Raw genomic sequence first — 128,974 nt, forward strand, 5'->3', positions numbered from 1 at the left:
CAGGTCCTGCAGACGCCCCGGAGGCAAATTAAGATTTGAGGGAAAGAATCTGTCCGCCGGCCTTGAAAGGAATTCGATCTTGTATCCCGATTGAACGAATTCCAGAACCCACCTGTCCGATACCCGGAGCAGCCAAGGTTGGAGGAAACCGCGCAAACGTCCCCCCACCCCTGAAACGGGTGAGGGCACCCCTTCAGGCAGAGGCGGACTGACCCGCCGAACCGGCATTGCCTGACTTCTGCTTACCCGCCCAGGGCTTCTTCTGACTGCCCTGGGCCTTGAAGGGCTTGCCCTTGGATTGGTTCCGAAAGGCACGAAAGGACTCCTGAGTGGATCTAGGCGCAGAACCCCGCTTGCCTCGAAAGGACTTGTTCTTCGGGTTCTGGGGCAGCAAGGTGCTCTTGCCCCCCGTGACGCCTTTTACCAGGGTATCCAATGCCTCACCAAAAAGGCGAGAGCCAGCATAGGGAAAATCAGCAACTGTTTTCCACGAGGACTGGTCAGCTGACCAGCTCTTCAGCCATATCAGTCGCCGGTTAAGCACCGAGACACTAGAGAGGCGTGCCACTAAAGGGGCCTCATTTAAGGCCGCATCACACAAATACATGATTCCTTGGTGAATTTGATCCACCCTTTTCAGCCAGGCAGGCGGAACATCATCCGACACGAGGTTGCTCCTAAGCACCTTCGTCCAATCAGCCACCGCCTGAGCCACAAAAAAACGGATGCGAAAATGGGTCTGAGCAACAAGCCCGCCACCGTATAGGAATGGCGGGCTAGAGACTCCAACCGCCGGTCCGTGGGATCCCGGAAAACCAAGGTAGCCTTGTTTAACACAGCCACCGTGTGATCTACCTGTGGAGGCACACACCATCGTGATTCCGTAGCCGGTGCAAAGGGATAAAGCAGGCACCAGGAATGGACATTTTAACGTGCGCCACATTTCATTAACAGTGTAATGAAACTCAGCTGGGCAGGGAAAAACCTGCGTCGACTTGCGGGTCCTGTGCGTCCCAAATGAGGACACAATGCCCAGAGGACAGGGCTCATCCTCCAAATGTAGTGTTTCCTAATTAATTCATCCATGGTCGCCCGCTCTTCAGGCGACCCCGGGGAAGAGGTATCAACCCCTTCCACCTCTACCTCTGCCTCCCCCTCAGACCCCAGCGGGTCCAAGGATGAGTGAGACCCTGAAAAGGGCACGCTCGCAGCAGCAGCAGCCATATCACCAACTGAATCAGAGGAGAGAGACAATCTGGGCCTCTTTTTAGCAGCACGTTCAGCCATCAGCATTTCCATATTTAAAACCAAGGTCGCCGCTACAGCGGCCAAATCAGGTCTTAGAGGGGCCACAGGAGAACTGGGGACCCCCACCAGAGCTGGGGGGAATTTTCTGTCCTGAGAATCCATTGCTCAAGGAGACAAACACAGTGCAATAAAGTTAGTACTGCCCCTTTAAGATCGCTGCGGAATGCGCAGCCCACCGCTACAGCTACAGTGACAAAGACCCCCAAACAGGAGAAGAAAAAACTGAGCCAGAAATGACAATACAGAAAGATATTGAGAGCAATAACCTGCAGAGCCCCGCAGAGTTTTGCCACCGATGTCCTGCTTCAGAGGAAAAGAGGAAAAGAAAGTGCTGCTAGAGTAGGCTGAACTTATAGGCTGCATGACTCAGGGAAAATGGCTGTCCCATAGGAAAGCATGGAAGGCTCCGCCGAAATGGCCGCCGAACATGCGGTCGGAATGATCGTTCTGCTACCGCAAAATGGCGGCAGATGGCGCCAAAAAACAGCATGTATATTACCCATAGAGAAGCCAAACATGCCTGCCCATACCTAAAGTGGCGGACCGCGCGGATCTTCCCCGCTGCGGCCGCCACACACACAGTCTGCACCCCCAACAAGCACCGAACTAACACAGGGAAGGGGAGCCCCAAAAACATACAGCACCGCAGCGCATGCACAAGCGATCCCCACAGGGACCGCATAAGGGAGTCACACAGGCACAGACATGGGGGACACACAGCAACACAGACTGCCACCCCAGACAGAGGCCCCACACAGAAGTACTTACCTGTACCAGATGGCGTGGGGTGCCTCTATAAACGGAAAGCCGCTGTCCTCATCTGACAGGGAGTGCCGTTAGCCAGGGACATGAAACTGCAGTATCGCAGATGTGTGCTGTGAGGTAGCCACCTCACGGTTGCATCCCTGCTGCGAACAGTGATGGGTCGTTCATAGTGCCAGGACAAACCACGGCTGAACGCTCGATGGTGGGCTGGGAGTCCATCTGACCCTCTGCCCTTGAGAACCAGGGCGGTCAGTCCGAATCCCAGCACCGCATGAATCCATCTTCTTCTGAAGAATCGACTAAAACTAAAGCTGACAAAATAAACAGCTAGTAAAGTAAGAAAAAAACTGAAATTTTCAAAGGAAAATCAACTAAAAAAGATTAGATAGACTGAGACTGTAGCCCCAGCACAGGGAAGCCTAACTACTCCTGACGCTAGGCAGAATGAAAACTGAGTTGGGAGTGGTCACTGCAGGGGGGTATTGACCAGATGGGACAGCCCCCATGGGTGTGTATATGCAAATGCCTTTGTTCTTTTGACTAAGTCTTTATGCCTAGCTACTCCTGCGGAGCGGAAGTCAATACCCAACAGTGATGACTTAGAGGAGGCGGCGACTGTCGGAGGACGTAAAAGAAAGCTGATTTTGATTGGTTTGCGCAAAAGTTATTGCGTTTACTAACTAAGGGAAAGATTTTTGTCATTTTTGTTGTTTTTTTTTTTTAACGAGTAATGGCGGCGATCTGCGATTTTTTTTTGCGGGACTGCGACATTGCGGCGGACAGATCGGACCCTTGACCGACATTTTTGACACTTTTGGGAGTACCAGTGATATTACTACAGTAATCAGTGCTATACATATGCACTGTTACTGTAAAAATTACACTGGCAGGGAAGGGGTTAACTTTATTGGAGAGGGAGGGGTTAAGTGTTTCCTTAGGGGCGTGTTTCTAACTGTGATTGGCTGTGGCTACTAGTGTAAGAACAGAGATCAACGGTCCTACATAGTAGAACCGTGTGATCTCCATTCTTACACAGGGAAGAATGACAGGCGGCTTTGTTTACATCAGCCGCCTGCCTTTCTTCCGGTCTAACGGCCGATCGCAAGTGCCCGGCAGACATCGGATCCGCCGGGCACACGCGGGGGGGGGGGTCCGTGAGTGCGCTCGCTCCCCAGAGCCTCACAGGCTAGCGACGTAGTCCTACGTCGCTTTGCCTGTGAGGGGCTGACCGCCGCAGTAAATAGTCGTGCGGCGGTCGGCAAGCGGTTAAGGACCACCCGCCGCGCATATTCACGTATATGTACGTGATATGCCTTTAAGGCTTCAGGGGGCACATGCAGGCCCCCGGAGTCGCGCTCCCGCTGTGGTTAGACACAGCGGGAGCCGGACCGCGGGAGGGGTGGGCACGATCGCCGCCGGCCTCCCGCGATTGTCGGCTAGAGAGACAGGAGCTCCGCCTGCCTATGTAAACAAGGCTAGCAGCTCAGCTGCCACACAGGCAGAGGGAGATCCTGTGTCTCAGCTGAGCGGAGACACAGATTTCTCTCTGCCTGTGACTGAGTCCGTCCCCCCTCCCCCCCAGTTAGAAAGCATAGCTTAGGAGCACACTTAACCCCTTGATCACCCCTAGAGTTAACCCCTTCCCTGCCAATGTCATTAGTACAGTAACAGTGCATATTTTTAGCACTTATTACTTTAGTAATGTGACTGGTCCCCCCAAAGTGTCAAAAATGTCAGTTAGTTGTCCGATCCGTCCGCCGCAATGTCGCAGTCCCGCTAAAAATCGCTGATCGCCGCCATTACTAGTAAAAAAACCCCAAAATAAATAAAAATCACGTAAATCTGTCCCCTAGTTTGTAAACACGATAACTTTTGCACAATTCAATTCATTTAGATCTTTACATTTTTTTTATTGGGAATGTTATATAGCAGAAAGTAAAAAAATATTGTTTTTTTTTCCAGAATAATTTTTTTGTTTTATAGCGCAAAAAAATAAAAACCGCAGAGGTGATCAAATGCCACCAAAAGAAAGCTCTATTTGTGGGAAAAAAAGGAGATCAATTGCAGACATCTCAAGTCTCCCGCAAGTTGCGGGAGACTCCCGCTTTCCGCCCTGAGCTCACAGACACCCGCGTGCTCAGGGCAATATCCCGGTCACAGTCAGGAGATTTCGATGCAGAGTGTCAGCGCCTGTGCAGTAAAAGTAAGAACGCCCACACAGCCTACCTGACAGGGCCCCGTTTGCCCCACCCTTGCCTTGCTCATGGTCCCTTCCCTATCCTGAGGAAGCAGAGCATGTAAATAGGATCACTTCGCTAGAGAAGGCAGCCAGCCGGAACTATAATTGAGCAGAGCAGGTTGCGGCGCAGGCTATGTACTTACGCCGCCGAAAATGATTACAAATTCTCTTTAATGCTCCCACCTTCTGGGCCCCTCTGTTGACCTGATGGGGCCCAGGACAATGCATTTATACACTCCCCCCCCCCAAAGCATGTAGGAGCGGGGGTGTATTTTAGTAAGCCCTATTTCTTTATTTGGCTGAAATTAACTATAAAGCCCCTCTGTTGAGATGATGGGGCCTGGGCCCAGTACAACAAGACTGGTTGTACTGCCCTATCAGTGGCCCTGATTATTGCACAGGTGTGCCTTAGGCTGGCCACAATAAAAGGCCACTCTAAAATGTGCAGTTTTATCACACAGTACAATGCCACAGATGTCACAAGTTTTGAGGGAGCGTGCAATTGGCTGACTGCAGGAATGTCCACCAGAGCTGCTGCCCGTGAATTGAATATTCATTTCTCTACCATAAGCCGTCTCCAAAGGCATTTCAGAGAATTTGGCAGTACATCCAACCGGCCTCACAACCGCAGATCACATGTTACCACACCAGCCCAGGATCTCCACATTCAGCATCTTCACCTCCAAGATGGTCTGAGACCAGCCAACTGGACAGCTGCTGCAACAATCGGTTTGCATAACCAAAGAATTTCTGCACAAACTGTCAGAAACCGTCTCAGGGAAGCTCATCTGCATGCTCCTCATCCTCATCAGTGTCTCTACCCGACTGCTGTTCGTCGTCGTAACCGACTTGAGTGGGCAAATGCTCACATTCAATGGCGTCTAGCCAGGGCTGTCTTTACACAGGGCAAAAGGGGCAGCTGCCCCGGGTCTAGTCATTGTTGTGGGGCCCAAAGCAGCTGCCCCTTGAGCCCCCAAATAGTTGATAAGTGGATTCAAGAGGGCCCAAGAAAATTTTTGCCCAGGGTCCAATCAAGAATAAAGACGGCCCTGCGTCTGGCACTTTGGAGAGGTGTTTTCTTCATGGATGAATCCCGGTTTTCTTAGATCTTTGAATTCAGCTCATAAAAAATGGGGGCAAAAACAAGTGTTACGTTTATAATTTTGTTCAGTATAGCTTAACTTCCCCGGCTCCAAGTGAAGCACATAACTAAAGTGAATGAATCTGCCCAGATTCAACTCACTCAGAGTTCAGCGATTCTTGTTTGAAATTCAACTAACCTAAACTTTGCAATAAATCTCACAAAAATGTATGATTGGCATAAATCCTGGTAATACATTCTGGCCATTTTTAAGGCTAATAGACAAACTATTGAAACAAAAAATAGGAAAACAGAGGCAGCTGTTTTTACCAAAGTGAACCATAACTTAACCACTTGCCGACCAGCCGCCGCAGATAAACAGTGGAAGGTCAGCACGGTACTCTCAAATCGTGCGCCCATTTGCCAGCGGGGAAGCTGATCTGTGGGGCTAGCACCTGCGATTGCCACCGGGCACCTGCGATTGCTCCCCATGGAGACAGAACGGCGGTCTGCTGTTGTAAACACAGCAGACCGTTGTTCTGTCAGCAATCAACACACAGTGCCTGTGTTCCTCCTATTTAGGAACATAGGTCCCTGTGTTAATTCCATTAGCCCATCCCCCGCACAGATAGAAAACACTCTCCTAGGCATACATTAACCCTTTGATCTTCCCTGGTGTTAACCCCTTCGCTGCCAGTGTCATTAGTACAGTAACAGTGCATATTTTTAGCACTGATTACTGTAGTCACTGAGCCCCCCCAAAAGTGTTTCACAATGTCAGTTAGGTGTCCGATCAGTCCACGGCAATGTTGCAGTCCTGCTAAAAATCGCAGATCGCCCCCATTACTATTAAAAAATAAATAAAAACGACATAAATCTTTCCCCTAGTTTGTAGACACGATAACCTTTGCGCGAACCAAGCAAAATACGCTTATTGGGATTTTTTTTTTTTTACCAAAAATATGTGGCAGAATACAAATTGGCCTAAAATGATGGAAACATTTGATTTTTTTTTATTTTTTTTGGGAATGTTATATAGCAGAATGTGAAAAATATAGTTTTTTTTTTTTTTTTCCCCGAATTGTCGCTCTTTTATTGTTTATAGCGCAAAATGTTAGAAATTGCACAGGTGATCAAATACCACCAAAAGTAGGGATGCACCGAAATGAAATTCTTGGCCGAAGCCGAATAATAATGAAATGCTTGGCCGAAGGCTGAATACCGAACGCGGTGTTTCGCATTTTTTCCATTTATTTTGCCAATTTTTTGTCCTCTCTCTTGTCCTCTCGTGTCTCTCTCTCTCTTGTCCTCTCACTCTCTCTCTCTTGTCCTCTCATGTCTCTCTCTCTCTCTCTTGTCCTCTCATGTCTCTCTCTCTCTCTCTCTTGTCCTCTCTCTCTCTCTCTCTCTCCCTAAATGTTACTGTAGGGAATGGGATTCAGTGCACACTGCAGCCTTGTACCATAGGGTTAATGTTAGTGACACTGTAGGGATTGGGAAGGATGCTGGGAATGGATATCAGGAAGCATGCAGGCAGCCTTGTAAATTTTAATTGCAGATACAGGGCACTGGGCAGGTCAGGGTTAATATGGTAACATCAATTACTCAGTGACAGTCAGTCAGTGTCAGTGTGGACTCGATCAGATTATACAGTGACAGACAGTCTCTCATACTGGTGGTAGTAGGAGGCTGGAGGTGGACTAGTAGGAGCCTGGAAAGGAGCACAGCCGCATACATACATTACTCACTCGTGCACTGCAGCCCGCCCCACACATTCAGTGAGTCTTAAGGCCCGTACACACGTACCGATCGTCAGCATACAAACGTCGGCGGACGAAAGATCTGCCGATTGTACGCTTGTTAGTATGGTGCCTCCGACAGCCGTCAGCGCACATTCTGCGGACAAGAATCTGTCTTGCAAGCATTGAAATTTTTGTATGCCGACACCAGAACGGACGATTGTTCGCCAGTCAGTACAGAATTCTGCCGACAGACCGCAGATTTGCAAGACTGGGCATGCTCAGAAAAGAAAAAACACAGGGAAAGTTAACCATTACATGACATCACTTCTGCAGTCGGCTGTAGTCGGCGGACAAAATTCTTGGGCGGTCTTTGCACTTTTCAACAGACATCGACATCCCGGGGAGAAAAGACGAACGTTTGTATGCCGACGATCGGTACGTGTGAACGGGGCTTTACTCTCCTCCCTATTTTTTTCAATGGCACATTCAGGAAGCCAATCACGCCGTGAGTAGCGGCACAGCGGAACCAATCAGGTGTGCAGGCACGCGTGATTGGTTTGCTGTGCAGCTAATCACGGCGTGATTGACTCCCTGAATGTGCCATTGAAAAAACTAGGGAGGAGAGTAAGACTCACTGAATGTGTGGGGCGGGCTGCAGTGCACGAGTGAGTAATGTATGTATGCTCACCGCTGAAGTGTCCCGGCTTCCCCTGCCTAACACGGAAGTCTGTGAGTCCTCCTGTCCTCCTCCGAGTCCCTTCCCCCTGCCTATGTAAATATCGTGACCTCGGCGATATGAATATCGCCTACGGCCACAGAACGATAGTCAATATCATATCGACTATCGTTCAGCCCTATTGTTCGGCACAAATTTATTCGGCCTTTTTACTTATTCGGCCGAACACCGAAAGTGCTTTTTTTGCTATTTTCGGCCGAATATTGTTCCGTTGGCGAACATTCGGTGCATCCCTAACCAAAAGAAAGCTCTATTTGTGGGGGGGAAAAAAGGACATAGATTTTATTTGGGTACAGCGTCGCACGACCGTGCAATTGTCCGTTAAAATAACGCAGTGCCCAATCGCAAAAAATGGCCTGGTCATTAAGGGGGTAAATCTTCAGGTTAAGAAGCGGTTAATCAGCGGAAACTAACTAATAACACAATCTCAAACAGTCTGTAAATCTGAGTAAATATAATAATCCAGTTGCTGCTTCTCACTCACTTCAACTCAAATAAACCATATAAATAGTGTGGCGCAACTAGCAACAATTTGACAAAATCATAAGTGCATAATGTAACAAAAAAAATGCAACAATAATGTATCAAAAACAATGATTGCTGGTTAAAATAAACAGTGAAAGTGAGTCCAAGAAAACATGAACAGAAATATATATCAACAGTTTATTGTGCTTCATGCCTCATGCACACTGGGCGTTTTTACAGCGGCTGTTTTTTTATGCTAAGACTTTTTTTTTCTGCAGCCAATAAACTCCCCGGTATGTTATTCTATGTGTCCATGCACACATAGGCTGTTATCAGCAGTTTTTGCCGGGGGCGTTTTCTGGCTGGAAAAAAAAAAAAGAACTGGTGGCTTTTAAGGCCTCATGCACACTGGACGTTCTAAAAACGCCAGTAGCTTTGTAGTGAGTTTTTCAGCACTTTTTAGCTTTTTTTAGCTTTTTTTTGCATTGGTGTTTTTCAGCGTTTATCAGTGGTTTATTAGCGTTTTTAGCTTAACATCATCTCTCTGCTATTTTAGTAACTCCCACTTTCCCACAATGCAATGCTTGCCAGAATTGCATCGCATGGGTTCGGAACACCCATGTGATAAGATTTAGGTGCGGGGGAAAAAAGACTACGATTTGAGATGCGATTCAACATGACAAATCACATGCCAGATTGGCACAATGTCAACGAGGGCTTCATGTTCCATCAACGATACCCCAAACAGATTGCAAAATGCAGTGCGATTGCCAGAATCACATTGCATGGGTGTTCGCACTAGGTTAGGTGGGGAGAAAAAAAGGTTCCTTCAACATTTTGGTGCAAATGTTATGCAATCTGAGCCATACAAAATATATGGCTCAAATCGCATCGCACAGACATCACATGTGATGTGCACAGGAACGCGGTGCGTTTTGGTGCAAATCACTTGCAAAGTTCAGCATGCACCAGTGTGAACTAGGGATCGACCGATTATCGACAAGGCCGATATATCGAGGGCCGATATTGACTTTTGCTGATACAGTGGGTACGGAAAGTATTCAGACCCCCTTAAATTTTTCACTCTTTGTTATATTGCAGCCATTTGCTAAAATCATTTAGGTTCATTCTTCTTCCTCATGAATGTACACATGGCACCCCATACTGACAGAAAAACACAGAATTGTTGACATTGTTGCAGATTTATTAAAAAAAGAAAAACTGAAATATCACATGGTCCTAAGTATTCAGACCCTTTGCTCAGTATTTAGTAGAAGCCCCCTTTTGATCTAATACAGCCAGGAGTCTTTTTGGGAAAGATGCAACAAGTCTTTCACACCTGGATTTGGGGATCCTCTGCCATTCCTCCTTGCAGATCCTCTCCAGTTCTGTCAGGTTGGATGGTAAACGTTGGTGGACAGCCATTTTTAGGTCTCTCCAGAGATGCTTAATTGGGTTTAAGTCAGGGCTCTGGCTGGGCCATTCAAGAACAGTCACGGAGTTGTTGTGAAGCCACTCCTTCGTTATTTTAGCTGTGTGCTTAGGGTCATTGTCTTGTTGGAAGGTAAACCTTCATCCCAGTCTGAGGTCCAGAGCACTCTGGAGAAGGTTTTTGTCCAGGATATCCCTGTACTTGGCCGCATTCATCTTTCCCTCGATTGCAACCAGTCGTCCTGTCCCTGCAGCTGAAAAACACCCCCACAGCATGATGCTGCCACCACCATGCTTCACTGTTGGGACTGTATTGGACAGGTGATGAGCAGTGCCTGGTTTTCTCCACACATACCTCTTAGAATTAAGGCCAAAAAGTTCTATTTTGGTCTCATCAGACCAGAGAATCTTATTTCTCACCATCTTGGAGTCCTTCAGGTGTTTTTTAGCAAACTCCATGCGGGCTTTCATGTGTCTTACACTGAGGAGAGGCTTCCGTCAGGCCACTCTGCCATAAAGCCCCGACTGGTGGAGGGCTGCAGTGATGGTTGACTTTCTACAACTTTCTCCCATCTCCTGACTGCATCTCTGGAGCTCAGCCACAGTGATCTTTGGGTTCTTCTTTACCTCTCTCACCAAGGCTCTTCTCCCCTGATAGCTCAGTTTGGCCGGACGGCCAGCTCTAGGAAGGGTTGTGGTCATCCCAAACGTCTTCCATTTGAGGATTATGGAGGCCACTGTGCTCTTAGGAACCTTAAGTGCAGCAGAAATCTTTTTGTAACCTTGGCCAGATCTGTGCCTTGCCACAATTCTGTCTCTGAGCTCTTCAGGCAGTTCCTTTGACCTCATGATTCTCATTTGCTCTGACATGCATTGTGATCTGGAAGGTCTTATATAGACAGGTGTGTGGCTTTCCTAATCAAGTCCAATCAGTATAATCAAACACAGCTGGACTCAAATGAAGGTGTAGAACCATCTCAAGGATGATCAGAAGAAATGGAAAGCACCTGAGTTAAATATATGAGTGTCACAGCAAAGGGTCTGAATACTTAGGACCATGTGATATTTCAGTTTTTCTTTTTTAATAAATCTGCAACAATGTCAACAATTCTGTGTTTTTCTGTCAGTATGGGGTGCTATGTGTACATTCATGAGGAAGAAGAATGAACCTAAATGATTTTAGCAAATGGCTGCAATATAACAAAGAGTGAAAAATTTAAGGGGGTCTGAATACTTTCCGTACCCACTGTATATCTGTATCGGCCCCAGAACTGGCCGATATTGCCGATATTCCAAATATTGCTCATGCAAGGGTAAAATGATGTCACATAGCATAATTCCATTTACAAATGTTATTGAATATGCCACTCATAAATGTACGAAAGATATAAGCAATGAAGCAATGTCATGACATCACTTCTGGGTACTGGCGCCAGAGTCAAAAAAATGACAGCATTCAAAACAATGCTTTTAAGTGCTGAGGAGGGGTTTGGGGTCTTTTAGACCCCCCAGATCCCTCCACAAGAGTACCTGTCAAGTGATAAAAATAAAACATTTTTTTTTTTTAAATGTACGAAAATATCAGCAAATATGCAAATATCAGCCGATACTGATATGCATTGGCCAAAATATCGGTATCATCAACGAAAAACCGATATCAGTCGATCACTAGTGTGAACCCAGGCTATGTTCCATGAACGACACCTCCAAACAGAACCCAGGCTATGTTCCATGAACAACACCTCCAAACAGAACCCAGGCTATGTTCCATAAACGACACCTCCAAACAGAACCCAGGCTATGTTCCATGAACGACACCTCCAAACAGAACCCAGGCTATGTTCTATGAACGACACCTCCAAACAGAACCCAGGCTATGTTCCATAAACGACACCTCCAAACAGAACCCAGGCTATGTTCCATAAACGACACCTCCAAACAGAACCCAGGCTATGTTCCATGAACGACACCTCCAAACAGAACCCAGGCTATGTTCCATTAACGACACCTCCAAACAGAACCCAGGCTATGTTCCATAAACCACACCTCCAAACAGAACCCAGGCTATGTTCTATGACTGACACCTCCAAACAGAACCCAGGCTATGTTCCATAAACAACACCTCCAAACAGAACCCAGGCTATGTTCCATAAACGACACCTCCAAACAGAACCCAGGCTATGTTCCATAAACGACACCTCCAAACAGAACCCAGGCTATGTTCCATGAACGACACCTCCAAACAGAACCCAGGCTATGTTCCATAAACAACACCTCCAAACAGAACAGAGGCTATGTTCCATAAACGACACCTCCAAACAGAACCCAGGCTATGTTCCATGAATGACACCTCCAAACAGAACCCAGGCTATGTTCCATGAACGACACCCTTTCAAACAGAACCCAGGCTATGTTCTATGAACTACACCTCCAAACAGAACCCAGGCTATGTTCCATAAACAACACCTTCAAACAGAACCCAGGCTATGTTCCATGAATGACACCTCCAAACAGAACCCAGGCTATGTTCCATGAACGACACCTCCAAACAAAACCCAGGCTATGTTCCATGAACGACACCTCCAAGCAGAACCCAGGCTATGTTCCGTAAACAACACATCCAAACAGAACCCAGGCTATGTTCCATGAACGACACCTCCAAACAGAACCCAGGCTATGTTCCATGAACGACACCTCCAAACAGAACCCAGGCTATGTTCCATGAACGACACCTCCAAACAGAACCCAGGCTATGTTCCATGAACAACACCTCCAAACAGAACCCAGGCTATGTTCCATAAACGACACCTCCAAACAGAACCCAGGCTATGTTCCATGAACGACACCTCCAAACAGAACCCAGGCTATGTTCTATGAACGACACCTCCAAACAGAACCCAGGCTATGTTCCATAAACGACACCTCCAAACAGAACCCAGGCTATGTTCCATAAACGACACCTCCAAACAGAACCCAGGCTATGTTCCATGAACGACACCTCCAAACAGAACCCAGGCTATGTTCCATTAACGACACCTCCAAACAGAACCCAGGCTATGTTCCATAAACCACACCTCCAAACAGAACCCAGGCTATGTTCTATGACTGACACCTCCAAACAGAACCCAGGCTATGTTCCATAAACAACACCTCCAAACAGAACCCAGGCTATGTTCCATAAACGACACCTCCAAACAGAACCCAGGCTATGTTCCATAAACGACACCTCCAAACAGAACCCAGGCTATGTTCCATGAACGACACCTCCAAACAGAACCCAGGCTATGTTCCATAAACAACACCTCCAAACAGAACCCAGGCTATGTTCCATAAACGACACCTCCAAACAGAACCCAGGCTATGTTCCATGAATGACACCTCCAAACAGAACCCAGGCTATGTTCCATGAACGACACCCTTTCAAACAGAACCCAGGCTATGTTCTATGAACTACACCTCCAAACAGAACCCAGGCTATGTTCCATAAACAACACCTTCAAACAGAACCCAGGCTATGTTCCATGAATGACACCTCCAAACAGAACCCAGGCTATGTTCCATGAACGACACCTCCAAACAAAACCCAGGCTATGTTCCATGAACGACACCTCCAAGCAGAACCCAGGCTATGTTCCGTAAACAACACATCCAAACAGAACCCAGGCTATGTTCCATGAACGACACCTCCAAACAGAACCCAGGCTATGTTCCATGAACGACACCTCCAAACAGAACCCAGGCTATGTTCTATGAACGACACCTCCAAACAGAACCCAGGCTATGTTCCATAAACAACACTTCCAAACAGAACCCAGGCTATGTTCCATGAACAACACCTTCAAACAGAACCCAGGCTATGTTCTATGAACAACACCTCCAAACAGAACCCAGGCTATGTTCCATAAACAACACCTCCAAACAGATCCCAGGCTATGTTCCATAAACAACACCTACAAACACAACCCAGGCTATGTTCCATGAACAACACCTCCAAACAGAACCCAGGCTATGTTCCATAAACAACACCTACAAACACAACCCAGGCTATGTTCCATGAACAACACCTCCAAACAGAACCCAGGCTATGTTCCATAAACAACACCTCCAAACAGAACCCAGGCTATGTTCTATGAATGACACCTCCAAACAGAACCCAGGCTATGTTCCATGAACGACACCTCCAAACAGAACCCAGGCTATGTTCCATAAACAACACCTCCAAACAGAACCCAGGCTATGTTCTATTAACGACACCTCCAAACAGAACCCAGGCTATGTTCTATGAACGACACCTCCAAACAGAACCCAGGCTATGTTCTATGAACGACACCTCCAAACAGAACCCAGGCTATGTTCCATAAACAACACTTCCAAACAGAACCCAGGCTATGTTCCATGAACAACACCTCCAAACAGAACCCAGGCTATGTTCCATAAACAACACCTCCAAACAGATCCCAGGCTATGTTCCATAAACAACACCTACAAACACAACCCAGGCTATGTTCCATGAACAACACCTCCAAACAGAACCCAGGCTATGTTCCATAAACAACACCTACAAACACAACCCAGGCTATGTTCCATGAACAACACCTCCAAACAGAACCCAGGCTATGTTCCATAAACAACACCTCCAAACAGAACCCAGGCTATGTTCTATGAATGACACCTCCAAACAGAACCCAGGCTATGTTCCATGAACGACACCTCCAAACAGAACCCAGGCTATGTTCCATAAACAACACCTCCAAACAGAACCCAGGCTATGTTCTATTAACGACACCTCCAAACAGAACCCAGGCTATGTTCTATGAACGACACCTCCAAACAGAACCCAGGCTATGTTCTATGAACGACACCTCCAAACAGAACCCAGGCTATGTTCCATGAACGACACCTCCAAACAGAGCCCAGACTATGTTCCATGAACGACACCTCCAAACAGAACCCAGACTATGTTCCATGAAGGACACCTCCAAACAGAACCCAGGCTATGTTCCATGAACGACACCTCCAAACAGAACCCAGGCTATGTTCCATGAACGACACCTCCAAACAGAACCCAGGCTATGTTCCATCAACGACACCTCCAAACAGAACGCAGGCTATGTTCCATCAACGACACCTCCAAACAGAACGCAGGCTATGTTCTATGACGACACCTCCAAACAGAACCCAGGCTATGTTCCATCAACGACACCTCCAAACCGAACGCAGGCTATGTTCCATCAACGACACCTCCAAACAGAACGCAGGCTATGTTCCATGAACAACACCTCCAAACAGAACCCAGGCTATGTTCTATGAACGACACCTCCAAACAGAACCCAGGCTATGTTCCATAAACAACACCTCCAAACAGAACCCAGGCTATGTTCCATAAACGACACCTCCAAACAGAACCCAGGCTATGTTCCATAAACGACACCTCCAAACAGAACCCAGGCTATGTTCCATGAACGACACCTTCAAACAGAACCCAGGCTATGTTCCATAAACAACACCTCCAAACAGAACCCAGGCTATGTTCCATGAATGACACCTCCAAACAGAACCCAGGCTATGTTCCATGAACGACACCCTTTCAAACAGAACCCAGGCTATGTTCTATGAACTACACCTCCAAACAGAACCCAGGCTATGTTCCATAAACAACACCTTCAAACAGAACCCAGGCTATGTTCCATGAATGACACCTCCAAACAGAACCCAGGCTATGTTCCATGAACGACACCTCCAAACAGAACCCAGGCTATGTTCCGTAAACAACACATCCAAACAGAACCCAGGCTATGTTCCATGAACGACACCTCCAAACAAAACCCAGGCTATGTTCTATGAACGACACCTCCAAACAGAACCCAGGCTATGTTCCATGAACGACACCTCCAAACAGAACCCAGGCTATGTTCCATGAACGACACCTCCAAACAGAACCCAGGCTATGTTCCATGAACGACACCTCCAAACAGAACCCAGGCTATGTTCCATAAACAACACTTCCAAACAGAACCCAGGCTATGTTCCATGAACAACACCTTCAAACAGAACCCAGGCTATGTTCTATGAACAACACCTCCAAACAGAACCCAGGCTATGTTCCATAAACAACACCTCCAAACAGATCCCAGGCTATGTTCCATAAACAACACCTACAAACACAACCCAGGCTATGTTCCATGAACAACACCTCCAAACAGAACCCAGGCTATGTTCCATAAAGAACACCTACAAACACAACCCAGGCTATGTTCCATGAACGACACCTCCAAACAGAACCCAGGCTATGTTCCATAAACAACACCTCCAAACAGAACCCAGGCTATGTTCTATGAATGACACCTCCAAACAGAACCCAGGCTATGTTCCATGAACGACACCTCCAAACAGAGCCCAGACTATGTTCCATGAATGACACCTCCAAACAGAACCCAGGCTATGTTCCATGAATGACACCTCCAAACAGAGCCCAGACTATGTTCCATGAATGACACCTCCAAACAGAACCCAGGCTATGTTCCATGAACGACACCTCCAAACAGAACCCAGGCTATGTTCCATGAACGACACCTCCAAACAGAACCCAGGCTATGTTCCATAAAGAACACCTACAAACACAACCCAGGCTATGTTCCATGAACGACACCTCCAAACAGAACCCAGGCTATGTTCCATAAACAACACCTCCAAACAGAACCCAGGCTATGTTCTATGAATGACACCTCCAAACAGAACCCAGGCTATGTTCCATGAACGACACCTCCAAACAGAGCCCAGACTATGTTCCATGAATGACACCTCCAAACAGAACCCAGGCTATGTTCCATGAATGACACCTCCAAACAGAGCCCAGACTATGTTCCATGAATGACACCTCCAAACAGAACCCAGGCTATGTTCCATGAACGACACCTCCAAACAGAACCCAGGCTATGTTCCATGAACGACACCTCCAAACAGAACCCAGGCTATGTTCCATGAACGACACCTCCAAACACAAAAAAAACCATGGAATCAAAAACGTCAAAAAATGCCAGTTAGCATTTTTTTGGGCGTTTGTCAGTGTTTATTGACGTTAGAGCGTTTTTACAGCTGAAAAACGCCACTCAAAACCCACTTGTTTCCTTTTTTTTTTTTTTTTTTTTTTTACAGCCAGAAAACACCCCTACCAAAAACTGCTGATAACAGTTTGTGTGTGTATGGACACATAGTATGATAACATGCTGGGGCGTTTACTGGCTGCAGTAAAAAAACGTCTGATGCCAAAAACAGCCACTGTAAAAACGTCCAGTGTGCATGAGACCTAAGAGGCATTTTCAGCTGTAAAAACGCTCTAACTCTGATAAAAGCTTAAAATGCCATAAAACGCCAAAAACTTGACTATTAGGCGTTTATCAACGTTTTTGAGCCATAAGCTTTTGTGGGAGTATAGTTTTGCTAAAAAAACATTACAGCTGAAAAAAGGTAAAAAACGTTACTGCAAAAAAGCGGAAAAACTCCTTCTTAAAATGCACATCTGTTTTTTGAGCATTTTCATGCATTTTAAAGAGTTTGTTACCCCAACACTTCATATTCCTGATACGTGCCTGCTGTACTATGTACTTGTATGAGAAAGTCTCCTGTTCTCTTTGTATTGCTTCCTTTGTGTGAAATCCCTGGTGTTCCTGCCAGTCCTTCTTCTTTCCTATTAAAGTGGTAGTAAACTCAGTTTTTACAAAACACGCTGACAGGCCGGGTTTTTTATACAGAAGAAACCCCAGAGGTCTCTTCTGTCATAAATCAAGCCCCTGCCTGTCAGCGAATAATGTGTTCTGAGACCACATTTATGACCCGCTCTGTGTGCAGCGCATACTAGTACATTATGGCTTAAAGCTGCTGGGGGACCCATTAAAAAAAAAAAAAAAAACATTATAGACTTTACTATCGCTTTAAAAACTGACCACACTAGGCATGAGAGCACACATTGGTCAGTTCTTTAGCTTTGCTGGGAACTCAGCCTTCTCTCCTCTAATGATCAGGCTTGTCCTGACACGCCCCCGCTGCACAGTTATTTGCTGGGAAGCTCAGTGTACTGCTTATTCTTCTCCCCAGCTCTTGTGCAGCTGAGAACAGAGGGAATGTATTCTCTTATAAAAAAAAAAAAAGAGGAAAAAAAGGTATCTATAATGTTTTGCCTTTCATTTCTACACTATATTGTCAAAAGTATTGGGACACCTGCCTTAACACGCACATGAACTTTAATTGGCATCCCGGTCTTAAGCTGGATACACACTAGGGATTGACCGATTATCGGCAAAGCCGATATATCGAGGGCCAATCTGCACTTTCCCCGATATATCGGAATCGGCCCCGGAGGTTACCGATATTGCAGATTTTTCGGGAAAGTGCTGTACCGGAGTGATGCCTGCAGCTGGAGGCATCACCCCGGTACCGGCGTCCATAGCCGACGGTCGGCTGTCTTGTAATGACAACCGATGCGGCTGAGAAGCCGTACCTGTACGTCGTTCGCGAGCAGGAGGCGGGGAAGCCGATGCAGTGGGCAGTCGGCTCTGACTTAGAGAGAAGAACAGTCAGCTGATGTAAACACAGCTGACCGTTCTTCATTCTGGAATGATCATAGAGCCGCTGTGATCCTTCTATATAGGATCGCAGGTCTCTATGGTCATTTCACAAGCCACTCCCTCCCACAGTTAGAATCACGCCCCTAGGTACACATTTAACCCCTTGATCACCCATGGTGTTAACCCCTTCCCTGCCAGTGTCATTATTACAGTAACAGTGCATATTCTTAGCACTGATTACTGTAGTAATGTCACTGGTCCCCCCAAAAGTGTCAAAAATGTCAGTTAGGGGTCCGATCTGTCCGCGGCAATGTCGCAGTCTCGCAAAAAATCACAGATCGCCGCCATTACTAGTAAAAAAAAAAACAAAAAAAATGACATCAATCATTCCGGTAGTTAGTAAACGCGATAACTTTTGCGCAAACCAATCAAAATACGCTTGTTGCGATTTTTTTTACCAAAAATATGAAGCAGAAAACAAATTGGCCTAAAATGTTAAAAAAAATTTGATTTTTAATTTTTTTTTTTTTTTTGCGAATGTCCTATAGCAGAATGTGAAAAATATTGTTTGTTTTTTTTCAGAATTGTCGCTCTTTTTTTGTGTTTAGCGCAAAAAATAAAAATCGCACAGGTGATCAAATACCGTCAAAAGAAAGCTCTATTTGTGGGAATAAAAATAACGTAAATTTCGTTTAGGTACAGTGTCACACGACCGCGCAATTGTCAGTTAAAGTCAAGCAGTGCCAAGTTGAAAAACGTTTAAAGCGGTTGTAAACCCGAAAACGAAAAAAAAAATCGCTGTGGGCGCCGCCATGATCCCTCGGCATCTCTTCCGGGTTCGGCATGCGCGCGGTAGAGATTTTCCGGCAAGCTCCCGGCAAGGAAAACTGGAGGTCCCCCCGGACCTTCAGAGCGCATGCGGCGCTCGCGTGAGCGGCTGCATGCACTGCAAATATCTCCTAAACCGTTCCGGTTTAGGAGATATTAACCACTTTAAGACCGCTCACAGTAATATTACTGCGGCAAAGTGGCTCGTTATCGTCTGACGACGTAGTACTACGTCGTCAGACACTCCCCCTTCTGTTTTCATTCACAGCGGGAGTCGGGCCAGGGGAGGAGCAGCGGCGATCGCCGCTGCTCTTACCCGATCGTCGGGGATCGAGTCTGGAGATCCGCCCGCTGTGTCTAAACACAGCGGGCGGATCTCCATAGTGACAGGGAGTGACAGATCGGACTGTTCAGCATAGCTGGACATCCGATCTGTCCCTGTCTCACTCAGTCACCTCCCCCCCTACACGTCAGTAAGCACCAGGCATACATTAACCCCTCCCTCTCCAATAAAATTAACCCCTTCCCTGCCAGTGTCATTTTTACAGTAACAGTGCATATATATAGCACTGATTACTGCAGTAATGTCACTGGTACCCCCAAAAGTGTCAAAAATGTCAGTCAAGGGTCCGATCTGTCCGCCGCAATGTCGCAGTCCCGCAAAAAAAATCGCAGATCGCCGCCATTACGCGTTTAAAAAAAAAACACCAAAAATGACAGAAATCTTTCCCTTAGTTAGTAAACGCAATAACTTTTGCGCAAACCAATCAAGATACGCTTATTGCGATTTTTTTGTCCCAAACATAGGTAGCAGAAAACAAATTGGCCAAAAATTTTTAAAAAAATTGGTTTTTACATCTTTTTTGGGGGAAATTTCATATAAAAAAATGTTAAAAATATTGTTATTTTTTCAAAATAAACGCTCTTTTTTTGTTTATAGCGCAAAAAGTAAAAATCGCACATGTGATCAAATACCACCAAAAGAAAGCTCTGTTTGTGGGAAAAAAAGGACGTAAATTTTGTTTGGGTACGGCGTCGCACGACCGCGCAATTGTCAGTTGAAGTCGCACAGCGCCGAATCGCAAAAAGTGGCCTGGACGGAAGACAGCAAAATCCTCCGGTGGTAAAGTGGTTAATTGTACCTACAGGTAAGCCTTATTATAGGCTTACCTGTAGGTAAAAGTGTCAAAAAGTGGCATACTACCGCTTTAAGGGGGCAAATCCTTCCGGTCTTTTCTTCCGGTCTGGGTAGTTAACTTTTTATTAAACTCCCAGCAGTTCACATAGGGCAGTGTGAAGTGAAACTGCCTGTGGTTCAGGTGTGATGCAGAAACCCGCAGTGGATTCGCAGGGTTCCCACATCGCCCCAGTGGGAGCCGGAACTTACTGATTCACGATGCACTGCTTACATCAGGGTTATTGATCTTTTACGGACTTTTTTTCCTGCAAGTTTTTTTTTTGTACATGGACTTTTTAAATTAATTTTTCTTCATATTTTTTTTTATATGGATTTTGTTTATGTTTTTTAACACTACACACTTTATATTAACATTTATGTGTTTATGAAAGGTACACATGGTTTTAATTAATAGAAAAGCGCACCATCCCACTTTCGAATTTGAATGTTTTTCAGGAATTTGAGCACTTGATTTGGTGGTAGTAGCAGTTCACCACACACCCCTCAATTCTTTAGTTCAGTCACTAGTCAGCCTGCCATAGCAGTGCACCAGTGCCCCCTGATTAATAAAAGTGTCAGGTAGATTTCCGATTTGTCCGCCGCAATGTCGCAGTCCTGCTAAAAATCACTGATCGCTGCCATTACTTGTAAAAAATAAATAAATAAAAATTCCATAAAAATATTACATCGTTTGTAGACGCTGTAACTTTTGCGCAAACCAATCAAAATACGCTTATTGCAACTGTTTTTTTACCAAAAGTATGTAGCAGAATACAAATTGGCCTTAAAGGATGAAAAAAGTTTAGATTTTTAAATGTTTTTTTATTGGAAATTTTATATAGCAGAATATGAATTTTTTTTTTTTTTCAGAATTGTCGCTCTTTTTTTGTTTATAGCGCAAAAAATAAAAATTGCACAGGTGATCAAATACCACCAAAAGAAAGCTCTGTTTGTGGGAAAAAAGGCATCATCTTTATTAGGGTACGGCATCGCATGACCACGCAATTGTCCTTTAAAGTAACGCAGTGCTAAATCGCAAAATATTGCCTGGTCATTAAAGCGGAGTTCCACCCAAAAGTGGAACTTCTGCTTTAGGTGGTCCTACCCCCCTGACATGCCACATTTGGCATGTCATTTTTTTGGGGGGGAGCAGGTACCTAGTTTTGACAGGTACCCGCTCCCACTTCCGCTCGGAGCACCGCGGCGCCCTGAGCGGAAGTTCTCCTCTCCCCCTCCCTCCCTGCAATCTTCTGGGACATGTCAGAGGTCCCAGAAGATTGCCGGCCAATCACGGCGCGCAGCGCGACTCGCGCAGTGGGTACCCGGCTGTGAAGCCGCAAACTGTCACAGCCGGGTGCCCACAGCAGTGATGCCGGCGCCGAGGGAGAGGATCGAGGCTTCGGGCGGCTGCATCGCTGGACCGTTGGACAGGTGAGTCAAATGGCTGGAACTCCGCTTTAAGGGGGAAAATCTTCTGGTCCAGAAGTGGTTAACTGGATGAAAAACGAACTAACCAAATGACAAATTTTCGAACGATTTTTCGGCTAGTGTATGGAGAGCAATACTCACTGTTCTGAAGAAAATATGCACAAGTGTTCACTAATTGCTCTACATTAGGAAACATTATATCCACTGGGTAAAACCTTCTGGGCTGAAGTGGTTAGTAACTCATGTGAACCCTCTATCTCAGTGGTTCTTAACCTTGTTGGAGGTACTGAACCCCACCAGTTTCATATTCACATTTACCGAACCCTTCTTAGTTGGAAAAATAAAATATTTTTCAATAGATTTTTTCAAATTCAAAAACCTAGGTATATATTATTTTAGGTATATATTTATACATAGGTGCACAAAATGAACAAAACCATTCAGAACAAAGAACAAAAACATTAAAACATGATTTTCACACAAAACCAAAATATAATAATGAATATTTACTGCAAATTAGTGTGACTTCTGCTGTTGTCTTTCAGAGACCAGTTCAGAAATGCACGGCTTTATCTTGGCAAGTGCCACTCTCATGTCATTATCATGTCTCATGTCACCTCACCCTGGCCTGCTGTAAGGGGGATCTATATGGGGACAGGACCTCACCTCACCCTGGCCTGCTGTAAGGGGGGAGATCTATATGGGGGACCGGACCTCACCTCACCCTGGCCTGCTGTAAGGGGGGATCTATATGGGGGACCGGACCTCACCTCACCCTGGCCTGCTGTAAGGGGGGATCTATATGGGGGACCGGACCTCACCTCACCCTGGCCTGCTGTAAGGGGGAGATCTATATGGGGGACCGGACCTCACCTCACCCTGGCCTGCTGTAAGGGGGGATCTATATGGGGGACCTGGTCCCCCATATAGATTCCCCCCTTACAGCAGGCCAGGGTGAGGTCCCCCATATAGATCTCCCCTTACAGCAGGCCAGGGTGAGGTGAGGTCCGGTCCCCCATAAAGATCCCCCCTTACAGCAGGCCAGGGTGAGGTGAGGTCCCGTCCCCCATATAGATCTTCCCCTTACAGCAGGACAGGGTGAGGTGAGGTCCAGACCCTGGCCTGCTGTAGGGGGGATCTATATGGGGGACACCGGAGTGACTTAACCTCACCCTGGCCTGCTGTAAGGGGGGATCTATATGGAGGACCCCAGAGTGACCTAACCTCACCCTGGCCTGCTGTAGGGGGGGGATCTATATGGGGGACCTCACCTCAACCTGGCCTACTGTAAGGGGGAATCTATATGGGGGATCATGTCCCCCATATAGATCCCCCTTACAGCAGGCCAGGGTGAGGTGAGGTCCCGTCCCCCATTTAGATCTCCCCCCTTACAGCAGGCCAGGTTCCCCATAAAATAGATCCCCTTTACATAGGCTTCTCAGTGTTTTCACACAGTCAGTGAGACAGTCAGTCACTAGCCTAGTACAGCCAGTACTACTCCAGTCCTACCTTTTTTTCACCTGTGTCCCAACTCCCGATCACAGGCTAGGTTTTCCTCCTGCAGGCTGCAGCACCACTGTCACCACTGGCTCTCTGGCCTCTCACCTGCGGGCTTCCTCTGCTGCTGCGGCTGCCTGGCCTGGTGGTTCTCTCCCGCGATGTGCTGGGCGGCCGCTACACGGGTTAGTCCCTCCCCCAGACAGTCCCTCTCCGCACCGCACGCCTGGCCTGTCTCCCCCGCCCCCCCACCACTCCACAGTGGGCAACGCCGGCTCCGGCTGGATCGGATTCGGCCGGGAGCCGAGCTGCACAGCCAGCAGTGAGAGTGAGCAAGGGGCAGAGAGAGCTGCGAGTGCGAGCAGACTCAGCGGGCGGCGGCTATCATGACATAGTGAGTGACATGACACTGCGGAGTGGATGCACCCCCTCCAGATGTTGCGCCCGGTGCGGCCGCCCCCCCCTGCACCCCCCACGCTACGCCACTGGATGTTATGTATTTCCATGATGACGGCGCGGAGCGGGAGCAGAAGGACATGCCCGAAACTGGAGAAATAGTCCCTGACAGCGAAGTGGTACTAGCGGAGGGTGTGCCGAACCCTCGAGACTGACCCACCGAACCCCTGGGGTTCGATCGAACCCAGGTTAAGAACCACTGCTCTATCTAAACACCCCTGAAAAAGCCATAAGGCGAAACGCATCGGGAGGAGTTCCGTCCTCTTCACATCTTGGCTTTACTGTGTGACATACTGTAGCTGATTTGGAATGTGAGAAATCCGTAGTTTAGAAGGTGTTATTTTGAGTCACTATGTATAAAATACATACCGTCCTTTCATTTCAGGAAATGTCATTCTTCAATGACTGGAATTTTTAATTATTGATGTTTGTTTGTAATTCAATAAAGAAATTATTTTATTAAATGTATGTGTGCTTATAGTAGCACTGAAGGGGGAGGTCAACACTTATAAAGACCCGCTGCTTCTGTTTTTTCGTATTTCTATTCATAATTGGTATGTAGTGCTGACGTGATTGGCCAGGTCATTAACCATTTCCCACCCGCGTTATAGCTGAAAGATGGCTACAGCGCAGACCTTAATTGCCGGGAGGGCGTCCATGTACGTCCTCCCGCGCATGCTCCCTACAGAGCGTGCGCGGCTTGCTCTGTAATCAGCGAGTCTGTGAGACTCGGCTGGTCACAGATCGGAGTAATGCCCCGTACACACGTGCAGATTATCTGAAGACTTTTGTCTGCAGACTTACCTTTTCTATGTAGTGCAAGGGCCTGCCGGATTGCATACAAATTGAAAGTGTTTAGGTTTGACCTCATATTATATGGTTTTGGTAAGTCTGCAGACAAAAGTCTTCAGATAATCTGCATGTGTGTACGGGGCATAAGGCCCCTTTCACACATACAGACCGTTCAGATCCGCCTGTCAGTTTTTCAGGTGGATCTGAACGGATGCCCCATGCATCTCTATGGGGCATCGGATGTCAGCGGAGACATGTCTGCTGACATCCGATCCGATCCTGTCTGTCAAATCCGGACGGATGGAAACCCTATTTTCCATCCGTTTGGCGGATCAGATCGGATGAGAACAGACAGGCGGTCCGCTCTCATCCGATTCCCCCATAAAGGACAGCGGGGATCTGACAGCTCTGCCTCCGCACAGCGCAGAGCTGCCATCCGCCTGCTCAGCGGGGGATTGGCGGATCGATCCCCCGCCCGGAAAAACGGAGTCCGCAGATGGAGCGCACAGTGCGAAAGGGGCCTAAGTGGCCGATCCTGGCCCCTTACCACGTGATCAGCTGTCAGCCAATGACAGCTGATCACGTGATGTAAACAGCAGCCGGAGATCAGTTTTATTTTCTCCTCACACTGTCAGTGTAAGGAGAAAAAAAAGCTGATTGCCAGCTGCTGTTAGAGGGACATCGGGCCTGAAGAGGAGAAGATAATCTGTGTCCCAGTGCCACCTGCAAGTGCTCACCAGTGCCACCTACCAGGGCAGGTCAGTGCAACCTATCAGTGCCCACCAGTGCCACATATCAGTGCTGAATAATTGTCACCTACCAGTGCCTATCATTGCCCATCAGTGCCACCTCATCAGCGCACATCAATGAAGGAGAAAAATTACCTGTTTGCAAAATATTATAACAAACTATAAAAACAGTTTTTTTTTTTCAAAATTTTCAGTCTTTTTTTGTTTGTTCAGCAAAATAAAAAAACAAGAAAAACACTCAATAGTGATTAACCGGTTGCCGACCGCTGCAAGTACATATACTGCGGCGGTCAGCCCCGGCCAGGCAAAGTGACGTACCGGTACGTCAGTAGCCTGTCACTGACTTGTGAGCCAATAACGGGCGAGCGCGCGCCCGCCCCGGCTCATTCACTAACAAGTCAGTGCATGTGACCGGGGGACCCGATGTCCGCCGGTCACTCGCCGATACAGAGGGAGAAAGTCAGGCGGCTAATGTAAACAAGCCGCCTGTCATTCTCCCCTGTGTAAAAATGGAGATCAGACGGTTCTACTATGTAGAACTGTTGATCTTTGTTTTTACACTAGTAGCCATGTCCCATCACAGTTAGAAACACGCCCCTAGGACACACTTAACCCCTCCCTCTCCAATACAGTTAACCCCTTTCCTGCCAGTGTCATTTTTACAGTAACAGTGCATATGTATAGCACTGATTACTGCAGTAATGTCACTGGTACCCCCAAAAGTGTCAAAAATGTCAGTCAAGGGTCCGATCTGTCCGCCGCAATGTCCCAGTCCCGCAAAAAAAAAAAAAAAAAAATCACAGATCGCCGCCATTACTCGTTAAAAAAAAAACACCAAAAATGACAAAAATCTTTCCCTTAGTTAGTAAACGCGATAACTTTTGCGCAAACCAATCAAAATACGCTTTTTGCGATTTTTTTTACCAAACATATGTAGCATAAAACAAATTGGCCGAAAATGTTAAAAAATTTTGATTTTTAAAATTTTTTGGGGGGGTATTTCATATAAAAAAATTTGAAATATTGTTATTTTTGCAAAATTGACGCCCTTTTTTTGTTTATAGCGCATGATCAAAAAAAAAATAAATAAAAAATTTCACAGGTGATCAAATACCACCAAAAGAAAGCTCTGTTTGTGGGAAAAAAAGGGCGTCAAATTTGTTTAGGTACAGCTTCGCACGACCGCACAATTGTCCGTTAAAGTCACGCAGCAATAAATTGCAAAAAAACCCTGGTCAGGAAGGGGGTAAAATCTTCTGGGGCTTAAGTGGTTAAATGCCACCACAAGAAAGCTCTATTTGTTTGAAAAACATGATAAAAATGTCATTTGGGTAGTGTAGCATGACTGCGCAATTGTCATTCAAAGTGCGACAGCGCTGAAAGCCGAGAATTGGCCTGGCCATGAAGTGCCCAGCAGGTAAGCCGTTAATTTGTACAAAAAGCATAAAAAACACGACGCTTCAGCACTACCAGTTGCGAATGGGGCCTAGCGACCCATAATACATAAAAGAAGCATACAATAAACATAATGATAAAACATGGAAACACAATGTGGTTGTTAGAGCCTATTAATACAATGATGAAGGTGTTCGTTTTTATTATACAGCCCATTCCACCCTATCATATCGCTCTCTTCCTCGGGTGACCTCTATAACGGTCGCAGCCCCCCGCTCCTCCCGCACAAAGCACGCCAACCTGCAGCAAAACAATGCAAAGGCCGAGCGCCCAGACACAACACAATCGGAAGCCCAGCGGCCCCGCACTGCGCATGCACCCCGGCCAGCGCCAAGCTTCGTAGCTGCTCGCGAGAGCTGGGTTCGCGCAGGCGCAGTGGGCGGTGCCGGAGCGCAGGACATGCGTAGCTGGCGCCGTACGCGGCCCGCGCATGCCCAGTGAGCGGCTGTGTGGTGTGCGCGCTTGCGCAGTGCGGCTCCTCAGCAGCTTCTATTGTGGACCTTTCGGGCGTCGTGTGTTTTTGTGCGGGCCGGCGGTCCATGACGGTATTGTGCGGGCCCCCGGTGGGCGGAGGCTTGGCGGTCGTGTGAAGGATGTGTGTGAAGACTTAGTGCGGTGCTCCGCTCCCGGTTTACCCCAGCAGCCGCCTCTCTCCGTTCGCTTCACCTTCACGGAGAGGGCCCCCCCCTTACCCAACCTGTCCCCCCCCCTCCTTCCCTCCCCGCCGGCCATGGAGCCGACCTTTCCCCCCAGCATGCTGATGTTCAGCCACCTCCCGCCCGTCACTACCTTCGCCCGCCTGGGCTCCGACCTGCTGCCCCCTCCTCCGCCGCCCCCCATCCTACCGAGTCCCGGAGACATGATCCTAAAGAAGGAGCCCGGATCCCCGCCGAACCACGACTTCCTGCACGGCCTGGGCGCCATCAAACAGGAGAAGATCGGGGAGCGCGACCCCTACCAGTACTACGGGGACAGGCCGGCTGAGATCCTGGAGGTGACGGTGGGGGGCCCCGGGCTCATCCCAGAGCTAGGCTTCAACCGAGAGGTGAGATCCTTACACCACAGACACATACCCTTTGTGTGCCCACTGCCAGGGCTCCTTTTGTGTCCCCTGTAGGGAGATTTCCCTCACTTCCTGTCCAGGGAATGCAACAGGAAGTAAGGGGAGTCACAAGAGCAGGTACCCCCCCATTGGAAGATGTTCTGGAGACCACTGTACCATTTGTTTTTCTCCTGGGGCACAGGGTTATTTCTAATAGGCATGGAGTCCGCTTTACAAAATGTAACCATCTGTGTCCCCATTGAGGGGATTTTCCCATTTACTTCCTGTCCAGGGCATGCAACAGGAAGTAAGAGGTGTCAGAAGAGCAGGTACCAACCATAGGAAGATGTTCTGGAGACCACTGTACCATTTGGGGTTTTCCTAGGGCACAGGGTTCTTTCTATAAGGCATGGAGTCCACTTTACAAAATGTAACTGTGTCCCCATTGAGGAGATTTTCCCATTTACTTCCTGTCCAGGGAATGCAACTGGAAGTAAGGGAAGTCACAAGAGCAGACACCCCCCATAGGAAGATGTTCTGGAGACCACTGTACCATTTAGGTTTTTCCTGGGGCGCAGGGTCCTTTCTCATTCTATAAGGCTTGCAGTCCACTTTACAAAATGTAATCGTGTCCCCATTGAGGACATTTTCCCATTTATGTCCCGTCCGGAGGATGCAACGGTAAGTAAGGGGAGTCACAAGAGCAGGTACCCCCTATAGGAAGATGTTCTGGTGACCTCTGTATGATTTGGGTTTTTCCTGGGGCACAGGGTTCTTTCTCTTTCTATTAGGCATGCAGTCCACTTTACAAAATGGAACCATCTGTGTCCCCGTTAAGGAGATTTTCCTATTTATCTCCTGTCCAGGGCATGCAACAGGAAGTAAGGGGAGTCACAAGAGCAGGTTTCCTCAATTGGAAGATGTTCAGGTGACCACTGTACAATTTAGGTTTTTCCTGTGGCCTATGGTTGACTTTCTTCCTAAAGGGGATGCAGACTGCTTTACGTTTGCGTCCTCGTTGGGGAGATTTCCCCTGACTTCCTGTTCAGGGAGTGCAAAAGGAAGTAAGGGTGCAACAGGAAGTAAGGGGAGTCACAAGAGCAGCTTCCCCCAATTGGAAGATGTTCTGGAGACCAATGTACCATATGGGTTTTTCCTGGGGCACAGGGTCCTTTCTATAAGGCATGGAGTCCGCTTTACAAAATGTAACCATCTGTGTCCCCATTTAGATTTTCCCATTTATGTCCTGTCCGGGGGATGCAACGGGAAGTAAGGGGAGTCACAAGAGCAGGTACCCCCATTGGAAGATGTTCTGGTGACCACTGTACAATTCGGGTTTTTCCTGGGGCTTACAGTTGACACTCTTCCTAAAGGGGATGCAGACTGCTTTACATTTGCATCCCCGTTGGGGAGATTTCCCCTCCCTTCCTGTCCAAGGAATGTAACGGAGTGAGAGGAGTCACCAGAACAAATGTCCCTTGTGGGATATTTCCCTTGATCTTGTGACAACTGTACAATGCAGGAGACAGTGGGCCACAGGGTGACTCTCTTCCTAGAGGGGATGCAGACCGCTTTGCGTAATATAACCATCTGTGTCTCTGTTGGGAATAATGTCCCCTCATTCCTGTATAGGAAGTCACCAGAACAGGTGTTCTCTCTTCCTATAGAGAATGTGCACTGCTTTACAAAATAGTATCCTCTGTGTTCCATTTGGAATGATATCACTTCCTGTCCAGAGAGTGCAACAGGAAGTAGGTAGTGTCACCAGAACAGGTGTCCCCAATGGGAAATGTCTCTTGATCTGGTGGCAACTGTACGGCTAGGGAGACAATGGGCCACAGGGGGACTCTCTCCCTCTAGAGGGGACACAGATTGTCCCCATTAGGGAGATCTCTCCTCACTTCCTGTCCAGGGGATGCAGCAGGAACAAAGGGAAGAATATGTAGAAAATGTCTTCCCAGCTTTTATACTGGTGAGCATTGTAAGTTTTTTTTTATTTTTTACTGGGGGACAGGGTGACACTCTTCCTAGAAGGGACACAGAGTTCTTTAGAAAACATGACCACCTGTATCCCCAATGGGGAGATTTTCTCCACTTCCTGTATGTAACAGGAAGTGAGGGGAAGACGGTTGTCACGTGAACAGTTGTAAGATTTCTCTTCAGCTCTTGTTCTGGAGACTGCTGTAAGGTCCTGTTCAGGATTTTCAATGGGCCATAGGGTAACTTCCTAGAGGAGATATAGACTGCTTTGCAAAATGTGACCATCTGTGTCCCCGTTGGGGACATTTCCCCTCGCTTCCTGTCCAGGGGATGCAACAGGAAGTGAGGGGAAGACGGTTGTCACAAGAATCTCTTCAGCTCTTGTTCTGGTGACTCCAGTAAGGTCCTGTTCAGGATTTTCATAGCACAATTTCATACATAGGACTAGAGAAAATGGGGAGCCCTATACACGTTGTCACCCAGAAGAAGCTCCTGCTCCTCTTTGGATGACAATCTTCACCGTATTTTAAAGGTGTGTTTTCAGTTGCTGCAAAATCGCACCGTGTTTGTGATGCCAACTAGAATGAATGGCACCAAAACGTGTGTGTCATGTTCTGCAGCGATTCCATCCGCAAATGAAAGATCTGAATGAGGCCTGCAAAGATTTCTCTTAACCTGGTGACAGCTGTACAATTCTGTTTTTTCCTGGGGCACAGGGTGACTCTATTCCTAGAGGGACATGGACTGCCTTACAAAATGTGACCAGGTTCTAATGTTTTCCTAAAGTGAATAGAGATGGAGCAGTGTTAGATCCCCGCTCACCATTTGTAAAGCTGACTGTCATCGCTTCTGGGGGGGGGCTTGTGATTGGCTGGGCTCAGAACCATTCTACACACTTCAGATGTTCATTGATCATAAAGGTACCAGGATGTTGGTGTTCACAGGTGGCACCATGAGTAAGGCAGAGGGATGTGCTCTGTTGTCTTATCTTTGGTGTGGTGTCTGTGGATATTGTACAGACCTGAGGCCAACTGTGAACTTGAACAGAAGGTGCGTTCATAGCATGGTGCAAGGACACTGCGTCACAGAATGTGTGTTCAGTTCTATGGTGGTGGGAGAGTGCTGTAGTACAGGATATATGTGTTCATTGCATGGTGAAGGGAGAGTGCCAAAGTGCAGGGCATGGGTTCCATTGTATGTTGGGAGAATGCTGTACCACAGGGCATGGGTTCCATTGTATGTTGGGAGAATTCTGTACCCCAGGGCATGGGTTCCATTGTATGTTGGGAGAATTTCGTAGCACAGGGCATGGGTTCCATTGTATGTTGGGAGAATTCTGTAGCACAGGGCATGGGTATCCATTGTATGTTGGGAGAATGCTGTACCACAGGGCATGGGTTCCATTGTATGTTGGGAGAATGCTGTACCACAGGGCATGGGTTCCATTGTATGTTGGGAGAATGCTGTACCACAAGGCATGGGTTCTATTGTATGTTGGGAGAATTCTGTAGCACAGGGCATGGGTATCCATTGTATGTTGGGAGAATGCTGTACCACAGGGCATGGGTATCCATTGTATGTTGGGAGAATTCTGTACCACAGGGCATGGGTATCCATTGTATGTTGGGAGAATGCTGTAGCACAGGGCATGGGTTCCATTGTATGTTGGGAGAATGCTGTACCACAGGGCATGGGTTCCATTGTATGTTGGGAGAATGCTGTACCACAGGGCATGGGTTCCATTGTATGTTGGGAGAATGCTGTACCACAGGGCATGGGTTCCATTGTATGTTGGGAGAATGCTGTACCACAGGGCATGGGTTCCATTGTATGTTGGGAGAATTCTGTAGCACAGGGCATGGGTATCCATTGTATGTTGGGAGAATGCTGTACCACAGGGCATGGGTATCCATTGTATGTTGGGAGAATGCTGTACCCCAGGGCATGGGTATCCATTGTATGTTGGGAGAATGCTGTACCCCAGGGCATGGGTTCCATTGTATGTTGGGAGAATTCTGTAGCACAGGGCATGGGTTCCATTGTATGTTGGGAGAATGCTGTACCCCAGGGCATGGGTTCCATTGTATGTTGGGAGAATTCTGTAGCACAGGGCATGGGTATCCATTGTATGTTGGGAGAATGCTGTACCACAGGGCATGGGTATCCATTGTATGTTGGGAGAATGCTGTACCACAGGGCATGGGTTCCATTGTATGTTGGGAGAATGCTGTACCCCAGGGCATGGGTATCCATTGTATGTTGGGAGAATGCTGTACCACAGGGCATGGGTTCAATTGTATGTTGGGAGAATGATGTACCACAGGGCATGGGTTCCATTGTATGTTGGGAGAATTCTGTAGCACAGGGCATGGGTTCCATTGTATGTTGGGAGAATGCTGTACCACAGGGCATGGGTTCCATTGTATGTTGGGAGAATTCTGTAGCACAGGGCATGGGTATCCATTGTATGTTGGGAGAATGCTGTACCACAGGGCATGGGTATCCATTGTATGTTGGGAGAATGCTGTACCCCAGGGCATGGGTATCCATTGTATGTTGGGAGCATGCTGTACCACAGGGCATGGGTTCAATTGTATGTTGGGAGAATGCTGTACCACAGGGCATGGGTTCAATTGTATGTTGGAAGAATGCTGTACCACAGGGCATGGGTTCAATTGTATGTTGGGAGAATGCTGTACCACAGGGCATGGGTTCCATTGTATGTTGGGAGAATGCTGTACCACAGGGCATGGGTTCCATTGTATGTTGGGAGAATGCTGTACCACAGGGCATGGGTATCCATTGTATGTTGGGAGAATGCTGTACCACAGGGCATGGGTTCCATTGTATGTTGGGAGAATGCTGTACCACAGGGCATGGGTTCCATTGTATGCTGGGGAATGCTTTACCACAGGGCATGGTATCCATTGTATGTTGGGAGAATTCTGTAGCAGAGGGCATGGGTTCCATTGTATGTTGGGAGAATTCTGTACCCCAAGGCATGGTATCCATTGTATGTTGGGAGAATGCTGTACCACAGGGCATGGTATCCATTGTATGTTGGGAGAATTCTGTAGCAGAGGGCATGGGTTCCATTGTATGTTGGGAGAATTCTGTAGCACAGGGCATGGGTTCCATTGTATGTTGGGAGAATGCTGTACAACATGGCATGGGTTCCATTGTATGTTGGGAGAATTCTGTACCACAGGGCATGGGTTCCATTGTATGTTGGGAGAATGCTGTACCACAGGGCATGGGTTCCATTGTATGTTGGGAGAATGCTGTACCACAGGGCATGGGTTCCATTGTATGTTGGGAGAATGCTGTACCACAGGGCATGGGTTCCATTGTATGCTGGGGGAATGCTGTACCACAGGGCATGGGTTCCATTGTATGTTGGGAGAATGCTGTACCCCTGGGCATGGGTTCCATTGTATGTTGGGATAATACTGTACCACAGGGCATGGTATTCATTGTATGTTGGGAGAATGCTGTACCACAGGGCATGGTATCCATTGTATGTTGGGAGAATGCTGCACCACAGGGCATGGTATCCATTGTATGTTGGGAGAATGCTGTACCACGGGGCATGGGTTTCATTGTATGTTGGGAGAATTTCGTAGCACAGGGCATGGTATCCATTGTATGTTGGGAGAATGCTGTACCACAGGGCATGGTATCCATTGTATGTTGGGAGAATGCTGTACCCCAGGGCATGGGTTCCATTGTATGTTGGGAGAATGCTGTACCACAGGGCATGGGTTCCATTGTATGATGGGAGAATGCTGTACCACAGGGCATGGGTTCCATTGTATGATGGGAGAATGCTGTACCACAGGGCATGGGTTCCATTGTTTGATGGGAGAATGCTGTATCCCAGGGCATGGTATTCATTGTATGTTGGGAGAATGCTGTACCACAGGGCATGGGTTCCATTGTATGTTGGGAGAATGCTGTATCCCAGGGCATGGTATTCATTGTATGTTGGGAGAATTTCGTAGCACAGGGCATGGGTTCCATTGTATGTTGGGAGAATTTCGTAGCACAGGGCATGGGTTCCATTGTATGTTGGGAGAATGCTATACCACAGGGCATGGTATCCATTGTATGTTGGGAGAATGCTGTACCCCAAGGCATGGTATCCATTGTATGTTGGGAGAATTTCGTAGCACAGGGCATGGGTTCCATTGTATTTTGGGAGAATGCTGTCCCACAGGGCATGGGTTCCATTGTATGTTGGGAGAATGCTGTACCCAGGGCATGGGTTCCATTGTATGTTGGGAGAATGCTGTACCCCAGGGCATGGGTTCCATTGTATGTTGGGAGAATGCTGTACCCCAGGGCATGGGTTCCATTGTATGTTGGGAGAATTCTGTACCCCAGGGCATGGGTTCCATTGTATGTTGGGAGAATGCTCTACCCCGGGGCATGGGTTCCATTGTATGTTGGGAGAATGCTGTACCACGGGGCATGGGTTCCATTGTATGTTGGGAGAATACTGTACCACGGGGCATGGGTTCCATTGTATGTTGGGAGAATACTGTACCACGGGGCATGGGTTCCATTGTATGTTGGGAGTATACTGTACCCCAGGGCATGGGTTCCATTGTATGTTGGGAGAATACTGTACCCCAGGGCATGGGTTCCATTGTATGATGGGAGAATGCTGTACCACAGGGCAAGGGTTCCATTGTATGTTGGGAGAATACTGTAGCACAGGGCATGGGTATCCATTGTATGTTGGGAGAATGCTGTACCCCAGGGCATGGGTATCCATTGTATGTTGGGAGAATGCTGTACCACAGGGCATGGGTTCCATTGTATGTTGGGAGACTGCTGTACCCCAGGGCATGGGTTCCATTGTATGTTGGGAGAATGCTGCACCACAGGGCATGGTATCCATTGTATGTTGGGAGAATGCTGTACCACAGGGCATGGGTTTCATTGTATGTTGGGAGAATTTCGTAGCACAGGGCATGGTATCCATTGTATGTTGGGAGAATTTCGTAGCACAGGGCATGGGTATCCATTGTATGTTGGGAGAATGCTGTACCACAGGGCATGGGGTTCCATTGTATGTTGGGAGAATGCTGTACCACAGGGCATGGTATCCATTTTATGTTGGGAGAATGCTGTACCACAGGGCATGGTATCCATTTTATGTTGGGAGAATTCTGTAGCACAGGGCATGGTATCCATTGTATGTTGGGAAAATGCTGTAGCACAAGATTTGTGTTCATTGCATGGTTAAAGAATGGCATAGCATAGGGCATGAATTAACTACTTGCCTTCTGTGCACTTAAACCCCCTTCCCATCCAGACCAATTTTTAGCTTTCAGCGCTCTCACACTTTGAATGACAATTGAGCGGTCATGCTACACTGTACCCATATAAAATTTTTTATCATTTTTTTCACACAAATAGAGCTTTCTTTTGGTGGTATTTAATCATCTCTGGGTTTTTTATTTTTTACAAAAAAAAGAAAAAAGACAGAAAATTTTGAAAAAAAAATAGTTTTTCTTATTTTTTGCGAGTAAATTTTGAAAATAAATTTTTCTCCTTCACTGATGTGCGCTGATGAGGCGGCACTTATGGGCACTGCTGAGGTGGCACTTATGGGCACTGCTGAGGTGGCACTTATGGGCACTGCTGAGGTGGCACTTATGGGCACTGATGAGGTGGCACTGATGAGGAGGTACTAATATGCCGCACTGCTGGGCACTGAGAGGTGGCACTGCTGGGCACTGAGAGGTGGCACTGCTGGGCACTGAGAGGTGGCACTGCTGGGCAGCACTGACTGGCAGCACTATGGGCACTGATTTTGTGCACTGATGGGGGGCACTGATGGTGGGCACTGTGGGCATTGAAGGTGTGTTTGGTGTACCTCTAGTAATCAGGGCACTGGTGATCGGTGCCCTGATTACTTTTTTCTGTGTCCCCGGTGCTGTGCAGCTCTCCCTCCTTCCTCACACGCAGGCTCTGTGTGAGGAGGAAGCGCCGGCGATGAGAGATGATCTCATATGTTTACATATGAGATCATCTCTCATTGGACGGCTTGATCACGTGGTGAATGGCCGCTGTGATTAGCCATTCACCACGATCTGTGATCGGCTGTGTCCAAGGGACACGGCCGACACAGATTCTCCCCGATGAGCGCTTGCGGGAGCGCGGGGGGCGTGTCACTGGGAGGCCTTTTAAAAACGGCCTCCCGAAATTTCGAGTCCGCGCTGCAGCGGTATATAGGCTGTAGCGCGGATGGCAGGAGGTTAATTGCATGGTGTTGGGAGAATGCCAAAGCACAGGACATGGACTTGTATATTAGGAGAAAGCTGTAGCGCAGAGAATAAGTTCAATTGTATAGTATTATAGGGGAATGCTGTAACACAGGGCATGGGTTCATTGCATGGTAGTGGGAGAATTCCATAGTACAGGGTATGGGTTCATTGCCTGTTGGGAGAATGCTGTAGTACAGGATATGGATTCATTGCACGGTGGTGGGAGAATGCTGCAGCACAAGGTATAGGTTTATTAGATGCTGGGAGAATGCAATAGCATGGGATGTGGGTTTATTACATGGTGTTGGGAGAATGCTATAGCACAAGGCAATGGGTTCCATTGTATGTTAGGAGAATGTTGTAGCACAGAATATGGGTTCATTGCATGGTGGTAGGAGAATGATATAGCACAGGACATGGGCTCATTGTGTATGGTGAGAGAGTGTCGTGGCATAAGGCATGAGTTCAGTTGCATGGTGGAAGAATGCCCATAGCAATGGACGTGGATCCCATAGTATGTCTGGAGGATGCTGTAGCAGGGGATATGGGTTCATTTTTAAAAACATTGCAAAATTCCCAGCTCACTTGCCAGCCAGCCTGCAACAAACCGAATTGTCCTGTCTTAACAGTTCATGGTAAAACGGAGGGGTTTATTTTCCACAACAATGCATAAGCTGCGGAACGCCAACACAGCACCCCAGTGTACTGCAGTCCTCGCTCTAATTTTGAGAGTTTCCTGAGTTTGAGCACATATATAATAATGGACAGGTATGCTTGGAGGGAGCCCGTTCCGTTTATCAGTTCAGTCACGTCAAAATGTGTCTGTTTTTCGTCCGTCCAATGCAAAAACGGATGCAAAACGGATCGTTTGTCCGTTTACATCCGTTTTTCCTCTGATCCGGTTTTGACGGATGAAAAATAGGGCATTCACCCGTTCCAAAAAACGGACATTGACGGAAGCGGATGAAAACGGATGATCTGTTGTCATCCTTTTTTACATAGAGATGCATTGATATCCGTTTTTCATCCATCAACGGATGGATGAAAAAGGGACAAACGGACCGTATGTCACCTGGACACCCAGCAATAGCACAATGGCAGTGAAGGTGTCTAGTGCGTCCCCTCACCAGTGCTCCTTCCATTCTTTGTGAACCAACTCAGGAGTATCTCAGATTTATAGCATTCGGACTGCAGCACACTGGGGTGTATTTTGGATGTGTGCAAACTAAACCCCTTGGTTTTAAAGCAGAGTTCCAGCCTGTATTAAAAAAATTAAGTCAGCAGCTACAAATACTGTAGCTGCTGACTTTTAATATAAGAACACTTACCTGTCCTAGTATCCCGCGATGTCTGCAACCCTAGCTGATCCGTCCATCAGCTTCGGTGCAGGAGCCGGCATCCTTACTATGGGAAACAGGAAGTGAAGCCTTGTGGCTTCACAGCCTGTTTCTTATTGCACGCACGTGATTCGCGCTGCACTTTCTGAATGGTCCTGCTGTCTTCTAGGACCTGTGTGTCTTCCAGAGGGGGGCGTAAATGACGTAGGCCGCCGCGAGTACATATTTTTGACAGGTATTTTTCTGCTCCCTCCAAAAGGTGCCAAATGTGGCACTGGAGGGGAGGAGGAAGCAGATAAGTGAAGCTTCCACTTTTGGGAGGAATTTTCACGTTAGCGGGAACTGTTGGATAAGGTCAATTCAGTTTGTTGCTGGCTGGTAAGTGTGATGGGAATTTTTGTTTGCTGCTTTTTGTTCACCCTTCCATGTGTTCTTTGCTGCAAAGGCCAGTAATAGGTTGGGGTGGTTGCCATTTGTTTGTACTATAGGTTCAGTTGCATGGTGGTAGGAGGATGCCATAGCACAGGACATGGGTTCTATTGTATGTTGAGAGAATGCTGTAACACAGGGCATGGGTTCATTGCACTGTGGGAGAATGCTGTAATATAGAGCATGGGTTCATTGTATGGTGGAAGAATGCCATAGCAAATGGCATGGCTTCATTGTATTGTGGGAGAATGCCATAGCACAGGGCATTGCATCATATTGTGGGAGGATGCCATAGCACAGGGCATGGCTTAATTGTATTGTGGGAGAATGCCCTAGCACAGGGCATGGCTTAATTGTATTGTGGGAGGATGCCCTAGCACAGGGCATGGCTTCATTGTATTGTGGGAGGATGCCTTAGCTCATGGCATGGCTTCAATGTATTGTGGGAGAATGCTATAGCTTATGGCTTCATTGTGTTGTGGGAGGAGCCCTAGCACAGGGCATGGATGCGTTTTGTGAGAGGATGCCCTAGCATAGGGCATGGATTCATTGTGTTGTGGGAGGATGCCCTAGCACAGGGCATGGATTCATTGTGTTGTGGGGGGATGAGCCTAGCACAGGGCATGGATTCATTGTTTTGTGGGAGGATGCCCTAGCACAGGGCATGGATTCATTGTGTTGTGGGTGGATGCTCTAGCACAGGGCATGGATTCATTGTTTTGTGGGAGGATGCCCTAGCACAGGGCATGGATTCATTGTATTGTGGGAGGATGCCCTAGCACAGGGCATGGATTCATTGTGCTGTGGGAGGATGTTCTAGCACAGGGCATGGATTCATTGTATGGTGGGAGGATGTCCTAGCACAGGGCATGGATTCATTGTGCTGTGGGAGGATGCCCTAGCACAGGGCATGGATTCATTGTGCTGTGGGAGGATGCCCTAGCACAGGGCATGGATTCATTGTATTGTGGGAGGATGCCCTAGCACAGGGCATGGATTCATTGTATTGTGGGAGGATGCCCTAGCACAGGGCATGGATTCATTGTATTGTGGGAGGATGCCCTAGCACAGGGCATGGATTCATTGTATTGTGGGAGGATGCCCTAGCACAGGGCATGGATTCATTGTGTGGTGGGAGGATGCCCTAGCACAGGGCATGAATGCGTTTTATTGTGGGAGGATGCCCTAGCATAGGGCATGGATTCATTGTGTTGTGGGAGGATGCCCTAGCACAGGGCATGGATTCATTGTGTTGTGGGAGGATGCCCTAGCACAGGGCATGGATGCGTTTTATTGTGGGAGGATGCCCTAGCACAAGGCATGGATTCATTGTGTTGTGGGAGGATGCCCTAGCACAGGGCATGGATTCATTGTATTGTGGGAGGATGCCCTAGCACAGGGCATGGATTCATTGTATTGTGGGAGGATGCCCTAGCACAGGGCATGGATTCATTGTATTGTGGGAGGATGCCCTAGCACAGGGCATGGATTCATTGTATTGTGGGAGGATGCCCTAGCACAGGGCATGGATTCATTGTATTGTGGGAGGATGCCCTAGCACAGGGCATGGATTCATTGTATTGTGGGAGGATGCCCTAGCACACGACACAGGTTCATTGTATTGTGTGAGAATGGCATGGCACAGGGCATGGCTTCAGTTGCATGCATGGTAGGTGAACGCCATCGTGCGGGCTGTAGGTTGATATGGTGGGCATGCATCGTAGCACAGGGCAAAGGTTCACTGCATTGTGAACGAATGCCACAATACTGGATATGGGTTTATCACTCTGAGGGCAAATGTTGGCGTACACAGGTGCTTGGAGTCAGTAAAGAGATGTACAGTATATCCGCACAGCATTTAGTGCTGACCTCATGTGTCTCTAACCAACAAGGGTTTGCTCACACCAGTGTGCAGTTATGCCATTTTCTGTGATTCAGCACGGGTTTTCAGTCATTCCAGGCAGTTAAGAACGGAGTTTGATTGCATGTTGTGTGACTTAAGACCAGACAGTAAACAATAGAGATGATGCATAGTTGGCATTTGGCAACTCTAGAATTTAGGATTAGCCCTGTGTATAGTTTACCAAGTATACAATCTTTTGATTTGTGTTGTGGGTGTAATCTTAAGCCTCGTCCGACTTTTGTCCAAGTTGTGTTTTGTTGGTTGGAATGTGCTCTAGACTGCACACAAATTTTCTCGCCTGACAAAATTCTACTTCAGAAGTGATGTCATGTGTTGGATTGCTTTCTTTGTGGTGTTTCTTCTCTGAGCATGCCCAGTCTTGCTCATTAGATTTTTCCCTGTCGAAATCTGTACTGACTGCACGAAAATCGGCCGTGTTTTGACGGCGGACAAAAATTTTATAGCCTGCACACCAGATTTTTTTCGGCCGAAAAGTTGGAGTCGGTTGTCGGAAGCATCATACTAACAAGCCGAAAATCGGCCGATCGGACGAAAATTCCCTGCCGAATATCGGCGCGTGTGTACGGGGCTTTAGAATGCTCAGCATGAGAGCCCATTGAGACCAAGGGGGAAATTTACTGGTGCAGCTGTGCATAGTGACCAATCTGCTTCTAACTTCAGCTTGTTCAATTAAGCTTTTACAATAAGACCCTTTTCATGTCCGCTGACACACGCCGCCATCCAATTCAATCCTGTCTGCCAAAAACAGACAAATGAGGGACCTATTCCCTCATCCGTCTGGCAGATTGGATGGAAACACAGGCGGTCCATTTAATTGCCCCCAAAAAGCCTAGAAGCGGATTGGTTGCTATGCACTGCTGCACCAAATTCTGTGTGCACCAGTTTTAGTACATCTCCCCCAAAAAGTGCTTGCAAGCCTTGACATTGGTGCCACAAAGATGACTATCTAGGATATCTGGCATCAGTCAGTGTATAGAACTGAGCTGAATTATATAGGGTACTGACTGGTCCCATTCACACAGTGTGCAGTGCCTGGGGCGAGTGTAGTCACCTCTGTCCTAGCACACTTGGTTCCATTTGTTTATTTCCTTGAATCCTAATATGTATGTGTGTATGGGAAAACGTGTTATTATTGGAACGTGCAGGATAATGGGAGAAAGGCATATGGTGGTAATATCAAAACAATAGAAAAGGTTGATGTCTGGGTCTTATGCTAAGTCCTTGGGAGCTCTGACTTCCCATTCCATGTAAAGAATAAATGGTGACTGAATAATTGAGTTTCAAAATGATCCCGTTTAAACTAAATTGGTGCTGGACTTATGCTTCATTGGACCGTATGGTGTTAGTCCATGCATTCAAATTGTTGGTGTTTATACCATGCACAAAGTCATAGGATATACCCCTTCAACTTGTCTTTTGCCTGACTTTAAAGAGGAGGTAAACCCTCCTCTGACACTTTTCCCTATAGGTAAGCCTATGATAAGGCTTACCTATAGGTACTGCAAATATCTCCTAAACATGTACCGTTTAGGAGATATTTACCTTACATGCAGCCAGTGACGTCACTGGAGCATAAGCTCTGAAGGAAAGGCCGCTGGTGCCGTTCCTTCAAAGCCCCGTGCCGTGACCGTCGGCTCGCGTGTGCGGGAGTGACGTCACCGCGGCTCCGGCCAATCGGATGGCAGGATGCCGCGATCCCGGAAGACGGGCAACTGGACATGTTGTCTGTCATAGAGGTGAGCGGGCGGCACGGCGGGGGCTCATTCTAAGGTATTTCATAATGAGCTAGTATGCGATGCATACTAGCTCATTATGTGTTTCTCTTTCAGCTTGTAAAAAAAAAAAAAAAAAAATGTAACTGAGTTTACAACCTCTTTAAGCCTCTGACCAGAATAGAGATGACATAGGGTTTAGTTAAATGTGGGGCGCATTCATTGCTTATAGGGGTTTGTAGTTGAAATGGGACAGAAAGGAAAGAGGACCCTGCCCTAATAGCGTGTGGAAATGGATTTGGGTAAACTGACAATTGAATTCTGTAAAGCTTGTTCCATGTTTTGCGTCTCAGATATTTCCACGTTCCTGGACACTTGGTGGTTGGTGGTGTGAAATGAATGACCAATGGTGTTTCTTTAACCACTTAAGCCCCAGCCCTATTTCGGACACTTTTTGTTTACAAGTTAAAAGCAGTATTTTTTCCTAGAAAACTACTTAGAACCCCCAAACATTATATATATTTTTTAGCAAAGACTCTAGAGAATAAAATGTCGGTCATTGCAAAATTTTTTTGTCACGCGGTATTTGCGCAGCGCTCTTTAAAACGCCATTTTTTTGGAAAAAATTTGAAAAATCACATTTCACTGCATTTAAAAAATACTAAACAGTAAAGTTAGCCCATTTTTTTTGTATATTGTGAAAGATGATGTCACGCCGAGTAAATAGATACCCAACATGTTACAGTTTAAAATTGCGCGCCACCCCCCCCCCCCCCGTGGGATGGCGACAAACTACGGTCAATAGAGATCTCAATCGGCGACGCTTTAAATTTATTTAACGGTTACCAGTTTAGAGTTAGAGTGTAGCTCTTTTTTTTTAATTATTGCCCACGCTCTGGCAATCGCGGCGATACCTCACATGTGTGGTTTGAACAGCGATTTCATTTGCGGCTCGACTTGCGTATACGCTTTTGTTTGTCCGCGAGCTAACGGTGACGGGGGCAGCTAAATTTTTTTTTTTCCTATTTATTTTTTCTTTTTTTTAAACTTTATTACAGGTTTTTTAAAAAAAAAATCTGATCACTTTTATTGCTGTCACAAGCAATGTAAACATCCCTTGTGACACCAATATGTAGTGACAGGTACTCTTTATGGAGGGATCGAGGGTCTAAAAGACCCTAGACCACTCCACTACACTTCCATGTATGCAAAACGCCGAAGACGGCATTGCATATAGCCGTTTTTTAAATTTGGCGCCTTTTGCAGCACAGTAACCCGGAAGTGACGTCATGGACGCCGCCTCCGGGTTACGTCATCGGAGACCCGATCAATGCCGTTTCCGGCATTTATCGGGACTCCATCCAGCCGGCGGACATGCCGGCTGGGTGCTCGGGGCTCCCGGTGGGACGGGAGCCCCGAGCAAAGCCACGGAAGGCGGCGGGAGGGGGGGACGTCCCCTCCCGCTCACCCGGGTAACGATCGAGTGGCTGCCGAGCCGCATCAGTCGTTACCGACGGAAAGCCGACCGTCTGCTTTAAACCACGGTACCGGCTAGAGGCATCATCCCGGTATAACCCCGCAAAGTCTGCCGAAGTACGGGTACGTCAGTATGCGGTAAGTGGTTAAGCAAAAATAAGTCTGGCCGCACATCTAGTAAAATCATCTTTATTTTCTTAGTAAGAAACATGCCCGTTACGATGTTATTCAGTTTGGGTACTGTCGATGCAGTTTTTAACCTATAAGGTTAATATATAAGTTTTTTTGTGTGTTTACATGCTTTAAGTGGGTCCTACTGATATCCATGGTAAACGCATAAAAGAGCATGTGTGATGAGGGTTTTGTGCAGTGTGTGTCTGCACAATGGAAAGTTTTCTTGAGCCCAGGTTCACACTGAAATGTGGATTTGAAATCGTGCGAGTTCAGCTGAACTGGTACGATTAAAAACTGGCATTTCAGTCTGACTTCTGGGGGGGATTTGAGAGACATCTGTGGGGTTTATGCACAGATGTCTTTTGAAATCGCCCCCAAAGTCACCAAAAGTAGTGCAAAAACTACTTTTGGGAATTGGTGCGACGCCGCAAAGACGGACCTGGCAATAGGCTCCGATTTGACATGTCATATCGGCCCGATGTGAACAGGGGCTAAATATAGATCTATTTTTTTTCTCTTTCACTACTGTGCTTAGAAGCCTCAAGCCAGCCATACATGAATCGACAATCAGGTAGTTCAGCAGGAACTGTGGCTGAATATAGATCCATGTATGGGCAACCTGCTTGTGCAGAAGCCGATCTATTTATTTTTTTTTTTTTTCCTGAACGGCCAGTGCTGTCGGCTGTACTGGGAAGCCCTGATCATTCACATTTTTGTAAATATTTCATTATATCTTTTAGAGTCGGTTCACACTAGCGCGACTTGTCAGGCGACTTGTTAATCTTTTGTGCTGCAGCTTTTTAGAAATATGTCCAGGCCCCTATTATTCAATTTTCTGACCTTTTTGTGTATTGTGTGTCCTTGATCTCATTAAATAATGCAAAGTGTTAAGTCCTTAGCAAGCACATTATGTCTGTATGTCACATACCCATGAAACTGCAAATCATGGCATTCCCTGACAGATGTAACATGGTAGGGCATACTGGGACAAAGATCTATTTGGGGCAGCTGTCTTCTTGTTTAGGTTAGGGGTCTAGGTTATAGACTAGGGAACGTTTTACTAAAAGTGCACGTGTCCTTTAATTTGTTTGCTAAATGATATATTAGGCCTCGTTCACATTGCTGGTGAGGTTTCGTACACTATGAATGGGCCATTTGTTTATGTCACTGGAGCTCCGTACAGACAATCTATGTCAGTCTGTAGAGAAGCTGTGCTTGTACAGCCAAAGCCACTCGCTAATTTAACATGAGTAAGGGGTAGAGGTGCTGAATACAGACCACCCCCTTACCCACACCAGAACGCCTGTGAAATTAAGGTGTGCAGCTTTGTCCCCATAGACTTACATAGGCTGCCTACAGCACCTACTAGCTCCAGCCACATAAACAAACTGGCAATTTATGGTATATGGACTTCTGTGCCTGTCACCTGTGTGAATGAGGCCATAAAATGTACTGAATGCTAAATTGTGTCTTCTCTTGTAAACAGTAACCTAGGCCATTAGGCTTGCCACATACACTAGATAGTGGTTGAGTGCGTCTGCATGATGCAAGCACAAAAAACATTTTTCTCTTTCATTCATTTACGACACAGCTCCTGATATTCATAACCATTGGGTTATACTGCCCCCTACAGGAGTAGGACACTAAGAATTCTGGCTGCACCCATGGGCAGTCCCAGGGGGTATACTCCTTCTCTGTGCTATAGACACTTTTTTCTGCCTAGTCAGGACCTATTTCCTTGCTGGGATCTTTGGTCCTGGCAAAATTGTTTAGATAGAAAATGTTTTAATTCTGGATTTTTTCCTGTGAGATCTACAATCAAATGCCAGGCTGGGCTACGGGCTGGATAATCTAGATCCAGTGGTCACCCCTGTCTGGTCACCTCCGTGCTAGTTCGGCCACGACATAGTGCCACCGGACGGGGGCTTGCCTGCGAGTTAAATGGCTTGGCGGGTCGCATTAGACTGGTCTCGGTCTGAGTCACAGCGTTCCTCCTGGCCGACAGCCCCCCCCCCCCCATTGCGATGGAGAGGGGTTCTGTCTGAAGCGGTGCCTGCCTGGTACCTGGGATATGGTGAGCAGCTGTCGTCCTCACTCTCCCCCTGGAGGGTTTTGTGGTGGATGTGGGCCCCTCCTTGGGATGGTCGAACCCCTGGGTTCCCCTCTTTCCTGCAGGCACCCCTACCAAGTCCCTCATCCTGACCCCCCCCCCCCGCAACGCTGGGGCTGTTTGGGTGGTCCAAACAAACCTGCTCTGGCAAGCCAAGCATGAAGGTGCGCCCTCACCCGTATCGGGGATGGGGGGACGTCTTCGCTGGTTTCTTGACACGTGGACTTCCCAGGTGCAAGACAAGTGGGGTCCACAAAGTCATTCGGTCCCACTACAAGATCGGGTTTCGCTCTTATCCCCGGCGAGGTTTTTTTCTACCAACTTGCGCCTGTCCACAGACTGCTTACAGGGCCTGTTTGGGGCAGTACAAGACCTGTTCCTTCAATGGGGTGATTGTCCCAGATCTGACCTCGGAATGTTTCCAGGGTTTTTACTCAAACCTGTAAACTATTCCCAGAAAGAAAGGCAAAGTGCGCCCAATCCTGGACCTCAAGGCGCTTAACTGCTTTGTGCTGGTACAGAAGTTCAAAATGGAGTCTATTCAAACGGTAGTGGCATCTCTACATCAGGGGGATTTCCTTGCTTCTATCGATATCAAGAATGTCTACCTTCACATTCCAATATGTGCCAGTCACCAGCGCTTTCTCCGCTTTGTGGTGGGAGAGGAGCATTATCAGTTTGTGGCGTTACCCTTTGGTTTCACATCTGCTCCTCGGGTCTTCACAGAAGTGTTAGCCCCAGTGCTAGCTTTGCTACGCCAACAGGGGATCGCGGTACTGGGCTACTTGGACGATCTTCTTCTGTGAGCGGAGTCTCCTTTTGCCCTGGTGGAGAACCTGGAGATCACAATACGAACTATGCGGGAGTTAGGCTGGATTGAAGTCTGCTCTGGTTCCATCCACAAAGCTGGACTTGGCTTTAGCCAGAATGCTCCTTCCTCTGGACAAACTCCAGAAATTGCAGGCTGCAATTCACCTCCTGCTATCCAACAAATGCTCATCCCTCCGGCCTTGCATGCGGGTGCTGGGCCTGATGGTGTCTACCTTTGCGGCGGTTTAGTTTGCACAGTTTTATATGAGGTTCCTGCAAAGGGAAATTCTGACCAAATTGGACAAGACTCCGCAGTCTCTGGACAATCAGATCCGGCTGAATTGGTGCATGAAGGAGTCCCTGATGTGGTGGCTTAGTTCCCTGGCACCTCGGCTGGGAAAATCCTTTCTCCCCTTGTAATGGGCAGTGGTCACCATGGATTCCAGCTTATCTGGTGTTCTCAGCAAGCATTCTGCTCAGGGGATCTGGACACTGGAAGAATCCAGACTCCCGATCAATTTTTTGGAACTCTGAGCGATCATTGGACAGATCGTCTTCAGGGTTGTCCAGTGTGCATTCAATCGGACATTGCCACAGCCGTGGCTTATGTCAATCACCCAAAGGGGCACAAGAAGTGTCCTGGCGGCTCTGGAGGTAGCCGGCATTCTAAGGTGGGCAGACTAGTTCGTTCCAGCCCCCTCCGTCATACACATTCCTGGGGTGGAAAATTGGCTGGCGTATTACCTCAGTTGGCAGGTGTTGGACCACGGGGAGTGGTTCCTTCATCCGGAGGTATTTAACAACTATGTCGCTTGTGGGGCACCCCTGAGGTGGATCTGTTGGCATCTCGGCTCAACAGAAAGGTGCAGAGGTTTGCGGCTCGGTCAAGAGATCCTCTGATGGATGCCACAGACACGCTGATGGCCCCGTATCGTCTGATTTACGCCTTCCCTCCTCTCAAGCTTCTGCCAAGACTTCTACACAGGATTGAGGCAGAAGGGATTCCGGCCATCTTATTGGCTCTGGACTGGCCTCGCCGGGCTTGGTGCACCGATCTGGTGTGGCTGGTCGCCGACGTTCCTTGGCAGCTTCCTCTCAGGGAGGATCTGCTATCCCAAGGACCGATCTTCCATCCTGCTTTACAGTCGCTGGCTTTGATGTCTTGGCTTTTCATAGTCAGGTGCTGAAGGATAGGGGATTTATCGGAGTCCGTGATTCCTTTCCTACATTGTTGAAAACTAGAAAATCTACCTCTAGGAAGATCTACCATTGTACATCCGACATTTGGTTCCTCCAGTGTAGGCTCCGTTGCCGCCTTGGAATCTTAATTTGATGCTTATAGCTCTACAGAAGCCTCCCTTTGAAAATATTCAGGAGATTCCCCTGCTTACGCTGTTCCAGAAGGTGGCCTTTTTAGTGGCTATCCCAGGGTGTCAGAACTGGCAGCGTTATGTTGTCGTTCACCCTACCTGGTGATTCACAGAGATAAGGTGGTTCTTCCTCAGTCGTTCCTTCCAAAGGTTGTCTCAGATTTTCATTTGAATGAAGACATTGTGTTGTCTTCCCTCTGTCCCATGCAAAACACCTGAAGGAAATTGCCTTGCATGTGGTCCGGGCAATTAGGCTGTACCTGGCAGCTACAGAGTCTTTCAGGAAGTCAGACACTCTCTTTGTGCTCACAGATGGACCTCAAAGGGTTGTCTGCTTCCTCTGCGACTATTTCCAGATGGATCAGACAGACAGTGGTTCAGGCCTATTCCATCAGGGGTCAGGTTTCTCCTTTCCCTGTCAAGGTGCACTCTACTAGGGCGCTTAGTGCCTCCTAAGCTTTCCGTAATCAGGCGCCAGTGACGCAGGTTTGCAAGGTGGCCACCTGGTGCACACTTTTACAAAGTTTTATCAAGTGGATGTATTGCCATCTGTGGCTGCTGCTTAAGAGGACCTGATCCTCTTGAGGGGGTGTTTTTTTTTTTTTTTTTTTTTTTTTTAGGTGGGCTCCAGTTGTTTGGTTGAGCGCCTGTTGGCTTAGCCTTTGTGAATTTTTTGTTCCCTCCCCTCATGTTTTACATTGCTTTGGGACATCCGAATGGTTATGAATATCAGGAGTTGTGTCTGTCAATGAACGAAAGAGAAAAGTATTTTACGGTAAGTCAAAAATCCCATTTTCTTTCTATAAAGGATATCGGATGCACTCAAGACAAACATACCTGTCTGATTCCCCCTCCCCTCCCCTCCCCAATGTGAGCCAGCTTGTAACTTAGTCCAGGTAATAAACGCTTTTCAAATGTATCTGTAAAAGCTGTCCTCTGAAGTCCTAAACTGCACATAGTTATTTTGAACTGTCTGGAGAACAATGTGGTGATCAATGTTTCAGTAAAAAAAAAAAAAAAAAGTATGTATATGTGTATATATATATATATATATGAGTGTGTGTGTGTGTGTATATGTATGTATGTGTATGTGTGTGTGTGTGTGTGTATGTGTGTGTGTGTGTATATATATATATATATATATATATATATATATATATATTTCAAGTCCTGGGCTACTAGTCAGGCTTTAATGGTTACTCGCCACCAGTTCCCACCCAACCCTTGCCCTGCCTCTAGTTTCACCTCTAAACCCGCCCTCCTAAGTTATCTCTCTCATGAAATGACTCTGTTTTTAATGCATAATTAAGTTATAAAAATAAATATTAACAACTTTATCAGTACCCATCAGTGCCACCCGCCCAATCAATGTGGCCTCATGGGAGTTGATTCTCCTCCCCGCGATTGGCCAGTGGAAGGGAGAGGAAGAGGAGGGCCAGCCAGATCACACAGAGGGTGGGGGGACTCCGCTGTCAAAGTTCAGCCTCCTGGACTAGCTGCTATGATAGAAGTCACACTACTTCAACCTTCCCCCATTGCACCAGTGTGCTGTCTATCTTAGGAGACGGGACTCTGGCAGTGGAGTTCCCCATGTGCAATCAGGCCGGCTCCCCTTTCCCTGGCTAATCGCTGGGAGGAGAATCTGCTCCCATTCAACTCCGCCTGCCAACGGTGCCCTTCCGATGCGATTCCACGCTCGCCCTCAGCTAATTTACACTCACCAAATGCGAGCTGGCGAGTGGAAACTTTTAGGGATAGATCTATATATATATATATATATATATATATATATATATATCTCTATCCCTGGCAAATTCCGATCACTCCCTAACAGCAAAAGAAGTTAGTGTAATGGTTCTGCTCCATGCATATAGACTGATTTGCCAGATTTGGTGGAAAATTGTTAAATCCTAATGCCTCGTACACACGATCAGATAATCAGACGACTTATCACTTGCATTTTGTTGCATGATACTAGTATCCAATTCAACAATGTGTACTAAAGTGATTTTTTATTTTATTTTTTTTTTCTTCCTTACGATTCTGGAAAAGCTTCTTGGTTGCGTTGCTACGTATCCAATGATGCAAAACAAAAAATGGCAGCCAGGCTTTTTCCTGGGTTATTCCCATGTTTCTGATCATGCGTGGTCTTTATCGATTTTTAGCGGACGCATACTGTACTGATTAAACGATTGTCGTTCGCTAGGCTATCGTACAACAAAAGTTTTCGTTTTTGTCCCTTTGGATTTGTTGAATGAAATGTCGTTATAGACTGTCAAAAGCTGTGTACCAACGATCAGATTATTGTGTGAACAATTTGTGCAGTTTTTTTTTTTTTTTTTTCATACGATTATCTGATCGTGTGTATTAGGCATAACTAGATTCAAAAACCTAAAAACAAGCAAAAGGAACATAACTTAATTGGTATGATGTGCCCCTTCTGCTGATTATTATTTTAGAAAATAATCTTCCTCCATACATAAAAGCTGCAGTATGGCTTCTATGAATAGCGAATCTGGCAGGAAAGAGCAGGCAGTCTTTTAAAACTTTCATCCCAGAACAGAAAGTAAAGGTGTAATCTCTCTGACCAAGCCCAATATAATAGTCAAAATCGAACTTCGTAAGCAATGTTATCAGAAAGTGTGTAAAGACTACAGAATAACCCCCCTACCAAATGTTAGAGGAGAGGGGAAGGTGTTCTGCAGTCTTAATACACTCCCTGTGCTAGGGTAACCTACATCCATTAGGTGAGTGGTGTCCCCATAGGACAGGAAGTGTGTTACTAGCAGGTTAAGTGGAAGGAAGGATGCATTCACGCCTGCTCATGTAGCAATCAAAAGCAAGTGGTTGGCCCTGGAATCCAGTGTTAATTTTGACGAAAATTGTTCAGTGTTTTCAGTGACAAAAACCTAAGCGAAAATTAAAATTCAGTTTCAATTCAGATGAATAAAATACGACTAAAACAGCATTTTAGTCAAAAGACTTTGACGAAAAATAAATCTAAATTTGACGTCAACATTAATTTGTCAAAAAGCAATATTTCTTTATGAAACTTAATTTTATTTATAAAGATGGTAGGCCCCTTCACAAGGGCCTGTTCGTTTTTTCTTCTTTTTTTTTTTTTTTTTTGGCGGACCAGATTGGACCATCCATTGCTCTCTGAGTGACAGATGTCAACAGATGTGTCAGTTGACACCCGCCGACATCTGATTCTACCTGTTAAAAACAGATTCAATCGTTCCCCATCCGTCTGGGGGGTTGGATGTAGACGGGCAGGCGGTCCATTTATATCAGATGGCCCATAGAGGACAGCGGGTAGTGTCCACTCTGCATAAGCAGGGCGGACACAGACAAGACATCCGCCTTCTCAGTGGGGATCAGCGGGCGGGTCGAGGGAAGTTTAACCTCTTAAATGCACAATTGTTATAGGGTATCTGCCGATGCCAATCCGGAAGTGTTATTTTGTTATAAGCTCACAAAACGGCACTTCCGGATCGGACTCTGGATCGGCGATTTCACAAAGCAAAACAATGGCATCGGGACCAGAAAAGTCGGATCGGTGCATCCCTAGTAATATGTGCAATGGGTTTTTGTATTAAAAAATTGCACTTCTGTTTGTCAAGAAGCAACATTTTTGTTATTTTTTTTAAATACTGGAATCTTAGTTTAGATTCCTTATTTTAGATCTTAGTTTACTAAAAATTGACTAAAACAATTCTGATGACCAAACTACGACTAAAACTAAAATTGCATTTTTGTCAAAAGACTATGACTGAAACTACATCGAACTTTGACGTCAAAATGAACACTGCTGGGCACAGACTATCTGCATCCAGGACGGATCTGATCACTTGCATGTGATTGCTTCTTGAGCAATTGGGCTCCTTTCACGTGGGCGGTGTGTCCGACAGAGTCCGTTTTGCTCAGCGGGGATCGAACCGCTGATCCTCACTGAGCAGGCGGGTGACAGCTCCGTCTCTGCTCTGTGTGTAGACGGAGCTGTTAGAGCCCCGCTCTCCTCTATGGGAGATCAGATGATAACGGACCGCCTGTCCATTTTAATCTAATCCTACCAATCCTCCAGACCGATGGAAAATAGGGTTTCCATCCATCCAAATTTCACGGATCGGATAGCAGCGGGTGTCTGCGGAGATGTCTCCACTGACATCCGCTGCTCCATAGGGCTGCATGAAGCATCCGATCAGGTCTGCTTAAACAACGGACAGGCAGACTGGATCGGAAAGCCCGTGTGAAAGGTGCCTTGCACGAGAGTGGCCGTGATTAGCTGCAGGTGCTGGCAGCTTCCCATTGCTTTCATTGGGCATTCCTTCCACAGCTGATCGCGAGGGGTTTTTGTATGTTATCGGCGTTGAGTGCATTTGCAGGTGAGAGTACACCCTAAGGGGAAAAAGCCTTAAAAATCTAAGTTTCCACCTCCTAAGAACTGATAAGCTGCAATATATTTTCTTTCATTTATATACACTTTTTAAACCTTTGCCCCGATAGGGAGTATGTACTTTTCTAACTGTTTATTTATTCAGCAGACTAAATCACTCTTTAAGAAAAAAAAGTGCAAAGCTGTGTGGGTCAAAGAGCACAGCAGGTGACTGTTAGGACCTAGGCAGGAAACCTATTGTTTAGCTATCTACTTATCTGAGGTGTTTTTAGACTGTCTGCGTGGTGTTGACTAGACAGTTTTGAAATAACATTTTATTGCATGGTGTACCCAACCTGACTAGCCATATCCTACACAAAATAGACACAGGTGCATGGCATAAAATTAGAATATCATCAAAAAGTTTTATTTTAGTAATTTCATTCAAAAAAGTGAAACTCATATATTTTATATAGATGCATTACACATAGTGGTATGTAAAAGCATTTTTTTCCTTTTTAATTTTGAGGATTATGGCTTCCAACTAATGAAAATCCAAAATTCAGTATCTCAGAAAATTAGAATATTGCACAAGACCAATAAAAAAAAAAAAAAAAAAAAAGTTTTTTAATACAGATATGTTGGCTTACTGAAAAGTATGTCCATATACAGTATAGTATGCACTCAACGGGTCGGGGCTCCTTTTGCGATAATTACTGCATCAATGCGACGTGGCTTGGAGGAGATCAGCCTGTGGCACTGCTGAGGTGTTATGGAAGCCCAGTTTGCTTTAATAGCGGCCTTCAGCTCATCTGCATTGTTGTGTCTGGTGTGTCTCCTCTTGCTAATACCCCACAGATTCTCTATGGGGTTTAGGTCAGACAAGTTTGCTGTCGAATCAAGAACTGTAATACCATGATCATTAAACCAGGTATTGGTACTTTTGGCAGTGTGGGCAGGTGCCAAGTCCTGCTGGAAAATGAAATCTGCATCTCCATAAAGCTGGTCAGCCGAGGGAAGCATGAAGTGCTCTAGAATTTCCTGGTAGAGGGCTGCACTGACTTTGGACTTGACAATGGAAACACAATGGACTAGGGATCGACTATCGTATCGGCCACAAACTTGCCAATATTGCTTCAAGTGGTTGTACCGGAGTGATGCCCGCAGCTACAGACATTAACCTAGTACCAATTTTTAGGGTGGACGGTCGGTTTTTTTTTTTTTTTTTTTTTTGTAATGACAACCAAAGCGGCAAAGCAGCCGCTCGGCTGGTATTACAAGCAGCTGGAGGGACGTCCTTTCGCTCGTCCGCCCGGGTGTCTTGTCCCCCCTTGGGAGGTCTGGCATCCAGCTGGCATGTACGCCGGCTGGCTGAAGACCCGAACAAAGCTGGAATCCGCTTTGATCATCGGGTCTCCGATGTAACTCGGAAGCGATTTTTTTTTTTTTTTGAGACAAACCTTCTGGTTACTGGAGGCCTAAAGTGTTACTAAACCCACAACAGTAAAATCTGTCTATAGATGCAGAATAGCATGCTTGTTGTATTCACTCTGGAACTTGAGTGATCCTCTGCATTGTGTAAAAAGGCTGTGTGTTCCTGTATGCACAGATTCTCTCCCTCCTGCATGTTCACTCTGGATAGGTCCAGATAAGCACAGTAAGTGTAGTTGAGCTGCACATGCTCAGTTTAGTCTCTATTGCTGGAGAGGACACTTCCTGGTTTTAGCTGAGCTATTCCGGTCACATGGTATTAACATCACACATATGGATGTATATACAGATCCTAAATGACAGCCCAGTCCCCCCCCCTCCTCCTTCATGCCCAGTAACTGAAAAAACAACACAGTGGGTGGGATGTCACATCTTGATTGATGATCGGCCTCTCCTAAAAGCACGAGGACACAGGCTGTAGTGGATTTTAAGAGGCAGTGAAATCTCCTCCTCCTGCATGAACACTCTGGACTTAGGTGAACCCTGCAGAGTATCATGTGACCAAGGTTTACAGATCCGCTAACAAGGTATATAGCTGCAGTATTTTAATGTAAAAATATTATTTATAAGCTGTGGGCAGTGCGGGGGGAAAGGAGGGATGATGGAACATTTTTTTTATATTACTGGGTTAAGTAACACTTGAAAGGCGCCAGATTTAAAAAAGAAAAAAAAAATGACCGTATTCAAAACAGCCAAATGTGGCGTTTTGAATGCTTTTAATAGCATGGGAGGGTTTGGGGTCTTGCAGACCCCAGATCCCTCCATGAAGAGTACCCGTCACTGCATATTACTGTCACAAGGGATAATTAAAAAAATAAAATAGGACAGTGTAAAAAAAAAAATCAATCCCCAAATCATCACTGACTGAAATATTTGGCATTTCATTTGGAAATTAAGGTCCCAGAGTCTGGAGGAAGAGTGGAGAGGCACAGAATCCAAGTTGCTTGAGGTCCAGTGTGATATTTCCAGTCAGTGATGATTTGGGGAGCCATGTCATCTGCTGGTGTTGGTCCGCTTTGTTTTATGAATTCTAAAGTCAGTGCTGCCCTTTACCGGGAAATTCTAGAGCACTTCATGTCTACTTCTGCTGACCAGATTTACGGAAATGCCAATTTAATTTTCCAGCAGGACTTGGCACCTGCCCACACTGCCAAAACTACCAATACCTGGTTTAATGATCATGGTATAACGGTGCTTGATGATGCATTGGTGAAATAAACAGACCCTATTGAAAACAATAGATGATCCATCTTTTGTGGACAGACCCTACAGATGATAGATCTTGAATTTGAGATCAGGAGCTATTGACTGGGAATGTCCTCACAAACCTTTTATTTACTCCGACTACCACATATAAAATTCATCAGCAATAGGCGTCTGGTGCCGTGTGGGATTACCATAATGTGCCTTTATACAAGCTTTCTAAGTTGACCTTTCTGGAGGGAAGAGTCAGCTTGCCCGGCTGATTGCTATTATCCCAAGAAAGGCTAGTTTGCGCTGTGGTGTGTGTGGAGTCTTATTAAATGTGCATGGATGTAGAAATTAGTGGTGCACCGAAATGAAAATTCTGGTGCCGAAACAAAATTGTTTTTAAAATATATATTTTTATAAATAATTGTGTTCAACTTTTTAATTAATATCATGAATTTAAATGAATGCGAATTGTATTGCCGGCTATTATCGGCACCTTTTTGAAGTGGTGTAAAATCCTACTTGTTGCGTTTTTGGTGCATGTTTGGTCAGTTAAAAATTTGCACCAAAATGCACCTGCCTATTGAAAACGCATCAAAAATGCATTTTTACCATTATTGGCACCTCATTTTCTTTTAGCACAACATTTAAAACCATATTTTCGGCGGCCAAAATTTTAGTGCATCAGTAATAGAAATGATCTTTTGGTCAATTTCTGACTACAGGTCCGTCTCAAAAAATTAGCATATTGCGATAAAGTTCATTATTTTCTGTAATGTACTGATAAACATTAGACTTTCATATATTTTAGATTCATTACACACAACTGAAGTAGTGCAAGCCTTTTATTGTTTTAATATTGATGATTTTGGCATACAGCTCATGAAAACCCAAAATTCCTATCTCAAAAAATTAGCATATTTCATCCGACCAATAAAAAAAATTGTTTTCAATACAAAAAAGTCAACCTTCAAATAATTATGTTCAGTTATGCACTCAATACTTGGTCGGGAATCCTTTTGCAGAAATGACTGCTTCAATGCGGTGTGGCATGGAGGCAATCAGCCTGTGGCACTCCTGAGGTGTTATGGAGGCCCAGGATGCTTCGATAGTGGCCTTGAGCTCATCCAGAGTGTTGGGTCTTGCGTCTCTCAACTTTCTCTTCACAACATCCCACAGATTCTCTATGGGGTTCAGGTCAGGAGAGTTGGCAGGCCAATTGAGCACAGTAATACCATGGTCAGTAAACCATTTACCAGTGGTTTTGGCACTGTGAGCAGGTGCCAGGTCATGCTGAAAAATGAAATCTTCATCTCCATAAAGCTTTTCAGAAGATGGAAGCATGAAGTGCTCCAAAATCTCCTGATAGCTAGCTGCATTGACCCTGCCCTTGATAAAACACAGTGGACCAACACCAGCAGCTGACATGGCACCCCAGACCATCACTGACTGTGGGTACTTGACACTGGACTTCAGGCATTTTGGCATTTCCCTCTCCCCAGTCTTCCTCCAGACTCTGGCACCTTGATTTCCGAATGACATGCAAAATTTCATCCGAAAAAAGTACTTTGGACCACTGAGCAACAGTCCAGTGCTGCTTCTCTGTAGCCTAGGTCAGGCGCTTTCTGGTTCAAAAGTGGCTTGACCTGGGGAATGCAGCACTTGTAGCCCATTTCCTGCACACGCCTGTTCACGGTGGCTCTAGATGTTTCTACTCCAGACTGTCCACTGCTTCCGCAGGTCCCCCAAGGTCTGGAATCGGTCCTTCTCCACAATCTTCCTCAGGGTCCAGTCACCTCTTCTCGTTGTGCAGCGTTTTCTGCCACACTTTTTCCTTCCCACAGACTTCCCACTGAGGTGCCTTGATACAGCACTCTGGGAACAGCCTATTCATTCAGAAATTTCTTTCTGTGTCTTACCCTCTTGCTTGAGGGTGTCAATGATGGCCTTCTGGACAGCAGTCAGGTCGGCAGTCTTACCCATGATTGCGGTTTTGAGTAATGAACCAGGCTGGGAGTTTTTAAAAGCCTCAGGAATCTTTTGCAGGTGTTTAGAGTTAATTAGTTGATTCAGATGATTAGGTTAATAGCTCGTTTAGAGAACCTTTTCATGATATGCTAATTTTTTGAGATAGGAATTTTGGTTTTTCATGAGCTGTATGCCAAAATCATCAATATTAAAACAATAAAAGGCTTGCACTACTTCAGTTGTGTGTAATGAATCTAAAATATATGAAAGTCTAATGTTTATCAGTACATTACAGAAAATAATGAACTTTATCACAATATGCTAATTTTTTGAGAAGGACCTGTATAGCAGTGTGGGAACAGTTTGAAGATGGCCCCTTCCTGTTCCAATATGGCTGCGCACCAGTGCACTAAGAAGGTTGATAAAGACGCGGATGGGGGGGGGGGGGTTGGGGTGGAGGAACTTGACTTTATTAGTTGAATTGGAGCGCAGACTGCGAGCCTGGCCTTTGCCTCCAACATCAGTGCCTGACCTCACCAATGTGCTTCTGTAAGAATGGTCAAACATTCCCATAGACACACTCCTAAACCTTGTGGACAGCCTTCTCAGAAGAGTTAAAACTGTTATATCTGCAAAGGGTGGGCCAACTCAATATTGAACCCTAGGGACTAAGATTGGGATGCCACTAAAGTTCATGTACTTGTAAAGGCAGGCGTCCCAATACTTTTGGTAATATAGTGTATTTTTGAACATCATTTGTCAAGTCTTCGAATGTATTGAACTTTCACAACCTTTTCGTCTGAAAATGTATTAGTGTATGATCAGCATAAGTTAACTGTCGTCTAACTTTTTAGGCATTGTTTCTGTCTGCTAGGATTTGTCTGCATTTTTTTGTTCAATTCCTGTGTTTCTGTGATCTAGTAACATAACAAAGGTCTATTGTAGAAAGTTTGTTCGCGTGGCAGGTGTCGCAACCTCCAAAATACTGGAAGCCACAGACATTGGATGTCTTCAGCTAATGTAAATTGCCATTCACACATCTCTTGAGGCTTTAAGCAGCTCAAACAATAGATTCAATGGTTATCTCAGACCAGTCTTTTGTAACGTTCCAAAGCATTGTTCAATCAATAAATCTTTTCTTCAATCAGATCTAAAACAGTTGGCAGTCTCCCACTGTGCTATTTACAGCTTCTCAGGCTGTGATGTCGCCGTATGTTGGTTTCTTACGACTTAAAAGAGAGGATTGAGAATCACAAAAATGTATCTCTTATTTTCTGGGTTGGAAGTTACCAAGGGTTATTAAGTTGATTGTTTTAGCCTATTGCAGACAGGGATCATTGATTACATGTTTTTTTTGTAAAGGAATACATTTTGCATACAAAATAGATGTTGCATTTTGCTGGGTGGTCTGTTGTCTGGCTTCAAAGGGGTGCAATGGTTTCAATTGAGCTCATATATCTCCATCTGGTGTATAACAATGGGCTCAAGTCATATGTAATAAAGGGCCGTTCTATAAATGTATTGGCTCCAGTGGGCATTGCAAAGCGCTTGCACAGTAACTTTTAGAAACCAGTCATAGGGATGTGGATTTTTTTTTTTTTAAAGCTACTTGTCCAAGAGACTAAATGAAAGGGACTTTTTGGCAACTTAAACCTTTTAATGTTTTTTTTTTTTGCTATAAAATTTCTTAGAACCCATCAAACATTTATTTATATATATATATATATATATATATAATAATCTCTGAGACCCTAGGGAATAAATTGGTGGGTGTTGCAATTTTTTGTCACATGGTATTTGCGCAGTGTTTTTTTTAAACTAAATTTTCTGGAAAAAATACAGCTTTTTAAATTCTAATGGGGGGGGGGGGAACAATATATAACCCAATTTTTTTGTAAAATATAAATGATAATGTTGGCGGCCATGTTTGTGTTGCCTGATCTCATAGTGGGGGGCATTTTCCCCTCAGTCTGCCTGGTCTCCGGTTGGTGGCAAAAGGTCAAAGTTCAAGGGGGCCGAATACTTTTGCAAGGCACTGTAGGTCTGCCACAACATAGCCCCACGAGTTAAATGCCTCCTTGGGACACTCGGACCACCAGGTTCCTCTCCTTCCAGCTGGCACCCCCCCTTGCCAAGTCCCTCATCCTGCCCCCCCCCCTTCCATGCTGGGGCTGTTTGGGTGGTCTGGCCACTTTACTAGAATGGGAGGTGTGCCGTCGGCGACCAGACTATCCGCTGTGTGGGGGGGGGGGGGGCGGTCCCGTCCTACCTGGATCTTTCCTTGAGACCTAGTCTCCCTCCTGGGTCCCTGTAAGCCTCATGGTGTGGAGGTGGCTTGTGGGCAACAGGCTAGCAAAAAGTGCCCCCTGCCTTCCCCTGCCTCATTGGTCTCATCAGATCCTGAACCTGATTTGGCTACCATGGACGTAGGTACCCCTGCTGGGTCTGCAACCACACCCCTGGAATCCTCTGATAGTGAGGATGATTCCTTCACGTCTGCGACCGTGCACTAAAATGCGCTGGTGGATGCACTGATTGTGTCTGTGCTTGAGACCCTGAAGATAGAGGACACAGCTGAAGCTGCGACTGAGGCGCATGTGCCCTTTGGCACTCACAAGCCATCCAAAGCTGCAAAGGTGTTTCCTTTCCTGCATATTGTTACAGAATTGTCGCTAAAGAATGGGGACCCCAAGCGCTTTACTAGGCATTACCGATATGAGGAGTCCCTTCTTAAGAAGTTGACTGTGCCATCGGTGGTGGACCCTCCGGTTTCCAGATTAAACAAGGCAACCATGATTCCGGTTGAAGAGTCCCCGGCCTTTAAGGATCCGACTGACCGGAAGGCGGAGGCTGTGGCCCACACTATGTACACTCTGGCTGGTTCGGCAATGAGGCCGGTATTCACCATTGCGCTAGTGTCGCAAACTCTGACCGGGTGGGCCAAGCTCCTACACCGTGACCTGGAGGGGGAACAGCTCCCCCCTGTCTTTTGCTGAGCAGGCAGACCAGCTGATCCAGGGGCTGCAGTTTATCCATGATGGCTCTTTGGATGTGGCTCCCGTGATGGCTAGCCTCTCTGTTTTGGCAGTGGTCCTTCGTGTCTTTTGGCTCAAGCGCTGCTCTGAGGATCAGACTTCAAAGCAGGCTTTGACTGATCTTTCCTTTCAAGGAGATCGCCTGTTTGGAGCTACCCTGGATGACCTCATTAACCACTTGCCGACCATCCGCCGCAGATATACTGCAGCAGGGCGGCTTGGCTGCGCTCAGTCACGTAGTACTACGTGACTGAGTGCACGCGGTAGTCTGGCTGCGGAAGGAGCGACGGCATTTGCCGCTGTCCTTCTGGGATCGTCGGAGAAACGGAGAGAAGACCTGCCTGCTTATGTACACAAGGCAGGCGGATCTTCTGTCATACAGGCAGGAAGAGATCAGCAGTTTCAGCCAGCTGAAACTGCGATCTCTCTGTGTCTGTCACAGAACCATCTCCTCACACAGTGAGTAAGCACTTTAGTCATCCATTTAACCCCTTTGATTACCCCCCAGTATTAACCCCTTCCCTGCCAGTATCATTCATACAGTAACAGTGCATATTATTTAGCACTGATTACTGTATTAGTGTTTTTACGGTTTTAGTTTTTTTTTTCTTTTTTTTATTGTGAATATTTTATAACGGAAAGTAAAAAATATGGCTTTTTTTTTTTTTTTTTTCAAAATTGTTGCTTTTTTGTTTATAGCGCAATATCTAAAAACCGCAGAGGCGATCAAATACCATCAAAATAAGCTCTATTGGTGGGAAAAAAGGACATCAATTGTATTTGGGTACAGTGTTGCACGACCGCGCAATTTTCCGTTAAGGTAAAGCAGTGCCAAATCACAAAAAATGGCCTGTTTAATAAGAGGGTAAAATCTTCCCGGGGCTGAAGTGGTTAAAGGTCTCACATGGGGAAGAATACTTATCTTCTGCAGGCTAAGGGCAAGGAACCTCGTCGTAGACGTGGGCCTTCCTTCTCAGCTCATAAGAATTTTCGTCCCTCAGGGACGACTGACAAGGGCTCGAAGCCTTTCAGGGCCTTTTCTGGAGGATCCAAGTGAACCTGGTGTGGCAAGCCAAGATCGGGATTCTCCAGACCTGTGGACAGGGCTCCTTCTGCATGAAGGTGCGCCCTCTCCAGTATCGGGTTTTCGGACCCATGGACTTCCCAGCTGCAAGACAAGTGGGTCCTCAAAGTGATTCGGTCCAGCTACAAAATCAAGTTTTTGCTCTTGTCCCTGCAAAGGTTTTTTGCTTTCCAACTTGCGCCTGTTCCCAGGTCCTGTTTGGGGTGGTACAAGACCTGTGCCTTCAAGGGGGGATTGTCCCGGTTCTGACCTCGGAACAGTTTCATGGATTACTCCAATCCTGGACCTCAAGGCGCTAAACTGCTTTGTGGGGGTACAGAAGATCAGAACGGAGTCCGTTCAAACGGTGGTGGCATTCCTGCGTCAGGAGGATTTCCTCACCTCTATCGATATCAAGGATACCTACCTTCACTTTCCAAAATGTGCCAGTTGCAGGCATCATTCAGATATCTTTTTTTTTTTTTTTCAGCTGGCGATTCCCTTCACCATGAGAACAATCATAATGGCTTTTCAGCCGCTTTATCGTTCTTACAGGTGGCGGGAGGGGTCGTCCCCCCCCCCCCCCCCCCCCAGCCGCTCTCTGGTGCTTCTACTCGCCCGTGTGATCGCAAGTCTCTGACTCAGGAGGCCGGGCACGACGTGATGTCACGCCTTTTCAATAGTATACTTTACTGATCTCGGCTAAATAGCTGAGATTTTTTTGATTTTTTGATTTCTGGCTTTCTAGCCTGTAGGAAAGATTTGAGGTCTTATTGACCCCAGATCTCCCCATAAAGAGAACCTGTCATTCACTGTTCCTATTACAAGGGATGTTTACATTCCTTGTAATAGGAATAAAAGTGATCAAAAAAAAAAATAAAGGAAAAGTGTAAAAATAAACAAAAAAAAAAAATAATTGCACGCAGAAGTGAACACATGCGTTCGTCGCGGCCACATATGCAAACGGCATTCAATCCATACATGTGAGGTATCGCCGCAAACATTAGTGCAAGAGCAACAATTCTAGCCCAAGACCTCTTCTGTAACTCTAAAACTGGTAACCTGTAAAAAATGTTAGTGTCGCCTATAGAGATTTTTAAGTACTGAAGTTTGGTGTCATTCCACGAGTGTGCGCAATTTTAAAGCATGACATGTTGGGTATCTGTTTACTCGGCGTAACATCATCTTTCACATTATAAAAAAATTGGGCTAACTTTAGTATTTTTTTTTTTTTTTTTGGTTCATAAAACTTTTTTTTTTTTTTTTTTTTCAAAAAAACACGTTTGAAAAATGTCTGCGCAAATACCGTGTGACATAAAAAGTTGCAGTGACTGCCATTTTATTCCTAGGGTCTCTGCTAAAAAATATATATAATGTTTGAGGGTTCCGAGAAATTTTCTAGCAAAAAAAGTTGATTTTTGCATGTAGGAGCGGAGTGCCAGAATACGCGCGGTATGGAAGTGGTTAAGATTTGCTGAAGTCCAGTCTCTGATATATATGTTGGGAGTTTATTTAGGGACTGTTACCTATTCATCATAGGAAGCGCTGCATACCTTTTGTTAGAGTGAATAGCTAGGCTGCAGTAATGCCCCATCACTGTGCTGAAATTGCACTTTCGAAATCTTTTTGACCAATCCTGAATAGGCCTGCATCAGAGGCTGGAATATTGTAATTTTGTAAGTATTTCTTTTTTTTTTTTTTTTTTTTTTTAAATCAAATGCAGTATGCGCAGAAGTTTTTCTACCTTTAAAGCATTAGGGCGAAAAACCTTAGTGATTTAAAGTCTCAAAAAAAAAAAAAAAAGAATGTTTTATACTTACCTCCTCTGTGCAGTTGGTTTTGGACAGTGGCCCGTATCCTCCTTATCAGGTCCCTCTTCTGTGCTCTTGGCCCCTCCCTCCTGTTGAGTGCCACCACAGCAAGCAGCTTGTTGTGGGGGCACCTGAGCCAAGTCACAGGTCCCGGTGTCCATTCAGACACAGAGCCACGACCCGGCCTCTCTCCTGATTGACTGGCTGACTTTGACAGCAGCGAGAGCCAGTCGAACCGCGCTTCTGTCTCAGCCAATGAGGGGAGTCCAGGGCAGCTGAGACACTCCTGCTGGATAAAGATGGGCTCAGATAAGTATGGGGGGGGGGGGGGGGCTGCTACACACAGGTTTTTTTTTTTATCCAGATTTAAAAAAAAAAAAGCTGCCTTTACAATCACTTCAAGGCTTTAGAACCACTTTAAGTCCAAGGAAGTGCATGACATCTCCTGAACTTATCACTATTCTTTATATCTGGCAGGGTTACAGCTCCGCCTAGACCCTACACTAACAATTGGGGCTGTGAGGAGGAGAGAGAGGTCCACAGAGTAGTTATGCCCACCCTACCCCTGCTGCCTATTCAAAGAAGCCGTTGTCTTTTGCGAATTAGTTCACATAATGCAAATGATTCTCTGATTGGGCAGGGGTATGGGGAGAGGCAGGCATAGCAGCTGCACCACTCTAATGTTGAAGATGCTTAGACCTATGGATGTGAAAGAGCTTAGATCAGGCTCTTCCAGGAGTGCAGTAAAACTGTCAGATGTAAATAAGAGATCAGTCCAGGAGATCTCATTCACCTCCTTGGGCTTGACTCGTAGGGGTCGAAGTACAAAATCTGGTGCAGCTGTGCGTATTTATATATAAACATATTTATAATATACATTTTTTTTTTTCTTTTTTGTCCCCACACTTTTTCACCTGTTTGGATTGCAGGCACCCTCTACAAATAAACCTTGCATTAGGGTGCACAAAGCTGTTCTAAGGTATAACCTTTTTTGGGGTATTTGATTGAGAGGAGAGGAACTAGCACATCTGTCAGGTTTTTATCTCTGTATTTTTGTCTGTTCCCCTGTTTACCATTGTTTTCGAAAAAGTGAAAGTAAAAAATACTGGGCTGTTGCCAAAACAGCAAAAGAGGAGAAATCTTCCAATGCGGACACTAGCACCAAGCATCAGGTGTAATTTTAAATTGGGTTGCACTTTAATTTTTTTTATCGCGAGTACGAGTCCTGATACTTTCAGTCAAGTACTCGCCAAACATTCACAAATAGGAAATATCTGGTCAAATGCAAAAACTGCATAGTGTCCAGGTCCCGCCGATGATAGAAAATGACAGCCTCTGGAAGTGCTCACAGGGCTGGTGAAGTTTCGGGACCCCTGTGGGTATAGTGCAGAAGTGATGTCGGTTTGGGGGTGGACCGCCTTTACATCTCCTTCAGCCCTGTGATCACCTCCAGTGGGCGTGATTTTCTGTCATCAGCGGGACCGGGATACTTACGCAGATTTTTCATTTGAACTGTACTTAGCCCTCATTCACATTGGAGGCAGGTTTGCAGTCGTGCGAGTTCAGCTGAACTCAAAATTTCAAACCCACATTTCTTTTCCTGTTCGGAGGCGATTTGAAAGCCATTTATTGTGCGGGTTCATGCACAGATGTCTATTGAAATTGTTCCCGGAGTCGCCAAAAGTAGTGCAGGAACTACTTTTGGAAATCAGTGCGGTGTTGCATTGATTTGGACGGTGCCGTTGCCGGCAATAGGCTGCGATTTGGCATGACGTTTGACATGTCAAATCGCCCCAAAGTGAGTGGGGGCCTAATGTAAGTTCTGACGGTTTTTTTTTTTTGATAAGCTGGCCACTAAATGGCACTTTTCCCTTTCTGCACACACGAATTATAAGGGAAATTGCTTGCGGTTCTTTGCAGTGCGATTTTTTTTTTTTTTTTTTGCCCATTCTGTAGTGATGCAAATCGCACTGTGAAGTATCAGTTTCCGTATCGGGAGCATTTGCACGAGTACCAATGCGATTACCAATGCTCGAACAAATGCTTGGTATCGACAGCTGTATCGGTGCATCCCTAATTTTGAACATACATGGGCTTATGTATAAAAAGGGTGGTAACAGGAATCCTGAGTGCTGATGATCACAGCCAATCACAATCCTTGTTTGATTTTCACAGCTAGACTACAGAAACAAGTGAAGCTTATTGGTTGTTGGAACCAACAATGGTTTTTCTTTACCACCATCTTCATGCATAATTCCAACATAATTTGGCTCCCATGATTTGTATAGGTTATCAGAGTTGTGTCGGAGTTTGTGAGACATTGGGGAGAATTGATAAAACGTGTCTGAGACCAGCTTTTGCTCAGCTGGAGCGCAGGCATCTTCTTCCAAATGTTCATTTTTTTTAGGCTGTGGGGGAAAAACATGAAAGAAGCTGATTGGCCCTTATGGGCAATGTCTTTGAGATAAAACTTGTCCTGGGCACTTTAAACTACCCCCCCAGTTGTGCGTAACTCATCTAACATTATTGAAACCTATGGTGCCTACCCTCGGTTACAACCCCTGGATGTCCTGCTGGTGCTAAAGGTGAGCGAGTCACGCAAGTTGATCTTGACATTTTATGACATGCTTATCACCCCGTTGGCTACTCAGTTGGCATATTCCCTTAAGTCTAGATGGGAGGTGGATGCCGGGAGATGGATGATGGGGACTGGAGTGAGGTGCTGGAGGTGAGCAGGTTAGTGTCTCCTAAAATGTCAGACAGACTAACAAATCTACATCCTCCACGGGGCCTATCTCACACCGGTTAGACAGTCTAAGTTTGATCCTTCTCGGAGCCCGGACTGCCCCAAGTGTCTGTTGTCCATTGGCACCTTTGAGCACCTTATCTGGCACTGCCCCCGGATTAATCGCTATTGGGAGCAGGTGGTGCAGTTCCTGCATGATCAGATGGGCTCACCGGTTTTACTGGACCCCAGGCAATGTCTATTGGGACTATTTCCAGACTCGGATCTGGACAAATGTATGCTGAAATTCCTACATGAGACCTTATTTAGTGCTCGGAATGTGTTGGATTCAATCCTTGACTCCTACTCTTGCTGCCTGGATTACTGAAGTGAATGCTACTTTGCCTTACAAGAGAATTCTATATATTATTAACAGGGGGTGTCCAACTAAATACAATAAGATCTGGGACAGGTGGCTGCAGTCCTCTCAGACGTGTAGTTCTTGATTTGTTCCTTTAACCTGTATGTGTCCATGGATGTGGTCTAGAATTCCGGTCTTGAGCTCATGTGCTATATTCCCGCTTGCATATACTTGGTGGATACGGATGACTCTGGGACTGCCTGATATTACCCGTTATGTTCATGCATAATACCTTTTCTCTTACGTCCTCCGACAGTCGCCGCCGCCTCTAAGTCATCACTTTTGGGTATTGACTTCTGCTCCGCAGGAGTAGCTAGGCATAAAGACTTAGTCAAAAGAACAAAGGCATTTGCATATACACACCCATGGGGGCTGTCCCATCTGGTCAATACCCCCCTGCAGTGACCACTCCCAACTCAGTTTCATTCTGCCTAGCGTCAGGAATAGTCAGGCTTCCCTGTGCTGGGGCTACAGTCTCAGCCTATCTAATCTTTTATTTGATTTTCTTTGAAAATGCCAGTTTTTTCTTACTTTACTAGCTGTTTATTTTGTCAGCTTTTAGTTTTTAGTCGACTCTTCGGAAGAAGATGGATCATGCGGTGCTGGGATTCGGACTGGCTAGGTTTATCGTATATGGGTTAGGCTGCGTTCACATGTGGGCGTAGCGGATCGCGGGCAGAATCACAGCGATCCAGGAATCATTGCAAATCGCGGGACGCCTGTGCGATGCCTGTAATTTGCAATGGCACCCCAAACGCTGTGCGATGTTGCCGCGATTTCCGCCTTCCGGATCGCGGTAACAACTCGCAAACAGAATCGCGGAGCGCATGACGCCCCAAAAAGTTACAAGAGCTTCTTTTGCGCGGTTACCGCGATTCGGCAGGCGGAAATCGCGGCAACATCGCACAGCGTTTGGGGTGCCATTGCAAATCACAGGCATCGCACAGGCGTCCCGCGATTTGCAATGATTTTCGGATCGTGGGCAGAATCGCGGTGATCCGCTACGCCCACATGTGAATGTAGCCTAAATGTCCTGTCACACTTGTCCTACAACTGCAGTGTAGAGCCACGTATGTTATCTGGGGTTTTTTGTTTGTATTTTGTTCCCTTTTTCTTCTCCTCATTTATATTGGCATGCATCTCCTGTTGTGTATGCATTAATATGCTGCTTTGTATACTTTTTGTGCATACTTTGTTTACTGTACAGTTCAATAAACTGTTTATGATTTAAAAAAAAAAAGTTACAAAAACAAATTACATTATTTAAACCTATTGGGGGGACTTTCCATTCAAGAAAGATGTCAGGTAGGCTGGTTCATTGTTTTACTGAAAGTGCGTAATGGTATCTCACAGAATAATAATAAAAGCCAGCCTATATCAGTAATGTACATGCATTGCATAGAAAAGGCATCGTTTTTAGCCAGTGCAAGTTTTTCAGTTTCTCCCTTTGTTGTGTAAATGACAAAAAATTAGCCTTTAGAAGTTCAGACTGTAAGAATGTTAAAGCTTATCGTCCACCTGTTTTCTCACAGCTGTTCTTAAGAACTGAAAGAAATGGCTTCGATCCAAAACAAACTCCATCCATGAAGAAGAACAGGCGTCCAAGCTCAGAAGGTCACGAAGCAAAATCCAAACGCAGGCGGAGCGACTCCTCTAAAGTAAGAGCATTCCTGTGCTCAGGGGAATTGTACCTACCTTTCTTCTACCACTGTAGTCATTGCAAATGTCGTGATCTGAGACTCCAGGCAAATATAATTGCAGGATTTTATTTATATTTCCCAGATATGTGAACTACTTTTTGCTTATAGCTGCAGGTATCTACTATGTGCACAGTTCAAAAGCCATCTGATAATGGTACCCACCCATCTAGTGATTTATGGTTTTGGTTTTTTCCTAAAGCTGCCATAGATGGTTTAAATCAAATCTCGGCCCGCTCAGCAGGGACCCGCTGAGAACATTCGAACCATGTGTGGGCAGGCTGGTTGTACCCAAGTTGATCAGTCAACTTGGGTACAACCAGCATGTCGGATTTTTAATGCAATTATTGCCAGCGGCTATAGAGGCTAGCAATAATCACTGTGTGTTTTCCGGGGTAGGAGAGCTGCCTCCCCCAATGGGGAAGAGACAATAACTTAGTGGAAGGGATTCCACATCAACACTCACTGTGTTTGATCAATCAAGTGATTTTCTTTCCTGCAACCACAAAAAAATCGCTCCATCTATGCCCACCATTTGTAGCACCCCCTCCCCAGCCTACTCCTTGGATAACAAAAGAGCCGCATGTTAATGTATTTCCTTGTCCTTTCTCCTTCTTCAAGCTTGTACTGTGTTGGTCTGCTACACTTTACAGATACAAACATTTTGGTTCAGACTGCTGACCCTCCTTTTCCCAGTTTCAGCACTGCTGTATAAGGGAAATTGTAGGCTAATATAGAGAATTATACAAGCCAATCATAACTCTATATTTAGACTGCATTAACTACTTGTCTTCTGTGCACTTAAACACCCTTCCCATCCAGACCAATTTTTAGCTTTCAGTGCTCTCACACTTTGACTGACAATTGCGCGGTCATGCTACACTGTACCCATATGAAATTTTTATCATTTTTTTCACACAAATAGAGCTTTCTTTTGGTGGTATGTAATCATCTCTGGGTTTTTTATTTTTTACAAAAAAGAAAGAAAAAAGACAGAAAATTTTGAAAAAAAGTGTTTTTTTTATTTTTTGCGAGTAAATTTTGAAAATAAATTTTTCTCCTTCACTGATGTGCGCTGATGAGGCGGCGCTGATGTGGCGGCACTGATGTGCGCTGATAGGCTGCACTGATGAGGTGGCACTTATGGGCACTGATGAGGAGGTACTAATATGCCGCACTGATGAGCACTGAGAGGCGCCACTGAGAGGCGCCACTGAGAGGCGCCACTGAGAGGCGCCACTGACGGGTGGCACTGATGGACACTGACGGGTGGCACTGATGGACACTGACGGGCTGCACCATCAGTGCCCACACTCAGTGCCCATAGTGCTGCCAGTCAGTGCTCATCAGTGCCTAGATGAGCAGGCACATGGGCACTGACTGACAGCACTATGGGCACTGATGGCGGGCACTGTGTATATGTTTGTTTTACCTCTAGTAATCGGGGCACTGGTGATCGGTGCCCTGATTACATTTTTCTTTGTCCCCGGCGCTGTGCAGCTCTCCTCCTTCCTCACACTGCAGGCTCCGTGTGAGGAAGGAGCGCTGGCGATGAGAGATGATCTCATATGTTTACATATGAGATCATCTCTCATTGGACGGTCCGATCACGTGGTGAATGGCCGCTGTGATTGGCCATTCACCACGATCTGTGATCTGCTGTGTCCAAGGGACATGGCCGACACAGATTTTCCCCGATGCGCGCGCGGGGAGACTGTTTCTGGGAGGCCGTTTTAAAACGGCCTCCCGAAAATTCAAGTCCGCGCTGCAGCCGTATATAGGCTGTAGCGCGGATGGGAGGTGGTTAAATATATAAGGATTAAGGGGTGTTCCTATTATTTGCCTGGATTCCAGATTTAAGGCGGTATTAAACCCAAACGCTTATTACAGGGGTCTCCAAACTTTTTTAACAAGGGGCTAATTTACTCTCCTTCAGACTTTAGGGGGGCCGGACTGCGGCCAGCGGGAATAGAACATTTTCTAAGCATCAGTGGGAATAAACAGTGCCCCAGCTTTGGTATAAGAGGGAGGAATAGTGCCCCATTGTTGGTGCCAGTGGCAGGAATTATGCCCCATTTTTAGTATCAGAGGGCAGAATAGTGCCCCATATCAGTGGGATAAATAGTGCCCCAAGGGCTAGATAAAGGCAAGCAAAGGGCCGCATCTGGCCCCCGGGCCGCAGTTTGGAGACCCCTGGCTTATTATATTGAAGCTTACAAACTCTTAGATCTGATATCTGCATTAGTTTTATTTTTTAGGCTTTCCTTCATTTTTCATCTGGTGATCCAGCCAGTAAGACCCCGTTCACACAGAGGCGACGCTACTTGCTGGGGCGACCTGTGAAGTCGCGGTGAACAGCGTGCACCGCAACCTCGGCGCGACATGCACGGACTTCATATCATTGAAGTCAATGCAGGTCGCCTCCAGGTCGCCCCAAAGTAGTACAGGACCCTTTTTCTAAGTCAGAGCGACTTGTGTTGCTCCTATTAGAACCGGTCCTGTGCTAATCAATGGCAGGTGACCCACCGCGACTTGTCAGGTGACCAAGTCGCCTGACAAGTCGCGCTAGTGTGAATGGGGACTAAGCCTTCTTTTTTTTTTTTTTTTGTTTCAAAAGTGCAAGCTCTCTTCCAAATGTATCAATTTACAGGGTTGAGATAAACTATTCAACATTGGCAGGGGGTGCCTATAATCAAGTTTAAAAACCTTTATCCCAAAAGTAGAACGAAAAGTTTGCTGTTTTTAATTATAAAGTGTTAGCTTCTATTTGTTAGTGTATCTAAATCTACTAGTGCATTTAGCACTACTCCACAGACTGAAAATGCTGCTGTCTACTGTGCCCCCTGTGCTTACTCATAGAGTGAAGCCACTCTTATAAGGGAAGCGTGTTACTGGCCAGATCACCAGGTGAAAGTGAGAAAAGACAGCCTAAATAATATTACATTTTTTCTCATTCTTTTAGTTATTTTTATTCTTTCTTTTGCCTTTTTTTGTCATTCTTCGTTAGCTGTGTCTGTATGCTCCTGCCTATATTTTCAGCTTTGGTAGTTGAGCTATATGTGTGTGCACAGATCACCTATGTGTAGGATTAAATGTGCACAGCCTTTTCTACTATTTGACTACATGAGCAAATCCAAAAAAATTGTGAATAGTCCCACCCACTATACAGTAAAATCGAAGTTTTAGATACTAAACTGGGCAAGGGATTATAAAGTATTAATAAATGTAAAATTAGGTATTAATACAGATGATTTGTGGAAACAAATAGGAAGTAGCCATTGCTTTAAGAGCTGCACCGAAAAATTTTGGCAGCCGAAACATATCTGGCGAAAATGGTGCTATTAGCATTTTGCCGAAAGAGAAGAAGCTGCCGAAAATGCACACAATTTTTTGCTGCAATTTTACCACAATTTTACTTTACTTATGGTTTCTTTTTCATAGGTCATCATGTGACTCAAAAACTGCATCAAAAACCGTTACCCGAGTGCGTTATTGATGCATTCTTTCAGCGTTTTCAATGCAATTCAATAGGGTGGTGCGTTTTTTTTTTATCTGACCAATAATGCAGCAAGCAAGATTTTTTTTTTTTAACACCACAATGGAAGCGCAACGGACCAGTGTGAAGACATACATACAATTTAAAAAAAAATGTATCCCTTTAAAGCTTTTCTTGCGCCAAATTTGCACCTCCTGATATAGATCTAGATATATAGAGAGAGAAAGGGATATATATAATATTGTTATTTCTCTGTCGCTCATTGACAGACGTAGTCTTCTTGATTCACATCAATTGGGTTATGTTGTCTCCGCAGGAGTAGGACTAGGCAGAAAGAAAAAACGTTCTGGCTCCACCCTAGGGGCAGTCCCAGAGGGTATATCCTCCCTCTCTCTGCTACAAGGAATCAGTTTTTTTCTGTCTAGTCAGGAGTAAGGACGTTACTTGCTGGGATCTTTTGGTCCTGGAAAGATTATTTTTTTTAGAAAAAATATATATATTTTTTTTTTTTTCCGTTGGAATTTTTATTTGAGTCTCATTCTTTGTTTATAATGAGCCTTTAAAACTTCTAGTTGGCACCGGTTGGGCCTTCTAGATTGGATTTTGATTTCTGTCAATCCCACCCCTCATTTGTGGCACTGCTTCTGGATGTCCCAATTGATGTGAATCAAGAAGACTACGTCTGTCAATGAGCGACAGAGAAAATCGGATTTTTGTAAGATCTTACCGTAAAATCCTTTTCTCTTAGCTCATTGACAGACGTAGTACCCGCCCCTCTATCATTGAGTTGGGTTGGGTTAAATTCTCTGTTGCTGCTTTATAACAGAACTGATTCCTTGTAGCAGAGAGAGGGAGGATATACCCTCTGGGCCTGCCCCTAGGGTGGAGCCAGAACGTTTTTTCTTTCTGCCTAGTCCTACTCCTGCGGAGACAACATAACCCAATTGATGTGAATCAAGAAGACTACGTCTGTCAATGAGCTAAGAGAAAAGGATTTTACGGTAAGATCTTACAAAAATCCGATTTTTTTATTGCAATAGAATAGTGGATTTGTGCCCTCACTTCACCATTTTACCCTCTCTACTCTCTACTTCTGATCATCACCGTCACCAGGATTCGTGGGGGTAGATCCAAAATTTGGAGTTGCCACCAGAACAGGGGTGAAGATAAACATTTTCCAATGGGCACTCAACTGTATAAAATGAAATGTTTACATTGGACAGAGATATATAATCTCTCTCCAGAAACCCTGGAGGATACAATGGTGAAAGTTTTTTTTTTTTTTTTTTTTTATGTCACATCTCAATACACCTGTTTATCCAATGCAAATTTTCACTTAAAAAATACACTAAAGTAAATTTTAGTGCAAGCAATGTCGATTACCCAATAAGGTTGCAATGAGTAAACAGATACCCAGTGTATCAAAAATTGTGCATACATGTGAACTGGCGACAAACTTTAGTGGGTAAAATTGTCTGTAGCTGACATTTTTAAAAGCCTTTACACAAGTTATCAATTTACAGTTAACCGTGAATAATGACCTTGGAGTAAATGCTAGCGCAAGTGTCATCGTTTGTTGGCGCATCCTCCATATTTTTAGTGCGTGTTTTTTTATTTTTTTATTTTTCAGGATTTATATAGCACCAACAGTTTGATTGTTTAAGCTCAGACCCAACTCTACAAATTTTAAACAGTCCTGGCCTGACAGCCACTGTGCTTGTTTTTGTCTTTTTTTTTTTATTTTTCTTGCAATAGGTAGGAATACTGTTCGATTTGCGGTGACTCTATTGCGGCAAAATTGGTACTGTAGCGCTGGACAGTAATATTCACTTTGGAGCTAGTTATCAGGATCTAATTTGTCTTGGGTCTATATTCAGCGGGTAAAATAAGTATTGAACACGTCACCATTTTTCTAGGTAAATCTATTTGTAAAGGTGCTGTGACATGAAATTTTCACCACATGTCTGTAACAACCCATGCAATCCATACATACAAAGAAACCAAAATAATTTCAAAAAATTAAGTTGTGTAATAAAACGGAATGACACAGGGAAAAATGATTGAACGCATGAAGAAAGGGATGTGCAAAAAAGCATGGAAATCCAAGACACCAGATGAAATCTATCCGTATTTAGAAAGCAATCCTGCTCTTTGTCAGTGCAAATGATATCTGCTGGTTTAGTCTTAGCTGATGGCCTATAAAAAAGGTGTCTCCTTATCAGTATGTCATACAAACATCCCATGATGGGTAAAAGCAAAGAGCTGTCAAGACCTTTTGTAACCTTATTGTTGCAAAACCTACTGATGGCATTGGTCACAGTAGGATTTCTAAACTTCAGAATGTTTGTAAGCATTATTTGGACCACAATCTGGAAGTGGAAAGAACAGTTTCACCATAAACCGGCCACGACCAGGTGCTCCTCGCAAGATTTCTGGCAGTGAAGTGAAAAGAATTATCAGGAGGACCACTAAATTTGTTTCAAAGAAAACAAGTAATGCACTCAACCACCATGACCTGTATGCACAATCGCCACGCAAGACTCCAATGCTAAAGAAAAGCATGTTGAAGCTCGTTTAAAGTTTGCTGAACAACATTTAGACAAGCCTGTTAAATACTGGAAGAATATAGTCTGGTCAGATGAGACCAAAATCAAACTCTTTGGATGCCACAATACACTCCGAACAAGGTCAAATGGCACTGCACATCACCCCAAAAACACCCCTATACCAACAGTGAAGTTTGGAGATGGTAACATCATGGTGTGGGACTGTTTTTCAGCATACGATATTGGCAAATTTCATATCTTTTTAAAGGCAGGATGAATGGAAAAATGTACCAAAACATTCTTGATAAAAAATCTGCTGCCATCTACCAGGATGATGAAGATGGAAACGAGGGTGGAAATTTCAGCAAGACAATGATCCCAAACACACAGCCAAGAAACTCTCAATTGGTTTCAAAGAGAGAAAATATCTGATAAATGCAGGGGTGCCAATTTTTTTGGGCATGACTACATAATGACTTAAACCTTAAGGTGACCCGTTTTTTTTGTATGGACTTTTTTCTCTTTCGTTCACTGACGGACACAGCTCCATGTCTTCTTAGATCCTTGGGCTTATGTTGCTCTCCAGGAGTAGGACTAGGCGGAAACAATTTTGGCTACGCCCCCTGAGGCAGTCCCAGGGGGTATACTATCACTTTTATTTTTTTCTGCCTAGTTAGGAATAAGGATCTTGCTCCCTCCCAGGATCTGCGGTCCTGGCATTTTTTCCTTTTTAAATGGAATTTTTTATTTAATCTTTGTAGTTCACACAGGAACAGAAAACAATCAACAGCTGGACTGGGTGATGCACTGAATGTCCTAGATCCTTATGGCCATCCCAGTCTGGCTTGCGAGTCCGTCCCAACTATTAGCTCTGCGCAAGGTTGGCCGTGACATAGCCCCACTGGATGGGAGCTGGCCGGTGAGTGAAACCCCTTGCAAGGTCGGATAGCCCTGGTCACAACAGCTGTCACGATCAGAGTCGCAGCGTACCTCAGGCTTCAGCACCCCCATTCCAAGATGGTGCAGTGAACTGCCAGGAGTGGTGCCCGCCTAATGCTAAAATGTGGTGAGTAGCGTCCCCTCTTTTCTCTGGGAATTGCTGGGGCGTGGGCCCTCCCTGGGGATGGTAGGCCCCTCCTGTGTCCTATCACGGTGTTCCCCCCTCTCCCTAGCAAGTTTTCCCCTGCATTGGTTGTCCGCACCTGCCTTTTCCCCTAGTCTCCTTTTGAGGTGGGGGGTTAAATTGGTGCCAGGCCAAAGGGCGGTGGGAGTGTCGCTGGTGGCCCCCTTTTAGGGGTGCCTGCACTTTTTGCACTGCAGGGGCGTCCCTGGGAGGCTCCCCCCGGTGGACTATTACTTCCCTGGGGTTGCGGGTTCCGCGTGGCGCTGCCATTTTGCTGTGGATGGGTTTCACTAGTCTCAGTGGCCATGTTTGTGTAGTCTGCAGCCATGTTTTGGGTTTCCCTTTGTAATCTATAGTGGCGGCCATTTTCTTGTAGTCCGGTGCAGCGGGGGGCCTCTAGTGTCAGTGCTTCCGCTTCCTCTTTGATCGCAGTGTGGCAGGCTGTTTGGCACTCTCCAGCTCCAGCTGGGGTGGTGAGTCTCTGGGGGTATACAATCCTTCCTCTGCTATATACAGCGCTGCGGGTGCGCTGATAATTGTGGTGCTCGAGCGGTGTGCGGGTTTTCTTTTTCTTTTTTATTAACTTTTTTTTCTTTTGTGCGCAATGTGGTTTGGATTCAACCATGGAGCCCCTGGAACGTGCATCACAACCTGACCTGCTCCTTGAAGCTACAGGACCCCCTGGGTCTGTCTGCCCTGGCGGCCATGGCAACGGTCCTGCAGTCACTTGTGTCATAGGTTGATATGACCCCGCAAAGGCGGCCTAGCAAAAAGCGCCCCCGCCTTCACCTTTATCCTCTGCCTCAGAGTCTAAAGTAGATTTGACCGCCTTGGACGTGAGTCAGCCCACTGGATCTGCGTCCACGTACCCTGAGTGCTCTAACAGGGAGGATGAATCCTCCTCCTCTGCAGCCACGCATGAAAAAGCACTGGTGGAGGCATTGATTGTGTCATTGATTGTGTCATTGATTTTGACGCCGATTCAGTTTGGCACCCGCAGATCTTCCAAGGTGATTAAGGTGTTCCCATTTCATGCCTCTTTTGACGAGATTGTCACTAATCAGAGGGGTTCCGCAAAATGCATGGTTGGAATACCTAAGCGTTTCACTAGGAGATGTCCCTTTTGAGGGGTCTACTAACGGTTCCACTGCTGGTGGACTCTCAGGTTTCCAGACTAAATAAGGCCACACTTTTGCTGGTGGAGGATTCTCCATCCTTTAAGGATCCTGTGGACAAGAGAGCTGAGGCTCTGGTCCATTACCTTTTCCCCGTGGCAGGTTCAATGTTGAGGCCGGTGTTTCCTATCTCCTTGGTTATCCCAGACCTTAACTGAAAGGGCAATAATTTTACGCCAGGATCTGGAAGGTGGTAAACACCCTCCTGAGCTAGCGGATCAGATGATCCAGGGGCTACAGTACATTTGTGATGCATCTTTGGATGCGGCCCCCTTGGCTGGCAGGGTATCTGATGGCGGTGATTCTTTGCTGCATGATTTGGTTGAAGTACTGGTCGGCCGACCAGGCTTCTAAATAAAAAAAAAAAAAAGGTGCTGACTGATCTACCTTTTTTGTAGGTGATCATTTGTTCAGTGTCTCTATGGAGGAGATCATGAAGGGCCTTACGGGAGGTAAGAGTACATTCCTTCTGCAGATTATTAGGGGCAAGGATCCTCATCGTAAACATGGCCTTTTTTCTCAGTTTACAAGCGACCCTTTCATCCGTCTGGATTGCATTGTTGGAGATCCACCTGTAACTTCGCGGGAGGCTCCAAGAGACCCTTGAATAGTATGTCAAAAGCAGGCACTACTGGTTTTGCAGACAAGCCTTCCCCAGCCTGAAGGGGCGCCCTCACTCGCATCTGGGGTGGGGGGATGTCTTTGCTTCTTTCCGGGCCCATGGACCTTGCTCATGCAGGGCAAATGGGTCAACGAGTTGGTTCGGTTCGGCTTCAAGATAGTTTCGGTCTTTGCCTCCAGCAAGGTTCTTTCCTTCCAATTTACGCCTGTCTCACGTTCGGCTGCAGGGCCTCTATGGGGCAGTGCAGGACCTGTTAGCACAAGGAATCATTGTGCCAGTTTCAGAGTTGGAACGTTTTCAAGGTTTTTATTCAAATCTGTTTACCATTCCCAGGAAGGAAGGCAAGGTTAACCTGATCTTGGACCTCAAGGCCCTGAACCACTTTGTGCGGGTTCAGAAATTTTGGGATACAGTCCATCCACACGGTAGTGGCTTTCCTTCATCAAGGGGATCTTCTGGCTTCTATCGATACTATACTGTCATATTCCAATATGTCGGGCATATGCGTTTTCTTCGTTTGCCGTGGGCGAGGAGCATTATCAATTCGTTTGGCCCCGGTGTTGGCCTTGCTGCAGCAGAAGGGGATCGTGGTACTAGGTTACCTGGATGATCTGCTTCTGCGTGCAGAGTTCTCTTAGGCTCTAGAAGTCGACTTGGCTATTACTGTGTGAACTCTACAGGAGTTCAGATGGACATTGAATTTTCAGAAATCAACTTTGAATCCGTCCACCAAGCTGGACTACTTGGGTCTGACGCTAGGTTCAGCATTGGTCCAGGTGTTTCTTCCACAAGTGAAACTTCTGAAGTTTCAGGATGCGATTCGGCTCCTGTTGTCCAACCGTCTGTCATCGCTCAAGACTTGCATGCAAGTGCTGGGTCTGATGGTTTCCACCTTTTTGAGGCAGTTCCATTTACTCAGTTCCATACCAGACCTTTGCAAAGAGAGATTCTGACCAAATGGAACAAGGATCCACTGTCATTGTCACTGTTCACCTGATCCTGTTGAGTCTGGGTACGAGGGGGTCTCTGATATTGTGGCTCTGTTCTCCGGCGCTTCGCCTGCGAAAATCTTTTCTTCCCCTGTATTGAACATCAATTTCCACGGATGCCAGTCTGTCCGGGTGGTGAGATGTCTTGGGAGTATACTCGGCTCAATATGTTTGGACTCGAGGATTTCAGTCTGCCGATCAACACTGGAGATTTGGGCGATCAGACTGTCTGTCTCAGTGGACGGATCATCTGCAGGGATGCCCATTGAGGATACAATCGGACAATGCTACGGCGGTGGCATATGTCAATCACCGAGGGGGCACAAGGAGTGCCCTGGCAGCCTGGGAAGTAGCCGGCATTCTGAGGTGGGCAGAACTATAGGATCCGGCCCTCTCTGCTGTGCACATTCCAGGGGAAGAGAATTGGCAAGCAGACTATCTTAGTTGGCATACGTTGGATCAGGGAGAATGGTGTCTTCACCTGGAGGTATTTTCATCAGCTATGTCTCCGAAGGGGGACCCCCGATGTGGAACTGTTGGCCTCTCGTTTCAACAGGAAGGTGCAGGGGTTTGTGTCAAGGTCTCGGGATCTTCTCGCCTTTCCTCCAATACAACTTCTGTTAAGACTGCTACGCATAATCGAGGTAGAAGGGATTCCAGTCATTCTGGTGGCACCAGACTGGCCTCGCCCATCCTGGTACGCAGGTCTGGTGAGGCTGGTAGCAGACGTACCTTGGAAACTTCCTCTCAGTTAAGATCTGTCTCAGGGACTAGTCTTCCACCCTGCTTTACAGTCGCTTGGCTATTGAAAGCCAGTTACTGAAGGGCAGAGTGTTGATTCCTACTCTGTTAAAAGCTAGGAAATCAACTTCCAGGAAGGTTTATCTCAGGGGGATTTCTCCCCATTCCTTTTCTGTGTCTCGCCTGTTGGAGTTTCTACAACTAGGTGTATATCAACATTTTGGCTCTGGGCACTTTAAAGGGCCAGATTTCCGCTTTGGCTATGTTTTTCCAAAGGCCATTGGCGGCAAAGTCCTTGATTCACACTTTTGTGCAGGGAGTTCGCCATCTGGCTTCTCCAGTGCGAACCCTGGTACCTCCATGGGATCTCAATTCGGTACTGTAGGTACTTCAAAAGCCCCCTTTTGAAAACATTTGTGAACTTCTTTTGCTCACTCTTTTGCAGAAGGTGGCCTTTTTGGTTGCTATTACTTCTGTGTCTAAGGCGTCAGAGTTGGGTGCGTTGTCCTGTCGGTCACCTTACCTGGTGGTTCACAGGTGGTTATGACCCTGTCCAGGCGTTCCTTTCTAAGGTTGTCTCCGGGTTTCGTTTGAATGAAGATATTGTGTTGCGTAGTTGTGTCCTTAGCCCAAACACCCTAAAGAAATTGCTCTGCATTCCTTGGATATAGTCAGAAGATTCGGGTTTACCTGGGGGTGACTGAGTAGATTTCAGAAATCCGATTCTATGTTTGTTCTTACGGATTAACCTCCTAGGGGGCAGGCCGCATCTGCTGCGACCATTTCCAGATGGATCAGGCAGATGGTGGTGCAGGCCTATTCTAATAAGGGTCAGGTTCCTCCTTTTCCTGTCAAGGCACATTCTATGAGGGAGCTTAGTGCCTCCTGGGCCTTTCCGTCATCAGGCGTCAGTGGTTCAGGTGTGCAAGGCGGCTACTTGGTCCTCTGTACACACATTCGCAAAGTTTTATAAGGTGGATGTACTTGCATCTTCGGATGCTGCTTTTGGCTGCAAAGTTTTGCAGGCTGCGGCTGCAGAGGCTCCTGCCTCTTGAGGGTTTTTTTTTTTTTCCTGGTGGCGAGCTCCAGTTGTTCCTGGTTGAGATCCTGTTTTACCTTGTTGGCTATGTTTTAGCCTTGTTGGGAATTTTATCTCTTGCTGTGTTCTTCCCACCCCTCATGTTGATACTGCTTTGGGACATACCAAGGGTCTAAGAAGCCATGGAGCTGTGTCTGTCAGTGAACGAAAGAGAACTGTATTTTTGTTTTACTATAAAATCCTTTTCTCTGAAGGTTCGCTGAAGGACATAAAACCCGCCCCTCCGTTGGGTGGTTATTTACTCTTCTGACACTGCTTGTTACAAACTCTGCTATAGGACTTCAAAGTGATGGTGTACCCTCTGGGACTGCCTCAGGGGTGTAGCCTAAATTTGTTTCCATCTAGTCCTACTTTAGAGGGAGCATGCGTAAGCCCAAGGGTCTAAGACATGGAGCTGTGACCGTCAGTGAACCTCAGAGAAAAGGATTTTACGGAAAGACAAAAATTCATTTTTTTTTTTTTTTTTTTTTTTTTATTTTTTAATTTGCACATTTTATAATTAACCTGGGTGGATGCTGCATCTGTCCCCTGCCAACACAGAACCAAGCGATCTAACGCCGCAAATTATTCCTGGCAGCTCACTGGAGTGCTAAGCTGCAGAGGGGGCAGGAGCGGCCGGCTTAAGCTCTCAGCGGCTCGCTGGGAGGCTAATGCTGGCCATACACGCACAGAATTTTGGCCGTTTGCAGACTGAACGATTATTCGTCAGTCGAAAGCGAATTGGCCACTAACCTACAGAATAAACTCTTTCACATAATCGTTTTCATGATCATAATGATCGTTCGATAACATGCACAATATGAGTCTGAATATTATTTTTGTTTCAATTTTACCATACACGTAACAACTTTTGTAGAAACAATAAAAGTTGTCGCTGTGGATCCATCGACATTAGCCGGGCACACGATCGAAATCGTCGGTAAACTTGTGTTCACTAACGGCCCGATTTTCGAACGATCTTTCCTAAAACAACCATTTTCGGCCGAAATTCTGTACGTGTATGGCCAGCATAAGCCAGGTGCCAGTCCAGGCATGTGGGTGGATACCGGCTTCATTGTTGCGATCTGGCCCAAGCCTAGACTGACTCTGTGACACCATAGAAATATGGATTTTTTTTTTTTTTGCACATTTTATACTTTCCTAGGTGGAATCTGCATTTGTCCGCGGACATTGGTCACAGGAGTGCAGAACAAACCACTCCTGTGATCCACAGACAAGTACAGCCAAACGAGCTTTGGCTGAACTTCTCCTTTTTAAGTTTATTTACACCTATCTATTACTTCCTCATTGGTAAGTAAAAAGTTTCTACATTACAGCTAGCCTTACAGGACGTCTACAATGATGGGACAAGATACATATGGTACTTGGGGAAGTGGTAGGTGTAAAGAAATGTAAAGTGATACTACTTCTTTAAAGATCAGTTCATAACTGTATTCAGTCGGCTCTAAACACAGGATTAACAAATTTTTTACAGTTTGCACATTGCCGACAAGTGAAATTTGAGTATTCAAATTTTCAAATTCAAGCAGTCTAAAAAATGTAAAGCCCAGTACAAACCTATACATATTAAAGCGGTAGTATACTTTTTTTTTTTTTCTTTTACCTACAGGTAAGCCTATAATAAGGCTTACCTGTAGGTACAATTAATATCTCCTAAACCTGCACGGTTTAGGAGATATTTGCCCTTCAGAGTTCCTTGCCGGGCATTTGCCGGAAAGTGACTCCCGCGCGCATGCGCGGGAGTGACGTCATCGCGGCTCCGGCCACTTACAGCGCCGGATCCGCCGAACCCAGAAGAGACGCAGAGGTAGCATGTCATCTCCCACAGCGATGCATACTAGCTCATTATGCCTTTGTCTTGCAGGGTTTTTTTTTTTTTTTTTGTTAGGCAGTATACAATCGCTTTAACTTTGAAATGTGTTGATTTCTGGACAGCCTTTGTGAGTGAACCTCCAGAAGCCTAGGAAGTGCAGCTTGTGGCAGCCACACAAATGCTTGCGTTCTGAGCTCCACTACAGCTTCCTCAGATTAGATCATAACAATTTTCCTTGGAAAATAAATTGCTAACTACATTCAACAGTTCAGAGGGAGTGGCAGTCCTGAAAGTCTGTCCACCCTCATGTTGAGATTATCAGTTGTCTATTGTCAGAAGTATTGAACAATAGTCTTGCATGTGGTCTTTCTGCAGCTGATCTTTTTCCTTATTACTGATTGACCATGTCTTGTTCCACTCTGTCTGTTTGGAGCCTGCAGTCTTGGTGGAGAAGCAGGATTTTGCTTTCCAATGTCCGAGATGCCACCCTGCTGACTATGATTCTGATGACTGATGAGAAAATATTTAAGCAGCAGCATGAGAAGTGTGACAAAAACAAATCTACAGAATAAATGAACCACAAGCGGAGTAATCCTTGTTTGGCAGGTCCTTAAGTTCCGCTTTCTCTTTAGCAAGGAGAGCAGCAGAGTAGCGGCATCACCAGATCTCATTTCGTATCGAAGACTCAGTGGGAGGTGTACAGTGCCTTAGATCTCACACTTTTATGAGGCTCAAGACACAAGAAGTGCACAGCTATTTTTTTAATATTATAATGCAGGATTTATATAGCGCCAACAGTTTGCGCAGTGCTTTTACAATATAAAAGGAGACAATACAGCAACAATACAATTCAATACAAGAGGGCAAGGAGGGCCCTGCTCCTGCAAGCTTACAATCTAATAGGGAGGGGCTGGTGAAACAAAAAGTAGTAACTGTGAGGGATGAATTGATGAGGGAAGTAGAAGATTTGGTTTTTAGCTGAAGGCAGGATAAGCCCTACTGAAGAGATGAGCTTTCAGGGATCTCCTAAAAGTGTACAGAGTAGGAGATAACCGGACAGATTGGGATAGTGTGTTCCAGAGCACGGGAGAGTGTTTTTGGTATTCTTTAAACAAATGGCAGTGCTAGAATGTTTCCTATAATATAGTAAATCTTTTCACTTTAGGTTCACTTGAAGGCCCCTTTCACACTGGCCGGATCCTCAGCAGAGGATCTGTCTGCTGAGTGGGTGGATGACAGGTCTGTGTTCATGCTGCTTATGCAGAGTGGACACGGACACAGCCCGCTCTGCTCTATGGGCAGTTGGATATAAATGGACTGGCTGTCTGTTTATACCTGACTACCCTCTGACTTGATCCTGCCAGACGGAGCGGAACAGATCCACTTCCATTCATTTGTGCTGAATCAGATTGGAGGTAGACGGTTATAAATGGACACAGGGCCGCCTATATTTGCTGTTGCTTAAAGGAGAATGCAGGGTCTGATTTGGTCTACCTGAAAAATGGGACAGTTGGACCCAATCAGACCACTTGTGTGAAAGGGGCCTAATGCATGTTATGGGTTGGGGTGGATTAGGAATGAAGATTATTTTACCATGTTTTGGTAATTTTCACATTCCTTTCCTCCTAGGCGTCTGTCAGATTTTAGGTTTGTTGGTACCTGATCCAGAACGGCACCGTTCTTTTAACCACTTACGGACCGCCCACCATGTATTTACGTTGGTACTTTGGCGTTAATTACCGGGGTTATGGCAGCAGATGGCTACCAAAACCTCTGTATTTTTCTAAATGGCGGGCAGTCCGCTTTAACATAAAGATGGTCCCAGCGGCAGATTTGCTGCAGGATCACCTTTATGGGTGGCGGGAGAGGTGCCCCCCCTCTCGCCGCTTCCCGGACCTGTCGGTAGCAAGGAAAACGACCCCGTCCGCTGTCCCTTCAGGCAGGAAGTCGAGCGAGGGCAAGATGGCCCTCTCTACTCTATGGCCTTGGAGGACCAGAGCGACATCATACGTCACTTCCTAGCAACGGATTAAAAGAGCCCATTTTTTTTTTTCATAATGGGGGAAAAAAATTTCTTTTTGTTTTTTTTTTTTTTGTGTAGATGTGAGATCTGAGGTCTTTTTGACCCCAGATCTCAAATTAAAGAGGACCTGTCATGCTTATTTCTATTACAATGGATGTTTACATTCCTTGTAATAGGAATAAAAGTGATCAAAACAATGGGGGAAAAAAAAAAAAAAGATAAAATTAAAGCGCCCTGTCCCTGTCAGCTCGCGCACAGAAGCTAACGCATACACAAGTCGCGCCCACATATGTAAGCAGTGTTCAAACGACACGTGTGAGGTGTCGCCATGATTGTTAGAGCGAGAGCAATAATTCTAGCCCTAGACCTCCTCTGTAACTCTAAACTGGTAACCTGTAGAAATTTTTAAAGTGTCGCCTATGGGGAGTTTTAAATACCAATATTTGTTGCCATTCCACGAGCATGCGTAATTTTGAAGCATGACATTTTGGTATCTATTTACTCAGCGTAACATTATCTTTCACAATATAGAAAAAAACATTGGGCTAAACTTATTTTTTTATTCAAAAAAAGTGTATTTTTCCCCCAAAAAATTGCGTTCGTAAGGCCGCTGCGCAAATACAGTGTGATAAGAAATATTGCAACGATCTCCATTTTATTCTGTAAGGTCTCTGCTAAAAGAAAAAAAAAAAAAAAAAATATATATATATATATATATATATATATATATATATATATATATATATATATATATATATATATATATAATGTTTGGGGGTTCTAAGTCATTTTCTAGCAACGGATTTTAACTTGTAAACAAGTGTCAGAAAACGCCCCGGTCCAGAAGTGGTTAATACAACAGTGCTGCTATATGCTGTGATGTGTATGAGCCTCACTCCTGTGTTTGTCTATACTAACTCCTACCTCCTTTCAGTTTTCAGTTGTTTTCTGATTGCATTTCTTTTTTTTTTTTTTTTCTTCCAGTCATTAGGTGGTGATGGTGACGCTGCTAATCTGTCTCCAAATCAGAAACCTCATATATGTGAACATTGCAGTGCTGCTTTTAGGAGTTCCTATCATCTACGCAGGCATGTGCTCATACACACAGGTATGTTAATTGTCATTTAAGCTGCTTCAAATGATGACCTAGAAAGAGATCTTGGACATCTGCGGTTTGTCTGTGTCTGCATGTCTAGCCATGTTCCTTTTTTTTTTTTTTTGGTATATTGCTTTATAATGTATGTTTACATGGAACTCAAATAATTAAATGCATGTTATAAAATAGTTTGTGTTAAATACTGCTAGAACAGTAATCTCATAATTCTACATGCCCTGCAACCAGACTGTGTACTTCCCAGTATGCATGTGCAAGATCGGTTCGCAACCTCCTGGGACATGTTGCATGTCTTAGGATGTTGAGGGCAGGGAGTGGGTGGAGGGGGCGAGCTTCCACAGTTCTTGCCTAGGTGAAAATTGCAGAAGTGGGAATCGATAGAAAAGTTCAGCGAAACTTCAGTTTTTGCTGGAAGGTTCACCTTTCAAGTCAGTCTATGTATTGTTAGGCTCCTTTCACATGGTCCGCCTCCGCCGGGGGACTCCGTGCTGCTCAGCAGGGATCGATCCACCGGTCCCCGCTGAGCAGGCAGATGACAGCTCCGTCTCCTCTGTGTGCAGAGACGGAGCTGTCAGGTTCCCTGCTGTCCCCTATGGGGGAATCGGATGAGAACGGATCACCTGTCCGTTCTCATCTGATCCCAATCGATCCGACCCGCTGGACAGATGAAAAATAGGGTTTCCATCCATCTGGATTTCACGGACAGGATCGGAATCAGATAACAGCGGGTGTCAGCGGAGATGTCTCCGCTGACATCAGCTGCCCCATAGGGATGCATGGAGGATCCGATCAGGTCCGCCTAAAAAACGGACAGGCGGATCAGATCGTATCGTTCATGTGAAAGGACCCTTACTCATGTAAACAGAAGTAATGTATGTTTTTGTCTCAGTCATTTAGTTCTATAGTACAGGAATAGGAGCAGGCGTATTTACATAACCAGGCCATTGCTTACATTACAAGTGATCAGAAGACTAGGAAGTCTGGGTTACCTTGGTACACTGATATGTGCTATATAAAATATACTGTAGGGGGGAGACAGGTTCTTGCGTCTAGAACACGGGTAACGTGGAAAATCTATGTAGGATTTTCTCTCAGAAAGTGTCTTTAATGGGATTTATTGAATTTTTAAAAGGTTGCACAGTGGATGCAAACATAAAAGTTTATTTTAATCCAAATACAACTTCCTTTGCATTATTTTTATAGGTGAAAGGCCATTTCAGTGCAGTCAATGCAATATGAGCTTCATTCAGAAGTATTTGCTACAACGACATGAAAAAATACACAGTGGTATGTATAGAACAGGTTTGCAGATTCTTTTTATCAAACAATTGCAGTATGCACTTAAATGGAAACAAACTTTGACACCCCAGCCTACACATATCAAAAGAATTCCAGTCAACTTTATTTTCTACTAGCTGCTCCTGTCTTGGAGATGGTAAAGCACACATTTCCTGTCGGTTTTCTTTAGATGAAAGGAATACCTTTTTTTTTTTTTTCCTTTTGTGACTCATCTGTTGTATCATAAAGAGAACCTGTACTGAGAAATATATGTAGGCTGCCATTGATGGTTTCTGAAGATGCTAGTTGCCTGGAATGTTAATGTTCCATTAAGCTAAGTTAAGCTTTAAAAGTCTGAGTCACAGATTTGGAAAAGTATGTAGCAAGTGATGTCCCTGGGGCTTCTTTATCATTTTGTTTTCACCATCTTGGTACGAATTCTCGCTGCTTTTTAATTTTTATTCACTTTGACATTACCACTCTACACCTTTTATGAACTAGCAAAGAGAAAATGCAGGATTTTGAGTGCCTAGGCTGAACTATGATCCCTCAAAATCAATTATAACTGGGAAATTTGCTTATTTAATTTCCAGGTGAAAAACCTTTTAACTGTGATCAGTGCAACATGAAGTTTATCCAGAAGTATCACATGGAGAGACACAAGAGGACTCATAGTGGGGAAAAGCCATATAAGTGTGACACGTGTCTGCAGGTACATGTTTATTGCATACCATTAAGCAAATTAGTGGAAAATTCAGGTTGTATAAATGAAGAGTCACATGTGGTTAGAATTTGCTAGCTAATATTTTTCCCTTGCTAGCCTTGTGCCGACCTGAAGCACCAATGCAAATGACAACCCTCTTATATCCATTCCCATTCTTTGCAATGCTCTTGTCTTTTAAGAGGTTACTCGGGCACTGGGCAGTGGCATGGGGCATGCATACTTCAAGACCACAAACCAGAAGGGAGTGCCTAGGGTAGTACTGAAATGAAATTTAGCTGTGTGAAGGGTATGGCCTAACAGTTTGTTCTGTTCTCGCTTGCACAGTCAGTTTGCTGCAGTTTTATTATGATAAATAGAAGCTTTACATATGTGCAAGAGACCCAGTGACGATATGCACTTAAAACCAACTCTTAAACTAGAATAAAAACTTCAAAATGAGGTCCACCTTTATAGGAAAAACACAATAGCTACCTGTCCCATCTTCGCTTTCACGAAGTAGCTGTGCAGTCTGAAAAATGATCGGTGTTCAGACTTGCAGGAATGTCGGATGCCTTATTCCCTATTGCACTTTGGGGTTCCTTCTACTTTCTCCTACGTCCCTACAAGATACAATAGCGACAGGCCAAACCTCTAAGGGAAGCAGGGGACAAGACACCCCGAGAGTATGTTGGATGCAGAAGACTTTTCTCTCCTTGAGCGGGAACATCCATGGTTTGGGTGGGAGGAGAAAGGTAAGTGTTTTCTCTACAGTAAGAGCTGTAACACCTAGTGTATGTGAAGCCAAAACAGTTTTTTATTTGAGATGAGATTAGAGAATGATTACCTCCCTGCCAGGTTGTTTTTTGCTTTCTGCATACAGTCTGGAAAATTTCCCTTCAGATCCTGTCCCAAAGACACAAGTTGTTAGAGAAAATCTCCCAAAGTGAATGGAAAAATCCTCTCAGACAATTGACCTGCAACAGGTGTCGCCATTTAAAGATTTCTCCCTACCCCTTGTTCTGGAGACCACTTTAAAATATTGGATTTCCCCCTCACAATCTTCATCAGTGACAATGGTCACCAACACAAATGGGGGGTGATTCTTTCTAATGAGGGGTACAGACAGCAAAACACTGCCTCGTACACACGCACCGATTGTTTGCCGTGAATTTTCGGCCAACGTCCGATCGGCCGATTGTCGGCTTTTTAGTATGATGCTTCCGACAACCAACTGCGACTTTTCGGCTGAACAAAATCTGGTGTGCATGCTATAAAATTTTTGTTGGCCGTCAACAGAACGGCCGATTGTTCTTCAGTCAGTACAGATTTCGGCAGACAAAAATGTGATGAGCAAGACTGGGCATGCTCAGAGAAGAAAAAACACACGAAAAGTAAACCAGCACATGACATCACTTCTGCAGTTTGTTGTTGTTGGCCGACAAAATTTGTGTGCAGTCTAGAGCACATTTCAGCCAACACAACAACACTGGACAAAAGACGGCCGATCGGTCAGCCAACAATCGTTGCGTGTGTACAAGGCTTAAGGATGTCTAACCTTTTCAGACTCTAGCCAAAACTGGAAAAAAGGTTTTGCCTTGAGATACTTTTGAAGAGACTGTCGCCAGGCTGTTCACTTCATCAACAATCTTTCTATAAGATTTATATGTGTATTAAAAAGAAACTACTTGCCTCGGCTCCAGCGATGTGGCGTCCCAGAGCCCTCGGGGATGAAGTCACTCCAGCACATGCTTGGGAGTTCAGACAAGCTTTCGTGGTAACTTCGTTCTCATCAGGATTGCTGTAAATCCTGCTTCAAAATGTTCTTGAAAAAAACAAAAACCTTTGTGATCTCTAATATTGCAGTGATTTCAGCCAACTGTATTGTAAATTTTTTTTTTCTCTTACGTCCTCCGACAGTCGCCGCCTCTTCATATTCGTCACATATGGGGGTATTAGACTTTGCTCCGAAGGAGTAGCTAGGCAACAGAATATGTTAACAATAAAGCTTTAACATATCCCACCCTCAAGGGGTGGTCCCCTCAGTCAATACCCTCCTACTTCCTGCAACCATATCTCAGTTTTAATGTCTAGCTTGTCAGGAGTGGCTGGCTCTCTCTGTGCTGGGACTTTCTGTCCCAGCCTCTTTCTTCTTTTTAATATTTTGTTTGAGTTTTTCTCTCTACCTTTATTTAGCTGTTATTTTGTCAGCGTTAGTTAGTTCTTCGGACGAAGAGGATCATGCGGACTGGGTCTCGGGCTGATCCCCCTGGTCGCAGGTCGTGGGTCAGTGGCTTCCCAGTCTGCCATCGAGCGTTCAGCCAGGTAACGCTCCTGGCACAGTGAACGACCCATCCCTGTTCGGTGCAGGGATGATTGGTGAGGTGGCTACCTCACTGGACGCTGTGCGGTTTCTTAACCCCCATTTTGTGCGTCTTGAATTGCGACTCTCCCTGCCTCATGTGCAGCGGCTTGTTCGCCTGTGCGGGTCCCCCACGCCATGTGAGGTAAGTGTATCTATGTGGGGATCTGTCTGTCTGGGGGGGTGTCAGTCTGGGACTGTGTAACCTGCCTCTATTCACACTGCTTGTCTCCCTATCTCTCGGCTGCATGCTGTGGGCTGCAAGGGGGGGGGGGAGCTGTATGACACTGTGTGTGTCAGACTGGTCAGTGTGAGAAGCTGTGTGCTGTGGGGCATGTTTTTTTGGCATGTTTGGGCACTATACGGCGATCGCTGCGGCGATCTGACATGTATTCTGATATTGGAATGTAATGTGTGTTTTAATGCACTGTGGAGCGGCGGTTTCGGCGCCAAACGACGCCATTTTGCCTACACCCGCTCCGGCCGCATGGTTTACATGCATGGCGGCCATTTTCTTGTAGCCTCCATAGGCTTACATAGAAGCGCCCTGGCAGCATCACTTCCTCTTTCCTGGAACACCGATCGAGGCAGCAGCAGCGGCGAGGGTCTCCTCAGGTTTTATCCTTCTGTTCTTGCTATCCATTGCCTGTGTTCAGTTTGCATATTCCCTGTGGGGGTCTCATTGTGCTTGAGTGTGGTGCGGTGGGCTGCGCTTGCCGCGCTTGCTTAAAAGGGGCAGTTAACCCTTGGTTGTCTGGCATTACAGGGGCAATGGATTCTCAGGAGGGCAAATTTCCTACAGTATTGGTGGAAAGCCAGGGGACCGCTGTTTCCCCCCCAGGGGGGGATTTAGCCACTATTGTGGCTGGCCTTGCTGCTCAGGTGCAAATGCTGGTGGCTGCTCAATCTACTAAAAGGCCCAGAGTTGCTCTTTCCTCTGATTCTGAGGGTGAAGGTGATGGGGCTGTTCTGGCAGGGGCCTCCTTATCGGGGTCCCGCTCCTCTCTTCATCTAGTGGGGTCTGAGGTGGAGGCTGAAGTTGAGGGGGTCGATAATTCTCCCCCTGGCTCGCCTGAAGAGCTTGCAATCATGGATGAGTTGATTGCTTCCATTAAGCAAACGCTGCGTTTGCAGGACGAAGTGTGTCCCCCCGCTGCCTTGGCGGCTTATGGGACGCAGAGGAAACGCAGGACGCCGCAGGTTTTTCCCTGCAATGCTGATTTTCAGCGCGCTGTTAAGGATCAATGGCGCGATCTGCGCAAGCCTTTTGCGGTACCGAGTAAATTCAAGCTGCGTTATCCTTTTTCGCCTGCCACTGATGAAAGGTGGTGTGTGCCTCCACCAGTGGATCATGCAATTGCGGTTTTGAACAAAGCCACTGCGATTCCTGCAGAGGGTTCCCCTGTTTTCCGTGATGCCACGGATAGGAGATTGGAGTCTCTTGCCCGTCATACTTATTCTGTTACGGGTTCTATGCTTAAGGCTCTGTTTGCTTCTCTCATGGCGGCCCAGGCGATCGCAAGTTGGACGCAGATGCTTAGGCGCGTCCTAGTGGCCGACTCGGCCTCGCCGGCGACCCTGGATATGGTGGATCAGATCCACCAGGGTGTCATGTATCTGTGTGATGCGGACCTGGACCTGATTCCGTTGGCTGCACGTGTGCACAGCGTGGCGGTGTTGTCTCGCCGCCTGGTCTGGTTGAAATGTTGGTCGGTGGACCAATCTTCACGTAAGACCTTAGCCAATCTGCCTTATGATGGGTCTCGCCTTTTTGGGGAGTCCTTGGATGTGTTGATTAAGGGGATCACCGGGGGTAAGAGCACTCTCTTGCCCCATTTCCCCAAGGCTAAGGGGGCTTCTGGGAAGAAGCATGCTAATTTTCGGCCCCCTCAGGGGTCCTTTCGTGCCTTTCGGCCGCACTACAAGGGCAAACCGTTCAAAGGTCAAGGCTCTCAGAAGAAGCCCTGGTCTGGTAAACAGAAGTCCGGCCAATCCGGACCTGCAGCCCATAACAGTTCGGCCTGAAGGGGCGCCCTCACCCAGTTTTGGGGTGGGGGGACGCTTGCTCGGTTTTCTTCAGCCCTGGTTGGCCCGTGTGCGGGACAGATGGGTTCTGGAAATCGTTCGATCTGGTTACAAGATCGAGTTTCTCTCTCGGCCGGAGAGCAGATTTTTTCCCTCAAATCTTCAACTGTCTCCAGAGCGCTTGCGGGACCTGCACCTGGCGGTGCGGGACCTGAGGGCTCAGGGAGTGGTGGTTCCGGTGCCTCATCGGGACAGGTTTCGGGGGTTTTATTCCAATCTGTTCACCGTGCCCAGAAAGGAGGGCAAAGTTCGTCCGATTCTGGACTTGAAGGCTCTGAACCGCTCTGTGCGGGTTCGCAAGTTCCGCATGGAATCCCTGCGGTCGGTGGTGGCTGCCCTGGCTCCGGGGGAATTCATGGCCTCCATCGATTTGAAGGATGCGTACCTTCACATCCCCATATTCGAGGGTCATCAGAGGTACCTTCGATTTGCCATTGCGGAGGATCACTACCAGTTCGTGGCGTTGCCCTTTGGTCTCGCCTCGGCTCCGCGGGTCTTCACCAAGGTGCTTGCACCGGTTCTGGCATTATTGAGGGCCCAGGGCGTTTCTGTCCTGGGGTATCTGGACGACATTCTGGTTCGGTCTGCGACCAGCCAGGGTCTGGAGGAGGACCTGTCTGTCACGATGCAAACTCTACAGGAGTTTGGTTGGACGATAAATTTTCCAAAGTCGACACTGAGTCCGTCGGTTCGTCTCCCCTATCTGGGAATGATACTGGACTCGGTGCAGGCGAAGGTCTTCCTGCCGGAAGACAAACTCAGGACTCTCCGGGAGGAAGTCAGGTCCCTCAGGGACGTTCCGAACTCGTCTCTGCGGACGTGTATGAGATGTCTGGGATTGATGGTCTCGGCCTTCGAGGCGATTCCTTTCGCACAGTTTCACACGCGGGGTCTCCAAGCGGAGATCCTGTCCAGGTGGGACGGGCGACCTCAATCTCTGGATCTTCAGATCTCGTTGAGTCTTCGCACCAGGGAAAACCTTCTGTGGTTGCTCCAGTCCCCGTTGGTGTCCGGGGGCAAGTCGTTTCGTCCGATCTCGTGGACGGTAATCACCACGGATGCCAGCCTGTCGGGCTGGGGTGGAGTTCTGGGCGTTCTGTCCGCTCAGGGGACTTGGTCGGAGGGGGAGTCTTCCCTTCCGATCAACATTCTGGAATTGCGTGCGATAAGTCTGTCTTCATCGCTGGACGGACCGGCTGCAGGGTTGCCCGGTTCGGGTGCAGACGGACAATGCCACGGCGGTGGCCTACATCAACCACCAAGGGGGCACCAAGAGTGCCCGAGCGGCTCGAGAAGTGGCCGACATTCTGTCTTGGGCCGAGACTCATGTCCCGGCGATAACGGCGGTTCACATTCCGGGAGTGGAGAACTGGCAGGCGGACTATCTGAGTCGCCAGACCCTGGATCAGGGGGAATGGTCTCTCCATCCGGCTGTCTTCCAGACGTTGTGCGCGAAGTGGGGTCTTCCAGATGTGGACCTGTTCGCGTCTCGCCTCAACAACAAGGTGAAGAGGTTCGTGGCAAGGACGCGCGACCCTCGGGCAGACGCGTCGGACGCGTTAGTGGCCCCGTGGCATCAGTACAGGCTGATGTACACGTTTCCACCGATTCAGTTGCTGTCCAGGTTCCTTCGCAGGTTACACTCGGAACGCAGCACGGTGATTCTTGTGGCACCGGACTGGCCTCGCCGGTCCTGGTACGCAGACCTCGTGAATCTGGCGGTCGACGCCCCGTGGCGTCTGCCTCTTCGAGACGATCTACTGTCTCAAGGACCGATATACCATCCTGCTTTACAGTCGCTGGCTTTGACGGCCTGGCTGTTGAGACCGAGGTCCTGAAGGAGAGGGGTCTCTCTCCGGAGGTCGTCCATACCTTAATCAATGCGAGGAAATCTTCCTCGGGGAAGGTTTATTACCGTGCTTGGAAGGCCTATTTTGCCTGGTGTGAGTCCAGGGGGTTTTCACCCCGCACGTACTCGGTGTCCCGTGTGCTGTCTTTCCTTCAAACGGGTGTTGATCAGCGTTTGGCGCTGGCTACGATAAAGGGTCAGGTGTCTGCTCTGGCCGTTCTGTTTCAACGTCCCGTGGCTTCCAACCCATTGGTTGGCACCTTTATTCAGGGTGTGCGGCATCTGGTTCCCCCGAGGCGGGATCCTCTGCCCCCTTGGGACTTGAATCTCGTTCTATCTGTGTTACAACGTGCTCCTTTTGAACAGATCAGGGAGATCTCGTTGTCTATGTTGTCCAAAAAGGTCGCCTTTTTGGTGGCGATCACTTCGGCTCGCAGAGTGTCGGAGCTGGCGGCTTTGTCCTGCAAGTCTCCGTACCTGGTTATTCATTTGGATAAGGTGGTCTTGCGACCTAATCCTTCTTTTCTTCCGAAACGAGTTTCGAACTTCCATCTTAATGAGGATATTGTCTTGCCTTCGTTGTGCACGAAGCCTAAACATCCGAAGGAGGTGAGATTGCACTCTCTGGATGTTGTTCGGGCGATAAGGGTTTACCTTAAGTCGACTGAGTCTTTTCGAAAGACGGACTCCTTGTTTGTTCTTCCAGAGGGTCCTCGGAAGGGCATGGCGGCTTCGGCCTCTACCATCGCCAAATGGATCAGGCAGACCATTGAACAGGCCTATGCCTTGCAGGGGAAGGTTCCCCCTGTGCCTGTGAAGGCGCACTCGACTAGATCTCTGAGTACGTCTTGGGCCTGTCGTCATGGGTCTTCTGTAGCCCAGGTGTGTAAGGCGGCGACTTGGTCGACCGTGCACACTTTCACAAAATTCTACAAAGTAGATGTTCAGGCATCGGCGGATGCTTCCTTTGGCCGCAAGGTTCTTAGTGCGGCTGTTCCCTAGGGTCCCTTGTTGGGGACTCCTGGCTGTTGGGATAAGTTTTGTATCCCCTGGTTTTTTGTCTTTTCCTGGGTTGTTGCTCCTGTTGAGCACTTGTTTTTTTGCTGTTGCCCAGCTGGTTCCTTCCTTTGGTAAGGTTCCTTCTTTGATGCGGAGACTGCGTTTCCCACCCCTCATGTTTGCACTGCTTTGGGACGTCCCCATATGTGACGAATATGAAGAGGCGGCGACTGTCGGAGAACGTAAGAGAAAACGGAATTTTTGTAAAATCTTACCTGTAAAATTCCTTTCTCTGAGTCCTCCGACAGTCGCCGCCCCCGCCCCTCTTTTGGGGTTTGATTGTGTACTCTACTGCTATTCCACTAAAACTGAGATATGGTTGCAGGAAGTAGGAGGGTATTGACTGAGGGGACCACCCCTTGAGGGTGGGATATGTTAAAGCTTTATTGTTAACATATTCTGTTGCCTAGCTACTCCTTCGGAGCAAAGTCTAATACCCCCATATGTGACGAATATGAAGAGGCGGCGACTGTCGGAGGACTCAGAGAAAGGAATTTTACAGGTAAGATTTTACAAAAATTCCGTTTTCTTTTTTAGGGAATAGTGATGTAATGTAAGACAAGTAGGGATATTAAAGTTTGTAATAAAAAAAAAAAAAGCTCTGGCACTTTTTTCTTTTTTTTTTTTTAGCCTTAAAGTGGGTTTAACCACTTAAGCCCAGGGAAAGATTTTACCCCCTTCCTGACCAGGGTTTTTTTTTTGTGATTTTTTTTTTTTTTTTTTTTTTTTTTTTTACTGCGTGACTTTAACGGACAATTGCGCAGTCATGCGACGCTGTATCTAAACAAATTTGATGTCCTTTTTTCTCCACAAACAGAGCTTTCTTTTGGTGGTATTTGATCACCTGTGCGATTTTTACTTTTTGCACTATAAACAAAAAGAGCGTAAATTTTGCAAAAACAATATTTTTCAAATTTTTTTTATATGAAGTTCCCCTCAAAAAAAATGTAAAAATCTAAATTTTTTTAGTATTTTTGGCCAATTTGTTTTCTGCTACATATGTTTGGTAAAAAAAATCGCAAAACGCGTAATGGCGGCGATCTGCGTTTTTTTTTTTTTTTTTTGCGGTACTGCGACATTGCGGCGGACAGATCGGACCCTTGACTGACATTTTTGACACTTTTGGGGTTACCAGTGACATTACTGCAGTAATCAGTGCTATACATATGCACTGTTACTGCAAAATGACACTGGTAGTGAAGGGGTTAACTTTATTTGAGAGGGAGGGGTGGTGTGTGTCCCTAGGGGCGTGATTCTTACTGTGATTGGCTGTGGCTTGAAGTGTAGGAACAATGATCAACGGTCCTACATAATAGAACCGTATGATCACTGTTTCTACACGGGAGAATGACAGGCGGCTTGTTTACATCAGCCGCCTGACTTTCTCCCTCTGCACCGACGATCGGCGAGTGACCGGCGGACATCGGGTCCGCCGGTCACATGCACGGACTTGCTGGGGAACGAGCTGGGGCAGGAGCGCGCTTCTGCGGGCGTGCGCTCGCCTGCTATTGGCTCTCAAGCAAGTGACAGGCTAGTGACGTATATATACGTCACTTTGCCTGGCCGGGGCTGACTGCTGACGTATACCGTCGTGCGGCGGTCGGCAACCGATTAAAGGCTGAAAATTTTTTTTACCTTCATGGATTCTATGCATTAAAGTAAAAAAAAAAAAACCTGTGTGCAGTGATGGCCCCAGCCACCCCAATTCTTATCTGAGCTCCATCTGATCCAGCCATGTTCACAATAGCCTCAGCTGTCCTGGGACTCTTCCTCCCTCGTTGGCTGATCACTCACAGCCAGTGGGCCAATGAGAGAGAGAGGGCGGGGGGGGGGGGGGGGGTGAGCCGCTATCTCTGGGGGCACTGCTTGAGGGTGAGGAGCCTGGAGCACTGACGGGGCCCAAAAAGTCCTGCATTGAACAGGTTATTATACCATTTTTCGTTATTTTAAAACATAAGCTTTTAATACCACTTTAAAGGCATAGTCCACCTCTTAAAAAAATAAAACTAAATGCATCCACATTGAATAAATATAACAAGTTAATTTATTCAATTTATATCACATTTTATTTTTATTACATTGCTTTGAAGCATTAAGAGCATTGTGACTGCAATCAATGCATTGTGTTTACAATGCACAGGCTCCACATTGTTTATTCCAAGGCCTATATGGGAGAAATGGGACTGTATACAATGAAATAAACATAGGTATTAAGAATAGCTTTGATTGGGTGTGTTAAGAATCACAAGTGCACTATTATTGCACCTCACCCTGAATTATTTGCATAAGAAATTGGTAAAGAAATGTCATAGGGTTTTTAGGGTGCAAAAACAGTCAATATTTATAATGAAGGAGTTATAATTTATAGTGAATGGATCTTACGTTTGTGCAGTGCAGAACCATGGAGAATTCAGCAAAGAGAAAATAGACAAAATAAAGATACTGAAGTTATATTTTAATTTTATTTTTTTCTGATTGTAATGGCTTTCAAGATATAAACAATATTAATATACCTCTATTTGTGCATGCTTGCTTTTATTAAAAGGTGGATTAATGTTGCCATCATATATTTGCTTAGCTAAAGATTTGAGAAAAGTTGAGTTTTTTTCCCCCCCCCCATTTTATCACTCTAATTTACTTTGCCATTTTGTTTTTTTTGACAGTACTTTTCAAGAACAGATAGGTTGTTGAAGCACAAAAGGACATGTGGTGAATCCATAAACAAAGGACCCTTGGATCCTGGGTCATCAAACCCAAGTTTGGATCATTTATCTGGTAACTTTGATTTATCTCAGGGAAGTTCACATTTTTCTGGTCGAAAGAAAGCAAAGTCCAGAAATGGTTCCTCACACAAGGACCTTAAACCTGGCAGCAAGATGATCGAGGCACACCTGGCTGCTGGAATTGACATTCAATCTTATGCAGTGAACGTTCCAATTGTGTCTTCCGGTAATGGCCCATCCAGCACTGGGTTGGATGATCTGGACACCAAGGTGCCAAAATTGGTGTTTAAGAAGGCGGGCCGGAAGCAAGCAGAAAAGAATGACCTGTCCTTGGGTTCCCAGTCAGCAAACATGGCCATGCATAAACTTTCAGATAAGGCAAATGGCCCTCTTGATATGGGTAACAATGTAGATACCATGAATCTTCTTCAAACTTCAGGTAACAAAGGTTCTACCAGTAGCAACTATGACGATGCAATGCAGTTCCTGAAGAAAAGAAGATATCTACAGTCCACTGGCAGCAACAATTCCTATGCTGTGAATGTAGGGCATATGGGGACACAACAGTCTGTCATTCAGTCTGCAGTTTCCAGTGTTATGGAAGGGGACAGCCCACTAACTCTTATTGATTCCCATGCCTTGAATGTTGAAATAAAGAACTGCCATGACAAATCCGTCATTCCTGATGAGGTGCTTCAGAGTATCTTGGATCACTACACTCATAAATCAGTCGGGCACCCTGATGTGACATTCAGCATAGGCGAACACCATGTAGAATTGCAAACAGCAAGCGAGAATGATTTGGTCCATGAGGAAAACGTCTGCTCAGATTCCCAGTCTACACCAAATGATAAGGCCAGTATGTTTCAGGAGTATTCAAAGTATCTTCAGCAAGCTTTGGAAAGAACAAGCCATACAACGTCATTCCCTTTGGGTCCAAGTTTACAGTTTGTTAGCCTTTCTTCATCTCTACCCAGCCCTTCTCTCTTTCAGGACAAACATATATACACTACATCTCCTCTTGATTGTGGCTTTAGCCAGTCTGTCACATCAGTATTGCCATCCACTCTGCAAAAGTCAAACTTTGGCATGGTGGTAGGCTCCCAGGCTGGCTTTTCCTTATCGCTGGAGACGGCGCAGCAGCAGTTGTCAGCGCAGCAGCAGTTGCAGCAGCAGCAGCAGTTGGCACAGCAGCAGTTGTCGGCACAGCAACAGCAGCAGCAACAAATGTCGGCTCAGCAGCAGCAGCAACAAATGTCAGCTCAGCAGCAGCAACAAATGTCAGCTCAGCAGCAGCAGCAGCAACAAATGTCGGCACAGCAGCAGCAGCAGCAAATGTCGGCACAGCAGCAGCAGCAGCAAATGTCGGCACAGCAGCAGCAGCAGCAAATGTCGGCACAGCAGCAGCAGCAGCAAATGTCGGCGCAGCAGCAGCAAATGTCGGCGCAGCAGCAGCAAATGTCGGCGCAGCAGCAGTTGACGGCACAGCAGCAGCAACGTTTGACGGCACAGCAGCAGCTAACTCCATCCCAAGAGTTAGCTGATCAAATCGAATCGCAGAAACAGTTAGAGACCTCCTCCAGCTACCAGATCTCATCTCAGGAATTGAATGGGCAGAAAGATCGGCAAAAGAGCAGGGATGCAACTTCAGGCTTTCACCTCCAACCTCAGGATTTGGCCAGTTCCTTAGAACAGCAGAAAGACATCAGGCCGCAGACGTGCCAGATCGAGAACTTTGCACAAGCGTTTGGTTCGTTTAAATCTGGCAACAGGGTGCCAATCTCCTATAACACTAGCACTGATGGAGTGGATCACAGGTTGAGGACTTCAACTCCAGAATTCTCAGGGTACACAACTTTGCTATCTGATGTAAGTGAAGCGGGTAGCACACGAGTAAAGACTTCAAATAGTCAAAGTTTCAGGTGAGGATTTAAGTTGCCCCCCCAACTTTGAGGTCTTTTTAAACATGGTGTATTATTATTTTTTTGTTTGGATAACACTGCCATCAAAATGTTTCTACACAATCGTTAATAAGAATTATGTAATCTATGCCCTGTCAATGCAATTTTTTTTCTTTTTACTCTAAAGTCTTGTGATAGTTCAGATTGTACCTAATTTTTAAACTGAAATTAGTTAGTTGGGGGGAGGGTGCGGGAACCAGGGTAGCCAAACATAATTTGGGAGATCACTGCTCAGCAGTCAGTTTGATTTCTTGATGACAAAATCCAGAAGGACAAAAAGCAAAATGCCCATTGTATCAATTTTTGAAAATACAGTTAACCGATTAAAAAAAAAAAAAAAAAGTTTGGACTCAGGAATGGAATTTTGAGCTGAAGGCACATAAATATATGAAGATTTACTTTTTAAACCATGACATTTTGTGTTCACTCGTCCCAGCGACATATTGTCTTCAAAGTAGGTCACGTCTGTAGCCTGTATTCCGTCATATATTTAATATTCTTGGCAATAGCTTTAAATTAACAAACTTAAAATTTACTATCAAGATTTTTGACAAATTTATGTATGTACAGTGTTCTATTTTTATTTTTTTTTCCTTTTTGATATACCTCATTTTTACTGTTCATGCAGCATTCAGGAACATGTATTTTGCAATATCTTTCAAAAATAATAAAAAGAAAAAGTTGTGTTCAAATAATTTTATAGGGGTGTGTAGACAGCAGTGCCGTTGACTGGCATACGTGCCGTTTTTCTGTTGTAAAATTCTATTGCCTATGAAAAGGACAAATCAATTATTGGCTCAGTCGTATAGCCGTGATCATACATATACGTACATCTTTCTGAGGATGGATTCTTAGAAGTGTAAACTGAGTTAGATGAGCCACGACAGTTGGCAAAGTCCACTTGTACCCACAAAATTTAATGCTGAAATTGAATTTTTTTTTTTTAACGTATTAATAGTTATTAGTGTAGACTGCTATCCCAATTAGGCTCTGTCCCAATGTTATTATGGGGTCATGTATTCAGACCTTCTCACCCCCCCATTTTTAGTGTTCATCTTCTATCTATTAAGTCATCACTGCATATACTGTACAGTGATCCAGAAAAAAATTGTGGCTGTTGGTCCTGTGCCGACAGGTTTTGGGCTTATGTTGATTGCATCCATTTGGCATCAGTTTGAGGAGCTTCTGAGATCATTCAGAAGTAATTGACTGTTGCATTTGACCTGCGGTTGGTCTACTTAGTGTGTTTTGTGTTCCCATAGATGTATATTGGAATGCTAAATATACCTGATGCAAACAAAAGCTCTTTGACACAGGTCCTTAGTAATTTTTATTTCACAGAAAGTCTGCACTAATTGCAAGGCAGTAAGTAGTCGTCTTTTGGCCTACATTTTGATGCTGACCCATTAAACTTTGATGCTGACCCATGAAACTTGACAGGTGTATTCTCTGAAATGGTGACCGTTGAGCAGTGCATCTCTCCAAAGAACTAGGTGCACACTGAACACATGGATGTCTGTGTCTGCATGCATAACTCCTAAGGATTTGTTCAGTTGGTGCTGGTAGGGCTGCTGTTAGAAACCACGGGGCCCAATACAGCTAACCTGACAGGACAACCCCACCATAAACCGCTTTACTACGCTTCAGTTATGCATGAACTCTGTGAGTTATTGGTACCGATCACTCATTGTGTTCATTCAAGAAAGGAAGGGGCTGGTAAATATGACATTCCCTGATCCTTCCCCCACTCTCCAGCCTGAAAGTGGAACTACACTGCATCTGAGTACCACAAATTTTCAATATCCAAAGCAAATTCCTCCATTCATCCATGTCTTCATGCTTTATTTTGCTGAAAATCACTTTGAAAAACACCCTTATAATTTCTGGCAGTGGCCCACTTGAGTAGGGGCAGATGGTTCATGTAGCATTTACTTCCTGGAATTCATCTGCCTTTAGATCAGGCATGCATACAGGAGGGTGTGCTTAGATGAGAAACCCCTCTTTCCCTCTTGAAGACCCCTGGGATGTATGACATTTTACCTAGGCATGGAAACCAAGAGGTAACCGAATAAATGTAAAAATAAAAATTTTAAAACCAGTAAATCGAATATACTTTCCTATCTATTTACTAATGCTAGCAGCATAGGGATTAAAAATGGTAAATGTCGATTGAGAGTGTGAAGTTCCACTTGAAGGACCCTATTGTGTGCTTGCAGCATCCAGCAGGGAGGAGAGGAGGGAAGCTGGCAACATCACAGGGGTGGGGAAGCACTTAAGGAGCCTAGACAGTAGGGCGAAACGTATGGTTTATAGGGAGAGCGATCATTGTGGCAGAGGAGGCATTTACTGGAACAGATTCCCTGTATGGCTCTCTGCAGCAGCTGAAAGCTGGCGGGAGTAGACTAGAAACCAGCTTTCAGCTGCTGCAGACAGAGCCATACAGGGGATCATTTCTAGTAATTGCCCCCCCCCCCCCCCCCCTGCTGTGCCCGTCACCCTCCCTGTTCACATCAGATTCACCTTGCTGGCCTGGGCCCTGTGCAGGATAACCAGTGGTACCCACTTATCAACAGCCATGGGTGCTGGTACCAAGCTGCCTTTTATTTTGATGTCTGCATCCTATCTGAGCTGTGTGTAAGCAGCCTATGGATGTGCACGCAGCAGCTGTATGAAAACTGCGCATATAAAGATTGTCAGTTGTGCAGGAGCATCTGTCACATCTGAACGAAATTGAAAATATTACTGACACTCCTTGAGGCCTACCTACTGAATATAAAATTAGTGAGAGGATTCCTTTTACGTTAAAAAGCCTGTGGCATGTTTGGCTGTGTACCGATCCACTGGCTTCAAGTCACAGACCAGGTGCATGTATGCAGACTAGTACCGCACATCCTCTGCCTTTATTGCATGCATTTATTGGAGTAGCTACATAAAGTATTGAAGCCAGTGACTTCAGAACCGTTAGCAGTGCTAGTTTCTTCAGGTTTTCTTTATAAGACAACTCCTTAGAAAGCAGGATGATTATATAAAAGACCACTAAAAATTATTTACTGTACAATGGTGTCAGGAATGATCTCCCCTAACTCAGCAAGTGTTTTTTAATGTAACAGGCCAAGCTGCAAGGTGCTGATATTTTTGGGAGCTGAGTTTTTAGACTACTGGCTCGAACTTGAACAGAAGTGTTTAATTGCGGAAATCTATTAACAAAGGTGTAAGACTGTCCATTCGCTAAAAAGTACACACTGTTCAAGATTATATTTTTAGCTGGTCTTCATATAATTGTCTAATGCTCAAAACTGAATAGAGCTGCCTGTAAGTCTTATTTGGATGAAATAAATCTTTGAGATGTGACGTTAAGGTGACCAATCCGTATTCCCTGTCATGTAGCACTGAAATCCTGTTTGTTGATGTATACGAGTGATGTGACGTTACTAAAATTTGCTGCCTAGTGGGTCATATAAAAGCAAGTAATGAGAGGATGCAAGTGGAGCTTGTATGGATGCAGCTGTTCCCCCTATGCAGCTTTGATGTCTATTAAATGCTTCGTTCTGTGTGTATTGTCTGTAGTTCAGTGTTTTTTTTTTTTTTGTGTGGAGAGCTAAAACCTTTTTTATAGGGCTTTTTTTCCTAGCTACTTTCAAACTGAAAGTCGAGAAAGCAACTTGGCACCCATAAGGTTAGCTCTTGGCCTCAGGACCAGTATTTTATATAATTAGAGTTAAGGGAATGAATCGAAAACAAGGGAGGTTTAATTTGAAAATTTGGAAAAAAACATTGTGAGGAATCGTATATGTAAGTGTTAGGTGTTACAGTGCCTGTGTGAGCACAGCTAGTAGTGTCAGGGCTTTTGTTGGTGACACAGCATGGTGCAGGTCATCACTGAACGTGTGTCTAGTTCAGCCTAGCTGACACACTAAGGATGTGCTTTAAATGTGCAGGAGATTTAAAAGATTGAGGAGCTTACCAGAAAGGCTCTACTTTTCTTTGCACCATCCATTTTTGTTTTGTGGTATTCACTGATACCACTGTCAGCTTCTCCTTACCCTAAAATTGCCAGAAGCTTCAAACAGCAGGCTGTGTTTGGCTATGTGTCAAATGTCAACATGCAGTCTGTCTCACACGGTCAGACAGACTTTTTTTAATTTTTTATGATATAGCGCTTTGGTTTAAGTTTTTACGTTTTTTTTTTATGATTACATCTCTTACTTTACTGGTGGCTATAGCTTTCTAATGGGTAGACCTCTTTCTATGTGGCCTTCTTTACTTATTTAAATAGCATCCTCATTTTTGTGTCCATGTCACAGCAAAAACCAAATTAGGTGAGGACAGGCACTGGCCAATTTTTGGGTTCTTTTATGGTCTACAGTGAGATTTCGTTCTGTTGCATCCCACGGTGTGGCCAATCCACATGAGGAAGTCACACCTTTTGTTCCCTGGTCTAAACTAAATGCATAAATTGAGAACCCTTTGACAAGGTTTTTACATAATACGGTAGCCTTTGCACGTGGTTTGAGCCACTAGCTCAGATGTATAAAGCCTAGTACAAACTCCGTTTTTTTTTTTTTTTTTTCTCGTTCAACTCAGTGGGTTGAATGGAAAAAAAAACCTGACGGCTCAGGTCAGTCACTGTACTAACAATCCGATGTTAGTACAGCGAGCCCCCTTGCTGTTCTATTGTGTTCTGACAGGGGGATGGCCACCAGCCAGAACACTCTGTTCAGCGCTCTCAGCCATTAGCTAAGAGCGCTGATTGGGAGCCAGTCAACAGACCTTTTTAGTTTACGCATGCTTCTTTGGGACTGGCTGCAGTACACATCGAGCCGGCCGGTGCCGCCCAACATTCGGCTCGTGTACTAGGCTTAAGTCCTGGATTGGTAAAAGCCAACTTTTTTACTTTTCTAAACTGATCAGTTGGTTTTATTTGCATTGGACATCAAAGTTACGCTTTTTACAGGGGAGCAGACTGCACGAGGTATTTTCTAGTTTTTTTAGCTGTCCATCACTTGCCATAGACGTTTCAATCTCGGCCAGTTCAGCAAGAACCGGCCGAGATTCGAACCATGTACGAGGAGGCTGAATGTACCCAAGTTGATCGATTTTGTTTTACGTGGGTTCAACCAGCCTGCCAGATTTTACATGCGATTATTGCTAGCTGCTGTTAGCCACTAGCAATAATCACTGTCCTATCCAGGTCGGGTCACGGCTCCTCCCCCCCACCCAGAGAACACAATGGCTCAGCAGGAAGCATTCCCCTTGCAACACTATCTGTGATTGCAGGAAAGACATTCTCTCCATCTATGGCAGGCCTAAACCTGTCGATAGATTGAGCAAGCACCAAAAATTTTAAGCATGCCTTTTTTATTTTGCGATATTCTGATTCCTCTTATGTAAATGTTTGGGTCGCCTGCTTTAGTATTGCTTTTGGCCAAGCTAAAGTTTTCACCGGTCCAAATTAATTCACACATCTATTTTAAAAAGATTCTGACTTGTGAATTTTCCATAGAATGATGCGAAACAAGCCCAGTGGTAGCTTGGCTGTAAATGTAAAGGTCTTCTAGGCATAGGCTGTGTAAGGGATGGAGATGCTGCACAGGACTTAATACAGAGCGGAGAGAATTCTGCAGTCTACCCAAACAGATTAATACTAGTAATAAATTCTTCCTTCCTTTCCTTTTGGCTGACCTCAAGCGCACAGTTGACACCCCTTTCCCTAGTTCAGATTTTCTGTCCTTTTTGTAAGTATTATCAAGTACTTTTTATTTTTTCAGCAAGTATAGTATGAAAAGATCTATAGCCTCATTCTACATTTAGGACTATGCAGTCATTCTTTTCAGAAATGTCTCCATTTAACCCATTTCACCTCTTAGATGCCCTTATTGTTTGCAAGCTTGGGGTCTCTTTTTTCCCAGCTGAACAGGGTTTTGTTTTCGGTTAAGCCCCTTTTTATGTGGTATCCTTTCATTCCAATAGGTGGCCGCCATCCACTAATGATCTTCCTAAGCTAGCTAAAAAAGGGACACCAATGCGTTTGAGGTTGGATGAGAGCTGCAGGTTTTTATTTTTTGCCTTGTGGAAGGGTTGTCGGTGTTGTCAGTGTTTTGGGATCCACTCTAGTTGCTGCATGGTCTATCCCAATTCTCCCTAATGCCTTTTTGTGTTGCAACCCTACCTTACATAAGATTGCCCAATATTGACTACTCCAGTCAGCTTTGACGACTTGCTGATTTTTATTATTTTTTTTTGTAAAGGAGCAGCACAGTGATCAAATGAACAGTTTTCTGGAATAGATGGTAACTTGTTGCAGACCGCACCCCATGCAGAAACATCTGATCGCATCTGATTGTGTTTTGGAATGTGCATGTTCAGGGAAAACTACAGCAGAGATTGTTAAAGGGAATTGTGCAGCAACATACTTGCCAGAGTGGTCTCTGATCTGATTAGATCTACTATTCCATGATTCATAACGTTTGTTGACATCTGTATAGATGGAACTAATATAAAATCTGATCTGAACGGTTAGCAGATCTCTACAACATCAGAATATTCACTCCCAGTTAGACTAAAGCTGGCCATAAATGGATCGAAATTCGTCAAGGACCAGCCAAATTTCCATCCATGTACTGATCAGCTTCTCTACAATCACCCACCAAACCATCAAGTTTTTCCTAATTGATCACTGCCACCGGCTATAGCTGGCAGCACCGATTAGTGTTGTTTTGACAGCAGAGAAGTCTCCTTGCTGTCAGAATACAACTCAGTCAGGTGATTCACCTATCCACATTGTGTGTGGATTGGGAATCGGGTCATGTTTTCATGCAACATGCTAGTTAAACAGCAAAATTATTCATATGTGGGCTGATTTAATAGGTTCAGAGATGGGGAATAGCAGCTTACATCAGTGGCTTCCTAAACATAATTTTCTTTTAAGGCTTCATTTATACGTGCACATTTGTTCATTAAACTTGCTGGCAGAACTAGCAAAAGATCTTGCATAAAATACCCTCCTAAAATAGGTGCATATAGTTCTTCTAATGGCTTATCCGTGTGTGCGTGACTCATGTTTATGCATGCACATGTGTAAAATATACACATCTGAGCAGCCCTTAGTGCAACTGTGTCCTTTTTTTTTTTTTTTTTTTTTTTTACGCAGCTAAACACACGCATGCTTGTTAGCCAGAGCTGTGTGTGTGGAATCATTGATTCGTATAATGTGCAATTTATACATGTAATCTGTAAGTTGTATGCATCTAAATGTGCCTTTTTAGATGCCCATGTGAATAAGCCCTAATAGTCCCTTAACCACTTCTGGACCCGCAGGATTTGCCCCCTTAATGACCAGGCCATTTTTTGCGATTTGGCACTGCGTTACTATAATGAACAATTGCTCGGTCGTGCAACGCTGTACCTAAATAAAATTGATGTCCCTTTTTTCCCCACAAATAGAGCTTCCTTTTGGTGGTATTTGAACACCTCTGCGATTTTTATTTTTTTACGCTATAAACTAAGAGCGACAGTTCTGAAAAAAAAATATATATATTTTTTACATTCTGCTATATAACATCCCCCCCACCCCCCCCAAAATGTAAAAATCAGAATTTTATTAACATTTTAGGCCAATTATCTGCTACATTTTTTTTTTTTTTGGTTAAAAAAAAAAAATCGCAATAAGCGTATTTTGATTGGTTTGCGCAAAAGTTATAGCATCTACTAACTATGGGAAAGATTTGTAATTTTTTTTTTTTTTTTACTAGTAATGGCGGCAATCTGCCATTTTTAGCGGGACTGCAACATTGCGGCGGACAGATTGGACACCTGTGCCCAAACTGACATTTTTGACACTTTTGGGGGGACCAGTGACATTACTACAGTAATCAGTGCTAAAAATATCCACTGTTACTGTAACGACACTGGCAGGTGAAGGGGTTAACCTAGTGGGTGATCAAGGGGTAAAATGTGAGCCTAGGGGAGTGATTCTCACTGTATGGAGTTGGGGTTTGTTAAATGATCAGAGACCTGTGTTCCTATATAGCAGGATCACAGTAGGTCTGTGATCATTCCAGGGAGTAGAACGGTCAGCTGTGTTTACAACAGCTGACTGTTATTCTCTCTGAGGGAAACGTAACGCGGGTCTTAGGCGGCAATTGGAGCCGCCTGCCCCGTGCATCGGAGTCCCTGCTGCCGAGTGGGGGCGGAAGTGCACCGCTGGCAGTGCACGCTCGCCCCCTAGCTGCAGGCGCGCGACCGATGTATACCTACGTCGGTTTACGGAGGAGTGGCTGCCTGCTGCAGTATAACTGCAGTGGGCGGTCCTTAAGTGGTTCATGTCCACTCACACTTGTATGACTTGTCATGCGACTTTGGACATCGGAGTCGAACGACAAGTCATACCCCATGTTTTCCAATGATCACTCATATGCGACTAAAAGTTGCATCGACTTCAAAGTAGTTCATACTCCACTTTGGTCCCACTTTCATGCAACTTGAGGGCCATAGACTTCAATGTTGACCCTCAAAAGTTGCATGAAAGTCGTACCTGAATGTTTTACATGCAACAGTTGTTGATCATTTTTGTTCAAAGCCAAAGTCCTATCCAAGTTGCAACCATCCAAAGTTGTACTCCAAAGCCGCACAAGTGTTAATGGAGCCTTAAATGCATAAAATGGAAAGTCTCTGGAATGTTTAGCCCCCCCCCCCCCTTGTTCGTGCAACTCTGTCATGCAAAAATAGATGTAAATAACTGCCATAGCTTTCTTCTGTAGAGATGTGAATTTCAGCCTAGGTCATTAGATGGTGCTGTGTATATAGAAACTATATGATTTGCAACACCAGCTGCGACTCATGAAGGCAGAAAGTTTATTTTGGCTGTTGGGTTTGCTGGCGAGCTTGTTTTCAAATGGAGGATTTCTGAAAATCTCAGTTCCTAAAATACGTGCATATACAGTGCCTTGAAAAAGTAATCATACCCCTTGAAATTTTCGAACATTTTGTCATGTTACAACCAAAAAGGTAAATGTATTTAATTGGGATTTTATGCGATAGACCAACACAAAGTGGCACATAATTGTGAAGTAGAAGAAAAATGATAAATGGTTTTCAAAATGTTTTACAAATAAATATATGAAAAGTGTGGCATGTATTTGTATTCAGCCCCCCAAGGGAGTTAATACTTTGTAGAACCACCTTTTGCTGCAATTACAGCTGCAAGTCTTTTGGGGGATGTCTCTACCAACTTTGCACATCTAGAGTGACATTTTTTCCCATTCTTTACAAAATAGCTCAAGCTCTGTCAGATTGGATGGAGCGCATCTGAACAGAAATTTTCAAGTCTTGCCACAGATTTTTAATTGGATTTAGGTCTGGACATTGACTGGGCCATTCGAACACATGAATATGCTTTGATTTAAACCATTCCATTGTAGCTCTGGCTGTATGTTTAGGGTTGTTGTCCTGCTGGAAGTTGAACCTCCTAGTCTCAAGTCTTTTGCAGACTCTTAACAGTTTTTGTTCTAAGATTGCTCTGTATTTGGCTTCATCCATCTTCTTAACAACTCTGATCAGCTTCCCAGTCCCTGATGAAGAAAAGTATCCCCACAACATGATTCGTCCACCACCATGTTTCACGGTGGGGATGGTGTGTTCAGGGTGACGTGCAGTGTTTTCCACCACATCAAGTTAAGTTTTGGTCTCATCTGACCAGAGCACCTTCTTCCACATGTTTGTTGTGTCCCCCAAATGGCTTTTTGCAAACTGCAAACCAGACTTCTTATGGCTTTCTTCTTGCCCTTCTTCCATAAAGGCCAGATTTGAGGAGTGCACAACTAATAGTTATCCTGTGGACAGATTCTCCCAGCTGAGCAGCTCCTCCAGAGTTACCATGATTCTCTGAATAATGCTCTCCTTGCCCAACCTGTTAGTTTAGGTGGACGGCCATGTCTTTGTAGGTTTGCAGTTGTGCCATACTCTTCACCATTTTTGGATGATGGATTGAACAGTGCTCTGTGAGATGTTCAAAGCTTGGGATATTTTTTCATAACCTAATCCTGCTTTAAACTTCTCCTTTTTTCCCTGACCTGTCTGGTGTATTTCTTGGCCTTTATGAAGCTGTTTGTTCACTAAGGTTCTCTAACAAACCTCTATGGGCTTCACAGAACAGCTGTATTTATACTGAGATTACACACTGGTGGACTCGATTTACTAATTGGGTTACTTTTGAAGGCAATCGGTTCCACTAGATTTTGGTTAGGGGTATAAGAGTAAAGGGGGCTTAATGCAAATGCACGCCACGCTTTTCAGATTTATTTCTAAAACCTTTTGAAAACCTTTAATCATTTTCCTTCCATTCACAATTATGTGCCACTTTGTGTTTGCCCATCACATAAAATCTCAATAAAATTTATTTGTGTTTGTAACATGGCAAAATGTGAATTTTAAGGGATATGAATACTTTTTCAAGGCATTGTATATACAGCATGGCAGTGCAGCCTTTTATGGATGAATTTGTTTTTCAGATGTCAGGATTACACATTGTTTTAATTGATAAAGTACTTAAACAAGCAAAGTGTAGTGCCCAATAAATAGTTAGCGGTAATCTTTCTGTTATCTGTAAAATTAATTTCTAATGGTTAGTGCACATTTGCAATGTCTTAAAGATGAAGCCTGTATAAACTACTGGCTGTCGGTAAAATAGGTGAAATAAGATGTCAGGTCTTTCAAGGAGTGTCATTATTGGCTTAATGAAAATCCCAGTTGAACAACCATTCACTATAGGTTCTTTGTATTGGAACCCTTGTATTGCTCATTACATAACCCGTTTACTTTTCCCTGGCAAGTATGTCACTCGAAGAACAGTACAGTAGTACTAAAGGTTTGCACTAGGAAAAAAAAACACATTGGTGTTAATACGCAAGACTCCAATCTGTGCTGCTCAGAAAAGTTCAGAAACACATTATTTTTTTTTCCTTTTCCTGGCACCCGACCAACTTCTGTAACATCAGCAGAGAGTGGATTTGAGCCCGCTCTCTGCTGAAAACGGGTCAGAGCCGTGCAGAATGAACTGTACTCCTGTGATCCATAGGAGATGTGTGCTTTAATACACTGTTCCTTGTACATTGCCATTCCTTTTGTATAGCACCCGAGTGTACAAGAGCGATAGGGGCCAACAGACTAGCACTACAGTGAGCCCATAACACGTGCTAAGCAATAAAAATAGTACAGCTCTTATTTTTTTGTGTTGCTGGATAGTAGGAGCCCTTTCACAATAAATGGCTTACCTTAAAGTTCAAGTGTAGCCTAAAAACAAACCATGTAAAGCAAAAATTGGCATATATATCTTTTCTTGCAGCCGCTCCGGTCCAGTTCCATGCTTAGCTGTCAGCAGCAGCTTCTCTGTGTAGGCGTGTGCAGGAGAGGCAGCCAACAACGGAAGCCCCATAGTAACTCTATTGGTGATGTCACTTCCCAGGCATTTCCCAGCCATTGTCGGCTGCCTCTTCTACTCTGCATTTGCTGCCTGGAGACTGGACTGGATCGGTTGCAGAAAAGGTATGTATAACGATTTGTGCTTTACAGGGTGTGAAAGATTAGTCTTAGAAATGTGGCTGCCAGTAGATTTAGAGTTAGGCTGAACTACTTTAATAAGCGCACTAATGCACCACAGAGGTCTGAAGTCTCCTTAACAAAAAGCTATATTCAGTACTAGTAGCATTTTGACTCAAATGCATTTTCAAGAAGCAACCTTTGCTGTATAAAGGGGAAAAAAATCGTATTGTCCCCTTGCCTCGGAGTCCCTTCTTGTCAGAAAAGTTATGAAAGTGATGACCTGTGCATGGCTGTTCCTTAATAAGATCATTGGTCTGAGCAAGTAGAGAAGCTAATCTTCCATCATTTTCTATGCTGTGCCCTTTCTAGGGCGGTGACAGCGAACCTTGGCACCCCAGATGTTTTGGAACTACATTTTCCATGATGCTCAACTACACTGCATGAGTATCATGGGAAATGTAGTTCCAAAACCTCTGGAATGCCGAGGTTCGCCATCACTGCTCTAGTGTATAGTGGATGGGGGTGGGTGTACAGACTAAGGTCACATTGAATTACATGTTGGCTATTTTTTTTTTTTTTTTATATATATATATACATTTCTCCAAAACTCTTTAGACAGATACAAGTGTATTTGTTTGGGTCCTCATTTTAAATGATCCTGAAGCCTTGAGATTTTCCTTGAACTGTTAATGCCCTTTTTTAAGTCACATTTCCCATGTGTGCAGCTTAATGAAGTGCACTTTAAGACCAAATGCGTCTCCCTTTCGCTGCTTTGTTTTGGCCTAAACCCTGAACCCACACTTCACAGATGCATACATGTCTTGATCCGGTGGCCAAACTCGCTATTGATTGCTTATATCCAGTGCCGCAAGCCCCACTGACCTGCGGACTGTCTTTAGGCCGGAGACAGTTCCATAGTGTATCAGGCTGTTGTGTGGCCAGGATGTAAACAAACACTAGAGGCCACTCCCGACAGATTAAGGTGACTACTTCTCTGTGGAAGGGGGTGTGGCTTTGGATAGGCCAGGGCAAAGAGGCAAAAAAAATTTAGTTTTAAAGCGCATTTACCTTTTTAAACTTAGGCTGGAAATAGGAAATCCTTTATTAGTTACTGTTACATTTTTGCTTTGGATAGTTATTATCCAGAATTGTTGCTTGATCCTGTAGCTACTTCTGTATGTGTTACATATTATGTTGTGCCCGTCACCTGCTTAAACTGTAGACCTTACTTTGGACAGTGAATCCCATCTGTTGTGCTGAACCAGTAACATACATGGTATTTGCGATGTCCCTGGTTTGCTATTGAGGCTATATTTTGCATTCATACAATTTTTGAGGCCCACAAGTTGGCTGCTCCACACTTTGACTTAAATGCATTGTCCATTTCCAAACGGGTACATGCTATGAAATCAGTATTAAGGGGAATGTCTGTTTTGTGTTATGTATGTGTATGTATATATGGGTTGATTGTGCAATAAAACATTTCAGATTTTCTTAACCCCACGCAACAGTATGCACATTTTTATAAATTGCTTTTTTTTTTCCTGTTTATGTAAAATTGCCACGGTGTAAGCCATTTATTTTTTTATTTCTTAAGTATAGTAATGCAAGGGTTTGTCCTTAATGTGGACCTATTATTTTGAAGAGAATTCATTCTGCAGGAGAGGTAAAAGATAGAAAGTGAATGGTTTTGACAGTTGACGTAGTGTTTCATTGAGCTTTATCCATTGGCGATGCCTGTTGCAGTTGAAGTGGTAGAGGGTTATGGATTCAGAAAATTGGAAGAGCCAGACACTAATGTACTGAGAAACTAGCCTGATGGGAAATTTGAGACTCATGCAGAAATGAGGAAATGTGTTTTCATCCATGTTAGATTAAAGTAGCGCCACTTTTTTTTTTTGTATTATTTTAATTGGAGATGCTGTTGAGGAAACTAAAGCAGAGTACACTGAGAACAAATTTAACAAGGGCAGTGGGATGTCATTTTCGCTCGAAGTTTATCTCCTCACACTGGCATTTGTGGACAGCAGTGTCTTACCATTAACCACTCCATGGCCCTGGTATAGTAACAGGCATATCTAATGACTGAAAGCTGCATGTCATGCTACAAAAAAAAAAAAATAGTTTGGGTTGCAATTTTTATACCTTTTTATCTCCTCCCTTTGGAGTTTTAGTGCTTTTGCAGAATGGCAGGTCCACTTTAAAGACCAGCACCAGCCAAAACTGAAATATCACTGCTGGATTGGCTCCAGTGAGTTGAATCGGATGCAGGCTTTTTTGTCTGAGATTTATGGAAAAACTTACTTGGCTCCTTAGTTTGTTAGGGCTGGTTCACATTAGCGATTGGGGACGGTCAAACATCATGGTTGAGCCCTTTTTTTATCCTCCCCTTTAGCTTCACAAGCAGCATCCGGGAGTTAACATGTCGTAGCAAGAATTATACCTTCTTTGCCTGTGGCTAGCACTACCGCCTGCTGAATGTGACTCCATTCAAATGAATGAGGCAACACTGCAACCACCGCACAGCTGTGCTGGTGCAGCATTTAGGGGGTAAAACAGACAGTGAGGGGACATCCCTTCATTACCTGTCAAATGCCTTCAGTAGCGGCATTGCTTGCCCCCAGCGTAAACGAGCCCTTACACATTATGGATTGGGGGGGGGGAGTGTGACACCAATTTGGCTTAGAACTTTTCAATTTAAAACTGGTAAATAGATTGTAGGTGCATCAAAACAAAAAGGCTTACAAAGTCTTACAATCCTATTTTCTTTAAAAGCGGCTGCTGCGACAGTAGAAGTGTCTTTCCAGCATGTGCAAGACCAGGGCCTTTGTTCTCTATGGTAAAACAGCAGTCACTGCATTGGTTTGACTGCCTCCTGCTGAGTTGAAGGTAGTGTGAGCTTTGCAGATTGGAGATCACCAGGTCTGAATCAGCCAGGGGCATGATCGTATTTCTGCAGTGTCCTCTGCTTCCACACAGAGCAAGGATTTTTCTCTGAAGCATGCTGGTTAAAGACTTTTCTTCTCAGGCTGTGGCTGCTTTCTAAAGAATATCGAATGCCAGCTTTGTTCACCTTTTTATTTATTTATTGTTTGATTGCACCTGGAATTCACTGGATTTTAAAGTGTAAGTTTAACTTTTCAGAGAAACTAAAATGGTGAACGAACACCCTACACACTTCTCGACCTCCCTGGTCCCTGCAGCACTTACCGCCATCAGTGATTAGCTGATTAAGTAGTCCAGAGATTTGAAAACCCTAGTCTTCTTCCCAATCTTTCCTTGGGGCTTTCGGGATGGATCAAAGGAATTCTGATTGGTCAGTGTTAGCACAAGACCAATTGGAATTTGATCCATCCCAGAAGCCCTAAGGAAGGACAGGGAAGAAGAGCGGGGCTTTCAATTCCCCAAACTGTTGCACCAGCTGCATAAGCGGTGATGGCAAATCACCCACGGAGGTAAGAGCAGTGGGGTCCAAGGGGGTGGTGGAGGGTGTTGGGTGGCAGTTCACGTTTTTTTGAGGAAAGGTGAACTTGGACTTTAAAAGGTGGGCTTTCTAAGGCTTCGGCATAGTTGAAAATTCTGATTGGGACATCTCTCCATTGCAGTCTCCCAGATAAAAAGCCAGCTCCTGGTACAGTTTGCTTTGGGGCCATGAATGACTGAAATGGCAATTTTGAGCTAAGTTGGCCTTTAATATTTGCTGCTGCAATAATAATCATTACATTGAAAATTATGTAAGAGACAAACTGTTAAAAGTTGGTAACCAGGCTACTTGGTGTCAAACGCAAGTCGGTAGCCGGTGTCGAGCTGAGTCTTCGGACTTTCACTGACAATTCAAATCTGCTGTGGTAGTGTTTTTTTTTTTAAACAATTGGGGATGAATTTGTATTCCTCGGAGAACATACTTTAAAACTTGGAAGTATTATTTACTTTTTACCATGATCATAAGTTTTCCTGTGTAATTTCATGTCCCTTTGTATGTACTGTTAATGATCTATTTATACACTACAGCAATGCAATGTGTGTTTTAAAATTATCAAGTCACAAGTGTATAAGATGTCTGCAATTTATCTCATCAGCCCAGTTTTTTTATATATATGGATATAAATAAATAAAAATATATATATATAGATGAAGTTTACTATTGTTTAAAAATTTCCAGAACTTTGTCCAGACACGCCAAATTCCAGAAGTATTTTGAATCTATGTAGCTTTCGGCAGAAAAACAGCATGGACAAGCAATATGTTACGTTTTTTTAACATTTTGGACAAAGAAATAGAGAATATGAATTTATCTTCTGCTGATGGGATTCCACGTTTACAGAATGTTTTTTGGGGGCAATCCGTGAAACTTTTTTTAAATTTTTTTGAGGGGGGTGGGGGGGCGGGCGGAGGGATTTTGTGGATCCTAAATTAAAATAAAAATTGTTTACATTAAACTTGGCTCTTGTGGTTTCTAATATTTTTGATAATTTAGAGTCCTTTTGTTTATAAGCTTGGCTAAAAGTGAAAGAAAAGGCTAATACTATTTTTAACAATGTTCCCTCCCCCCCTCCTCTTACCTATTCTGTATAAAAGAAAAAAAAGATCTGTGTTTTTATTTTTTTTAGTCTGGTGTAGTCAAGTGATCCTGCAGCTCTTGCTCACCTATGCCAGGGACAGGAGGGAGCTATGGCAGCCTATGAGTGACACCACAGCTCTGGGAATTCACAACCGGAGAGACTGTTTGTAACGAAACTGAGTACCAATAGCCGAGAGAGTATTCCCCCCTGGGACTGCCTATAGGCGTAGCCAGACAAATGTTTTTTTCCTGCTTAGTGTCCTACTCCTGTAGGGGTCAGTAAAACACAATAGTTATGAAAATCAGGTGTGTTGTCCATCAATGAACATCAGAGAAATGGATTGTATGGTAAGTCAAAAATCCTATTTTTCCTGTTATCGGCGTGTTCCTTTTTGGCACATTAGCATAATACTATGTTTGACTGCTGCTTTCTGCTGCCCCTACCCCTTCCAGTCTGTTTTGCTGCTCGAGGGATTACAAAAGGCTGCTTGCTAATCAAATTAGGGCACTTAGTAGTTGAAAAAATAGTAGTTGGAAAAAAAATAGTAAGGTCCAAGAAATGTATTTCTTCCTGGCTAACCTAGTAAGGTACAAGAAATGTTTTTCTTCCTGGCTAACCTCATACCTGCTCAAAAAAATTTCAGAAACACTTTAAAAACCCATTCGTTTTCAATAGGGAAAAATGTCATCCTGAATATCTATACTGATATGGACTGGGTAATGTGTTAGGAATGAAAGGAGGCCACCTCGTTTGATGGAAATGAAAATTATCAACCTACAGAGAGCTGATATCTAAGACACCTCGAAAATCACAGTGAAAATATGATGCAGCAGGCTAGTCCATTTTGCTGAAATTTCATTGCAGCAACTCAAAATGGTACTTAGTAGTTTGTGTGGCCCCCACTTGTATGCATGCCTGACAATGTCGGGGCATAATCCTAATGAGACAGGTGGTGTCCTGGGGTATTTCCTCTCAGGTCTGGACCTGGGCATCACTGAGATCCTGAACGGACTGAGATGCAACCTGGCGGTATCGGATAGATGGAAAAATAATGTCCCAGAGGTGTTCTATGGGATTTAGGTCAGACGAGTGTGGTGGCCATTCAATGTTATCAATCCCTTCATCCTCAACAAACGGTCTGCATACTCTTGCAAAATGAGGCCAGACATTGTTGTGCACCAGGAGGAACCTAGGACCCACTGCGCCAGCATAAAGTCTATTTCTGACTGAGACATTCACACCAGTGGCCCGCTAAAGGTCATTTTATAGGGTTCTGGCAAGCTCATGCTTCTTGCATAAAGGAGCGGATATCGTTCCTGCTGATGGATTAAGGACCGTCTATGGCCCTGTCCAGCTCTCCTAGAGTAAATGCCTGCCTCCTGGACTCTCCTCCAAGCTCTTGAGATTGTGCTGGGAGACGCGACAAACCTGGTAATGGCATCATAAAGATGTGCCATCCTGGAGGAGTTGGACTGCCTGTGCAACCTCTATGGAGTCCAAGTATCGCCTCATTATACCAGTAGTGACACTGACCCTAGCCAAATGCAAAACTAGAACTACAGTCAGGAACTAAAGTCAGAAAAGGAGTAGGGAAAAAAATGTGTCTGGATTCCACCTGTAAAACCATTCCTGTTTTGGAGATTGTCTCACATTGTTGCCAATCTAGTGCACCTGTTAATTTCATTAACACCAAAGCAGCTGAAACTGATTAATAACCCCCTCTGCTACGTAGATCTCCACTCCAAAGGAGTAGGATGTCCTTTACATAGTGAGCCCAGAGCACCAATTCAGGTCTCCCTTGGCCATAAACAAATTGGCTAATCTCGGGGCATATTTAGCCCCCATAGCCACACCTCTGTTTTGGAGGTAATCTTCCCCCCTCCAAACCAGAAAGTTATGCTGCAAATTTCAGATGATCCATAATAAACTCCTCCTGAGTATCAAACCTGAATCCTTATCTAAATAGTATGAGACTGCTGAAAAACCTAATATGTTGGGTATGATGTCTACAGCGAAGTGACATCTGCAGTCACCAGCCACAAACCTTGAAATCAACAAGAGGGAATATTTACAGCAACCCTATTTTTCAAAGAGGGGACACATCCAAATACTGCCTTTGGTCAAGGGGGAAGTATGGGACTTAAAACCATATTTTGTAAAATGCCCCAATTTTGAAAGATGCAACTAGGGATAAACACATAGTTTCTCCTTTAGTTCCATCTTTTTCCTACCAATATAAAAAACTTTTTTTTTTTTTTTTTTTTTAAAACAGTGGCACCCTGAACTCTTTCACCTATGTCTTTATGGACCATGCTTTGTGCACTGGTGCACAATCATGTTGGAACAGGAAGGGGTCATCCCCAAACTGTTCCCACAAAGCTGGAAGCATGAAATTGTCTGAAAGCTCTTGGTATGCTGACACCTTGAGTTCCCTTCACTGGAGCTAAGGGGCCAAGTCTCTGAAAAACAACCCCACACCATAATCCACCCCTCATCCAAATGATTTGGACCAGTGTACACAGCAAGGTCCATAAAGACATGGATAAGCGAGTTTGGAGTGGAGGAACTTGACTGGCCTCTATAGAGTCCTGACCTCAACCCAATAGAACACCTTTGGGATGAATTAGAGCAGAGACTGCGAGCCAGGCCTTCTCATCAAACATCAGTGCCTGACCTCACAAAGACTCTTCTGGAAGAATGGTCAAACATTCCCATACACACTTCTAAACCTTGTGTTGAGCCTTCCCAGAAGTTGAAGCTGTTGTTATAGCTGCAAAAGGTGCGCCATTAAAGTTCATGTGTGTAAAAGCAGGCATCCCAATACTTTAGACGATATAGTGAATATTAGTAGGGCTGAATACAAATGCACGTCACACTTTTCAGATATTTGTAAAAAATTATGATAACCATTTATCATTTTACTTCCACTTCCAATTATGTGCCACTTTGTGTTGATCTGTCACAAAAAATCCCAATAAAATAAATTTACAGTTATTTTTGGTTGTAACGAAGTGAGGTTGAAAAGAGACACCAGTCAATCCAGTTGTATCTATGAACATGACAAAATGTGGAAAATTTTCAAGGGATCTAAGCACCTTTTTCAAGGTGCTGTATGTCCCTTTAAGAAGAGACCCTGGGACATCTTTTAAAAATGAACTGGAGAAAGTGGTCAATAAGGGTTTCATACAAGGTATTCTGAACAGAATGGAAAAATTGTTTTTGGTCTCGTCGGCTCCCCGTACAACCATTATGTACTACTTACTAAAGGTACACAAAAATCCTACTTGCCCCCCGGGACACCCTATTGTCAGTGGAATTGACTCAGTAATGTCCTGGTTGGGCAAGTATATTGATGCATATCTTCAACCATTAGTCAAGATTCTGCAATCTTGCGGCAGGGCGGCCCTCCTGGGCGAAACCACTTAGGTCTACGTCGGTCGCGCGCCTGCAGCTAGAGGGCAAACGTGCGCCACCGTCGGAGCGCTCCCACCCCCACTCAGCAGCAGAGACTCTGATGCACGGGGCAGGCGACTCCGATTGCAGCCTGACACCCATGATCGCTTCCTGCTGAGAGGACAACGGTCGGATGTTGTAAACACAGCTGACCGTTGTTCTCTCTGGAATGATCAGAGTGCCTATGATCCTTCTATATAGGATCACATGTCTCTGTGATCATTTCACAAGCTCAACCCCCATAGTTAGAAACACGCCCCTAGGTACACTTTTTTTTTTTTTTTTTTTTTTACCAAAAATATGTAGCAGAAAACAAATTGGCCTAAAATGTTTTGATTTTTAATTTTTTTTTTTTTTTTGGGGAATGTTCTATAGCAGAAAGTTAAAAATTATTATTTTTGTTTTCAGAATTGTCGCTCTTTTTTTAATAGCGCAAAAAAAAAAATTGCACAGGTGATCAAATATCACCAAAAGAAAGCTCTATTTGTGGGGGAAAAAGGACATCAATTTTATTTGGGTACAGACCGCGCAATTGTCCGTTAAAGTGACGCAGTGCCGAATCGCAAAATATGGCCTGGTCATTTTAAGGGGGAAAATCTTCTGGTCCAGAAGTGGTTAAAGAGGAAGTAGTCTGGAACTAATTTTTTTTTCTTTTTTGTTACCTGGAAAGTAAATGCATAAACGCATACTAGCACATTGTGACACCTGCAATCGAAGCCCGCGTCACTCCTGCTGGGGGCCGCATCCATCTTCGCCCGTCTTCCTTCTGGGTCTGTGGACTACGGCTGTGCTACTGTGCATGTGCGCAACGTCACTCCCTGCGTATGCACACGGGCTCTGAAGAAACTTAATGGGCGGTGGTTCCTTCAGAGCGCATGCGCTGATGACGTCATCGGCTGCATGCAATGTAAAAATCTTCTAAACGGTGCAAGTTTAGGAGATATTTACAGTACCTATAGGTAAGCCTTGTTATAGGCTTACCTATAGGTACATACATTTCAGGGGGGTATACAACCACTTTAAGACCGGAGGATTTTCCTGCTTAACGTCCAGACCACTTTTTTCAACTTGGCACTGCATGACTTTAACTGACAATTTCGCGGTCATGCAATGCTGTACCCAAACAAAATTTACGTCTTTTTTCCCCACAAACAGAGCTTTATTTTGTTGGTGTTTGATCACCTCTGCACTTCTATTTTTTGCGATTAATAAAAAAAGAGCGAAAATTTTGCCAAAAATTGACATTTTCTACTTTGACAGTTAAAAAATATCCACTATATTCAATTTTTGTCATATTTAGGCCAAAAATTCTCAAGGAGCGTATTTTTATTGGTTTGCGCAAAAGTTATAGCATCTACAAACTATGGTGTAAATACTGGAATTTACGCAGCTTTAATTTCGGACTGCCTATCTCAATTCTTGAAGTTCTAAAATGGCAGGGCAGTACAAAACCCTAGACATCCTAAGGAATGTAGTGAGAGGAATGTTGAGCTCATTGAATATTTAATTTTTTTTTGTCACAGGTGTTTGAAAAATGACAATTACAAAAAGTTGTCATTAAAATGATATATTGCTCACAAATGCCATGTATAATTACACCCCAAAATATATTCTGCTGCTTCTCCTGAGTACAGGGATACCACATGTGTGAGACTTTTTGGGAGCCTAGCTGTGTACGGGACCCCGAAACCCTATCACCGCCTTCAGGTTTTCTAATGGCGTAAATTGTGCATTTCGCCTTCGCACTACCTGACAGTTTCAGAGGCCCTGAAATTTCAAGATGGCACAAAACCCCCCCAAATGACCCCATTTTGCAAAGTAGACACTCCAAGCTATTTGCTGAGAGTCATGGTGAGTCCATGGAATATTTTATATATTTTCTTTTTACACAAAGTTGTCACTAAATATATTGCTCACACATGCCATGGGTATATATATATATATATATATATATATAAAATGGCACACCAAAATACAGGACCCCAAAAACCAATCGCCACCTTGAGGCTTTCCAAGTGCGTAAATTGTTGATTTCACTCCTTACTACCTATCACAGTTTTGAAGGCCATGAAATGCCAAGATAGCACAAACCCCCCCCCCCCCCCCAAATCACCCCATTTTGCAAAGTAGACACTCCAGGCTATTTGCAGAGAGGCATGTTGAGTGTTTTGCAGACCTCACTTTTTGTCACAAAGTTTTTGAAATTGGAAAAAAGAGGGGAAAAAATGCATCTTTTTTTTATTTTTCTTCATTTTACGAAATAAATGAGAGCTGCAAAATACTCGCCATGCATCTTAGCAAATACAGTGGGTGTCTACTTTGCAAAATGGGGTCATTTTGGGGGGGGGGGGGGTTTGTGCTATCTTGGCATTTCATGGCCTTCAAAACTGTGATAGAAAGTAAGGAGTGAATTCCCTTAGAAAGTCTGAAGGTGGGGATTGGTTTTCGGGGTCCTGTACACAGCTAGGCTCCCAAAAAGTCTCACATGTGGTATCCCTGTACTCAGGAGAAGCAGCAGAATGTATTTTGGGGTGTCATTTTACATATACCTATGGCATGTGTGAGCAATAGATAATTTAGTGACAACTTTGTGTAAAAAAAAATAATAATTTTCCCGAAACTTGTGGCAAAATATAAAATATTCCATGGACTCCCCATGCCTCTCGGCAAATAGCTTGGGGTGTCTACTTTCCAAAATTGGGTCATTTGGGGGGGGGGGTTGTGTTATCTTGACATTTCAGGGCCTCCGAAACCGTGATAGGCAGTGAGAAAGTGCAATGGGATATTTATGCCCTTTGAAATTCTGAAGATGGCGATTGGTTTTCGGGGTCCCGTACACAGCTAGGCTCCCAAAAAGTCTCACAAATGTGGTATCCCTGTACTCAGGAGAAGCAGCATAATGTATTTTGGGGTGTCATTTTACATATACCTATGGCATGTGTGAGCAATAGATAATTTAGTGAAAACTTTGTGTAAAAAAATAATAATAATTTTCCCTAAACTTGTGGCAAAATATAAAATATTCCATGGACTCCCCATCCCTCTCAGCAAATAGCTTGGAGTATCTACTTTGCAAAATGGGGTCATTTGGGGGGGGGGGTGGGGGTTTGTGCTATCTTGAAATTTTGAGGGCCTCTGAAACTGACAGGTAGTGCGGAGGTAAAATAAGCAATTTACGCCATTAGAAAACCTGAAGGTGGGGATTGGTTTTTGGGGTCCCGTACATAGCTAGGCTCCCAAAAAGTCTCACACGTGGTATCCCTGTACTCGGGAGAAGGAGCAGAATGTATTTTGGGGTGTCATTTCACATATACCCATGGCATGCGTGAGCAATATATCATTTAGTGACAACTTTGTGTAAAAAACAAAAAAAAACAAATTGTCACCTTCCCGAAACTTAGGGCAAAATATAAAATACTCCATGGACTTAATATGCCTCTCAGCAAATCGCTTTGGGTGTCCACTTTCCAAAAAGGGGTAATTTGGGGGGTGTTTGAACTGTCCTGGCATTTTATGCTCAATCTTAGCCACATAACCCACTCTTCTTACCACTTGAAGACCAAGCCTTTTCTGTGACTTTTTGTTTACATGAGAAAAATTTTTTTTTTACTAGAAAATTACTTTGAACCCCCAAACATATATATTTTTTTAAAGCAGAGGCCCTACAGAACAAAATGGTGGATGTTGCAATTTTTTTCGTCACATGGTATTTGCGCACATATTTTCCAAACGCAATTTTTGCAGAAAAAAAACTTTTTTTTTTAAATTTAATGAAGAAATACACTATATAATTCCTAATTGCTTGGTAAAATTTAAAAGATGATCTTAGGCTGAGTACATAGACACCAAACATGACATGCTTTAAAAATTGCGCACGCCCGTGCAGCAGCAGCAAACTACGTACGGTTTTAAAAGCCTTTAGAAGTCTTTACAGGTTACCACTTTGGACTTAGAGGAGGTCTATGGCAAGAATTACTGCCCTCGACCTGGCGTTCGTGACGATACCTCACACATGCATTCTGCAATTGTGGATTTATTTTGCTTTGTTATTTTGACACCTCTTTCATTTTTTTTTTTTTTCACAGTGAATTTAAATATCCCCTATGATAGCAATCTGTAGTGACAGGTACTCTTTTTTTTAAAAAAATTGGGGTCTTTTAGACTCTAGATCTCTCCCCTGACCTTAACGCATCTGAGCACACCAAAATTGGTATGATAAAATGCTTTCCCAATTTCTCAATGGCGCTGATTATTTCTGACGAAAAAGAAATCCTAAAATGCTCGTAGCTTCCGGTATATTAGGCCATAGAGATGATTGAAGCCATTCTCATCTCCAATCAGCTCTATGGTTAGATAATTGAACCACCAGCTGAACTCTCGGGTTAACCGGTGGGACAGGAGAGCCCGAGAAAAGTCCCCTCCCACTGCTTGTAAAAGCAGTCTAGCGACCAATTATCCGCTGGGATTGCTTTTACATGTAAGCCGACTGCTGGCTGTAAAAAACAATACCAAGATGATGCCTAAATCTGCAGGCATCATCCTGGTATAACCACTCAAAGTCCAGCAACGTACCAGTACATTGCTGGTCCTTGTTTGGCATATAGTGTAGGTTTTTTTTTTTTTTATGCAGCCTGTGGGCTAACAGAACCTAACAGAAATCTCCGCAGGAAAATTGTGTAGTATACGCACCATTAACCGCCCAAACATCCAAACCCACTTATTTAATGGGGAAGCCCCGGCGATTAGATCGCACGGTGCCACAAGCGCCAATTTGTAATTGAAAGAGGTGTCTAAAAAGTGGCACGCTCGAATAAAAATTGGCCACGTACAAGTGGTACCCCTTTCCGAATAAGGGTGACACCAAGTCCCAAACTAGCTTACTGCTGCTCCCTATGTAGTCTGGGCAGTCGGGGGGCTCCACAGTGCTATCTCTTCCCTCGTAGACCCGGAAACTAACTGTATAGCCTGTGGCCCTGTCACAGAGGTTATACAGTTTGACCCCGTATCTGGCACGCTTGCTGGGGAGATACTGTTTGATAGCAAGGCGGCCAGTAAACTTTATCAGGGACTCGTCATTTACCCCCGAACATCTGGTTCGGGGGTAAATGAGGCTTCAAACCGCTGATTGAAGTGGTCTACGAGGGGCTGAATTTTGTGGAGCCGGTCATATTCAGGGTCTCCCCGAGGACGACAAGAGTTCATTGTCGTTGAAATGCATGAACCGAAATATTTGTTCGTATCGAGCCCTGGACATAGCAGCAGAGAACACGTGCATTTGGTGAATTGGGTCAGTAGACCAATATAACCGCAATTCACTCTTTTTTGCAATGCCCATGTTGAAGGATAGCCAGAAAGGTCTCAAATTCGAAAACCGTTATAGGATTCCAGCCGAATTCTCTGGCAAGGAGTGAATTTGGCTTGGCGGTAATAAATTGACTAGCATACAAATTACTGATCAATTGATCCACAATAGATCTGTAAAGATCTTCAGTGAAAAAACAGCTCAAAAAAATGAAGGGGATTAAAACCATCTGTTTCCACTCAAATTCCGTGTTGGGCAGTGAATGGGGGAAAGTACGGACGCTGTAGAATCTGTGGGCTGCCAATTAGGATATGCCAGCGCTTCAGGGAGGGCACTATGGGCTCTACGGGCATATCGTCGAATACGCGGTGGCTGCGGGTGGCTACAGCTTCAACTGCACTTATGGGACTCGCCACGTCACCAAGTGTTACTGCAGTGCTGGTTGTTCTTGGTCCAGGGTGTGCTAGGCCGCTCGTGCTTGCCAGATCACGAGAAGTGTGAGCGGCACTAGTACTGGCACTCTGCTGCATACTAGAAACATCCGGTCTTGCATCTCAGCAACTCCAGAATGGGGTCAGGTACGCCTGACCTTAGCAGGGACCCATCCGTCACCAGAGATATTTGTCAGGGAGCCGGTGTTCTCTAAAGGTTTGTATACTGACCCTGATTCTGGCAGTGAGGCTTCCCCGTTGCTCTCATCTGACATGGTCAGTATACTGTAGGCCTCTGCACTACTGTACCACCGTTTGGACATTTTATCAACTAAATTTAAAGGTACAGTAGTGTGACCAACAGGTAAAAAAGCACCTGGTTGTCAAGTACTATTTGGTCGCTACAAAAAAAACTGCTAGTGCTAGCAGAGATCAGGCCTGACTCTGCTAACGCAGTGGTTTTGTGTGATTTGGGTTTTTTGGAAGTGACAGTAATCTATTGATTACTGCACTTGCCTGGGTTGGGTGGGCTGGGCGGAGGGGTTAAACGCAGGTGCTGGCAGGAATCAGTGCTGATCGTGCAAACACTGCGTTTTGGGAACACTAAACTATGGGGACGCTAGTATAGTTCTGATCAGATATTGATCTGTACAAACATTATACTAGTAATGGAGGTGTATGTGTGTGTGTGTGTGTGTGTGTGTGTGTGTGTGTGTGTGTGTGTGTGTTAGCGTACTTGACTCTAACTGACGCTAAATAACGTTGGTGTGGTGGGACCCTGTCGCAAACGCGATTTAAGGTCACAAGTGACACTAAATACAGTGATCAGTAAAAGATCTGTATACCACTGCATATAGTGTACACTGTGAGGGGTTTGATCAAGGGGTTAAATGTGTACCTCTGTGTGTTAGTGTCAGTGTAGTGTTGGTGGAACTCACGTTTAGCTATCTCTCCTTCTCCTGGAACCGAAAGCGCTCCAGGAGGGAAAATTGCCTCACTGTGTAATGTAAACACAGGCAGGGGACACGATGCTTTTGGCCAGAACCGATCATCAGATCCAGACCAAAAATCATTGGTCTGCATCTGGTTCTGAGCCGAATCAGACCAGGATCGGCTCACAGGGCCGTGAATGCGCCAGACGTAGGTCTACGTTCCTGGACCTAGCCGAGCTGCTCTGCTGCAGTAGCAGCAATGTGAGCGGTCAGCAAGTGGTTAACGGACAATTGCGTGGTCGTGCGACACTGTGCCCAAATTAAATTTACTTCCTCTTTCCCCCCACAAATAGAGCTTTCTTTTGGTGGTATTTGATCACCTGTGCGATTTTTTTTTTTTTTTTTTTTTTTTTTTTTTTTTTTTTTTTAATTTTTGAAAAAAAGAGCGACAATTTTGAAAAAAAAAAACAATATTTTTCACATTCTGATATAACATTCCCCCAAAAAAATTTACAAATCGAAATTTTTTTTCACTTTAGGCCAATTTGTTTTCTGCTACATATTTTTGGTAAAAAAAAAACACAAGCGTATTTTGATTGGTTTGTGCAAAAGTTATCGTGTTTACTAACTACGGAAAGATTTATGTAATTTTTATTGTTTATATTTTTTTTAATAGTAATGGCGATCTGCGTTTTTTTTTTTGCGTAACTGCGACTTAGCGGCGGACAGATCGGACCCCTAACTGACATTTTTGACACTTTTGGGGGGACCAGTGACATTACTACAGTAATCAGTGCTATAAATATGCACTGTTACTGTAATAATGACACTGGCAGGGAAGGGGTAAACACTGTTGGTAATCAAGGGGTTAAATGTGTGCCTCATGCTTAACTGACGTGTGTGGGGGAGGTGATTGTGTGACAGACACAGATCGCAGGTTCAGCTATGCTAAATCTTGTGATCTGCCCCTGCTGTCAGAGGAGATCCGCCCGCTTTGTTTACACAAGCGGCCGGATTTCCTCAATCTTTCTTGACGATCAGGGAAGAGGCGGTGATCACCGCCTCTCCTCCCCTGGCCCGACTCCCGCTGTGTCCGAATACAGCGGGAGCGAGCATCTGGCGGTGCCTGCACGCTGCCGAGAGGGGGCGGGATCCAGCGACGTAGGTCTATGTCCCTGGACCCAGGAGAACCACTTTGCTGCAGTACTCTCCATGTGAGCGTTCGGCTAGTGGTTAAGGATACGAAACGTAAATGTTTTGGTTAACAATTGTTAATTTCAAGAAGGATGGTTGCAGGTAAATGCAGATGTCACTTCGCTGTACATCATCACAAGGATTAGAAGCCATACAGCATTATCTAGATTTATGGAGCTCCCTCCCCTTTGAACAAAAGAAGTTTATTATTGAGGTCATTAGGTTTGCTATGACCCATAACTTCTTTTGGTTCGGTAATACTGATTACCTACAAAATCGTGGAGTCGCGATGGGGGCAAAGTTTGCCCCCACCTTAGCGAAATTTATTCATGGCCAAATGGGAGGAGGTCATCTCTGTAGATCGTCCGCCACAATTAGTTTTGTGGCGGCGCTACATCAATGACATCTTCCTATGGGAGGGAGACCCCCCTACCTTGGAGTCCTTTTATTTCTGGTTTAAATATCAATGATAGAGGAATAAAATTGGACCATACTAGTAGTAAGACGCACATTACATTTTTGGACTTTAACTTGGTGGTGCAGGATGATAAAATCATCACTACTACTTTTTTAAGAAAACCGATAGAAACCGCTTTATCGCTAGTGATAGCTGTCACCACCAATCGTGGCTTAGGGCCATACCTAAGGGACAATTCCTGCGGTTGCGCAGAAATTGTACCCGCCTTGATGACTTTTACCAACAAGCCAATACCTTTAAAATCTAAATTTTTGGATAAAGGGTATGATGTCACCCAGTTGGATTTAGTCATCAGGGAAACAGCAGCCACTGATAGATCTTCTTTATTGATCCCTAGTTTGAAAAGGAATGACAATCTGAACTTCAAGAATTCGTTTGTCACTTCCTTTTCGACCCAACATTTTTTAATTAAAAATATTAAAAAACACTGACCAGTTATCAAAAATTACCGTATCCTGGGCCCCCTATTCTATCAGAACATCCCAGAGTTATTTTTAGGGGAGCCCCCTCCCTAAGACAAAAGATTGCCCAGAATGTTGTTGAAAGACCGGTTCAACCAACTTTTTTTGGCAATTTTAAGGGATATTATCCTTGTCATAGATGTAATATCTGTTCCCTAATCTCCTTTAAAGAGGTTGTAAACTCGTTTAAAATTTTTTTATTTTTTTTACAACCTGCAAGAGAAAGACATAATGAGCTAGTATGCATCGCATACTAGCTCATTATGAAATACTTGCCTTAGAACGAGCCCCTGCCATGCTGCTCACTCACCTGTATGACGAGCGACATGTTCAGTCGCCCGTCTTCCGGGATCGCGGCATCCGGCCATCTGATTGGCCGGAGCCGCGGTGACGTCACTCCCGTGCACGCGTGCTGGAGCCGACGGTCACGGCACGGGGCTCTGAAGGAACGGCACGATCAGCCGTTCCTTCAGAGCGCATGCGCCAGTGACGTCACTGGCTGCATTAAAGGTAAATATCTCCTAAACCGTACATGTTTAGGAGATATTTACAGTACCTATAGGTAAGCCTTATCTTAGGCTTACCTATAGGTACAACTTCCTGAGGAGGGTTTACTTCCTCTTTAAAGGAAGACAAATTGAAAAATTTACATCTGCCACCGGTCGTGAATATAACATCGATTCCTTTATCACCTGTTCGACCACTAATGTGGTCTACCTGCTACAATGTAAGTGTGGTAGACAATATGTGGGGCGAACTACTAGGAAGATGCAGATTAGATTAGGTGAACATGTAGGGAATGTCAAGAAGGGTTTCCCTGGTCACAGTGTGTCCAAGCACTATGACCAATGTCACCATAAGAATCCCAATAATACATTGTTCATAGCCATTGACAAATTCTTACCCCACTGGAGAGGATCCAATGTGAAACGTGAAATTTCACGTATGGAAACACGTTGGATATACTCCCTCAAGACTTATGTCCCGTATGGGTTAAATGTCGAATGGGATGTTAATTATTTTATTAATAATAGCTGATTTTATTATCCCCTGGTTTATACATTTTACTGGTTTTTACTTTAGCATCCCGTTTAAATAAACATTTTCCAGTTTATTTTGTTGTGGGTATGTCTGCTGTATACTTTGCATTGGTTTATCCTTTACATGATACACGGAGCCCCATGTTTAATTTTACTTTTAGCCATTTTCATGTTCAAAATGTATTGCTATATCACCTTAGATGATGTTGCACATCTTATGGTTTATATACATTTTCAATATGTATATTTGACAACATTGTTAGTGTAAATATATATTATCAATCCCATTTTTTATAAATTTTTGTAGTATTTATCACTATTCCAATTTATATATGCTATACCATCTTTTGTCCACATGAGAGCGACCTTAGGATTTCCCAATGCACAGTACAGGTTATCATGTCAGACATGTCCATACATATTTGATGATATATATGATGATTTATTTATTGTATACCTTATCATTTTATTGCTGTGCTTTCCAGATGATTATTATTGTTTGCATTATTATCTCCATGGAGGCTGTGTCATTACTACGCTTCTGTTGACTTCCGTGATGATGCGGCGTGTTTACTTCCGCCTTTGCACGGCTGTGATTGGCGGAGGTACATGTCACTCATCTAGCCTTTGGGGGATAAGAGGCGTGTGTTTTGCGTCTGGTAGCCAGGCCCAGACGACGTCTTTTGATGATGAAATGCGTCGGCGGCACCAGACACAACATCCACACGCCCCCCACCTGTGCCGATCGGACCTTCAGCTACCATTTTTATGTGCCTGCTTGTACCGTCCTTTTTGTAAGTAGTTTTTTAATAAATTCTTTGTATATGTTTGCGGGATTACGCTATGGTCTTCTATTTATTTCCTTCATATACCCACTTGACCATCACGGAATTGTTATGAGGAATTGATCTTTCCATGGCACTGTGTCTTTTTCCCTTGGAAGTTATTGAGGTTTATATGGAACATCCCACTGCTTGGTGAGGCTTTCTCATTCGAGTAGCCATGGCGCTCTGGTAAGCTGTTCCCTAATACCTGTGCACAGTGGTGTCCTTGTTCTACACACTCCCTTGGGTGTCATAAGGAGGATTGCTTTCATGTTATTTCAACTTGGATATTGTTTTCACTTGTTTTGGACTTTCACAATTATTTTCATTGCCTTTTGGGACTTTATTCACTGTATTTTCCTTATGGCATTTTTTCATTATTTATGATGTTTTGTTGCATTGTATTATTATTCACTTATATCTATGGTTAGCGCTACACTTATTTTTATTATTGTTGTACGCCATACCGTATATGCCAGCGTATAAGACAACCCCCTAATATTCCAGTTAAAACATAGGTTTTGGGCTATACTCGCCGTATAAGACTACCCCCTCTCCCCCACCCCATGATGGGGGTCTTGTCTAGCAGCCGTTTACATCCACTAATCAGGCATGAGTATAAAATGTGATCCTTAACAAGGCTCCAGGTTTAGGACTACCAAGCTGGCCCAAAACGAACGTCCCTAATCTGTCAGCCCGCTGGATGTGTGGTAATACTGTATGTATTGTAGCAAATCACGGGGAGTGATGTATTTTATTAATAAATACAAAGCCAGCTCAAAATGGCTGAGTCAGAGGTTGTAACATCATCAGGCCTCTCTGACTCCGCCAATCTGAGCCGGCTTTGTATTCATTAATAGCGGGCTGATGGA

At 45.0% G+C, this 128,974-nt stretch overlaps 1 protein-coding gene across 1 annotated transcript; it reads left to right on the forward strand.

The window, feature by feature from the left end:
* Window positions 1-27,192: 27,192 nt before the first annotated feature.
* LOC309566529 (zinc finger protein 281-like) lies at window positions 27,193-98,520 on the forward strand. The gene is made up of 6 exons (XM_082271702.1): window positions 27,193-27,758; window positions 66,965-67,090; window positions 83,741-83,864; window positions 85,074-85,157; window positions 85,742-85,860; window positions 95,867-98,520. Exons 1-6 carry the CDS (start codon window positions 27,444-27,446, stop codon window positions 97,850-97,852), a joined length of 2,754 nt encoding a protein of 917 aa, XP_082127828.1. The 5' UTR covers window positions 27,193-27,443; the 3' UTR covers window positions 97,853-98,520.
* The last annotated feature ends 30,454 nt before the right edge of the window (window positions 98,521-128,974 follow it).

The sequence above is a fragment of the Pelophylax lessonae genome (assembly GCF_965119305.1).
Source record: "Pelophylax lessonae genome assembly, chromosome: 11".
NCBI lineage: Eukaryota > Metazoa > Chordata > Amphibia > Anura > Ranidae > Pelophylax > Pelophylax lessonae.

Bases quoted from the DNA above. Each gene is read 5' to 3' on its own strand.
- LOC309566529 (XM_082271702.1), top strand. From the start codon at position 27,444: ATGGAGCCGACCTTTCCCCCCAGCATGCTGATGTTCAGCCACCTCCCG. The intron at 85,158-85,741 runs GTATGTATAGAA...TTTAATTTCCAG, and splicing joins ACATGAAAAAATACACAGTG to GTGAAAAACCTTTTAACTGT. The intron at 85,861-95,866 runs GTACATGTTTAT...TTTTTTTGACAG, and splicing joins AGTGTGACACGTGTCTGCAG to TACTTTTCAAGAACAGATAG.